The sequence below is a fragment of the Daucus carota genome, chromosome 3 (assembly GCF_001625215.2).
Source record: "Daucus carota subsp. sativus chromosome 3, DH1 v3.0, whole genome shotgun sequence".
Taxonomy (NCBI): domain Eukaryota; kingdom Viridiplantae; phylum Streptophyta; class Magnoliopsida; order Apiales; family Apiaceae; genus Daucus; species Daucus carota.
In genome coordinates this window covers 13800272-13932437 of record NC_030383.2, presented here as the reverse complement: position 1 = coordinate 13932437, position 132166 = coordinate 13800272, and the positions used below count along the sequence as shown (strand labels likewise).

The 132166-nt window shown below is 35.8% G+C and overlaps 13 protein-coding genes, 2 long non-coding RNA genes and 3 other non-coding genes across 53 annotated transcripts; 13 read left to right on the top strand and 5 right to left on the bottom strand.

Moving 5' to 3' along the window:
* Positions 1-10081: 10081 nt before the first annotated feature.
* On the bottom strand, positions 10082-14932 carry LOC135151091 (uncharacterized). Of its 22 annotated transcripts, none has more exons than XR_010289570.1 (8): positions 14733-14932; positions 14573-14645; positions 13201-14155; positions 12405-12587; positions 11371-11663; positions 10971-11205; positions 10506-10644; positions 10082-10101 (listed from the first exon to the last, which is right to left on the bottom strand). XR_010289570.1 is itself a non-coding variant. In XM_064088640.1 (8 exons), exons 1-4 carry the CDS (start codon positions 14750-14752, stop codon positions 13212-13214), a joined length of 447 nt encoding a protein of 148 aa, XP_063944710.1. In that variant the 5' UTR covers positions 14753-14932; the 3' UTR covers positions 10121-10644; positions 10971-11205; positions 11371-11663; positions 12405-12587; positions 13201-13211. The 22 variants fall into 22 exon arrangements, 1 of the variants encoding a protein (XP_063944710.1); XR_010289581.1 differs by lacking the exon at positions 10082-10101 and having other exon boundaries at positions 10121-10644; positions 11364-11466; positions 11598-11663; XR_010289582.1 differs by lacking the exon at positions 10082-10101 and having other exon boundaries at positions 10121-10644; positions 10971-11210; positions 11371-11466; positions 11598-11663.
* Positions 14933-16246: 1314 nt separating this feature from the next.
* LOC108203639 (uncharacterized) lies at positions 16247-19551 on the top strand. 4 transcript variants are annotated; one of them, XR_010290499.1, is made up of 11 exons: positions 16251-16443; positions 16737-16814; positions 17150-17207; positions 17859-17966; positions 18054-18104; positions 18191-18247; positions 18379-18441; positions 18543-18639; positions 18757-18803; positions 18895-18984; positions 19365-19551. It is a non-coding gene; the product is annotated as an uncharacterized LOC108203639 (long non-coding RNA). The 4 variants fall into 4 exon arrangements; XR_010290500.1 differs by having other exon boundaries at positions 16252-16443; positions 18560-18639; XR_010290498.1 differs by having other exon boundaries at positions 16247-16443; positions 18560-18803.
* A 41-nt stretch (positions 19552-19592) lies between these two features.
* On the top strand, positions 19593-21220 carry LOC135151653 (uncharacterized). Its single transcript, XR_010290473.1, has 2 exons — positions 19593-20782; positions 20919-21220. It is a non-coding gene; the product is annotated as an uncharacterized LOC135151653 (long non-coding RNA).
* Positions 21221-24664: 3444 nt separating this feature from the next.
* Positions 24665-28286, top strand: LOC108211057 (14-3-3-like protein). 5 transcript variants are annotated; one of them, XM_064088582.1, is made up of 10 exons: positions 24670-24861; positions 24985-25067; positions 25271-25306; positions 25400-25476; positions 25654-25716; positions 26361-26474; positions 26787-26878; positions 27006-27115; positions 27200-27348; positions 27819-28286. In XM_064088582.1, the coding sequence occupies exons 7-10, from the start codon at positions 26870-26872 to the stop codon at positions 27842-27844; spliced, it is 294 nt and encodes a 97-aa protein (XP_063944652.1). In that variant the 5' UTR covers positions 24670-24861; positions 24985-25067; positions 25271-25306; positions 25400-25476; positions 25654-25716; positions 26361-26474; positions 26787-26869; the 3' UTR covers positions 27845-28286. The 5 variants fall into 5 exon arrangements, with proteins under 5 accessions (XP_063944655.1, XP_063944652.1, XP_063944651.1 ...); XM_064088581.1 differs by having other exon boundaries at positions 24670-24886; XM_064088580.1 differs by having other exon boundaries at positions 24670-25067.
* An 8744-nt stretch (positions 28287-37030) lies between these two features.
* On the top strand, positions 37031-40915 carry LOC108215208 (purple acid phosphatase 18). The gene is made up of 5 exons (XM_017387595.2): positions 37031-37447; positions 38693-39361; positions 39992-40180; positions 40254-40342; positions 40531-40915. Exons 1-5 carry the CDS (start codon positions 37286-37288, stop codon positions 40748-40750), a joined length of 1329 nt encoding a protein of 442 aa, XP_017243084.1. The 5' UTR covers positions 37031-37285; the 3' UTR covers positions 40751-40915.
* Positions 40916-47288: 6373 nt separating this feature from the next.
* On the top strand, positions 47289-51755 carry LOC108210831 (protein FATTY ACID EXPORT 5). Its single transcript, XM_017382252.2, has 3 exons — positions 47289-47691; positions 49833-49920; positions 51514-51755. The coding sequence occupies exons 1-3, from the start codon at positions 47493-47495 to the stop codon at positions 51584-51586; spliced, it is 360 nt and encodes a 119-aa protein (XP_017237741.1). The 5' UTR covers positions 47289-47492; the 3' UTR covers positions 51587-51755.
* Positions 51756-52178: 423 nt separating this feature from the next.
* On the bottom strand, positions 52179-58329 carry LOC108210479 (uncharacterized). Of its 6 annotated transcripts, none has more exons than XM_017381784.2 (6): positions 58196-58329; positions 56737-57932; positions 56528-56600; positions 55158-55510; positions 54948-55020; positions 52179-52619 (listed from the first exon to the last, which is right to left on the bottom strand). In XM_017381784.2, exons 2-6 carry the CDS (start codon positions 57918-57920, stop codon positions 52458-52460), a joined length of 1845 nt encoding a protein of 614 aa, XP_017237273.1. In that variant the 5' UTR covers positions 57921-57932; positions 58196-58329; the 3' UTR covers positions 52179-52457. The 6 variants fall into 6 exon arrangements, 5 of the variants coding, with proteins under 5 accessions (XP_017237273.1, XP_063946407.1, XP_017237274.1 ...); XM_064090337.1 differs by having other exon boundaries at positions 56737-57977; positions 58196-58328; XM_017381785.2 differs by having other exon boundaries at positions 56737-57957; positions 58196-58302.
* A 1065-nt stretch (positions 58330-59394) lies between these two features.
* LOC108215401 (uncharacterized) lies at positions 59395-62208 on the bottom strand. Its single transcript, XM_017387901.2, has 2 exons — positions 61928-62208; positions 59395-59937 (listed from the first exon to the last, which is right to left on the bottom strand). Exons 1-2 carry the CDS (start codon positions 62073-62075, stop codon positions 59654-59656), a joined length of 432 nt encoding a protein of 143 aa, XP_017243390.1. The 5' UTR covers positions 62076-62208; the 3' UTR covers positions 59395-59653.
* Positions 62209-62426: 218 nt separating this feature from the next.
* LOC135151855 (small nucleolar RNA R21) lies at positions 62427-62513 on the top strand. The gene has a single exon (XR_010290763.1). It is a non-coding gene; the product is annotated as a small nucleolar RNA R21 (small nucleolar RNA).
* Positions 62514-62577: 64 nt separating this feature from the next.
* On the top strand, positions 62578-62649 carry LOC135151856 (small nucleolar RNA R21). The gene has a single exon (XR_010290764.1). It is a non-coding gene; the product is annotated as a small nucleolar RNA R21 (small nucleolar RNA).
* A 2498-nt stretch (positions 62650-65147) lies between these two features.
* Positions 65148-67270, top strand: LOC108213266 (probable serine/threonine-protein kinase PBL23). Its single transcript, XM_017385042.2, has 5 exons — positions 65148-65502; positions 65747-65928; positions 66013-66202; positions 66304-66692; positions 66801-67270. Exons 1-5 carry the CDS (start codon positions 65364-65366, stop codon positions 67059-67061), a joined length of 1161 nt encoding a protein of 386 aa, XP_017240531.1. The 5' UTR covers positions 65148-65363; the 3' UTR covers positions 67062-67270.
* A 2002-nt stretch (positions 67271-69272) lies between these two features.
* On the bottom strand, positions 69273-72319 carry LOC108210985 (uncharacterized). Its single transcript, XR_010290545.1, has 2 exons — positions 72061-72319; positions 69273-70560 (listed from the first exon to the last, which is right to left on the bottom strand). It is a non-coding gene; the product is annotated as an uncharacterized LOC108210985 (transcript).
* A 2243-nt stretch (positions 72320-74562) lies between these two features.
* Positions 74563-75390, top strand: LOC108212284 (uncharacterized). The gene has a single exon (XM_017384010.2). It carries the CDS (start codon positions 74563-74565, stop codon positions 75388-75390), a length of 828 nt encoding a protein of 275 aa, XP_017239499.2.
* A 5891-nt stretch (positions 75391-81281) lies between these two features.
* LOC108212283 (F-box protein PP2-B10) lies at positions 81282-83503 on the top strand. Of its 2 annotated transcripts, none has more exons than XM_017384009.2 (3): positions 81282-81633; positions 82079-82197; positions 82306-83503. In XM_017384009.2, the coding sequence occupies exons 1-3, from the start codon at positions 81340-81342 to the stop codon at positions 82769-82771; spliced, it is 879 nt and encodes a 292-aa protein (XP_017239498.2). In that variant the 5' UTR covers positions 81282-81339; the 3' UTR covers positions 82772-83503. The 2 variants fall into 2 exon arrangements, with proteins under 2 accessions (XP_017239498.2, XP_063946755.1); XM_064090685.1 differs by having other exon boundaries at positions 81283-81633; positions 82097-82197.
* Positions 83504-91629: 8126 nt separating this feature from the next.
* LOC108211805 (septum-promoting GTP-binding protein 1) lies at positions 91630-93885 on the top strand. The gene is made up of 6 exons (XM_017383500.2): positions 91630-92027; positions 92104-92227; positions 92552-92648; positions 92742-92781; positions 93334-93417; positions 93556-93885. The coding sequence occupies exons 1-6, from the start codon at positions 91746-91748 to the stop codon at positions 93718-93720; spliced, it is 792 nt and encodes a 263-aa protein (XP_017238989.1). The 5' UTR covers positions 91630-91745; the 3' UTR covers positions 93721-93885.
* A 7067-nt stretch (positions 93886-100952) lies between these two features.
* LOC108215065 (tryptophan synthase beta chain 1) lies at positions 100953-104346 on the top strand. The gene is made up of 5 exons (XM_017387397.2): positions 100953-101538; positions 101934-102290; positions 102958-103400; positions 103486-103580; positions 104018-104346. Exons 1-5 carry the CDS (start codon positions 101200-101202, stop codon positions 104191-104193), a joined length of 1410 nt encoding a protein of 469 aa, XP_017242886.1. The 5' UTR covers positions 100953-101199; the 3' UTR covers positions 104194-104346.
* Positions 104347-111354: 7008 nt separating this feature from the next.
* LOC108214528 (glucose-6-phosphate/phosphate translocator 1, chloroplastic) lies at positions 111355-125340 on the bottom strand. 2 transcript variants are annotated; one of them, XM_017386572.2, is made up of 5 exons: positions 124292-125340; positions 123955-124180; positions 123261-123483; positions 112659-112872; positions 111355-111708 (listed from the first exon to the last, which is right to left on the bottom strand). In XM_017386572.2, the coding sequence occupies exons 1-5, from the start codon at positions 124799-124801 to the stop codon at positions 111697-111699; spliced, it is 1185 nt and encodes a 394-aa protein (XP_017242061.1). In that variant the 5' UTR covers positions 124802-125340; the 3' UTR covers positions 111355-111696. The 2 variants fall into 2 exon arrangements, with proteins under 2 accessions (XP_017242061.1, XP_017242062.1); XM_017386573.2 differs by lacking the exon at positions 112659-112872 and having other exon boundaries at positions 124292-125248.
* LOC135151609 (uncharacterized) lies at positions 113258-116083 on the top strand. The gene is made up of 4 exons (XM_064090310.1): positions 113258-113727; positions 114180-114907; positions 115000-115427; positions 115505-116083. The coding sequence occupies exons 2-4, from the start codon at positions 114184-114186 to the stop codon at positions 115958-115960; spliced, it is 1608 nt and encodes a 535-aa protein (XP_063946380.1). The 5' UTR covers positions 113258-113727; positions 114180-114183; the 3' UTR covers positions 115961-116083.
* Positions 125341-132166: the final 6826 nt, after the last annotated feature.

Genomic DNA, 132166 nt, shown 5'->3' with positions numbered 1-132166 from the left:
TTTTGTCTTGCCCAAGCCTAGATTGTCTTACCCTTCTTGTAATTGTCTTTGCTAGCTTGTAATTGTCTTGTCTAGTGATTGTCTTGCATGTACAATGCTTTGCCTATATATATGGCATTCATTCTTCATTTCAAGTGTTCATCTCTTTGATTTCAAAGCATTGTTAAGCTTTCAAGTTGTTCGTAACTTGCTTGTTATATCCACAGTTTTCTGTGCTTTGATCACTCGATTGTTTTAATCCCTAAATTAGAATACTTCCTGTCAAATTTATTCTAGAATATTTAGTGGACATTAAAACTGAACCTTAATTAATTTAATAACGACTTTCAAGTTTAAATTACTTTTTACTTGAACCTTGTTTATTTAATTAATTAAAATCTGATTATCCAGTTATATTTAAATCAGATTTATTCCGCGCGAATTTTGTGACGATTGTATTCAACCCCCCCTTCTACAATCGTATCGGGACCTAACAATTGGCATCAGAGCGAGGTTGATATAATCTACCTTATCAGATCCTACACTCACTCTGAAAATTTCTAAAAATTCCAAATAATTTTTTATTCGAAATAATTTTATTCCAAAAATTATTTCTGACCGAAAATTATTTTTCCTTCAAAAATCCAATCTTTTCTCAAATAATTTTTTATTCGAAATAATTTTATTCCAAAAATTATTTCTGATCGAAAATTATTTTTATTTCAAATCTTTTTCCAAATAATTTTTAATTCGAAATAATTTTATTCCAAAAATTATTTCTGATCGAAAATTATTTTTCTTTCAAATCTTTTTTCAAATAATTTTTAATTCGAGATAATTTTATTCCAAAAATTATTTTTGATTGAAAATTATTTTTTCTGTCAAAATCCAAATCTTTTCCCAAACACTAAAACACCCAATCTTCTACCATGTCTACCGCAAAAATTAGCAGCATTAAAATTCCACCTTTTGACAAGGCTAATTTTGGTCTTTGGACGAGACACATGCTTTTGTTCCTCCGGGCGGCGAATAAAAAATACATAAATATTTTGACGAAGGGTCTTTCGCCCCCAATGAATATTATCCTGGAACATACTGAAGATGGAGTTACTATTCCTCATAGAACCTATCTGAAAACACCTGCTGAGTTCTCGGATGAGGATAATGAGCTGATAAATCTAGATGTAACTCTACAGCTCATTCTGATCGAATCATTGGATCCAATAATGTACAATAATGTTGTCAATTGTACAAGTGCTAAGCAGATATGGGACACTCTGCAAATTATCAATGAAGGATCTGAGGAAGTACGGGAAAACAAGAAGGAAATTCTTGTGGCTCAATATGAGCAATTTGGTTCTAATCCCGAAGAAGGAATTTCTGAAGTATTCATCAGATTCAACAATTTGATAAACAATCTGAATCTGAACGGGAAATACTACGACAACAAAGAGATGAACCTGAAGTTTTTGCTGACACTCCCTGAGCATCTGGAGCATAGGATAACCGCCATCAGAGAAAGCAGAGATTTGACAGAGATCTCATTGGAACAGCTGTATGGGGTTCTGAAAACCTATGAATTGGAACAGGCTCAAACTAAACAGAGATACGGATGGGGAAAGACACTGAACACGTCTACGTCTGTCAGCAATTCTACTGCCCTCATAATACAATCACCTCTTGTGAAAGAAAGGAAGGTTGTTGTACCTTCAAGAAGCTCCCACGAGTATGTTGTGCCGGAAATGGGACATACTTCAGTAAGTACGGGAGATGATGAATTTTACTCGATGGAAGAGTTAGATCAGTTGGAGGACGAATCTCTTGCTATGTTTGCCAGGAAGTTTGGTCACATGAGATTTAGGAAGAATCCCTCCTACAAGTTTAAATCTTCTGGTAGTAAATTTCAGAAAGGGGGATCTTCGTCCACAACATCAAAAGGGGCTTACAAGACTGGGATGGTTGATCGAAGCAAGTTTAAATGTTTCAACTGTGATGAGCCTGGTCACTTTGCATCAGAGTGCAAGAAGCCCAATCAGCTGGCAAAGAAGAAAGAATCTTATGACGAGCTAAAGCAGAAGTATGAGGCTCTGCTAAAGAAGCATCAAGGCCAAAGCAGCCAAGGGAAGTCCTATGTGGCAAAAGGAAAAAGCTGGGATGACACAGATAGTGATGAGGAGGAAGAGCGGGGGAATGTTGCTCTAATGGCTTTCATGAAACCTTCTACACCTCCACATCGCACTGGCGGATTTCCGGTAGATCCTACTTGCCCTAAACTGTTTATGCAATTAGGACTTGAACGTGATGACGCTCGTAATAAGCTCAAAGCTCTGACTCTTGAACACAAAGCTTTAAAGCAAGAAGTTCATGAGTTAAAGTTAAAAGAAAAACTTGTTCTCACCCCTAAAATTGAACAATTAACTGGTGACTTGTTGACTCAGTCTAACAAAGTCAAAGTGTTAGAGTATAGGGAGAACAAACTGAATGAGCAACTAGCTGAAGAGAAGGTTAGGTGCCTTGCTTATAAGGAGTCGACTAATATTGTTAAGAACCTAGTTGACCAACAAGTGATTAAAAGGAAAGTTGGTATAGGTTTCGATTACAACAAGTCGGTAGGTAAGGCTAGTAATATAACTCCTTTTGTTAAGAGTGCTGAAGACAGGGGTATCCCACATGTTTTAAAGGATGCTCCCAAACCTTTATTCAAAACCCCTGTCGCAGAACCATTACTTGATATGCCCGTGATTATTCAATATGAAATGAATTTAGAGGATATTGAGAATGAGAGGGAGATTTTGGCATCTGTAGAGCCAATGCAAGTTGAGGGCACATTCAGTTCGCCCAAAGCTGGCATAGGTGCCAATGGCTTAAAGAATAATTTCAACAAGCCTAATAAGTTTGTTAAATGCAGGAATGGTAACAATACATGCTCATCTACTTATAACATTAGAACTTCTCAAAATGTTAGTGTAGAAACTATTAAACCCCCTGTTGTTCTGAACAACATGCCTACTATTCCTTTAGTTGATATGTGCCATAAACCTTGTGGTGTTGATAATTGCATGTTGTGTGCGTTTAATGTAATGTCTGCTTATTTCAAAAGTTTGCATGCTAACAAAGAAAACACAACACCTAGAAAGCACATGAATAGTAAGTTTGCAAAAACCAAGACTACTGGTCCTTCTCCTATCAAGAAGGATACTTATGTTCCTAAGCCTAAACCTAAAGTGTTCAAGGCTATTTGTAGGAAAGTAAGTACAGTCAAAGTCGATGCTGATGTTATTCGAATAGGATCTGTTGTCAAAGCTGACAAAGGTCAATTCTTTAAGTATGCCGGGCCCAATCAAGTTTGGGTTCCGAAGAAGGTTTAATTCGTTTGATATGTGCAGGGAGCCAAACAAGGTTGAAAAGGTTGTATGGATCCTCGATAGTGGATCTTCTAGACATATGATCGGTGATAGAGCCCTGCTATCAAATGTGATTGAGAGAGCTGGCCCAATTGTCACCTTTGGAGATAACAGCAAAGGTCGTACTACGGGATATGGCAATTTATTTGCTGGAAATATTATCATTGAAAAAGTTTCTTTGGTTGAAGGACTCAAGCACAATCTTCTGTGATAAGGGATTCGAAGTAAACTTTGTCAAGGAGAAGTATTTGATATCTCACACTAAAGATGACCGTCTTGCTCCCTGTGGAGTAAGAAAAGCTAACTTATACTTAGCTGATCTCAATTCAGGTGCCAATGATGAAGATAATTGTTTCTATTCAAAGGCTTCACCTGAAGATAGTTGGCTATGGCATAAGAAGCTGTCTCACCTTAATTTTAAAATTGTAAACTCTTTGGTCAAGAGGGATTTGGTGAGAAGACTGCCTCCTTTGGAATTCACTCTACAAGGACTTTGTGAGGCATGTCAGAATGGGAAGGCTAAGATAGCATCATACAAAGGCACAGACACCAGTAACATTACTGAACCACTGCAACTATTACAAATGGATTTATTTGGTCCAGTCAATGTGATGTCTTTATCAAGAAAGAGATATGCCTTGGTGATTGCTGATGACTTCTCTAAGTTCACATGGGTTTTATTCCTACTTTCTAAGGATGAAACTCCGCAATTGGTAATTGATCTTATCAAGGAGATCGAGTTGGATTCGAATGATAAACTTCGTGTTAGAGCAATAAGGTGCAATAATGGAACCGAGTTTAAGAATAAAACTCTCAACAGATTTTGCTCCGACAATGGCATAACAAGACAATACTCAGCGCCAAGAATTCCACAACAGAATGAAGTAGTAGAAAGGAAGAATCGTACCTTGATTGAAGCTGCAAGAACTATGCTATGCGAATCAAGGTTGCCCATCTACTTTTGAGCTGAAGCTGTAAATACTTCTTGTGACACCTAGAATCGAACTCTGATCAACAAGGAAAATATGAAAACTCCTTATGAGCGTATGAACGGAAAGAAACCAACGGTCAAGTACTTTCATGTATTTGAGATGTACTTAAGGATGGCAATGAACATCGTGGCAAGTTTGAACCCAAAGCACTTTAAGCAATTATTTGTTGGTTATTCTCATCAAGCATATAAGGTGTTTATCATTGATCAATTACAAGTCAAGGAAAGTGTCAACGTTACTTTTGATGACACTAAACTCCCAAGTATCCAATTTGAAGATCCATCTGAGTCACTAAAGTTTGATAAATATCCTGACTCAGACTCGGATGATGACGATGAATAACCTGATGCTGCAACTAGTAATGAGACTAACAATGCTGATATTGATCCAGGTATTGGTGGAGAAAATAATGGAAACACTGTGGACTCTACTAATGCTAGTGGTGGATCATCTAGTCAACCTGGCAGCAACTCAGGGGGAGATGGTGGATCAACCGGTCAAACACAACATCACAATGATAGTTTTGGCGAATCATCAAGATTAAATCTTCCAAGGGAGATGATCTGGAGTAGAGATCATCCCTTTGAACTAATCATTGGTGATCCAGATGTTGGTGTTTAGACTAGGAGTGCAACTCAGAATGAATGTCTATATTTGGGTTTTCTATATCAGGAAAAACCGAAGAAAATTGAAGATGCACTAGCCGATCCGGAATGGGTTCTTTCCATGCAAGAAGAGCTCAATCATTTCGAGAGACAAGAAGTCTGGGCCATGGTTCCAAGACCAAAGATAAAGTCTGTTATTGGAATTAGATGGGTCTACCAGAATAAGCTTGATGGTGATGGCATTGTTGTACGGAACAAAGCCAGACTGGTTGCTAAAGGTTACTCCCAAGAAGAGGGAATTGATTATGATGAAACCTACGCTCCAGTTGCACGTCTTGAGGTGATCAGAATTTTTTCTTGCATTTGTTGCACATTCCAACTTTAAATTCTATCATATGGATGTGAAAAGTGCATTTCTGAATGGAAAGCTTGAAGAAGAAGTATATCTAGAACATCCCCTGGCTTTTAAAATCTAGAATTTGCTGATTTTGCGTACTTCTTGTTTAAAGCTGTTTATGGCCTCAAGCTGTCGCCAAGAACCTGGTATGACACACTCTCTGAGTTTTTAATTGGAAACAAATTCATTAGTGGTGTCATAGACAAAACTCTCTTTCACAAATTGCATGATTATAATATGATATTTTTTTCAAGTATATGTTGATGATATTATATTTTGTTCTACTAACGATATCTTGTGCAAGAGATTTGCTAAGTTAATGCAGAGTAACTATGAGATGAGTATGATGGGTGAACTGTCATTCTTTCTTGGTCTTCAAGTAAGTCATAAAGATGATGGGATCTTCATTTGCCAATAAAAATATGTCAGAGATCTTATGAAGAAATACAATCTAGAAGATTCTTCACCGGCAAAGACACCCATGGCCACTCCCACTAAGCTTGAACAGGACATATCTGGTAAGAAAGTTGATATTTCAAGCAATAGAGGTATGATTGGCTCATTACTCTATCTCACTGCTAGTAGACCTGATATAATGTTTGCAACATGTTTATGTGCAAGGTTCCCGAGTGATGCTAAAGAGTCACATCTTATAACTGTTAAAAGATTTTTAGATATCTTAAGGGCATACCAAATTTAGGTATCTGGTACCTTAAGAACACTAGTTTTGACCTAACAGGCTATACAGATTCTGATTTTGCAGGATGCAGGATTGATAGGAAAAGCACTTCTGGAAGCTGTCAGTTTCTAGGACGACGGTTGGTTTCCTGATACAAGAAGAAACAACACTCAGTATCTACCTCGACAGACGAAGCAAAATATATTGCGGGAGGTAGCTGTTGTGCTCAGATCTTATGGATTAGGAATCAGCTTAATGACTATGGACTTGTATTAAACAAAATTCCCTTATTTTGTGATGATACAAGTGCGATAGCCATTTCCAACAATCTTGTACAATATTCAAGAACCAAGCACATTGACATAAGGTATCATTTTATTAGAGAACATGTCATGAATAGAACTATGGTGTTACACTTTGTACCATCAGCTGATCAGATTGCTGACATCTTCACTAAACCACTTGATGAATCCACTTTCTCAAGATTGGTTTGTGGACTTGGAATGTTAAACATGACATGAGCTCTTGTAAATAGTTTTTATGTTTAATTCCATTTTAATTTTGTTGCATGCTTGTAAAGTATTTTTTATTGGTATCTATGTTGTGAATACTAATATTGTGAATATTTCTGTGGTTGGTAAATATTTAAGTAATTGACGGTTGCAATAACTTTGTCGTCCATATCAGGGATAGACATTGGAATTGCTGGTTCTTTATTGAATCAAGTGCCTTCATAGGCATCCGAGGGAAACTTGGACACGTTGCCATCTAAAACGTCCTTGTCTACCCTCCCGGAAGGAACATTTCCAGATCCCCAACGGGATCTTTCACCCTTGTAGGTGAAAGGCAATCTACTCTGGTAGAGGATTCTTCTAAGGATCATATGCCTTAACAGGTATCCGAGGGAAACATAGTTTTCATGCCATTGAAAGGCCTAATGTCTACCCTCCCAGAATCAAACTCTGGATCCTTTAAAGGATTTACTACTTTCTGAAAGTAGTTGGCAACTTGTGGACTATGACTTGGATTTATCCGACGAGTCTACGAGGATCGGGAATTACGAACTCCCATTGCACCACCAATGACCTTCCATGAGGAGGCTAAGGTGATCTTATTTGCAGGTACATCACACCATCTATGGAAGCTCAGGATTTGTGTGGAGTGAAACACTTACAGAACTTGTGAGTGACACCCTTACCCATAAACTGAGAGATATTTTGAGTGTCGAGTGATACACCTGCAGAATGTTTTTGTGAGACACCCACTGTTTACCAAATTTAAACCTTATTGTTCAAAATTGGTATCTATAATGTTTTATCTAAGTGGATGCTTACTATGGTTACTTTTATACTGGATGCACCTTCTACGAAGCCCTGTCTTCTTCATACTGGATTCTGTCATTCAATGTTTTATCTAATCAGTTGGTATCATTATTGATAACAATTGAGGATTCCTCAACTAAGGGGGAGAATGTTTAATGATGTTAAAGGGGAGAATGTTCTGAGAGAATATTCTATGATCCATGCTCCAAGGGGAAGAATGTTCTATGCCTCACTTAGGGGGAGTGCAGAGTCACATAGGGGAAGAATAATATTGCCAGAACCCATGGAAGGAGAATATCAATGTTCTGATCTATTATCTAAGGGGTCTATATTATGAACCTATGAGGGAGAAGATTAAGGGAGAATTACATGTTATATCTTGGAAGGAGATTGCAAGGCCTCTGGGGAGATTTAAAGGTCTTAAGAGATTGAAAGGTATTCCAGAAGAAGTAGCTGTCTGAAGAAAAATGGAGACTGGTACAATGTTATATGTATTACCAGAAACCATCTACTATGCATTTTAATGTTTTATGTTTCTCTTATCAACTGGGATTGTTTCCTAATAGGTTGAGTTGGTATTAATGTTTATTGAGTCATAGAAAGTTGTTAGTTGTTGTTAGTTGAGTTATCCTCATCTGAATTTGTGTGTTAATGTTCAACAAACAAATAGGGGGAGATTGAAAGGCCTTATTCAAAGGTATATGTCTAATCCTATTTTGTACAACCAGTGATAACTCAACTAGTGTCTGATAACCACTCAACTTGTAACTCAACCTGGAATCGTCTCTGATAAGTTATGTCAGTAGATAGTAGATAGTTTAGTTGGAATCAGTTCAAGAAAGTCTAGTAGATACAAGAATCAGAATGTCAAAAGAATTCCAAGATATCAGCTACAAGCCACTGGAAGAAGTTCATTTCATATGATCAAGCCTCAGTGTCAAATAAACTGTGTAGCAGTTCGGAAGGTATGAAGATTCAAGTATTTATTTCATCAGAGATTCCATATGTGTACTGAAATGAAGAAGAACTAGAAGACAAAGATTCGAAGACCCGACCACAGCTCAAATGTTTAATTGATGGAGAATATTCATTTTAGTTAGGCACAGATGAACCAGACAGTACATTTGTGTGTCAGCTATTTATATTGAATATTTAACATCAAAGGAAGGTGGTCGTTCAAGCCGAGTGATAATCAAGATGAAGGCTCAAGACATTTGCTTTCTGGAATATAGAGTTTTTAATTAATTCTTTGTTAAATAATTAATCTCTATTAATTTATTTAGTTGTTAAATTAATTCAATTAGAATTAATTTGATAATTAAGTTTATTAATAAGTTAATTGATTTAGAATTAATTTACAAAAAGAAAGCAAAAGAAAGAAGGCCAAAAGGAAGGACAAGGAGACCGCCGCTCAGACCTGTCTAGCTATGGGAAAAAGAATTATCACCAACGCAATGGAGTGTGATATATTCTTAATGCTGGAAACCCGGTTGGAATTGATTTATATTTTTCAAAGCAAAAGGGATCTGGTTCCAGACCCACAGGAGACCGAATCTTAGACTTGTCTGACTATGAGGAAAAAGAATTATCACCAACGCTATGGAAAGTGATATAATCTTAAAGCTGGAACCCCGGATGGAATTAAAATATTATTTGCAAGGCAAAAGGAGTCCGGTTCCCGGCCCTCTAGAGACCGCAACTTGGGCCGTAAGGATTTATTTATATTAATAAATATTTTAATTAATTAGAAAATTATATTTATAAATGTCTAATAATGTTAGATATTTATTTATATAATTTCTGGATTAAATTAAATATTTATTAATTAAAGGTTATAAGCTGTGCGGGATTAAAAGCATTTCTAAGGAGCGGGCTATAATAAGACGAAATAGACTAAAAGACGGAAGTTAATAAACTTCAGCGACTTGGCGAAATGGGTTGGTGGCAGCAAGACAATCTTAATTGTCTTGCCGATTCATTTCAGTAGTTCAATGGTGTGCAAGACAATTCTTGTGAATTGTCTTGCCGAAGGCATGTGTAAGACAGCAAGACAATCTCATTGTCTTGTCTTGCCGAGTCAAGTGGATGGTGTGCAAGACAATCCTGGATTGTCTTGCCGATTCTTGCAATTGTCTTACTGGCAGTGCAATTGTCTTCCCTTCCCTTTGATTGTCTTTCTGACTTGGTTAAAGCTTGGTAGACAATCTGTGATTGTCTTCCCTTGCCCCTTTTTGTCTTGCCCAAGCCTAGATTGTCTTACCCTTCTTGTAATTGTCTTTGCTAGCTTGTAATTGTCTTGTCTAGTGATTGTCTTGCATGTACAATGCTTTGCCTATATATATGGCATTCATTCTTCATTTCAAGTGTTCATCTCTTTGATTTCAAAGCATTGTTAAGCTTTCAAGTTGTTCGTAACTTGCTTGTTATATCCACAGTTTTCTGTGCTTTGATCACTCGATTGTTTTAATCCCTAAATTAGAATACTTCCTGTCAAATTTATTCTAGAATATTTAGTGGACATTAAAACTGAACCTTAATTAATTTAATAACGACTTTCAAGTTTAAATTACTTTTTACTTGAACCTTGTTTATTTAATTAATTAAAATCTGATTATCCAGTTATATTTAAATCAGATTTATTCCGCGCGAATTTTGTGACGATTGTATTCAACCCCCCCTTCTACAATCGTATCGGGACCTAACAGAGCAATATGATTATATTCCTACATCAATAGTTGTTAGTGTTGTGGTGATAATATAAGTCTAGATCCCATCTAATATTCAGATTTTAACAACCAATACAATTATTCAAAATCAAATCTATCTTTCGGCAGCAAAAATCGAAAAGAAACAGAACCCTGTAAGCTTTTAGAATCTATCTTCTCTTGTTTGGATTATAGTATTTCCTCCATTTACTATAATATTATAACAAATAAATACCACACAAATATATATACCCATCGGCAGAGCATTTCCTTAAGCTTTTCTCTTTTCAAGAGGCAGAGGTTTATTTGGTGACTTCATGGCTTGAAAGTGTATGACTTCTTATTTTAACGGTACATAAGAAGGAATAAAATGATAAAAAGACAGCAAACATTAAGCTTAATTACTTAATTAGTTAACATACCTTGAATTTTGTTAAATTTGTTAGCAAAGACCAAAAGTCGATCAATTTTCACATCCAGCTGTTAGAGGCGCTCCAACCTCAAGATATGAGTATAATGTTTCATCCAATGACATCGTTTCATCACAAATGATTGACAATCCTAACATAAAAAATAACAGAATTACATCAGAATTATAAATGCACTATGTTTGTTACCATTTACGACCTGTATAAGACTTAAGTCCTTGATACATAGCCGAAAAATATATAATACATTATTAAAATTATAAACAGAACTAATAATCAACTTTAAAAACATGTCATAGTTTTAAGTGTCATTATCTTAGATAATAGTAAACCTCTGAATATGATAATATACTATGATAGAAATTAGATCTGGCTTGTGATTTATCAAGTGCGTTCTATGGTTCTGGTATATCCAACATATAAACCTACAAATAAACGGTTCATTATACTCGTGTATACCTTGCATACATGACAACAACGACTACTTGGTTCCACAAATGCATGTACAGTGTTGTACGGTTGTCATTCTGTTGACATATAACATTACCAACTTGACTAATTGGAGCACCAGGTGAATTCATTAGCTGGATTGATACTGAGTTGCTCCTTATGATCATGTCAGTGTTTGGGATCATCCCTTGTAGAAGTACTACTCCACCTTTTGTAGCCAAGTAGAATGATGGTTCCTATGGCCCTGCACTATTTTTGTCATGTTATCATAAGTGTAAACAAATTCATTACTTTCCAGTGTTACAATGTAATCTAGAGTAAATAAAACAGCTGAATGACAATTCTAATGTAGCTACGTTTTCATAGAAAAGAGGTTTACACCAAAAAAAAAAAAAAAACTACATTTTACCAAGGCCCACTGCTGCAACAACTTTCTTGCCTATCAAGTTGCCAAGTCCATTCCATTTTTCGTGGAATGAACCACCATAAATATTTGACAAATCCACTGTGAAGCAAAACAAATTGGAATATGAAATAATAAGAACACACTTAGTGAATGCAAAGAAATAACATGAAACATTCAAAACCTCAAAATGAGATGACTCAATAAACCCAATAGTACTCAAGAAAATGAACCCGAAATGAGAGGACTTGATCAACTCCTACTTTTGTAACTGATCTTCAAGAAGTTCCATATGCAACCTTTCATGAGATGAAAAATATATCTTATTTGATAATGGATAGCTGCTACTTTAGATCTAAATTGGATCCATGAACATAAAATAGCTTCAAATATATATATATATATATATATATATATATATATATATATATATATATATATATATATATATATATATATATATCTTATAAGCTAAAAAAGCTGCTACAAAATATAAGAAGAAAACTTAGAAGCGGAAGAGATGAGACACTGAATCAAAGAAACATAGTCATTCAGTCCCCCTTATCTTTTACGGCTGCATCCTCGGACAATGCCTATATGAATTCTGTTCGGGTATCAAACTTAATTTAAGAAGCTACTGCATTTCAGAATGATTTTGAGAATAGAAAGATGCTTACATGATGGTGGAGATTCTATATCAACTGATTTAGAACATACTTAATTTACGTTTTCAGCTTTCACAATTAAAACCACAAAATGCATTCCCTAAGTTACTGCCTAGACATGTTTATCCTACAAATGCCATTAAAAAAAATCAGATATATATTAAGTATTACAGAAAATTGGTACACGCAGCATGTCACATTGAAAATTAACTCTGTATAAATCAGTAAAATAATACAAAATCACACAACGCAGGAAACATTGTGCCATTTAACGGATTAACTACTTACTGATTATGGAACACATATACGTGAAGAATAATCATTGTCTTTTCAAGTATCTGCAGTTTTGGTATATATAGAAAACAGGAAACATACACACTTGTCTATCGGGAAGGATTCCGTGGAAGAAATGGTGGCTTCACATCCTCACGTTTCGATAAGAAATAGAGCTGCATCGGACCAACAACCACCACGAACATCCTCAGCACATCTCGATAACACTTCATCTTCTCTCCAGTTGAAATGATTGAGTTGGGAAGCCAGAGTCCAAACAAACATCTGCACAACTTACTCCCTTACATCCCAATAAATTATATCTATTAGTCTCTACCATACCCTTCACAAAGATTAGCTACCATACCAGATATACTTGACTTTCATATTTTATATATTCTTACGGCGTGTTCTTCTTTATTGTATATATTTTGCAAAATTGTTGTCTTATATGCAAAAGTCTAATTAAGTGCCCGACTAAAAGTAAACTTGTATCGCGAAATGTATTGCGAGATAACATGAGTATAGAAAAAGTCCCAAGAAGAACAAATGCATCTACAGTTTACAGATATAAAAAATTGAAACAATTGGGGAGCAAACCAAATACCTTTTATCTCTGCCTACACTCATCTGTCCAGGTGAAGAACTGAGAAATTTCATGTAGGTTTAATTCTTTACACAAAAACTCTTCTTAGGCAGGTTGTATACAATGCGACAGTGATTATGCTTGTATATATAAATACAGCCAAATTGTATTCAAAGAATCAAAGCGATGAAGTTGAACACAGAAAAATAATAGAGAGTTCTCTCAGAACTTATATCAAACAGTAGGTTGAAAAAACAAAATAAAAACTAACTATAACACAGTATACGTGTTATATAAACAAAGAGGTCATACCACTGCAATAACTATGAGCCAGGAGAGGGATCACACTGCGGTAAGAGCCTGTACCCCGTATAAAATAAAGAAATCCCTTGGACAGTTTCTTGTTGTAGGTAGGCCGCTTTTGGCAAAATCTGACCGAAACATACCGATCAAAATGAAGAACTCAATCACAACTAAACCCATAATCACAAATTGGATGCTCGTCTTTAACATTAATCATCGAAACAATATAAAAAAAAAGCTCTCAAATCTTTAAACAAACATGTTAACTGCAATTAATTAAACCGATGAGATGTATGAAAATGAAAGTATAATTACCCATGATGCAGATATGATATAGAAACTCAAAGTATAATTAAACCGATAATGTATTTCATGTCGCAGTTGTTTTTCATATTCAGCCATGAATATTGCCTCATTCATTGCCTCTGCAGTTGACTCAACATTCCAGGGGTTGATGCGGATTGCCCACTCAGCGAGGGTGAACATCTGATAAATTCTGATATAACTAACATGCAGGACGAATACATGCAGTATATTTTACTACTGACTTTTACCGCTTAATATGCAGAGTGACAACCACTTACTGTTATGAAGGAGTGTAAAAGCAGAGAAGGCGTCCGAATAAAACACTCAAAAACAAACCCATCATATCAAACAAAATCTATCTCAAGATAATTAACATATGTTTTTGTAGATAGATGTTAATTTATCAAATAACCTGGCCTGCCCATGGATGACCACGCCATAACGAATACCGCCATAGGTGATCCTGTGTAGCCTGTTTTGACAGGTACCAAGGCCATTGATCCTTACCCAAGTTAGCGCAGCAACGTGAAGCCAAGCCTTGTAAAGTTGTAATTCGATATGTATCAACAGCAACTTCCTGTACCTCGTTACTCGAACTCTGACCATCACTTATTTGATCAGACTCTGGAGAATTATCCCCCGAGCCTCTCCGCCGCCACTGATTAAAAAAGTGAAATAAAATGAATCAAATAAACTCCTGTCTCTAAAAAGAATCCAAAGTTGGTGCAAGTCCTGTGATTTGAATCGACTTATATTCAAGCAAACAAAGTGATGAAGTTATTCAGGAACAATTAACATAAAATTCTTTCAGAACTTTTATCGAATATTTAAAATGCAGAATCAAAACCACAACTTTGATTCAAAATAAATAACGTATTCATCGACATGCTGATAAAAAAATCATTGATCATTGATTAATCAAAAACCACACCTAATCAAAAATCATGAATCATATGCGGACGCACAAACATATTATGAACAAACAAAACAAAATTCCATCTGCAAAACTAAAGAATGAAAAACAATTTAGAAAAGGACGCACACATACACACAGATTGATGATGAAAAAGCTTACCATTTCATTTGCAGAGAGAGCGGAGAGATGAAGTGGCTGAAAGAGCAAGTGACGAAACACCAAAGTATAAACCCTAGCAAGGCGATCGAATAAGTGAAAAGATCTTGAAATCGATCGAGATATTACTGATATTAATTTTAAATTTTGAAAGCACACCGACCTGATTACCCGTTCTTTCATGGGTAGATTAGGGAAGTTGATTCGCCAGAACTGAATGTGAATAGTTTAGGTCATTGATAGGTACCAAGGCCATTGATCTCGTATCATCTGGAGATTGATAATGATTTTGAAATAAAGAACAGAGTGAGGAGTCTTGGAGGATGATAGACTGGGTATGTAACAGTCTGCGTGATGATAGCGTCTTGGAGGATGGAGCAATTCAAAATCTGAGGCAAATGGGTCGTATTAGGCGGTTAATACGGGTAAATGGGTAAACGGGTTACGGGTCAGGCAAATTAGTGGGTATTATTAGGAGTATTTTGGAGCCTTCACTAGCATGTATTAAGAGTTATATAGATAGGCACTACTTCTGGTTTTTCTTCATTTTCCAATATTTCTTCCTTTTGTTCTAAACAATTTTGAATTGCTGTTAACTTTCCTAGTATTTGTTTAAAGGTAGGTACTTCGGATACATTCCATAAAACTGTTATTTCCTCTCTAATAATCTGTCTACTTTTTTCTTGGTTTTCCTCTATTTTTGTTAATATTGTTTTCAATCCTTCTTTTACTAATATTTCATTCCAAATATCTTTTATTCTTTCCTTTGAGTTACTCATTTTTATATATTCGCTTACTCCATTCTCCTTCAACGATCCAAATTTTTTCATTCTTAGGTTTGTTTATATGTTCTTTTAACTGTTTTATTTGGTCTTCTAGCTGTCTTTTTTCTTCTAAATATTTAAGTATTTTTCTTGAGATAATATTAATGTTTCTGTTATTATATTATTTATAATTGTCAATTCTTTTTCTTTATTATTTAATTCTTTTTCGATATTCATATTCTTTCTATAAATCGTAATTTATTTTGATCATTTATCTCTATTCCTTCGTTTGTTATATTATACTGAATTTTATTAAGAAAATCCATTCCTAATAATAGTTGATAACTAACATCATATTCGATTACTCCTAGATTAAATTATATTTTAGAGCAAGTGTAACTGGCCGTAACAATTCAGAGTTTTATGATTTAGTTATATCATTAAATATTTTATAGTACTCTGTGACTTTGTATTATATTTTGTAATCAATATTTTATGATTTTACGATTTTAACAGAGGCCTTACTTGATTCTTTGACATGATTTTGCAATTAGCGGATGAGTTTGTAAAATATCAGAATAAAAAGTATTCATCGTGTATTATATTATATATGGGTTAGTGTGCTCAGTTTTTATTTTAAACCCCGATTTCATGTTACTGTGCAATAGTATATCATTATTGTAAAGGAGGGTTGAGTTCTATTAGTTTAAAATATCTCAAAAACATATTTCACTGTGTCTGTCAAATCCATGCTCATATCCTGCTTAGTATACAGACTTAACCGAAGTGAGGTTATCAATGTATATATATATATATATATATATATATATATATATATCTATGTATATTATAGTTGCTAATGCCTCTTTTGCATAGTACTAACCCTCTGCTTTGAAACTAGCCTAAAAAACTCTTATAATTACAGCTGCTGCCACTCAATCTTCCTTCTTCTGCTGTCGACACCTGGCTTCTGCACGTGGGGAACTAATGTTATATCTACTCACGTGCACTGACATTACAGCTATTACTCCTAAATGGATGGATGTACACTCCTGCTAATTCAAACCGAGTCCCAGCTTCCTCCGAACGATAACCCTCGGCCGACTGCAGGTACTTTTTCATTCATTAACAATTTGAATTTCAAATTGAAAAGCTTATGACTGTCAATTATTCATTCCCCTAAATCATTTCTCTCTTTCCTCTCTACTGCTCTTATCTCTATCAAATGTATATCATCTTATTTTACTGATCATGGTTGTTTACTTCTATTGCAGGTGCATACAATAGCAGTTCGATGGATTGAGATAAATATAAAATTGATCATTCTAATTTTTATATAATTTATCTTCTCTCTCAGATTTTTATCTTATATTTATTCATTTTTTTGTTCTTCTTCATTGCAGGTTAAACCAAGCACAAGACCTATTTGATTGATGGTTTGTGATAGTAAGATGGACAAATTCAACAAATCAATATACGAGGCAAGATTTGTAAGCTTTAAAACTTGATGATTATTGTTTCATATTATATTTGTTTTGTATTTAGAAGTTTGTGGAGGATGTGTTTGATAATATGTCTGAGAGAAAAAGTTGATGAATTTATCGTGTTGATATGTCTTTCTGAACTTGCCGATTACTGCATACACATTACATGCATAATTTGTATATGCCGCAATCTTTCACTTTCAGACCATGTCCAATGTATTTCAATGAGTTTGATAAGCCCTTATTGTGTTTATCTTGATGAAATGTTTTCTTTCCATGTCATTTCTTTTCAGACATAATATTTTATTAATCGTGACCTCTATTTTTTGTAGCATGAAGAAGATTCCACCAGATCATAGCACTTCTTTACTTTTGATGATATGATCCAAGGTATAATTTCTGCCATTTTTGCCATTCGGATTTCTGTTTATCAAATTATCTGATTTTAGCTATAACTATTAGGTTACAAACTATAGAGTGTTAGGAAGCGCAAGAAATTTGGAGAGGAAGAAAATATCTCGGGAAATTCAATTAACATATTTTCCTTTTCTCTTTCTCCAGTCACCCCTGATAGCCATGGTATCATCAGATTTCTATGTTTTTGTATTCGTTAAGACTTTATAGGATGTAATGAAATGCAACTCCTGTGACCTTGGATAATAGTAATTGCAGTTTATCAAATGGAGGTATAGTTAAACTTTCTGTTATTAAAAGTTCAATATATTTTTGCCAAATCAAGGAGCCCGCTATGTAACATACGTAACATTGCCAGTAGTGCTGTTACTTAGCTATCTAAAAGAGGTAAAATTGCGCTAAATATTTTTGCCTGTGAGCCAAACTTATACAGTAGGATTTATGAAACTAATTTCCAAGATACGATAAGGAAGCTTTTTCATGACAGTTCAAATCAGAATGAAGACATTAACAAATAACTGCAAGATGATGAAAGTATTGCTAGATACCTTATCCTAATGAGGATATAATATATTCTTATTTTTGTGGACTGCCAAACTGAAATTAGCAATTGAATTTCTATGCTAGGTTGAATAAATTTTAGTATCTAAGTATGGCACCATGTTGCCAAGGTGAATATGAGAAGCGAAGTGATGGAGCACCTTACACAGGCTATCCTGCTCAATCCTGCATCAGGTATATGTAAGATTCAAATGTAACTGAAATTGGTCATGTATATTAATTTATGTCGTTGGACCATGACAAGTTTGTTTTCTACTACAGCTTCCTTAGTCTACAATGCCAGACCCTCACAATTTAGAGTTATGGCTAAAGGTACAAATTTCTGCCTGTCTGTTAACTCTGCTTCAAATTTTAGACCCTTTATAGCACTGGGAGCATTCACTGTGTAACTATATTAGGTTATTCGAGTATTGATGATGACTCCATTCCTGGCTTGGAATTAGATTCTGATAGTGGTCAGCACACTTGATCCTTATGTATTTTGTAATTACTACTTTATTTTGATCATAGTTAGGAATTAGATTTGGCTTTCATTCTTTAATAGTTTTTAGGTAAAAATTGAGTCTTTCTAACATAAGCTATGCAGAATACAGAAACAATAATACAGGACTCTCGGAAAGTGGTACTTGAGAATAATCAAATATTCGCGGTAAGTGCTAAATTTAATAGCTCAGAACTTGATAGGCTGGAAAGCGCTGATTCGACTACTGAAATAAAAGTATTGGTGGAATTTTGTCTTAATGTTGATAGACAAAATATGGTCTCAGGATCAAATACTGCTGGGATACTTAGGATCTTATGCTATGATTTATTTTATGATGTGCCTGAGGATGTAGCAGAGAAGAAGGTTAGTTCCTGTGGTTGAGTTTGAGAATTATATATTGTTGTTATGTTGGCTGATTTAATTGATGTTTTTGATGTTTTCCATATTCTTAATTTTTTATATGTTTTATGTTTCCTGCAGTGAATGTTATGATGTCTCATAGGGATGTTGACCTTAATTGCAATAAGGTTATTGCACTTTTTTAGCTGATTTCCAGTTATTGCACTTGCATTTAGTTAAATTTTATCTGTCCTAATAATAGTTTATATTGAATTATAGAGACTAGCAGAATCCCTTGATTTTCGAATTCAAAAGATGGTCCACTGGGAAGGAGGGGAACTTGCGCGCAAGCTCTCAACCCTGCAATATGTATGTATAACGATTGCTGCACAATATACATTATGCTTTGCTAAGAACTTTTTGTTTTGAGTTTTACACTCTTTCATCTTTAGAAATAGAGGTCACAGGCTGACACTTCCGGATTGCATGCTCCTTAACTAATTGATGGAAAATCGTCCATGAATTAGATTCCTTCTGAATTAAATAATTTCTTTCTATAAAAGCTCCTCATGATTACACCGGTTCCTGATCTTTCAGTGTTATACTGTTCTCCATCCCTTAATAGAAATCTAATTAGTTAGTCACGCGGTTCCTGGACAAAAGATGACTCGGCACTGATTAACATTGTTCAAGATTAACAAACTAACTACTCGCAGCCAGCATTTGATTTTCTGAACTTCTGTATGCAGATCCTTGGTCCTGGTAGTGATTGGCAACCAATATCCCTGACAGATATTATAATGTCTGAATTCTGATGCTGTAAAGAAAGCTTACCGAAAAGCCACTCTCCATGTCCATCCAGACAAGTTGCAGCAGCAAGGGGCAAGCATCCGGGAAAAGTACATTTGCGAGAAGGTTTTCGATCTCCTCAAAGTTTGTATAGCCAGCTAATGCTGTTTGCTGTGAGCAAGAACTAGCCAGCTAATGCTGTTTGCTGTGAGCTATTCTCTTTGTTTGGATAGTCCTAATTATTACAAGGTTAACCTAATTATGCCTGAGATCCTGATTTCACACGCATTATGTTGCTACATTTTAAATGCCCGAGACCTACATGAGGTTCCATAGTTTGTTGGCTTCTGATGAGCTTCACATTGCTAATTGTTTGTATCACTGTTACTAACCCTGTTTTGCTGAAAATTGAAATTGTATGCCTGACTTGGAAACAGTAGTTGAACACAAGGTGATTGATTATATTGCTATAACAATTATAACATTGATTTATATTTCTTAATTGCTTATTATCATTTTTATTTTATTTGGTTTTATATCTATTTTCAGTTATTGATTCTTTACTAGCCACTAAAATTCCTATAATTTTAGGTTGATGTTTTTATGGGATTAAGATGAAGGAGTTTTATTTTGGTGCTGTTTCAGTGAATGAATTTTGAATTGCACTTTGATATCTGGATGATTTACAGGAGTACTCAACATGGATGAACATGATTTTGATATAATATACCAATACACCATACATATTTTTCGTAAATTTTTATTATTATCTTATTATAAATGATTTTGTATTCATTTCATCTTTAATATGTATGTTTGTAATGATTTTCATATCATGTATGTGTAATAATACAAATCCTATAGATATGTTGTCTTCATCTCACTGCGAAGTGCGGAGCTAAAAATGCTACTTACAGAACAGAGGGAGAAACTGGAGACTGCTGCCAGCTGATCGAATTTCCAGGCCAAACTTTTATGAATTTTGCCCTATGTTATCTTAAATGTGCTCTAAAAATAGTACTCGATTTCTGGTGTGAAGTAGTTCTATGCATTGCCAGCTATTTGGCGTGATTTTGTGTTCTTTTGGCTTTGATGTATATTTAATGATTTTCAGGGTGGGCATTGGGTGACATCTGCTGAAAACAAGTGAAGAACTAATTTCTCATATGAGTCCGTCGAGTGAAATTTACTAGCATTGCAGGATAATTGATTATGCTCCACTGATCATGTATACAAAAGCAGGATATATATTGTCAAGACCGACAATATATTGGTTTTGTTAACATTGCAGAAACGTAAATATTTATTGCTCAAGCAACGTCCAATCACTGATAGTTCTTCAGATAGAATATAACCTTCACGGCCAACTGTGAAGAAGGTACATGTGATTACTGCTATTTTTATTCTTGAAGCAGGATATAGCATATGTGTTTTAAGATAGATTTTATTCTTAAGATATTCAAATTACATTTCACAGAGATTTATTTTAAGTTGGTGAATTTTACATTTTCCAGGTGATGATACTAATGCTCAGTCTCAGTTGCAAACTTCTAGAACTTCTAGATATCATTGGAATTATCAAAATACATGATGATCTGAGGGAGATCAAAAACAGACATGAAAACAGACAAAGGCAAGCCAAATCTATCAGAGATACATATGTACATCTGATGAGTAAAATAATTGTTTGCTTCTGGCCTACGTATTATTATTGTATGGCATTCTATTTTTATGTAAAATTAGTTGTATAACATAACCAACATGTTTTCTGCTGTGTATACAATGATTTAATAACAGTACTAAATTTGAGTTTCGAGGTCTGGATGTTGTAATTGATCATTAGTTGAATGAAACTAACACTGAGAAAATAGAGAAGATAGTTTCATTGTCAAAGAAGATAGTTTTGGGTGAGACTACAAGACATTGTCCTGCATTGGTGGAAATCTGGCAGAAAAAATGGGGTTGATAATTGGTGCACATTGTAGAGAGAAAATGAGTTTTGGGGGATAGTTAAGACAGAAATGAGATGAGGGGAGGGGAGGTACTGTTTAAAGATTTGATTTGCCCTTCTTTGAATATTTTTTTTCTTTTATTTGAAGTCGTAAGTAATAATATTCAATTTAACAACAAAATATTAATATGTTATTAATTCCAATAATTAATAATATTCATAGATCATATAATTTTTTTTTTGGAGTTTGATATTTGAATTCATTATTTTTAAAGATGGAGGCATGGCCGTTAAAAACAAATTGTACGAAAAACAGTTTCTCTTTAATATCTATTTTTTTTTTTGAAGGATCTTTTATATCTATTTTACTCATACCATTAATATTTGAGTAGTTTATACTAAATAAATTTAGTTTGAGTCTAATTTTACTAGATAAAATCATGAATATTAGACTACATAAAAAGATCAATTTCGAAAAAAAAAGTATGATACTATATTTTGTATATAGCTTAAAATATATGTAAAAGTGAGAATAGCACTAAAATTGATACTAGAAGGGAGACTGTTGAATCAATTGAGATGGGTATGAACCATTTCAACATAATATAAATATTATTTTATTTAAATTTTAATTATACATGATTAACGAAAATTCAAATTAGAAATGATGTAAAATAACTTAAAATAATAATTAAATCATATAAAAGTAAACAAAATAGCAGGGAACATAAATGAAGTTATAATTAACAAACCTTCTTCTTCGGAGCGGAAACGGACGCATCTCGAATAGAAGTTATAAGCACTTTTTTTGAGATAATCTAAATGACTCATTATATCTTATTATGATATATAAACAATATTAATTGTATCTTTTTAAATTGAATTTATTTAAATATGACTTTATAGGTGTTAATAGATAGAAGTTGAGGTATCGCCGAAGGCGATGCCGAGAAGTTGTTAAAATTAAAATTATATTTTTGTAATAATAAAATTATATATACCATATGATAATTTTTTATGTTATCAATATTTATTGACAGTGTCATATTTATAGCGATAAATCATTTATGAAATGAATTATTAATGACGTGTTTGATAAAATGCATTTATAATAAGGGTCTCTAGATCTTAGAATCTTTTTTGCTTCATACAGTTTGGATAACTCAGTGGTTAAGAGTTTATCCTCTGTCGTCCTAGGTCCTTAACATCTCGAATAGAAGCTATAAGTACTTTTTCTTAGATAATCTGAATTGCTCATTGTATCTTATTATGATATATAATCAATATTAATTATATAAATTTGTGATATATTAGCATTTTGTAAAAAAATTGAATATTATCTTTATGTTACACTTTTAAAATATAATTAATGTAGTTTTATGAATTTATTTAAATTGTATTTATTTAAATATGACTTTATCGGGTCGAGTTATCGCCGAAGGCGATGCCAAGAAATTGTTGAAACTAATATATTTTGGTTATAATAAAATTATATATATCACATGATAATTTTTTATGTTATCGATATTTATTGGCAGTGTCATACTTATAATGATAAATCATTTATAAAATGAATTATTAATGAGGTGTTTGAAGAAATGCATTTATGATAAGGGTCTTTGATTCTCTTAGAATCTTTTTTGATTTATAACTAAGTTTGTAAACAGTTGAGCACGGTTGAATAACTCAGCGGTTAAGAGTTTATCCTATGCCGTCCCTGATATTCGGTTCGACCCTGTATCACCCGAGAATGTCTTAGATACAATGTTATATGGTGCTCATTATAATCCAATTGCTAAATATCCATCCGAGAATATCTTAAAAATTATATTTATGAATTAATATTCCACTTTTGATCATATTACAATGCTATATGGTGCTCAGTACAATCCAATTGCTAAGTGTCCAAGTTACTTTGTCGACTAATTTTTTTTTAAGATTCAAAGCCCAACAATGCGGGCATCAAAAGACAGATTCAATATGGAGGCTACAAAACCAGAGCTGCAACAGACCACAACAGAAAAAACACAAGCAACAACATCAACCTTTCATCAACCTTATGATCTTAATGCAGGATCATCAACCATCACCAAGGACTGAGGAAGCATGAGACAATTACGCATCAGAAATTCAAACTTTTCCAACGCTATGAACTGTTAACTTTTGACATTCCTATTTCATACCAGTTGTAGTCCATCAAGTAATTTTCACTATCTACATTACAATGTTTTGTGTTTGGTCTAAACAACATTATTCGAATCCGTATAATTTTCTTTATCTGTTTGAATTTTTTTTTAATTTGAAAGCCCTGCAACGCGGGCATCAATACTAGTAGTAATAGTTTCTGTTGCCTATTCAGCATAGTACCATGACCACGCTAGCAAATTACTCTTAAACTTCAGTTAAATTACATTTGCTGCCACCGCTTATGTTACCTTCTCCAGCTTGCACGTCTCGCGCGCACGTGAAGGTTTTTTACTGTTGTACCAACTTTCCACAGCGTTGTTACCACATAGATACACACGTACACATAATTCATAATTCATAATTAATAATGAATCAAGAATCAAGAATAAAGAATAAAGAATAAAGAGTGAAGAATGAAGAATAGAAGCAAAAACAAAAAACACCTGCTAATTGATATTTTTGAAATCCAATTAATTTTTATATTTTTGAAATCTGATTAATTTTTATAACTTTTTTTAATCGAAGTATATATAATATTTTATTGAAATTAAAATATTATATTGATTTAATTATGAATAATTGTAATTTTCAAAAAAAATAATAAAAAAATTATGAATAATTGTAGAATTCATGATGAAGTTAATATATATTCCTTTTATCCCTTTTTATTTGTCACTTTGGCTTTTTGCATATCATTAAGGTGATTAAAAAACATACTCTCACTTATTATTTTTGAAACTTTCTTTTTCTGAATTAAATTTTATAGTTTATATTTTTATTCATAAAATGATATTTTTAAAAATAATTAGTGGAATTATGTTTTTTAAACACCTTAAATTATGTGTAAAAAGTCAAAGTGACAGCTAAAAAGGGACGGAGTGAGTATTAAATAACTAATATAATAATAACTAAATATTAAAATACATCCGATTTTAACTCAGATTAATCCTAAATTGAAAACTCAGCTCATTAGATCGATTCTCGATTTTGTAACACTGACCGAGTTAAACACATTAATCAATTATTTAATACATTTACCTTTATTATATTATCTTCCATCTTTCGGTAATATTTTCCTGAATACAACGTGAGTCTTCTGGAGGAAGCTGGCTTAAATGACTGGACAGGAGGCTTGCACGTGCTGTTTCATTTACATATACAGAACATACACAATTACACATACTCAAAAGAGCACCGGATGAATTTCAAAGCTTCTCGGAGAAGCTTCCTCTGCAGAAGGACAATCCAGCTGCAATTGATATTATAATTCAGTATATTAACAATTCAAAATTCAAAATTCAAAACTGCATATTAGCACCGTATCTCCCGCTTCTCTTCTTCCATGTAATATCTATTATATTTTGATTCTTAAAACTTCTTTCCTGTAACCTCTCTTCTGAAGTACTACTCTTCATAACGATTTCTTTCAATCTTATTTGCAGGCTAAACTTTGTTCACAAAATGTTTGATGATATGTGCGGAAGAAAACCTCTTTCTCTCCATAGTTTCTATCGTGCTCTACCAAGTCAGCGCCCTTCCTTTGACTATTAGTTTTCCTAATGATTTGTTAGTATTTGAAGTTAATGGTGTATTTGGATATTCGTTCTATTGTTATTTGAAATCTACTAACTGTATTTAGTTCTGGTGGTGCAATGTGTCTCCATGATTTTGTAAATTGATGGTTCATAATATTTGTAAATTGATTATGCTAATTGTTATCTCCTCCAGAATGACAACTCTTGGTGACGGAGGATATGATTGCGGGTATGTAAATAGTACACTATTTTTGGAACATTAACATATCTCCATTTCAAACTTCTATTGTTATATGATTCAACTTTTATCTATTTATTGTAGCCGAATTTTGTCCGGAAACTGTTTGATGATATGTTCAAAAGAACAAAATCGATGAATATATATCACTATATACTCAGGTAACATTTGTATTTGACTGCTTGGGTTTTGATTAGTTAATTGATTATATTGTATATGCTTATATTGTTAAATATATGAAATTTTCTAATTTTATTTTGTTACTCATCGTTTTTGTTTGTTGCGTATTTAAAATGATACCCAATCTGAGTTTATAACCCGCCTAAATTTAAATTCAGGATGGGTTCTTACCTCAGTTATTATGTCCAGGGGACCGTATGCGTGCTTAATAGATCAAGAAGGTATTTGATTCTTATCATTTTCTTTCAATTATCGATTATATTGTAGAGGTCTTTAAAAAAAGAACTGTTTTATTAAAGTTTCTTAGCTATTATGACTTAAGCTCAATAGTTAACACATTGAGTTTTGCTGGGATTATTTTTTAATCCTTTTAACAAACCAAAGAGGTGAATTGTTGATGCATCAAGTTTTTTTTTTATAAGATTAAAATAAGAATAATTGAGGCCGCTAGAGTGATATTTAATGGAGCATTGAAGCACATTATGCATAAGCAGTTGGTGTCCGGAGAGTACTTCGCTGGCTTAAACAACAAGCGACAGAGGAGGAAAAAGAACACGAAAGTACAATACAATCGCACAACCTCATGGTAATTCCGGCCATGAATAGGTCATAACAAGTTTTGGTATAAATAGAATGCAAATGGAATAGGAACATTCCTGCAAAGAAGATAGTTTAATTTTTTTTATTTTTTTGTGACTTTTAATGAGAGATGTTACATTCACTTGCATCCTTAGATAACAATTTAAAATTCAATTGTGATAGGTTCATAGTTAAAACTATAAGGGTGAACCAATTGAGGCTACTAAAGCAAATTTTACTCTCCCTTTTAAGGTCTTTTGTAATTTTTAATTTCTTTTCGTTACAGAAAAGTGTAGGTGGGTTGGCAATCTCTGCGCTAAATCCATGGTGTGATTAATAGGGATGTGCTTGCTTTATACTTTGATAATCCAGTGTCTCTATTCAAGCAGCCTAAGACATGGTATGTTGAACTTCTATCTATCTATATAATCACACCTTTTGAGTGTTAGTTTGTTAAAGCCTTGATGTTTGTCGTTTGAATCAAGTGTCTTTTTAGATCTCTACGGTCTTATCTGTCACTCACAATTATACTGCATCTGCTACAAGTTGCTAAATCAAGAGTTTGGTTTGACTCTCATGTTAATCTGATTACTGACTGATAATCATGGAGAATGGTCTAATGATTAGCTTATTATTGTATCAAGTCTTCTATACACTATTCATGTTTAACTCTTTAACTGAGTTGTCTTACTTCATGGCTGCATCAATACAGGAAAGGTGACTACTATCAATATCGTGCTGAGTTCAAGACTGACCAGACAAAGAAAGAATGCTCTAACAAATCATTGAAAGGCTATGAAGCATGTATATATATCTATTTAATTAGAAATGTGTTAATAAATTAAACAACAGACCTGTGCATCACACTTTACATAGTTTTGATTTTGTCTTATGGCATTTGACTTTGGTTTTTCCTATGGCATTTGATTAGGCTGCTTCTGAAACTGCAAATAAAGAACTCCATTCAATGCACCCAATCCGTCTAGGGCTTGCTCGGAATTTCCACGTCTTCTACTACGAGATAATGAATTCCCCTGAGAGGTTTCTTATGCAGATTCCTCAATCCTCTTTATTCCGTATCTTTCCTTTAAAACTGTAATTCAGTAGTATTGTTTGGTAATGCAGGGCTTGCCAATTAGCTAAACAAGCTTTTGATGAGGCAATTGTAGAGCTCGATACCTTGAGCGAAGAGTCCTACAAGGACAGCACCTTAATTATGCAGCTGTTAAGAGACAATCTCATTTTGTGGACCTCTGATTTACCGGAGGATGGAGGTATATTAGTTTATCAATATTCATCTTCATCAGATATGTAGTCATATGTTTTTTTGACATAAACAAAAAAGATAGTTGGCTGAATTGGAATTAAAGGACTTGATAGCAGAACATTTATTTATTAGTATTTGTTACTTTAAAATGGACAATGACAACAAATTCCAACTCATTGAAATTAAAGGACTTGATAGCAGAACACTCTTTCATACAAATCTTATAGATATGTTGTCTTCATCTCACTGCGAAGTGCGGAGCTAAAAATGCTACTTACAGAATAGAGGGAGAAACTGGAGACTGCTGCCAGCTGATCGAATTTCCAGGCCAAACTTTTATGAATTTTGCCCCATGTTATCTTAAATGTGCTCTAAAAATAGTACTCGATTTCTGGTGTGAAGTAGTTCTATGCATTGACATCTATTTGACGTCATTTTGTGTTCTTTTGGCTTTGATGTATATTTAATGATTTTCAGGAGGGGCATTGGGTGGCATCTGCTGAAAACAAGTGAAGAACTAATTTCTCATATGAGTCCGTCGAGTGAAATTTACTAGCATTGCAGGATGATTGATTCTGCTCCACTGACCATGTATACAAAAGATAGTTTCATTGTCAGAGAAGATAGTTTTGGGTGAGACTGTGAGACATTGTCCTGCATTGGTGGAAATCTGGCAGAAAAAATAGGGTTATTGATTGGTGCACAGTGTCGAGAGAAAATGGGTTTTGGGGATAGTTAAGACAGAAATGAGATGAGGGGAGGGGAGGTGCTGTGAGATAGTGAGCATGCAACATCAAAGATTTGATTTGCCCTTCTTTGAATATTTTTTTTTCTTTTATTTGAAGCTGTATGTGATAATATTCAATTTAAGAACAAAATGTTAATATGTTATTAATTCCAATAATTAATAATATTCATATACCATAATGTCATTTTTTTTTTGGAGTTTGATATTTGAATTTATTATTTTTAAAGATCGAGGCATGGCCGTTAGGCCATGCCGAGAAATCTTTTCACTAAAAAATGATATCTATATCGAATAGTTTGTTATCTTTTTTTCCAAAGTGTAATATCTTTTCTGACATAATATTCAATTTGTTAATAAAATGTTGATATATATCATAATTTATATAATTAATAATGTTTATATATGTATATATCATAATTATATACAATTAGGCTTTTTAGATTATCTCAAAAGAAATGTTTATTGCTTATATTTGATATGTTAATTATAAAAGAAAATTAATTTGTAGTTATGTGTCTAGATAAATTTTTTAAATTACAACTCATCGGGTATATAAATTATCTTTATAATAGTGAAATATTATATATTATCTTTTTAAAGTGCATCTATATATTTTGTAAACTCAAATTTAAAAATAAAAATAGGTCATTTATAAAAGTTAGAATTTTGAAATTCTTGAAGTCGGGCTTGACTTATATGTTGTTTAAACAATATGTATGCAAAAACAGTTCCTCATTTATATCTATTTTACTCATAATTACATTAATATTTGAGTAGTTTATATTAAATAAATTTAGTTTGAGTCTAATTTTACTAGATAAAATCATGAATATTAGACTAAATAAAAAGATCAATTTCGAAAAAAAAGTATGGTATTATATTTTGTATATACCTTAAAATATATGTAAAAGTGAGAATGACACTAAAATTGATACTAGAACGGAGACTGTTGAACCAATTGAGATGGGTATGAACCTTTTCAACAGAATATAAATATTATTTGTTTAAATTTCAATTATAAATGATTAACGAAAATTCAAATTAGAAATTATGTAAAATAATTTAAAATGATAATTAAATCATATAAAAGTAAACAAAATAGCAAGGAACATAAATGAAGTTATAGTTAACATCTCGAATAGAAGTTATAATCACTTTGTTTTGAGATCATCTAAATGACTCATTATATCTTATTATGATATAATAATATTGATTGTATCTTTTTAAATTGAATTTATTTAAATATGACTTTATATAAGTGTTAATAGATAGAAGTCGAGGTATCGCCGAAGGCGATGTCGAGAAGTTGTTGAAATTAAAATTATATTTTTGTTATAATAAAATTATATATACCACATGATAATATTTTTTATGTTATCAATATTTATTGACAGTGTCATATTTATAGCGATAAATCGTTTATGAAATGAATTATTAATGATGTATTTGATGAAATGAATTTATAATAAGGGTCTTTAGATCTTACATACTTTTTTGCTTCATACAGTTTTGGATAACTCACTGGTTAAGAGTTTATCATGTGTCGTCCAATGTCCTTAACATCTCGAATAGAAGCTATAAACACTTTTTTTTAGATAATCTAAATTGCTCATTGTATCTTATTATGATATATAAACAATATTAATTGTATAAATTTGCGATATATTAGCATTTTGTAAAAAAATTGAATAATATCTTATGTTACACTTTTTAAATATAATTAATGTATTTTTATGAATTTATTTAAATTGAATTATTTAAATATGACTTTATCGGTATTGATAGATAGAAGTCGAGGTATCGCCCAAGGCAATGCCGAGAAGTTGTTGAAACTAATATATTTTGGTTATAATAAAATTATATATATCACATGATAATTTTTTATGTTATCAATATTTATTGGCAATGTCATACTTATAACGATAAATCATTAAATGAATTGTTAATGAGGTGTTTGATGAAATGCATTTATTATAAGGGTCTTTGATTCTTACTTCTTAGAATCTTCTTTGATTTATAACTAAGTTTGTAAACAAGAATAACTCAGTAGTTAAGAGTTTATCCTATGTCGTCCCTAATCCTGGGTTCGACCCTGTCTCACCCGAGAATATCTTAGATACAATGTTATATGGTGTTCAGTATAATCCAATTGCTAAATGTCCATCCGAGAATATCTTAGAAATTATATTTATGAATTAATATTCCAATTTTGATCATATTATTATGCTATATGGTGCTCAGTACAATCCAATTGCTAAATGTCCAAGTTACTTTGTCGACTAAATTTTTTTTCAAAATTCAAAGCCCAGCAACAATCCAATTGCTATATGTTCAAATGTGTCAAGAAAGTAATCCATTTGAATAATGATAAGTGCTTCGTTTCTTTCAATTACATTAAGTAAAATATGTATTTCATAAAATTCTACTTTAGATTTAAATATTATATTTGAATAAAGTATTTTTTTTTAAATTTAAGTATTGGTTTATTATATATTAAGCAATCGAATTAAAGGTGAAGTTAGATAAACTGACTCAGTACCACGACCTTTAACACGAATCGGTACCAAACATACTAATGCAGCATACAACAATCGAAGACACACTAGCAACATCATCCACCATTCATCAACCTTTAGCTCTTGAACCAGGCTCATCAACATTCAACAAGGTCTCACGAAGAACAGTTTTATATCGTTTTGTTTGATTATCAATTTGTAACGCTATGCTATGCTGCTTTCTCCTGCAAGCCAAATGCAAATGTATGACTTCCTCATTTCAGTAAATTTTATTTCAGTTTCAAAGCCCTGCAACGCGGGCATCAATACTAGTAACTTATATATTGTTTGGTGGGTTATTAATTACAGGTGTCATGTATTAGGTTATTATTTTAATATTTCTGAAGACAATGAAATGCGTTAGCGTGTTTAAACTCACTGCTTGGTATTAAATAAATATTGTAGACGTCAAAAATTATTGTATCATTTATTAATCCAATATTTTATTTATATTTAGATTCGGGGTCGGGAGTTTCGCGGATTATTTACGGCGTCTCGTGAGTGTTCGATTAGCTATTTTCGAGGTACAGATTCTATTCCTCTTATTCAGCGCTACTCCTTTCGATATTAAATAGTTTTGATATGTCCTCTTTTGATCTGTCCGATTTGCTAAGTTTGTTTTGTGCTATTCATTTGACTGTTTTAAATTTCAAAAAATATTTTAAAAATCTGTTTTGATTTCCGAAAAATATTTTAAAAATCTGTTTTGAAAGATTGAAATATTTGTTATGCGGTTTTCAAAGATTTTACAAAATATGATTTGTTCAGTTTATTTGAAATATCTGTAACATGTGATTTTAAAGTTGTGAAAATTGTTTTGTTTGAACCCTTAGAGAGATATAGGGTATACCGAGTTACCCAGCTGTAGGGGTACTACAGCCATGTCTTTGCGGCACCATTGACATGACACTTCCGTGACAGTGTGATTGGTCACGGCGTATCCTTCTGTTAGCTCTTGAGAGGAGCTTTGGCCATTTTGATTATTTGTTCAGGATACGTGGGTGCACCCAGTTCAGTTTGATATGATTTGTGGTGACGTTGTATATGTCGTACACGTTATCCGATTTGTTGCACACATTAGGTACCCTATGATGTGTGTATCCGTATATGTTCTGATTTGATCTCGGTATGAAATATCCTAACCCCTTGTTGTTTCAGCCTGTTATTTTAAAATAACTGATTTATATTACTGTCAAAATATTTTAAATGTTTCTTGTTTTGTAAATACTTCCAATCCGTACTGGGCATTTGACTCATGCCGTATTCTTCTTCTGGCAGGTACTTAGGGGGATTCAGGACTGTGTGATGGAGAGCAGCCCTTTCTTTTCGCATTGTTTAGGATTATGGACTTCTAGCATTTATTCGGATTTTATTGTTAGAGATTCTATTTATTCGCATTATTCGGATTTAATTATTTTGGAGGATTTAAATCATTTGAGGAATTATTAGACCTGTTTATTATTGTTTCGAATATATTAGCGCTCTGTTACCAGGTTTTGGATTTCTAGGTAACTCCTCGTCTTAATTTAAGATGAGGGTGTTACATAATTCATGGTGAAAATATAAAAATAAATTTATACAGGTAATTAACAATTTAAAGTACGACGAATCTTAATTTTATTTGTGTTTTTTTTAAAGTAATCACGTTCTTACATTGTCACCTTCCGTCAATTTTTTTGGATTGATTGTGCACAAAAACATCTAACTTAAATCCGTGAGGTTGTAGTATTGAGAGAGAGGAGGTTGTGTTTAGATGATCCAAAATCTTACGATCTATTTATAGGTGTAGAGAAACTTGTGTGCTACTCTTTCCCATAATTAAATAATATGAAAAAAAATCAGATTAAAACTTTCAAGCTACTATATTCCGTAAATAATCTGAAACAAAATTAGATTCTGAAACTTGCTTCTAATATACCCGAAACTAAAAAAGGTAGTTTTAATTTTTGATAGTTTTCATCCAAAAATTCCAGAAAATTAGAAAAATAGAACGGAGCGACGTGAGAGGCGCCACCTACACGCCCTCGCTTCTCCACCATATTGTCCTATATACAAAGTAAATCATATAAAAACTAACAACAACAAACATGTCCGATTAACAAAACAAATATTATAAAAGAATAACCAACAAACATACATCACTAATAGTTAAATTTATTGATATCATCCATCAATATCATGTCAAAACTATAATTTTTTCCCCTATTTCAATTTGTCGACTCCCACATATCGATCTATAACTACCTTTGCTTGCAACAACCTTTATTATTTTTAATAATATATAAACAGCCTTCACTTATCGTTGCAGAAGAACGGCACCACCGAGTTAGAAATCAAGCAAGAGAACTATCACCAGAGAGAGCTAGAGTTGTGGTATTGAGACAGAGGAGGTTGTGTTTAGATGATCCAAAATTCTACAATCCATAGGGGTATTTATAGCTGCAGAGAGACTTGTGTGCTACTCTTTCCCATAATTAAATAATTTGAAACAAAATCAGATTAAAACTTTCAAACTAATATATTCCATAAATAATCTGAAACAAAATCAGATTCTGAAACTTGCTTCTAATATACCCGAAACTAAAAAAGGTAGTTCTAATTTTTGATATTTTTCATCCAAAAATTCCGAAAATTTGGAAAAATAGAACGAAGTGATTTGAGAGGCGCCACCTACACGCCCCTCGCTTCTCCTTTATATAAGTATATTGATGATTATATATTTGTATAGATATGTCATTTTTTTAAAAAAATATATATAATTACATAATATTTTCAAAAATAAATAACTTTTATAAATAATAATATGACTCAAGCGAGCCCATGCCTCACTAACAAAATAAGCAAGTTGGCATAGAGAGCTGACTTTTAAAATTAGGATTCCATTCTTCTCCGCTATTCAATCTTCATTCCCTTCATTAATTAAGTCTTTTCACTCTTACATCCTCTCTCGTATATTAGATCGTGTTTAGATCTTAAAAAACCAGAATCGATCCGACCTCTTGTCATCCCTGATCACAAGATATAAATTTTAAGTTGAATCATAATACTCCAAATACAAATAAATTCTGAATTAGACACGAACATATGTAGCTCAAAGAGTTATCTAATGTATAAATCAATATGTATGAGATTCAAAGAATATATATATAATTGAAAGTAAATCAAAATGCTTAACTTGAAAAGCCACTTTTGAGTTAAAACAAAAATATTTATTCAGCTCATCTTTTTCGAATATCATTCATAGATTTCAAATTGATTTCACTGAACTATTCTTTTATCACAACACAATTTTCATGAAAACATATAGTTAGGGCACTTAATAGACATCTTAATGACCTTTCTAATTGGAATTATTGTGTTTTTACTCATTTTCATTGTAGAAATGGCTGAAGAAAGATAGTGAGACGAAGCACTGTCAACCGCATAAAGGACCTAAAATACAAGCAACAAGGGAAGCGGTCTTAAGAAAACATAAGCAAAAAGCTTGTGAAAGGAGCAAGCAAATGGAGGCCATAAGCAAGTCTACATTGACCAATTTGGAGTAGGCAATGCAAATGTTACTCGTGGTGGTATTTTGAAACAGTTCACCAACACAATCTGGATTCAATGGCATTGAGTATGAGTATTGAAAGTCTATTGTTTTCGTTTGTTATGACATATGGTTGGGTATTTATTTCTATCAACTCTTTTTGAAATTGGCTTTAACTATTTATTATAGGGAGGCGGTCCACAGCAGCCGGATGCTGTGGACGAGTTATATAACAATCAGTTTCTGGACCGTTGGATGCATATCCAGCGGCCAGGATCATATTAAAATTTTAATATGTGCAGCGCTTTTTTAGCGCTGGACGGGGATTCCCATGTCCAGCGCTTTTTTAGCGATGGACATAGGAATCCCCGTCCAACGCTAAAAAAGCGCTGGACATATTAAAGTTTTAATATGATCCTGGCCGCTGGATATGCATCCAACGGCCAGGATGTTGGATGCTGGTTAACCAGTCCCTGGCATACGGCTGCCAGGGACCTGATCCCTTTATTATATAGTGGTAAAACACTGGTTGAAAACATTATCGTCCATTTGTATATTTGTAAAGAGGAATAAAAAAGATTTTTATGGTCTTTTTGACAAGTAATTTTTAGAATCTTTGCATCTTTCTTCTTAAAGTTTGTGTTTCAGATTATTAGCTCATACTCATATTTATTGATATTACAACTTGTAAAAGATTCGTTCAAGTTCATACTATCATACATATAATAGTACGCTTGCATATAAACACAATACTTAATCAGAATCTTTATTTCACAAGAAGTAGCCTAATATCATTATCCATTCTATAATATGCAGTAATTAATACATGTTAGCAAATTTACAAGTATGAACCACTTGCATCTTGCACTTTTTAAGTGTCTTTGGTTTGACTTCAAAATGGTTGATTCTTTGAAGCAATATGAGGATACAGAGCTTCATGCAATCACCAGAAATATTGACATTTTCGATCAACAACCGACGGCCTGCATTTTGTTAGTCGATATTGTTTGAACAACTATAAATTTTCTATAATACACTCAATCTAAGAAGAAACAAGACTGGGCTGGAATAAAATAACAAGACTAGGAGAGTCCACTCAAGATATATCCATGTATAACATAAAAAGATACTCCCTCCGTCCCTATTTATCTGTCCACTTTGGAAAAAAAAACACATACCAAGGAATAATTGATTGTGTAAACTTTTTCATTAAATACCTCTAATTAATATCTTGAAAATGGTGGAATACTCCTACTTTATGTCTTGAAAACATAAATTCAACCAAATTTTAAATAAGTCAAGCCTTGAAAATTGAAATTATGAAGATATATTTGAAAAACTATCATTAAATTAGTTTTGAAAGTATAAATGAACAGATAAATAGGGACAAATTTTAACTTCCAAAGTGGACAGATAAATAGGGACGGAGGGAGTATCAACTTGCCTCCAAAATTCTAACGATAATTTTCACTTTCAATGGAGGGACGCAATTCTAATGATATGGGGCTGTTTGGCTGAGCTTAAAAGAAGTGACTTATTGCTTAAAGTAAAAAAGTTGATTAAAAGTGAAAAGTAATTCTGGACTTTTAAGCTATTACAAGTGTTTGGATACCGTAACTTATAATTTTTTAAGTGTTTGGATAACTTAACTTATAAGTTAGTCTGAAAATTATTATTTTAAATTAATTTATAAATAAATCATTTGTACATGAATAATCTAAATTTGAATCTTAAAATGCTTGCTAAAAAGTAACCTAAAGAACCTGATAGGACGGAACGAATGTATGATTTTATGTTAGAAAAAAGCTGATTAAAGAAGTTGAGTAAAAAAAAAGCTACATATCATAGCTTCTTTTCAGAGCTTTTTTTCCCCATAATTGAGCCCTTCACAGTTTTTGCCAAACGGTCCACCACATTAGAGGAAGCGGGCTTCTGAGCTTTTAAGCCCAGAAGTCCCGCTCCCAAACGCCCACATAATATGCATTTTTTATGGAAAACGTGTTACTATATTTAATGGATTAAAAGAATGGATTGAGGATTAATTTTTTCGAAATTCTGCTATAAGTTTACTCCCTTTGTCCCAAAATAATTGTCATTTTGACTTTTTTCACGTAATTTGAGGTGTAAAAAAATCATACTTCTACATATTAATTTTCAAATTTTCTTTTTCTGAATAAAAGTTTAACATCTATATTTTTATTCAAAAAAAGAAAATTTGAAAAATAATGTGTAGATGTATGTTTTTCGTGCACCTTAAATTACGTGCAGAAAATTGATACAGAGGAAGTACTCCCTCCATCCCAAATTACATGAACTCGTTGACTTTGGGCATCCATTGACCGCATAGCTACATTACTTATTTTTAAAATTTTATTTTTGCAAATAAAAATTTAAATATGAAATTTGTGTTAACAAAAGAAAATTTTAAAAAATAAATTTCGAAACTAGATGGTCAATGCACCTTGCGTGTTCAAAGTCAACTAGTTCATCTAATTTGGGATGGAAGGAATATTTTTTTAACGAAAATATCGAGGTGCGATTCATAATTACATCCGCTTCTAATATTTAAAGTACTCCCTCCGTTTCAAATTAGATGTCCACTTTTAAAAAATCACACAGTTTAACAGAAGTGGTTGTTTACAAATTAATTGCATTAAATGAGCATAATATGTGGTGTGGGATTGATATAAGAAATATAAATAAGAGATATGTGGAGGAGAATTGACTTAGGAAATATGATTTTGCATTGAAATTTGGAGTGGACAAGTAATTTGAAACAAAAAAAATTCTTCAAAATGGACATGTAAATTGGAACGGAGGAAGTATCTTCTTATTTTTGTTCCGGAAAACATAACAGAAGTGTATATGGTTTTGGGACAAGTTAATTCCAAAGTGGCCCTCTAAATTCTCATCTACATACAAAAGTAGTATGGACATATACAGAGTTGTTGATTAAAGACGAAAGCGTTTTCAGCCCGTGAATGATGGCCGACACGGACGTCAGTTTTGAACGACCAAAGCCAAAAATTAGTGAAAAAAGACAAACATCAATAACAGTATTCTTCAGATACAAATCGATTTAGATTTTGGAGTGAATCCAGTAAATACCCAGATGCCGAAAGCAGCAGCAGCAGCAAATCTAATGTTATGTCTGTTTTTGTTAGTTCTAACGTTTTTTGAAATCTCGACGGCCGATAATTATGTCCGACCACCTCCTCGTCAAACTCTTCACTTTGATTTTCGTTCCAAATCTTCTTCTAAGCTTCCCCAACAGGTAAGTTCCCTTCGTTTCTTTGTTTTTAAATTTTATTTAGATCTCGGGTTTTCGTATTTTATGTGTTCCTCATTGATTTCTACTTATAATGTTTATTATATTTAATCCATTTATCAAGTGGTGGTGTACCAAGTGATTATGTATTTATGTGGTAGTAATCTATCGATTGTATTAATAATAAACAAAATTACATTAGCATTCTGCAAACCATTAAGTGATTATGTCTGCTTTCATAATGATGAAGTTTATGTATTACTGTAGTAAATGTTAGAGCAAGTCCAATGCAATGTTATAAGTGGTGCCATTTCTATAATTTGAAATCAAATGCTAAAAATCTCAACTCCAATGGGGTTCTATATTTGGATGCAAATATGCATATATGCATCTTTGGTTCTAAATTTGAAACCAAGGATGCATTTATGCATCCATGCCACATCATCAACTAACTATAATTGGTATGTATAGTGGTGAACTTTAAATAAAGTTTAGGAGAGAGGGACTAAAGTTACTTGAATTTGGAATTATTTGGATGCAAAATGCATCTAGCATTGGAGTTGAAGTTCTATTTTAACAATGAAAAACACTTTTTAGTGCTAAATTATAACAGTAACTATAGCTATTTTACATCTTGCATTGGACTTGCTCTTAGAAGTTTCATAATCTAAAACTTCCTTTGATTGGAATTAATGGGATGGGGTAGAATTGGCATTTTACTTGGACATCAACTAAAACCACAAAATATGGATATGTAGGAGGGATGAGTGAAAATCCAAATGACTTCATATATTCTTTACTTTAAGTACTGTCTGGTAACTGAGTAGGAATTAGGAATGAGAAGATTATGACTACCTATATATAAAATATGGGTCTTTCTAGTGTGTGTCCATGGGCACACACTAACAACTACTTTTTAATTAGGTGGAGGATTTTGATTGGTAGAGATTTTTGTGCATGCAGAGGGCCATCGTTATTCATGAAATGAGAACCAATAAAAATCCACCACTTAATTAGAAAGTAGTTGTTAGTGTGTGCCCATGGGCACACACTAGAAAATCCGATAAAATATTTGCCTGCGCGGATGGTACAATTTTCTGCAAAAGATATATTTTTCCAGGCGGACGGAGCATAAATGTTGATCTTGATGTTTATATTCCCCTACATATGAAGTCGGATGCCCTATGCTTGTTGGTTTTAAGTTTGAGTTGAGTTTCTGAGAGACTTGGTTCCACAAAACTCATATTTCAGGTTCACATCTCTTTGGCTGGAAATAACTACATGCGAGTCTCATGGGTCACTACTGATAAATCATCTCCTTCGACTGTCGAATATGGAAAATCACCTGGGGAATACAGTTCTATAGCTGAAGGAGAGACTACTTCTTACAAATATCTATTTTATAAGTCAGGGACAATACACCATAGTGTTATTGGTCCACTAGAACCTAACAGCATTTACTACTACCGATGCGGAGGACAAGGTCCTGAGTTCCAGCTCAAGACCCCTCCATCGAAGTTTCCAATAACTTTTGCTGTTGCTGGCGATATGGGTCAAACTGGCTGGACTAAGTCAACACTAGATCACATAGGGCAGTGCAATTATGATGTGCATATGCTCCCCGGTGACCTTTCATATGCGAATTACTTGCAGCACCGGTGGGACTCATTTGGTGAGTTGGTGCAGCCACTTGCTAGTGCAAGGCCATGGATGGTTACAGAAGGGAATCATGAAGAAGAGAGTATACCATTACTAAAAGATGGGTTTGAATCTTACAATGCTAGATGGAAAATGCCATTTGAAGAGAGTGGATCAAGTTCAAATCTCTATTACTCTTTTGAAGTTGCAGGAGTTCATGCAATCATGCTTGGTTCGTACGCTGACTATGAGGAAGATTCTGATCAATACAGCTGGCTAAAGGTTGGTATGCATCATGAAAATTACTCCCTCCGTCCCATAATACTTTTCTCATTTGTCCTTTTCACGTTTGCCAACGCACACTTTTGATCGTTAATATCTTTAATTTCATATTAGTAATAAATATTAAAGTACTCATGAATATATGACAAAAAAAAAGTACTCATGAATACGAATTCAATAAGATCACTCATAACTATATTTAGTCTTATAGATTAGCCGTAAATTAATAATTTGTCTCATATTATAAACAATGCCGACATGTGAAATGGGAAAAGTAACAAGGAACGGAGAGAGTATCTAATCTAGAACAGGGCTACATATGATCTTTAATTGTTTAGCTTGTTCATGAAAGTATTGCTCCCCACTGTATTTTTAAGTGGCGGAAACCTGCAAGTATAGACCTTTTTATAATCTCAAATAAAAACCTCATCGACTTTATGTGCATCTAATTCATGCTGTCCTGATGAAAACTCCTAAACATAATAACACCGTATAGTTCTGCTAATTGCAAGAAGTAAACAGAACATGTTTTCTTTTTCATATATTTAAAAATCTAATTTCTTTTTTGGTGATAAATCTCAACCTTTCTTTTGTTTTCTGTAAGAATGTTAATGCTTTTCAATATTGCAGGCTGATCTGCTAAAAGTGGACCGTAAAAGGACGCCATGGCTACTTGCACTGTTCCATGTTCCATGGTATAATAGTAACACTGCTCATCAACGTGAAGGAGATAGGATGATGTCTGCTATGGAGCCATTACTTTATGCCGCTGGTGCAGATATAGTGTTAGCAGGCCATGTCCATGCTTATGAACGTTCGGTAATGCTTGTATCTTATAATTATTGCGTAAAATAGACGAGATGTTACTGAAATCTGCCTTTCTATCTCTCAGAAACGTGTTTACCAAGGTAAATCAGATCCCTGTGGTGCTGTCCACATAACAATTGGTGATGGAGGGAACCAAGAAGGATTAGCAAACAAGTAGGTTCTCAGTTGTCAAGCTAATTTTATAAAGATATACAAGTATATCTTAGTGTGCTCTGTTAGACGGTCAAGCCTCCAGTTAGAATTGCAAAACAACACACACACATTATTTTGCTCAAAACTATCCTTGCTATTGTTTATTCACTTAGTAAACAAATTTCATATTCTGTAACTCTTGATGATAGGTATAAAGACCCAGTGCCAGAGTGGTCCGTCTTCCGTGAGGCGAGCTTTGGTCATGGAGAGCTGAAGATGGTGAATTCAAGTCATGCCTTTTGGAGTTGGCATAGGAACGATGATGATGAACCAGTGAGGTCTGATCAAGTCTGGATAACTTCTTTGGTGAGTTCAGGATGTGTCGATATGAAGAATTATGAACTAAAAGAAAAACTCGTGGCACCATGAACTGATTAAACTTCTAATTCCAAAGTAGAGCATTGCGAAACTAATTCCCACTTTGATGCCACTGGAAATGTGTTGGGAGTTGAGCAACCCCTGTGTTGATTGTACTGTATGTAAGTGTAATATGTTTTTTGGTAATGTAATTGAATGCAACAGCATACAAAAGTACGTCAAGCCTTCATGATTCTGCTGCCCTGAAAGATACAGCTACACGGCTGCAGCCTTTAGTGTGGCCTCTGGAATCTGGTTTTAGCATACTTATTTCTTAATTCGATTTCAAAGAAGCAATGTATTTAACCAAGTATTCTCTCCGCACATTGTGTTAAATGGTTATGGAATGTGGCATCGAATAATTTGTTTGATAAATTTCTTCATTAAATCTCCTAAGGGGTCGTTTGGTTGACGGGAATCTGTAATCAGGTATGGGTTTTTATTCATTCCAAATCCATATTTGGTTGTAAAAATTTAAGCTTCAAATCTATACCTCAAACTCCCGAAGTATGGGTTTTTGATATCCAGTGGAGGAGGTGGGTATGAGACGAAGGGTATGAGAATCAATTTCATTTTTGATTTTTTGTCTCTGTTTTAGTAATTAAATATTAATTTTTATTACAACAATAATTAATGCTGCAAAAATATACAATAATAATATTTTTTATATTTTTTTAATTAACACAAATTAATAATAGATTTTTTTAAAAAATTTGGATATATTGATTCCAGAATCCAACCAAACACATGATATGAGAGATATGATACCTTAAACCCATACTATCTTAACCCGATTTCTAATTCCAACCTCATACCACTAGGCGAAACAAACGATCACTAGGCGAAACAAACGATCCCCGAATGTTCTACTTGTCCTGTTTATATGTGTTTAGTTAAAGTCACTGAAATATTATTCTTCCCATCTGGAAACTGGTTGAAGGAAAGTGTTTAGAAAACGTGATATATATTTTATTTAATAAAAATACAAATAATAATTTTTATTAATATATAAACTGCGAGATGTAATTTAAAGAGTGTTTATTGTTTATAAATGAGAAGTTAATTATAAGTAAGAAATAATTTTTATTTTACATCTTTCAATAATGTTTTTGGTGTTTAAATTTTGTTGGGTATAAAAATTATTAATATGATGATAAATTATTATAATTATCAACGGGTCCTCTATATATTTGTAAAATTATATATTAAAGATAAAAATAAATCACTTAAAAAGATAAAATTCTCAACTTTAAATATTCTGACTTATAAGTGGAAAATTGATTTATAAATTCGTTAAACCAATGATAGGAATAAGTTGGGTACATATAAGCTGGCAAACACCTCCGCTTATCTTATTTTTTAAGGGGTTAAATATCAAGTAGGTGATTGATTGCGCCCGGATGACTCAGTTTGGTCACTGATTGGAAAAGTGACTCAAAGTAGTCACTCATTTAATTAAAAAAGTCATTCCGTCAGTTTCAAATGAAAGAAGCTAATGGTCAGCTGATGACATGGGTAGCACATCTTAGGTGGCGCCTACGTGGACTGCTCGTTCTAAACTAACGGCTATCTTTACAGATGGAGTATATACACAGACAACATAGGTTTAGGGTTCTTCATATTTAACCCCCAAATCTAGTGTGTTTTCACTGAATATGTAATTCTTTCCACACGTAATCTTCAAACAATCTGATTTTCGAAAGCCCCATGTCAATTAACTCAGAAAGATCATCTCGAGCTTCTGCTAGCATTTATGTCTGTGATTGCGGGAAGAAGGCAAAGATGTACACTTCTTGGTCTTTGAAGAATCCAGGTCGAAGGTTTTATACTTGTTGCCAACCGCAGGATAGCAGATGCGATTACTTTGAATGGTTTGATGTTGAGACTGAAGGATGGCATGGTGATGTCATAACCCAACTAAATAACAGAAGGATTTATCTGGAAGAGAAAATTGCCCTACTTGAAGAAAAAGTGTCCATGCTTGAAGGTAAGCTAGCAACAAACAAGAAGAAGGCCAAAGCTTTGGAAGAAACAAATGCTAAGTATGTATGGATTTACTGGATTGCTATAGGTGGTTTAATGGCTATGTTGTTGGTTGTTTTCCAGAAGTTAATGTAGTTGCAATGCTAGTGGCAAATCAAATGAATGTATGTAATTTCTATGCTTAATGTAATGCTTATGCTTAATGAACAAAAGCTTATTTGACTGAAGACTTGGCAAATTATATTCCCAAAAAATATCATCCATTACATAGCCTGATAGTGTTAAGCATATAAACATGATTCCCAAAAAAGCAGACAAGGTTCCCAAAAAAGTTGTTAGCAAAAGCATACAAGCTTCCCACAAAAGAGATGTTCAAATCATCAGGCTTTAGCTTAATAATGTTAATAAGCCATATAATTTAAATTAAACATCCATCACTCTGCATCCAAATTAATTGTAGTCTCAGGGGTATTGGTGAATTTGAACTTGGTCTTCATTGATAGTCTTGTGCTCCTCCTTATGCTTAAGGGCTGGTCTTCGTCACTTTCATTCTCTTCATCAGCATCAAAATCTTCTTGAACTGGAGGAGTATCTGCAGCTGGAGTTCCATTGTGTTGGTGGTCCATGTTTTTGAAGCCAGGTGTGGGCATGAACAACTTCCCCAAACCAATTCCAATGAGGTTGGCCCTGAAATTTTCTAGCCTCTCCCTTTCCTTCTCATCTGGATGATCAATCTTCTCCATCACAAAATCTTCATTGCCAGCACCTTTCTCAATGTCAGCAGATTTTGTAGTCTCTTGTGTAGCACATTTCTTTCTTTTATTCTGCATCCAGAATGGCCTTTCTTGCCTCTTTGTACAGACTTTTTCCTTCTCCTTAGAGGCAGTAGGTGGTGTAGTTGAAAATTGAGATCCTTGTGCAGTTGGCTCTTTAATTACCACTCCTGGCCTTGCTTTCCTTCTAATTGACAACTTAGTTGCAGGCTGCCTTTGAACTTCAGATGTCACTTCAACTGGAACTTCTTCCCCTTGTGCACCTTGTGCTTCTCCCTCTGCAGCTTGTCCTTCCCTTGCACCTTCACTTGTCTTTTTGAGCAGTGGACAATTTGGTTTCTTGTGTCCAGCCAACCTGCAATTGCTACAATGCATCTTCTTTCCACTAGTTAGTTTTTGCAATCCCTGGACATCCTCTTTAGCTTGACTCCTGTTTTGACGACATCCTTCCCATTCCTCCCTCCTTCTTAGCCTTTTAGGCCTTCCCCTTAGCTTCTTAGGCATATCTGGTGGTAGCATTGGTGCCATGTTTTTCTCCTCCCAAAAGTCTTCACCTCTTAAAGCACTTAAAGAAATGCTGTAAGATTTCATGTACATCTCCTTTGAGTAGTAGGGTGATACATATGCTATGGGTTGATGTCTTCTGTCATGAATAGCAGCCACAACATGGGGGCATGGGATTCCTGTTAACTCCCATGCCCTGCAATCACAAGTTCTTTCCTCCAAATTAACTGTAACAGACTTTCTCCCACTCCTGACCATGTATTTTTTATCTCCATCCCATCTAGCTTGCCACTTTCTAGAAAATTTGACATTAAGATCAAGCTTAGTCTTAATCCTCGGGCAAATCTCTATGTCCTTACCCATCATGTTCTCCCTGTTTAGCCTTATTCTCTTCATTAATTTGAAGTGGATGTCCTGAATCATGTTCAGCAGTGGCATGTACCTAAAAACACAAATAAAAAATGAATTAAAGCATTAAAGCATTAATGCATTGAAATACAATAAAAATACTCAGACATTAAAGCATTAAATTTGAATACCTCTCATTTATGATCCAAGCATTGAAACACTCAGACATGTTGTTTTCAACATTATCTGCAAAAGAGTGTTTTTGGAAAAAAGCTTTGGACCAAGCAGTTGGTTCTAGCTTTATCAGCTCATCATGGGCATTTTTGGAAATTCTGCACAGCTGCTTCATTGCCTTATGATACTGTGCTGGATATGTAGCACACACAGCATCCCAAAAACAACTCTTCACAGACACCTGAGGAAACCTGTAGAAAGGAAAATGTTACCAAATACAGCAAAAAGAATACAACTGTGTGTGCATTTAATATATCACCTTTTCCTAAAATTTGCATACAAATGCCTTGTGCAAAGTCTGTGCTCAGCTAGTGGCAACAATTCCTTCACTGCATTAATCAATCCCTGCAATTGACATTAAAAAATTGGTTAATAATGAAATAATTTATACTCAATGGAACTTAAGAGAAATCACCCAAAATTACATTACCTTTTGCTGATCACTGATTATTGTAAATTGATTTCCAGCTCCAAGTGTTAAATCCTCTCGAAGTAGGCTAATAAACCACATCCAGCTGTCAGTATTCTCAGACTCCACAATTGCATATGCAACTGGATACATATTGTTATTACCATCCCTTCCTACAGCACTTAACAGTTGACCCCCATACACATTTTTCAGAAAACAGCCCTCAAGGCCTATAATTGGTCTACAACCTAGCTTCCAACCTTCCTTCATTGCATAATAGCATATGTAAATTCTTTGGAATTTATTCTCTGATTCTTCAGTAACCCTGCTAGTCCTAATGTCAACTGTGTTTTTGGGATCATTTTTCAGCAATTCATACCCAAAATCCCACACCCTTGAGTAATGGTCTTTCAAAGACTCAACAACCCCTGCAAGTGATGCTTGTCTAACCCTTGAACACTTCACCCTAGGGACATCAATTTCAAGCTCTTCCCTTATGGTCTGTTGCATCTCTTTCACCTTCCATAGAGGGTTTTTTCTGATTCTCTCCCCATACAAGTCTATTAAATACTTGACACTCACAAGTTTATTGTGATATGGTTTTATGCAAAGATGAGAATCAAGGCAGGTCTTGATTTGGACAGTTTCAGAACCCTCTATCTTACTACACCAGAGGTAGAAGGTGCACCCTTTCTCACATCCTACTTGGGCCCTCTTACTATCATTTGTTATAAAATGAAGAGCCCTTCTCTCTTTAATGCCATATGCTCTAACAGCTTTTCTAAACTCTGCCATGGAAGAGAATTTCAGACCAACTTCCCATTTAACATCCCCATCTTTCTCAGGATTGAACACAGTTGGTTTTTTCTTTTTTTTGTTACCAGGAGGAATGCCAACATATCCTTTTTTAATGTTTTCATCTTCACTTGATGATTTTTCAGACCTAAGTTCATCACTAACATACTCATTCTCATCATACTCATCCCCTGAACTCCCTGAACTAGCATCTTTGTGTTTCCCCCTCTCAGTTCTAGCAGTTACAAGCTCCTCATCAGTTTCATCCTCGCTATTGTATTCATACAGGGGGTCATCATCACTATCATCTTCGCTAAACACATCTTCCTCTGTCCCCCCAACACCAACACCAACACTCTCATCAGGGACAGAGGAGTGACTGAACCTTTTTTTATGATTCACAAATAAATTGATTCTTTTGTAAGGCAAAGACACCCTAATCAAGTTACTAAGCGAATCATCATCATATACTAGCCTAATGCCCTTCCTAAAGCTATGGCCATCAGTTTGGAAATACACAAAATCTGTCCTGCTATATTTGTATTTCAGTGAATAGCTTTGGATGGTAAGCATGGTTAGCTTGTTTGTATCCACATTCTCCATAATATCTACTTTACCCCCTACATAATTAGCATTTCCCTTAAAGGTTGCAGAGGTAAAGTCCCCGTGATGATGCAGATAGATTAAAACCCTAGAATCCATTCCTATATACAAAAATTAAAGATTATACATACAAATGGTGTAAGGACAACACAAAAATGAAAAAAACACACAGAAATGATCACCCAACAGTCATGACTCAAAAACCCTAACTACAACAGTTGCGTATATAGGTTCGAAGATGACTTACAGTGATGGTGACTTAGTGGGCTTCAATGTTTTGCACAGGAACAACTTCAATCAGTCGAAACGCGCTCGTGGCTGAGATTAGGGTTGGCCTTCTCAATCGCTCTTCTCTTCCCGCTTCTTCTCCATCAACTATGTTTGTATCTGTCGAGCTACTTAGGTTTTTAACCCGTCATGTTTCTTTTCCTTTTTTTCTATTTTTTATCTAGTCAGCGCCATCTGGAGCCTATTAGGCGACAAGTCACCCACTAACGGTGATTTTAACTCTTTTTGTTAAAGTTGACTGCTTCTTTCATTTGAAACTGACGGAATGACTTTTTTAATTAAATGAGTGACTACTTTGAGTCACTTTTTCAATCAGTGACCAAACTGAGTCATCCGGGCGCAATCAATCACCTACTTGATATTTAACCCATTTTTTAAGCATAGGTGACATATTTTCAAATGTACTTTTTTTTTCAGGAAAAATTAACTTATATCTGTATATAACAATTATTGAACATCTATCAAATATTTAATTTTAAATTTATTTTATAAATATTAAATTTTTCCGAAATAAAATTTTATTTTGACTAATTTTTTTAGCACAATCTTGACTAATAAAATTAGTGAAATTGTGATTACTAATTTTTCAAAAACAGAGTCACAAACACAATTGTGATTAGTAAAAGCTTAGAAGCAATCAAAGGGGAAGACCCAGCTAGCAACTAGTACAGAAAACGCGGTGGAGTTGGTCAAAAGAAATACTGTACTAAGCAATAGTACATAATTGACCAACGAAACAACAACAGCACAGCACAACCATCTCTCAAAAATCTTCAACTTAACCGAATCCAAGCTCATTTATCACCACGATCCGAAAATGCATGATTTTTGCTTCACAATCCCATATGGGATGATTGTAGGTTGCGGGGGGCTCATTGGTTTCATCAGAAAAGGAAGCACCGCTTCTCTTGGCGGAGGTCTTGCCACCGGCTTGTTGCTTCTCCTGGCCGGTTATCTCAGTCTCAATGCTTTTCATAAGAAGAAAAACTCATTTCTTGCCTTAATTCTCGAGACTGGTATTCCATACTTACATATTTATGGCCTTCCTTTTTTCAAATTACATTTATTGCGAATCTTTCTAACATAGTACTCCTACTAACTTTGTGTATGCTAATGGGTTTCTTGCGCTTTTCTGAGTTTGACCTTGAAAATAAACAAATTGAGTATTTAGAAGTTTTTTTTTTTTTTTTTTTTGACAAAGAGTATTTAGAAGTTTGATTAGCCTGAGATGGGTCAACAAGTTTGTAGATGCCCCTTAAGTGAGCATAGCAGAAAACTCAGATGAAATATGTGTTTAGTGTTGGGCCGCGCAACACCCGTGAACTCCGCATTAGTAATCCTCCCAAAAGGCCTCATACTAATGGAGTTCTTTGGCTGCTTATATTCAAGATAAATCTTCTTTATCTTTCCGATGTGGGACTTGGGTTGAACCCACTTAACAATCTCCCCTCAATCCAAGAACCACCAATCTTGTGACCCTTATACCGCCGCTACTCATTGATTCCTCATCTTGCGGGACACGCCGTCCAACCACCTTTGTCGGAAAGACTTTCGACACAAGCCGTCCAAGACCTCCAATCGTAGTTCTGGAGAGCCTCCCCCACATCACACAACTACAGCCCGCAACCCCGGGATCAACTTCTTAACCTGGCTCTGATACCACTTGTTGGGCCGCGCAACACCCGTGAACTCCGCATTAGTATGATATTGTCCGCTCTGGGCCGTGGCCAAGCCCGCACGGATTTGTTTTCGAGCTCCTCCCAAAAGGCCTCATACTAATGAAGTTCTTTGGCCGCTTATATTCAAGATAAATCTTCTTTATCTTTCCGATGTGGGACTTGGGTTGAACCCACTTAACATTTAGAACATACTGTTTGATACCAGGGATCAAACAAATTATGTGTTTTGCGTGTCAGATACTGTTTGATGTTTCTTCTTTTTCGGTGCCTTCATTTAGAAATCCGAGCCTTCTGCCACAACTTTTCAGTCTGCAGAGCCATATTGCAACAGTGATTGCTTCAAGCTGATTGAGTCTAATTAGTAACCTTTAATAAGGTCATGAAATGTTCTGGTCCCAATTTCAGACCATAAAGTGATATATTTAAAGAAATATATCATGGTGTTAAATTATATTCCAAACTTCTGCATAAAGTGATATTTTCAGTTAGACACATGTATTTTATTTATTTCAAATTAAAAAACTTATGATAGTAAGGGTGTGTTTAGTTCATGGTTAATGACCTCTGTTTACGAGAATCAGAAATCAATTTGGTTTGTTGGAATGAGAACCCCATTGTTATTGGATTAATAAATCATTCGCTACCTACACTTTGGGATATCATATCGTCTCACTCCCATTAAACCCCATTCCCCTACCCTTCATTTCCACGCCCGGTTCCCATTCTAATCAATGATCCAAATGCCCCCTAATTTTACTAAATATTCTTATCTTTTAACTTTTACACCATCGATTGTCATGAGATTTGTCTTCAATTGGTCGTGTTCTCTATCATGTTGCATTTTGGAAAATGTTCATGAATTTAGAAGATGTCATCATATTTGTTAGTAATGTTGTGAAAATTAACATGCATGCATGAATGTTAGTATATATTTAGGAAATTCCAGAAACTATGTATATATATGTAATATACTAATATGTATTATGTATTCGTAGCTATAATCAATTTTTAGTTATTTTGAAAGAAGAAAACAAAATTGTAAACCCCTCTCCTATTGACAACCTCTGTAAACTCGAAAGTGATAAATTATTCTGATTCCAAGGATATCATGATCATGTATATCACTTTGGTGGGGGGTCTACTGTATATTTTAGTACTTACCTTTTTTAACTTTATAACCTCTTTTGTGCGTCTCTTACATGTATGCACTCCTTATTGCTTTTGTTTAATAATGTTATCTCTGGATAAGTGAAATTGTCCCTCTGAAACTTAGTATTGGTGATTTACGAATATAGTAGGTAAGTTGATCTATACAGAATCCTAAATATGCGTTAATGATATTTTTTCTTCAATAATGCCTATAATGATGCTACGCCAGTAATGCAAACAAAGTCTGCACTAGTTGCAGTAAATATATGTACATCTTAATGAATTGGGTAATACGTAGTTGGTAATTTAATGAAAATATTTGTATGCAGTTTGTGCTGCAGCACTCACGTGGGTCATGGGGCAAAGGTATGCTGAAACATCAAAGATAATGCCAGCTGGTATGGTTGCAGGGATCAGGTAATTAGTAGTACCTAATATAATCCTTTATTTTCAGTTAAATATGTTCAATTAACAGTTTCGCACATTTAAGTCTGCCACTGCATTTGTGTATCAGACTTTGTGCTTTTGTTGAATTTACTATGAGTTATTTATGGGTCTTAGTATGGAACATTTTACTCGATAATAATTATTGTACTTTGTATATGCGGAATAATACATCTTCGTGATCTACCTTTATGTCTGTAAAGTTATGTATTCCTTGCACATGCCTTAACAAACACTCGAAATACTCAATCTTATTTGATACATAGTAGGCTAGTAGCTAAGGAAGAGGAGTAACTGCTATGACTTAAGTAGCATGTTTACTTTCTTTCTCGTGTTCCCTCTTATGCACGAAATAAGCCAGTGGTGCCTGTTTCCTTGAAGAACTTGTCAGGTGAACCTGGTCTCCTTCATTTCTAGCAATGAAGGAAACTGTCTTAGTTCACTGTTGCATGAATTGATCAAATCCATGACAAGACCAGTTAACAAATATAGGTAGGCATCATGGCCGTCTCCAGGATTTTGGAGGCCCTAGTATTTTTGAACCAAAATCTAAAATTTGATGAACTAAAATCGCATGAAAAATTGGCAGTGGTAAAAATAATTCTTAACTAAGAAACAAAGCATAAAAATAGTTTAAGTTAAAGCTAAGAAGTTATTATTCTTCTTGCTTTTGAATGTGCAAAATCTTTAATTAAATCACCAAAATTCAATTTAGCCAACATTTTGAGTGTGACATTCTCACTTGAATTAACCAATATATTGAATTACCCAATATATTGATAGGTTTCACATAACTATTCATAGATCCTTGTAAAGATTGTGTGAGTTTGTTTTGCCTCTCTTTTTTCTTTCTCTTAAAACATCCTGAATTATGCTTCCTTTTACCCGTCATTATGCTAACACCTGTAATATACTACAAAGAATCAAAAATATGTAGTATCTAGTATAGTAAATTAATTTTGAATTAAAAATATCAAAGTATAAAAGAATTGAAAAGATCACTATATATTACCTTTGCTGTTCTTCTTGGTTCTATATTTGCTCAATTGAGCGTATTAGGTTTTCTACCTTTTTGGATATATTATAGACTTAAAATGATTTAAAATATTGAAAAACATTATAATTATTGGGCCCATGTATTCTATTACATGGGCCTATAAAGTTAAAGTACTGTCCATATTCCTAAACTCGTGTATAAGGGAGAAGAATAGATATTATTGTAATAATTTTATTGAATATAATTAATAACTAATAATTATAAATATTAATACTACATGTATGTATATATATTGGAGGCCCCTGTATTGATGGAGGCCCTAGGCAAATAACTGGGAAGACTCCCCGTGAAGCCGGCTCTGGTAGGCATAAAGATGGAGAGGCTTGAATGGCAAATGAAAATTGTAACTTCATTTTATCTAGCAATAATAATGTGAGAATGTGCAAATACTTTTTTGTTCATTAACCATTTTTTGAACATCATGAAAGACAAATTCTGCCATCTTGCGGCAAAGTGTTCATTGCTTTCTTCGTAGTTGGTGTATCTAATGTACCTCATTTATTTTGCAGTATGGTCATGACTCTGTTTTATCTCTACAAGCTTGCTACAGGTGGGAACCATTTTCCTACCAAGACTGAGTGATGTCATTGATTATTTCTTCTGTTGCTAATCCAACACTTGTATGTATCAAAGCTACAAAACCTAGTTTGAACATGAAAACTAGTATTGGTTATTGTAATGAAAAAGAGCTTAACTTAACTGTTGTAAAATTGCGATTCAGCGCTAATCAGCTATTCAGTTGTGTTTCTTATGTTCAGGCCATTGAAATGCCACTTATTTTTTGCTAATTAACCAGATATCACTTTTACCATGTGTTAGGTGCAAATTGTATTGTTCTTTACATATGGATAAAAAGAAGATGTTTCAGCTCGTCAATAGTCACATCCAAGGCATACTTGTTACTCGAAGTTCTTGAACAGTTGAACATGATAAAACTGATATTAATCGGTGTCATTTAAAATTTAATTACATAAGTTGAGCTCGGATGAGCTTTAGATAAGTTTGCTTTATTTACCTGTGTTCATATAAACAATACAACAAAAGTAAGGTATCAAACTAGAACAAATTATTCTAAGCGTACTACAACCCTGCATACAAAGATTTTCTTAGTGGTAACTCTCTGTGAAAGTGTGCAAGCATCTTGTAGCCATGATAATTGATACCTTTCCAGAAATTAGTTAATGCCTGTCCAAGCTTTGTTGCATAATTTCATAACCAACATGTAAACACTTATCGTCTGAAAGTTTAGGACGCCATCTCATATTCATGAAATTACAGAAAAACTTCTTACTACTGGTTTATACTTAAGACTGCTGTAAGAGCCAGCTGAGCATCAAAAACCTACCTTGCTGTATATACACTAAAAATGAGATCTAAACACCTTAATCCCATTCTCCTGATACAAACTGTATTTTAGGTGCATAAAACCAATAATTTCATAAAAATATGCTTTTTAAGATATTTTAAAGCGAGGCTCTTTAGACAAAATGTTCTTCCACTTATCCTTGAGATCAGTTGGAGTACGAGTCTCATCAAATACAACACGACCTTCTTCCAAGATCTTCTGCCAAGGAAGTTTTATGTTCACCGTTTTTGAGTACTTCTGAACTGTTTTCTGCAATGTCAACACTCAGCATGCAATGAAAACTAATGCCTTAAACTTATAAGTATGTACAAACAACTGGAGATACTAGGCTAAACAATTAATAAGCTGCAGCAAATCTATTAGCATATAGTGATATTCTAATTCAACTTAAATAGTAACGAAGCTGAAACTCTAATTTGGTTGGGGAGAATGGAATGGAATGACAAAATAAATGAAAAGTTAGTGAGTACAAAATTTTTATGATGAGATTTGAAAAGAAGATGAGTATAGGAAGAAATGTTCCATTGCTTCCCAAATTAGGGATTTGATCTCTAGTATAGGGTGCAAGGAATGGAATGGAGGAAGAATGAAATTTATAAACATTTGTCCATTCCTTCCATATTCATTCTCCCCAACCAAACACAACATATAATGGACTGGAATGGAATGAGTAATATTCTACTTGAAAATTCACAATTGCTCATGTACCACAATATTTTGACTATATATTTAGAGCTTATTGCAATTCGCACCCCTAGACTTCGGCCCAAAAACACTTTAGCATGCAAACTTTAGATAATTGTACTTCGCCACCCACTGGTATTTTGTGCACCCCTTCCGTCAATCTCCGTTAAATATTCATATTTAACGTTACTTTAGCGGGGGTAAAATGAGAAATCAAGTTTTCATCTACCCTCTTCTCCATTTTACTTTATATAAGCCCTAATTTACTAGAATATTACACGCTGCAACAATGGGATTGATGATGTGGGGAGAATGAAGAGGATATTGGTGTATTAAGTGATTCGATAACATTTTCTGTGGGTGATACCCAACGGAGTTTGTTTTCTATATTTGTATACCTGTAATTTTTATGTGAATTATGAAGAGATTTAAAACTACAGTAACTACCACTGGGCTAGTTTAATACAACTGGTGCTTGATGATTAAATCTTGTATGTATTTAATTAAATGTTTTGATGCAAAAGACTAAAGTTAGTCTTTAATAAAGCTTTCTCTCATGCCGCAGTTCAATTTTGATGGTCTGTAGACTTTCAAAGTTGACATCGTTGACCATCAAGGTAATGCTTCACTTGAAGCTGCAATTTTGAAACTTGATTATTTTCTGTGAATCATATTGAACACTTTGTGTCACTTCCAAATGGAGGATGACCAATGGTCTTGAGCTTCGGTTGGGTCTATCTTCTGGTAAATCATCTGCCACCCCAAGGTCTAGAAACGACAGCTCTTCAGAGACTAGGATAGAAGAAGTTGACAGAGGTAGCAAAATAATCGATGATTTTAGAAACTTTCTTCATGCTGGAACACAGATACTGTCTAATTAAGCCATTAATAATGGGTTTGTATTTTAATTTTTTAAATGCCACAATTGCCCTTAATTTTTTAACGGAACCGTTAAATTTTGACGGAAGGGGTGCATGTTGCCGTGCACAAAATACCAGTGGGTGGCGACGTGCAATTATCCAAAGTTTGCATACTAAAGTGTTTTTGGGCCGAAGTCTAGGGGTGCGAATTGCAATAAGCTCATATATTTATCACATATTCATGAATCAAGTTAAAGTCTTCTACTTTTCCACTATTAAAGAAAGTAAATTGCACGTCACTTATTTTTTTACTGTAGACGGTAAAAATTATAGTAAGCAAGACAAAAATCAGCTTTAGTATGCAGATTTTCTGCGAACCAAAAGAAATATATATGCTATAGAAATGAATTCTGCTTGTAAGTTATCAAAACCATCATTGGTAAAGAAAGTGTACCTTTACCTATATTACTAGGACTCATCTGTTGTCCACATGTAGGACCCCTGCACACAACACTTAGTCAGTGCTAGATCCTAAACATGTTCTGTGCAGGGGTCCTACAAACCACGTTGGACACTTTGACCAACTTACAGACCACATAAGAGATGAACTGAGAATGCAAAAGAAAATACGGAGAAAAGGAAGAAGAAAAGGAGAATAAGAAATATGAGAAGCCTCCTAGGCAGTTTAAGAAAAGATTATTTCTAATTCGCAGATTCCATTCTACATTTTTGTTTAATCATTACTAGGATATCTTATCCAAAATCAGGTCAGGCCCTAGTATCACCAATTTCCATAAATTCCAGAGTTAAAGTGTTTTGCCTTGGATATGTGTCGTGTCCGACACTACATACCTGAGTGCAGGCAACATAGGTAGCTAGTCCTGGTAGGAGGCTTCCCATATTACTCAAAGATATTAAGCAGCAACAATATTCAAGAAATTTCATGAGTACAGTGGGACATCATCTAATTCTACAGTCACAGTAATTACACAGTAGTTCAAAAACAGACAAAAACTTAATCTAGAGACAGTACCTTCAGCATCTCCTCCTCTTCCACTTTCCAAGCTAATCGTTTGCGCTTCTCTTTATGGGTTGGTAACTTTGTGCTACAAAAGAGAACGATGATAACATTAGCATATACAACATCAAACTTACTACTATCTGAACCTACAAAACTTCAAGTTTAAAAAGACCTGCATATCTTCCTACAGTCTCCAAAAAAACTAGTATACCAATTACTTACAATATTGTAGGAGGCTTTGCAACTTTTGAAGGCTTGCAGGGAGTACTACCTTTTTCGATATGGACTGACTTTTTATTCCTTGGCGATCTTCTAGGGGTATTAACACCTGGTGTCTCTGCTTCATTCAGTTTCTCTGATATAGTATTGGCGTCCATGCAAGTGGAAGCAGTAGTATCACCAACTTTTCTTTTAGCTTCGGTATGCACCTGCGGAGCAGATTCTTTGCACATGATTTTTTCTGTGGTTTTGTGCGCTTGTTCCTGATTCTGTATTTCATCCATCGTTTCTTCACTCTCTTCAACTGCCTCTACACTCTCTTTCATGATTTTGTGTGCTTCGAAATGTCGTGTATCCTGGTGTTGTTTGGAAGGTGTATCAGTCAGGATAGTATCATATTGTATTTTAGGCCAAACAATTAACAAGCTGCAGCAAATCTATTAGCATATAGTGATATTCTAGTTCAACTTAGATAGTAACGGAGAGGCTGAAACTTTAATTCTACTTGAAGATTCACGATTGCTCATGTACCACAATATTTTGACTTATATATTTATGGGTTTTTCTAGTGTGTGCTTTCATGAATCAAGTTAGTCTCTTCTATTTTCCCACTGTTATAGAAAGAATTGCATGTTACTTATTTTCTTACTGGAGACGCTAAAATTAATAGTAAGCAAGACAAAAATCAGCTTTAGTATGCAGAATTTCTGCGAACCAGAGGAGATATATCTGCTATTAAAATGATCTCTGCTTGTAATTTATCAAAACCATCAAAGGTAAAGAAACTGTACCTTTTACCTAGGTAAAGAAACTGTAACTTTTACCTATGTTACTGGGACTCATTTGTTGTACACGTGTCAGACCCCTGCACAGAACACTTAGTCATGCTAGATCCTTCAACTGAACGTTGGACACTTTGACCAACTTACAGACCACATAAGAGATGAACTGAGGATGCAGAAGAAAATGCGGAAGTAAAAGGAAAAAGAAAAGGAGAAAAAGAAATATGAGAAGCCTCCTTGGTAGTTTAAGAAAAGATTATTTCTAATTCTCAGATTCCTTTTTACATTTTTGTTTAATCTTACTAAGATATCTTATCCAAAATCAGGTCAGGTTCCGTATCACCAATTTTCATATATTCCAGAGTAAGAGTGTTTCGCCTTGGATATGTGTTGTATCCAACACTCCATATCTGAGTGCAGGCAACATAGGTAGCTAGTCCTGGTAGGAGGCTTCCCATATTACTCAAAGATATTAAGCAGCAACAATATTCAAGAAATTTCATGAGTACAGTAGTACATCATCTAATTATACAGTCACGGTAATTACATGGTAGTTCAATAACAGACAAACACTTAATCTAGAGACAGTACCTTCAGCATCTCCTCCTCTTCCACTTTCCAAGCTAACCGTTTGCGCTTCTCTTTAAGAGCTGGTAACTTTGTGCTGCAAAAGAGAACAGTTGAATAACAATTATATACAACATCAAACTTACTACTATCTGAACCTACAATACTTCAAGTTTAACAAGACCTGCATATCTTCCTACAGTCTCCAAAAGACTAGTATAACAATTACTTACAATATTGTAGGAGGCGTTGCAACTTTCGAAGGCTTGCAGCGTGTACTACCTTTTTCGATATGGACCGACTTATTTTTCCTAAGCGATCTGCTAGGGGCATTAACACCTGGTGGCTGTGCTCCAATTACTTTCTCTGAGATAGTATTATTGTCCATGCAAGTGGAAGCAGTAGTATCTCCAACTTTTCTTTTAGCTTCCGTATGCACCTGCGGAGCAGATTCTTTGCACATGATTTTCTCTGTGGTTTTGTGCGCTTGTTCCTGATTCGGTATTTCATACATCGTTTCTTCACTCTCTTCAACTGCCTCTACACTCTCTTTCATGATTTTGTGTGATTCAAAATGTCCTGCATCCTGGTGTTGTTTGGAAGGTGTATCAGTCAGGATAGCATCATATTGTATTTTATCACCAGATTGGCATCTTCCACTTTTGTGCGCTTGTTCCTGATTCTGTATTTCATCCATCGTTTCTTCACTCTCTTCAACTGCCTCTACACTCTCTTTCATGATTTTGTGTGCTTCCAAATGTCCTGCATCCTGGTGTTGTTTGGAAGGTGTATCAGTCAGGATAGCATCATATTGTATTTTATCACCAGATTGACATCTTCTGTCCATGTTCTGTTGATCTACCTGACCTCCTCCACTGCAACATTCATCACCACATCTGCTAACACCACCCTCCAACTCATTTTGCTTCTCCAAGCTCTTAACCCGATTAATATCATCACTTATCCGGCCATCATCACCAAACCTGTTAAGCAACACGTCACTCTCTTTATTCACATCAGCTTCATGATCCCCTATAATACATCCACGACCTGTCATTTGGTGGCAATCTTTTTCCAACTCAACACGCCAATTACCCACATCACTGCTCTTAGTCACATTTACAGTCCCAAAAGCCTCCGTACCTAACCCTTCCCCGTCTAAATACTTAGACAAAACTTTCTCCGCCAAAACCACCTCTCTCTGCGCTCGAGTAAAATCTTCAGTAGCCTGTTTATACACACAATACGGGCAATAAAAATTTCCAATATCATCAAATTGAGCTTCACTACCCAAACAATCCTCATGAACCACCACAGGACAGCCATTCTGGTGACAAGTCAACAACTTCCCACCCTTATCACATTTAATACACAAATCCATCCAATGAAACTTGTTGATATGAACAGCTTCATCCATCACTTCCCCACCCTAAATCAAAAAGTTCAACCAAATCCTAATGGAATCAGTCAATCACTGTTTTAAGCAAAAGCCCAGATTTCAAAATCTTATTTAGACACAAATGCAGCACAAGTAGTGCACACTAACCATAAAACCTGCCATACTTGTTCATTTTTTGACAGAGAAAGCTAAAATTGATATGAACGGTTAAACAGTACCTACCTGAACCAAATATATATTGAGATTCATAACATGAAAGGAACAAAATAAGGAGACATATGAAGAACGCAGACCTATAAATCGGACGGATAGTCTAGTATAGTTGCGACTTGCGAGTCTCGCCAAACAAGATGATCCCTTCTCCCTAGTCCCTGGTACATTCGTGCTGTATGTATTTTAAGGCTATGAACTCCGGAAGTTTCTTTTTTTCTTTTTGGCCAGAAAATGGAAGTTTCTTTTAATTTACCTTTCAAAAATAATTACTTATTTTAAAAATTTATGTAAATTTTCTTCTTTTTTTAAAGTAAATTATGGAAATTTTCTAATTTATTTTTATATTTAGAGATCAATATTTATTTTATCAGATATTATGTTATTTATCGCTTATTTGGCACAGATCTGGTGAAAGGGACGGGTTCAACCCGCCAAACCAGAACCGATATGTCAAAAAAATGATTTGAATTATTACGTAATCCGCCCGATTCGATAGAACAACAGATTTAAAATTTAATTTAGCTACACTAGTTCGATTTGCCTGCTCGAACAGTTAGCTACCACCTGGTTCTTTTTAAATTTCAAGGAAATGAAAAATCAAACATATTAATTTTCTCAACAAAACTTCATAAAGAAATTGAACTTATAACAAACTGTTTTTTCAACTAAAATTTAGAAAAGAAATCAAAATTAAAATAAACTGTTTTTTCAATAAAATTTCAAGAAGAAATATAATTGCAAATAATTTTTAAATTAATCTAAAAAACAAATTGAAAATTTGAAATTGATAGGAAAAAAAATGAACCGGCCGCCCTCCAAGTCTCCAACGTTAACCCAGATTCTTGGATTTCAAGATGAGTCGTAATAAATTTACATGGATTAACCTCTCAGAACAAACATAGCCTTACTGCTGGAACCGCAACTCTGAACCATGAATACGATTATCTGGTATAAAAAGTTGGCAGATTCCTTCCCTGTTACTCACAGTATATATTTTTTCCCCCTTCAAAAATGGTTAATTTAAATTTCAGGAAGAACCACAAGCATGGCTTCCGCTATGATTACTAGTTTATGCATACTATTATATGTCTAATTACAATGTTTCGATGCAGTTACAACATGAATAATCTGAATCTGTGAAAAAATGAACCTATAAACTGAAAGATGGGAGCTCACTGAGTTCGCATTTCTGAATAGTGTGAAGGATTGGCAAACTAGGATTTGGGGCAGAAGCACTTGTATTCATAGGCATGTTAAAATCTTTTCAAGCACAAAGAGCTGAAATAAACAGTGCATTAATAGATAAAACATCCCATTTGCCTAGTGAAGCTGATAACTTACAGCTAGCTTAACTATGAAACAGGCACATAGCCAAATGCAACAGAAAAAAAAAAAAGTTCATAATACATGAACTCAAATCTTATACTCTGCAATTTGTTTTCTCAAATTATAGAATGGATCGACACATTGCATACAGTTGCATCATTCACTCTTGTCTTTTTATAGGTATTTATCTATCAGGGGTTTATCAATAACACTCAAGTGCAATACAGTGGAATGCTGGTAGGCCGATATACAAAAGGTCGAACAGAGTGAGAGTAACCTGAGGGATGACTGTAACTGAACTTTACACCAGAAGTAGCAACTCCTAGCTGTGTGCAGTGTTCATGGAAGCTACTAATAGGTCTAGCCAGGCATGCATCCCAACGATCACTTTCTGGCATTGTTTCTGCAACAGTGTATATTCCCTTAGAATTGGTGAACGCTTGATAATTTAGGACTTCCCCTGATTTTGTTATGCAAAGAACAGCTACTTCAGCACCTGCATCAAACAGTAAAAAGCCGATTGCCTTATTAACAATAACATCACATAGAAAGCATATAATATGTTGCACAGAAGCTGGATTTCGTTGTTCTAATCCGTCATGATAATGAGAGTGATATCTGGATCACTAAAGAGTATTTACACAACTTAGTGGTGAATCTGCACAATATCTAGTAAAAGAATACTAAATACAAAGACAAATGTATCAACTAAGCAAATACAATCTATTATCATGGCACAATTATGGCAAAATTAATGCTGTATTTCCCATCTCATTTGATTCCATTCGACCCCTCTTGGTCACACCACACACACTGCACCAATCTGGTTAGGGCTGTGATTCGAATTTAGAAGGCTCGAACCCGATTTCAAACTCGAGTTCTAACAAGTATTTGAGATTGATAAGGAATTCAAGTCACTCTGAGTTCTTGACGAACTCAACTCATTTAGCTCAAGCTAAAAAATAGTTTTCTTATACATGCAATAAATTGGGTTTGTTAATTTTAGATTGGGCTCACTATTAGGTTTAAACATATGCACTGGAATTTTTAGTAACTCAAACTCAACTCAAGCTTGACTCGGATTCAAAACTCATAAACAAACTCGAACCAGGCTCTTTTTATCACAATGAGAACTATAACAATATTCCTAGGTTCAGTAATGTTTAAGCTCATCTCAACATGTAAAAGTTCCTTCTTGATAACTAAAAGCTCGTCTTGACTTGCTTCAAAGAACAGCCCTAAATCTAGTTGACTGATTTCAATGTCACTCCACTGTCATTGAAGTAATTAGAAGAACAAAACAATTTTTTTCCCTGGCCCTTCAACAATGTGAATTATAACCAACATTTAAAACATGCAACACAATGCAAATATATAAGCACACTTTCGGATTTTTATCTTGTGTTTGAGCCATTTGCAATGTATACATATATGGGGTCATACTCCACTACAAACCATCTTAGTACGCGTACGAACTCTACAAACCTTAAAAATTTCTTAATTCTTTAATATAGATGTGGGATTCACTAAAAAAGAGATAAAAGATTCAACAAAAATTCTGAATACGGAAAAATACTTTAGTGTATACATATCATGATTCACTAATATACAGAACATAGTTGACTAATAACATAAACATAAAATGACTTTGAAATCAAGGCTGTACACATGCTACAAATTTATTTGAAGCTATTCTATACTTCACTACCTACATTTATGATATGCCCCATAATATATACAGGCTGTTTGGGTGGGCTTAAGAAGCCCAACTTCTCACTTATAAGTCAGAATCAACTTGTTTGTACTATTTGTGTAATAAACTTGTAAGTTAACTTCTGATTTTTAAGTTGGAATTTGAGAAGTTGAAAATCCTAACTTCTTTCACGGACTTATGTTGATCATTTTTTAGTTCATAAAAATGTATTGATCATTTTGAAATTCAATTTGTGATACTTTATTAGTATATTACTAGTTTTAATACCTGATTATGAGTTATAAATTACTAATAAATTTATCCAAACTGATAGATTAAACAGTTATCTATTTTATTCTTTTTTGCTAAAAAAAATTGTGTCTCAATTGAAAAAAAATGATATAAGTAACCTTTTACTTGTAAGAAATAAGAAGCTGCTCTTAAGTTAAACTTGCTTGAAATGAAAAGGTTCTACCGTTGGGTTGTGAATCATCCCAAGTATCCCATTGAACACAAAGAATCAAGTAATGTTATGACTCCTACGTTGTGTTTTTAGAACATTCGGTTTCCTTTGAATACATGTACACAAATTTCTAAGGGAAAGTACAATAAGATGTGCCTAAATTTCCTGTTTTTCCCCACCTAAAGTCCTAAACTATGACATTACTCATTAAAACCAAACCAAATTTCGAGCTGAGGAACAAATAATAGCAAACAACAGAAACATATAGAAAACCTTATAAAGGAAATCACAAGAAGGATTAAAGGAAGTTGAGTTTGAGAATGGTGAGACCTTGTAGAACATGATCTTCAGGCCCAATAGAAGCATCTCCACAAACATCGCATACAACCCGCCCATTGATTTCACCAGTCCATCCTTTTACTCCCACCACCATCATCATCAATATTCCCCATAGGTACACTCTCGCTGCAATCTCCATATAAAATATATATTTCTGGAGTTTACGGAGAATCGAACTCAGGACCGACACGACAGAAGTGTCTCTCCTCTTAAATGAACTCAGTCTCTCAAGTCATCTTCTCCTCAACTCCTCACACAGTCACACTTGCCGTCTTGTGTCGGCAGGAACCATCCAACCCGGCCCATATTGTCTTTCATTTTGGGCCTAGTTTATGTCAAAGTGGGCTCATTCAGCCCAAACAAAAACACACAAGCCCTCTCTATAAAATAACAATAATCACCCGCCGCAACATCAACGACTGTAACAAGTTTCAAGCTAGGGTTTATCTTCTTCCAGCTAGTGTGAGTTATTTTAATTATGTTGAGTATGAATCCCTGTGAAGATTAGCAATTCAAGTTAATGTTAAAAGTAGTGGACTGATAATCTTTGCTGAATAATCTATATATCTGAGGGATTCATCTCATTATTAATTTTCAATTATTTTTTCCAGTGTTTTGATTTTGTATTTTTATCATCATTCCATTCCTGTGATGAGTTAAATATTAAAGTAGTGGCCTGAAATTCATTGATGAATTACAATCTCTGAGGAATTTGTCTATCTGTTTGCTTATATTACTGCTACAAATTGCTCATATGTTTTGTTGTTTGTAGACTAGTTATATCATTCATGAATCCCTTTGTAGAGTAATAATCTACATGAATCGAGATTGATCGTGTGTTGCTATTTTGTCCAAGGAGTTTTTTCCCAACTTTTATGAGCTTTTGGTTGAAAATTAACTAGAATTGCTTGATTCACGTCCCTGTGATGACTATTTAAAACGTTAAAAGTAAACTGACTGTTTAATGACAGATTAATTGTTTCTGAGGGATGTTTATTTTTGTTTTTTCTTCGGAATGTAGCAATCATTTCCTGTGTTGTTATTTACCTGGATGTTTGTTCGAAAAGCCACATTTTTTGGCTTATTAAATGTTTTTTTAAGATAAAAATCTGTTTAGTGCATCGCTCAAGTTAGAATTGACAATGTAGGAATTATATAAATGACTAAATAGCAATCTAGCATCATGAGTCATGACTTGAGAACATAATAGGCGGTGATTGTTATTAGAATTGAAGTTCCGACATACATTATGCTTTCAGTTCGTGTTGGAACTTGGAAGTTGGAAGTAGTTCACAGTTTTGCCTTGTGTTGCTAAATGGGTTTTAATATGCCTCTCCTATGATTATTGGCCCCTATATTCTGCTAAGCATTTTTCTCAGATGTAATTGGTTGAGGTTTACAGCTCTGTTTGCTTGATAAAAGTCTTCAGTTTTTGCAACAACACTGGATCAGAGATGAAGATCAAAGGAACATCAGAAAGCCCATTATTCTTATCAAATATCATCGACATAGTTGTCCTGGATTTTGATATATAATTTGAATGTAAAGAATATAAATGTTTTGTAAAATTTACTTTTTTACTTTGGTAGGGCGGATCAGTAATTTGGAATACATATTTGTAAAGTCTTGGACCTTATTATGTATTCTAACACTTGGCTGTAATTATTTTTTCAGTATCAATAAATTATGATATTTGTTTTAGCATTGATCTCTGGTTGTAAGTCTTCCAGTACTCCCTATGCTCCATAAGGACCATAAGAGCATCTCCAAAGGAGATATGCATAATTGTTAGCTAAAATGATAAAAATAGATGATATGTAAAAATTTGCTGAACATGTAAGCGTTTCTGCTCCAGCGGTGCTAGCTATAATGGTTAGCTATATGTTATATTATTGTTTTTAAATTTTAATAAATATAAATTTAAATAATAATTATTTGTTATAGATAAATTTCATAAGTAATCTTTTCTAAATTCAATCAAATAAAATTTTACATAAATAAATAAATAAATAAATATATATATATATGTTTTTTTAATTATTTGAAATTTTATTATTTAAAAATTTATTTTAAATAAAACTGATAAATAAATTTTCAAATTCAATCAAACAAAAATTTTATAAAAAGATATACGGTTTTAATTATTTGTACTTTTATTTTATTTTTAAAAGTTAATAATTGAATTTAGCTTTATTAACTTAATAAAGAAACTAAAAGTATAGTATATATAATATAATTATTAAATAATATAGGTGAGACCTTAATTAATTTAATAAAGAAATTTATTAAAATTATAGTATATATAATATAATTATTAAGTAACATAGAGACATGTAAGTGACAAAAATATAAAAGTAAAGTACATTTTAAAGGAAAATGACATGGAAATAATATAGATGATGAGTTTTCATTCAACATATGTAGCGTGCGTGTTTTACGTTATCTAAAATTATTACTAACAGTTCACTGCCTTGGAGTACTCTCTTTTGCGGCCATTAGCTATACTTTTAAAATCTAACATAACAGCTGGATTTTATACTTAACAGGTGCATCCCCTTGGAGATGCTCTAACCAGACTTCTCTTCGTTCTTAACTGAAGTCCCTTATTTATTCCACATATTTCATTGTGCTTTGTTCAATTAGTTAAAAATAATACTTTTTTTATGTGAATAAGTATAGAAAAAAAATTGCGAACTATTACTCTTTCTGTCTCTCCATGTTCTTAACAAAAAGAACCTTCTACGTTCTTAAAAAAAAAAAATAGAATGTTCGATACGCATTTTAATGCTCAAGTTCTTAAATTGTTTTAAACTTTTTTTTATGCAGAAAATTTCAACAATAAATTATGAAATTATGTTTTATATACATCTTAAAATGTATGTCAAGCAATGTAAAAAAAAAAAAAAGAGAGGATGGAGGGTAATTATTTTAGTGTAAAAAAATGAGAGGGATATAGGGGTAATTACAACGGTGTAGACAAATACTACTCATGCAAATTCACAAAAATTTAAGAATAAATTCAATTAGACCACCTGAAGGTGAAGAAAGCTATTGCATAATTTGAGTTAGATGGTTGGAATATTTAAATTGGTACCTTAGCTCTATCCGGTTCATGTAGAGATATTTTTTGATGGCTGAGAAACACACGGTTGTCTTAAGATAGTAACTATATTTCCAATTATAGCGATAGAGGATGGGTAGTTAACAAAGTATGGCCGAAATAAACTTTTGAAGCAAAACATAATTTGTTTCCTGAAGAACCAGTAAAATATAATACAGGCTCTTCTTGGGGGCCTAGTTATTCTCTCTTCTATGAGTTTGAGCTGAATCCCATCCTAAAAAAAGCTTATTATGATTTTATGATATTGTTGGGATACATCTGAATATGGTCGGCCTGACGTCTGACTAATTCAGAAGATAGTTTGAAATGAGCTGCTTTTCGTGTTGCCTGTCTGAAGACAAGGTCAATAGAAGGTCACTCAGGAAGAGCATTCAAGAGGGCAGAGATGCCAGAACTATAGCCTCCTCATTTGCTAGTTCATTTGCTAATTTATCTTTTAAATCTGGTATTTTTCACATGCTATTATTCCTTTTGATGCGGTCCATGTGTTTGTACCAATGTATTCAATATGTCTTCCAATATGTGTTGCATCATGCATGCTTATGCCGGCCTAGGCATATCCATACCAAATTAGCGGTGTACATATATGGGTACAGATTTAAAGGCTACAATGTGAAATACATTGTTCTCATAATGTTATGTGTGGAAAAGAATGGAATTTAAGATCTGGTTTTTCTGTGCATATACAGATGGCAGCAGGAGAAGGTATATAGTAGGGGAGATATCAAAATATGGAAAAGGAAGTGTTACCACGGAGTTCTTCCCATTCAAGGAGTTATCTGCTGCAACACAAAATTTCCGCCCTGATTGTATGGTAGGTGAAGGTGGTTTTGGGAGGGTTTACAAAGGTCATCTTGAAAGCAAAAACATGGTACTGCTTCAATCAGCATCTCAACTTCTCTTAATTTAGTCTTTTTCATGAATTTTTAACAAAATAAAAAATAAATCACTTCAGGATGTTGCCATTAAGCAACTTGACAGGAATGGTTTTCAAGGGAATAGAGAATTTCTTGTAGAGGTCCTTATGTTGAGTCTTCTTCACCATCCCAACCTTGTAAATTTGGTTGGTTATTGTACTGATGCAGAGCACAGAATATTAGTCTATGAATACATGGCCAATGGCTCTCTAGAGGATCATCTTCTTGGTATGTATCTTGTGTAATTAGCCTAAAATACAATCTTATAGATCAGATTCATCATTAGAAGTATATAGCATAAATTAACGAATATACATCGTTTATTGCAGATATAGGAGAAAAGAAGCCTTTAGACTGGAAAACAAGGATGCAAATTGCCAAAGGAGCGGCTAAAGGACTAGAATATTTGCACGACACAGCTGATCCTCCTGTAATTTATCGTGACTTTAAGGCTTCTAACATTTTGTTAGACGAAAACTTTAACCCAAAGCTTTCAGACTTTGGACTCGCAAAACTAGGCCCAACCGGTGACAAAACCCATGTTACAACAAGAGTAATGGGAACCTATGGCTACTGTGCACCTGAATATGCATTAACAGGGCAGTTGACAGCAAAGTCTGATGTTTACAGCTTTGGAGTAGTGTTATTGGAGTTGATCACAGGAAGGCGAGTGATTGACAAATCTAGGCCAAGCGAGGAGCAAAACCTCGTTACTTGGGTGCGTATGCATATCATATATTTGTTATGAAGTTACTTGGGATGGGATTTTGTGAGTGTTAACGGAAAGCTAAGTCTTTTTTATTTTTGTTTCTCGAATTCTGTATAGGCACAACCATATTTCAGAGACAAGAGGAAGTTTCATTTAATGGTAGATCCACTGCTGGAAAATCAATATCCGAAAAAGGGGCTCCACCAAGCTCTTGCAGTAGCAGCAATGTGTCTACAGGATGAAGATGAAACTAGGCCGTATATCAATGATGTGGTATCTGCGCTCGAGTTTTTATGTGATAGTGATAGCAAGGAGGGTGTGATGTCTGCAGCGAGTAGTATGGCTGAAGGTAGAAGTATGGCGGAAGGTAGACAGTAAGAGTTGTTGATGGTGTTTCGGCATGAAATTGAGTTTTATGTTAAAACAGATGAACTTGTGTTTTGTGATATTGTATCGTCTGCATAACATTGTCCAACTCTGACGATTACACCTGTCGTGAAACAATTTTAAATACCCAACTCACCTTTCACCTGACATTATCAGTTACTCAAAATTTTGTGTTATAAATCCCAAAGCTAATTTTTTCATGCTTCATGTTGCACAAGATCTAATAACGTAGTTGGTGTCACTGGGGTTGTCTGATTATTCTTCATCCATTTTTGATTTACAGCGAGTACGAATGAGAGGAGCTGAATGCGTAAAACTTTAACCAACAATGTCGCATGCAGTGAATCTTCAATTGATGCATAGAAGATATAGCATCAGCAAACATGATTTAAGGGTTTAATCGTAATTATAAAGAATCTTAAAAGTTCGTCGTTGCAATTTTTTACATCTCACCTTGTAATCAGGCATATAAGATATATTACTATTAAAATGGTACTTAATTAAAAATTAATTTTAAAAAGTTGAGAATGCTAAACAAACTTTTTTCTGCAATATTTTATTAACTTATTTACTGCTCACTTCTAATCCACTTCTTTCTTTACTTTAATCAAGAAGTCACTTTTTAAAATTTGCCCAAACGGCTTTTTAACTTTTCCATTGAAGGTCGGATTCCAAAATTTTCCTTCATTTATTTTTTATTTTTAATAAGTATGCGGTTTATCTCCTTTTTCTTTACCTTCAAGTACTCTCAAGCTCGCGTATAAACGTCTTATGTGTATACAAGAAGATATTTCTAGGTTCCAAAGTATACCAAAACCATGTCTAAGTGGAGGGTTTGTCTAGATTTCAAAACAATAGCCAACTCCGAAAGAGCTACTCCCAAACTAAAGCATCTTCCCACTATTTATCATTATATTAAAACTATGATTTTCGGGATTCGTTGATCGATTTTCCCATCATCTCCATCATTCGATCAGCCATCATATTATAGTCTGAAGCCTGTCCGGTGAGTCCGTTCCTCTTTTTATCTGCTCCTATTGCACTACAAATGTAAATTATTTTTTATTATTATTTACGATCTCTTCTTCTTTTTAGAGAGATTAATCTCATTGATTTTGGTTCACTTCAGTGTCAAGACTTGTTTTTGTGTCAGATCTTGGACACCTTTTGATTTTGCATTTTGTTTTTGCGGTTTTGATAATCTTAGGTAATAGATTGTGTGTTAGTTCATTATAGTTCTTGATTTTTGGCTATGTATGTATTTTAAACTGCACCTTGTTTGGAATGCTTGTTCTTGGCAATTTTGATGTGTTTGTTTAGTTTCTTGGATTTAGTTATGTTAAATCTGTTTTGGACTCCCGAACAAAATCACTCCTCCAGCTCTCGACGCAGTCATGAATCTGCTCATGCTTATTCTTGGTGTACTCTTTTCTCAATTTTGATCGAAGCGGTCATGTACGAGAGAGATAGCATAGCGGTGGCCGCCGAGGATGGCGGCGACAGAGGCTCCGGGATCAGTACGGGATCCGATTTCAAAAAGGAAGGCGTTAATTGTGCCTTAATTGAGGACGTTTTATTGTGCCTCTTAATGAGGGTCTTAATTGTGCCATTGAGGGCGTAAATTGTGCCTCCTAATTGATGACGTTAATTGAGCCTTAATTAAGGGTGTTAATTGTGTCTTAATTAAGGACGTTAATATTTTATTAATTGTGCCTTAATTGAGAGTTTAATTGTCTCAATTATGAGTTATCATGATTGTGGAAATATTTGATATAATCTGTTTTATATATTGACTTATATTTTTTTTGTTTTCCTTGTTCTATTTTCAGGATTCTTGGAAGAAGACCGGTTTTCTTTTCGGACATTAAAGTTTTATTGTCTAAATTTCCCCGGTCATCTTGCATGTCCGACGGTTAGATAATAAGCTTTCTTAAATGAAAGAATTATCACGGTGAATTGCCGAGTCATATTCGTTGAGATTTATTCTCATTATCAAAAAAAAAAAAAAAGTACTCTCAAGCTCATTTCTTCTTTTTTCCTGTTCTAAATCATGTTGGAAATTTCTTACAAAAGAAATTAAAACAATTGATTAACTAGTAAAATTAAAGAAAGTATAATATTTTAAAAGAGAAATACCTTGAAATCTAATGAGGGCAAAGTTAAATTTTCAACCACTACACTCTACATCTACAAGTATAAAGGTATATAAATGCTACTCTACTCCATTTAACAGAAGTCAGTCCAACATTCAAATTTAAAAACTTCAGACAGAGCAACAGCTATGAAGCTTTTAAGATATCACACAAAACACCAATTAATCATGATAAAGAAGGGGGACAATACTATGAATGCCAAGTGGTTAGAAATGGCACACTGAGTTTAAGCAACTTAAATGCCGTCACTACCAACACATGAACACAGTAATCAGATCACCACCTATCCATCACAGGGAAAGAATAGATCTGTCGTTTATATAAAGAAAACCAAACTTCCTATGGCCAATTCCCATACTAAGATACCACTTCGAACCACCTCACTTCAAGCACAGACAGGTACAAGAGGAACTTTTGGGTCTACCCCAGAGAAGATGATGTATAAATCTAGCTCTAATACATCGTCGGTTGCTGAGAGAATGGCGGGGAAAACACCAGTACAGATAGGCACAAGAGGCACTTTTGGATCTCTCGTAACACAAGAGATTGAGTACTTTGCGCAGCTAGAAGTAAAGAGTCAGATTATGTCACAGAAACCCGTTGAGCGAAAACTCACAGATGCAGGTAGTACGAAGCCAAAACTTGGCTCCATGATTACAATTGCTAAAAAGAAGAAAGGAAGCAGCAGGCTCTTACCAAGCATGTGTTCTATGGTGGACATTGTTGAGAAGAGGAATCAGCCAAATATGAGTTCGAGATTCAGTTATAGGTCTCTGAAAGCAGATACCAATACCTTGCACGTTTAGTTAGTGCTCTCTGAGAGCTTCGAAAAACTGAGCTTTTTGAGTCGATTTGCTAGCGGGGTTGCCCATGCCCTATCTGGGTGACCACATTTTATGTCAACAATTTCAACCAAATAAGGTCCCTTTTTGTCCGATTTTTTTCTGATAGGAGTTGCATCTACAGAAACGTTACCAGGGTTGAGCATTGGAATATTATGGCTTCGTCTGTTGTAGTGTTTCTCTTTCCTTGAAAGGTCACCATTTCTATCACTAAAATTGTTGCTATTACTACTGCTTGCTTCATCTGCTGATAATCGTGGTCTTAATCTTTTGGGAGATGTAATACCACCAGATTCTAGAATGGTAGCTGCAGAAGATTTATCTTTTGCTGGTATTGCTTTCCGGGGTGCATATCTCATGGATTCCAATTCCTTTGACATTAGGGAGCTGATTGTTCCAGTTGTTCCAACTTTGATGGATCCTCCACCACCCTTGATAGCTTCCAATGTCTGGACCATGTCTATAAAAGCGCTACAGAGTTGTGATAATATTTTTCTGCAAGAATATATTATAATCACTTGTGGCTCTAAGAGTCGACACAGTCTAATCCTGTTATGATAAAATACATATTACGTATATACAAGATGTAGATGTTGAACAAAAGGTTGGTAACCCAACTGGGAGCAACTACAGTTATTACGATGAAATTTCAATATAATTGCTTCAAGCTAAAAAGTAACAAAGTATTGGGAAAATAAAAAGTTCGATATAATTGCTTCATGCTAAAAAGAATACAATGTTGTGGGAAAAGCAGAAGAGAATACTAAATACAGAGAGAAATCGCAATCCATGTATTGAGCACAATTATAACCCAAGGCAATGCCCCAAAACTGATCATCATCATTCAAAAAATTCAGGAATGTATCCTTTTAAAAGCAAATTCTTGCTGATTTCGAAAAGCAATTTTCAATAAGGAAACATGAAGCCAGAGCTGCAGATCTATACTAGCATTAACAGCAAGAGATCAAGAATCGAGGAGGATCCCACTGGTTGGCGGTGGCAAAGTTACTCTTAATCAGTTAAAAGAAATAGCAAGAAATCCCAAGTCCCATTTTAATGTAAGAACATAAAACCTTTGCAATTTCGGACACATGAATATACCAACTGGCTCAAATTCCAGGATGGACATCCTGCCAAAATTTTGGGCCACACACTTACCCTATACACGAATAACGAATGAGATCAGGCTTACAAAACACTACCCCTGGGAGTGTTAATCTGCAGGACATAGTAGCCTATAAATTAACAGAGTCTAAAATCATCAAATTTCAATACCAGCCTTCGGCTCTAAACAAAAACGAAGATTCTGAGCCTTTAGAGCATCCAATATGAATACATTAACATGACAGAGCTCCATCCATCGCCAAAGACCTTGTGTTGTGTTTGGTTGGGGAGAATGGAATGAGTAAAATTACTTGAAAGTAATCGAGACAGGAGGGAAGTTTTGGAATAAATTTAAGTGAGTGCAAAATTGCTCTGATGAGATTTGAGAAGAAATTGGGGGTAGGAGAGAATGGACCATTCCATCTCAAATTGAAGGTATGATCCCTAGCACATAATATAAGGAATGGAATGGAGGTTGGAATGAAATTTGTTAACAATCGCCGATAATATAGTTCATTTTTCGTTCCATTCCTTCCGGACCCCAACCAAACACAATATTATAGAACTTAAAGCGCCTTTTCTGTAAGATCATTTAACAAGATATCTATTGCTAATCAATAACAAGATATGAATTCTTAACAAATTTGTCAAATTCAACCAACTCAAATAAATTAAACCAAGCCCCCACAAAGTACACTTAAAGACCAATAAATACATCTAAGAAATATAATACTCGTGAAATACAAACCCCTAAACTAGAAATTTAAAAGTATGTATCAATCCAGTAGTGCATAAATATATAAGAATAGTAAGGAAGATCTAGAAAAAGTAGTGAAAAGAAGGGAAATCAAGCGTAAAAAAGTAATAAGAAAAGAGAGGTGAGGTGATTACCAAGAAGGCGGAACAAGAAACAGCAAGTGCAGATGGGTGAAAATGAGGCCTGAAATTAAGCAAGCGATTAGAAGCCCGTCTTAGAAAAGCAAGTACAGTATAGCAGTAATGTGTTGCAAGGAGCAGAATAGCAGGGATATTAAATATATGGATGAGGGATATTATATATGAGTGTATATATAATGGTGAGTTGAAGCTACTCCGATGACGGTGAGTAGGATTGAGGAATAACAAGTCAAAGGAAAGTTAAGTCAAGATCACACACCCACCCCATCATGTGTACTCCGGTCTTTACCGACAATAATGGGCAGTGGCCCGTTGTTAATTTTCACTGGTCTACTTCTATATGTCAAGGGCAAGGAGAAAATAAGACCAAAATATGGGTTCTAAACTCATATTAAGACGATTGTATCAAAAAAGGTTATTCCAGTACCATAAAAAGTTATTTCAAGTTTCCAACACCATCCCAGATTCCCAGTAAATTATTAAGGCTTAAATACGCTTTAACCCTCCAAGTTGACACCAATATGCACATGAACCCCTCAAGTACCATTTTGTACGGTTCAGCCCCTCAAGTACGAGATTTGTATGCTGCAACCCTCTCGCGCCTTTTCCAGCTTCAATGTCTGACATTCAAAAAGGATAGAGAGGTAATTGCTTGGAAACAATGTGCTGTGTACACATTAACCCTAATATCTTTCCAATTAAAATGTAAGAGAGCAAGATTATTAGACAATAGCTTTGGAGAGTGAGCTAATAGGTACCAGAGTTTACAAACTCGATTGTGCAGTGGAGTTCGTTTGATTAGCTTGGAGAAGTGGCGCGCAATGATCATCCGACCAACAATGGTTGTACGTGATTACAATGACCCCCATTCACCACTATATGGTATGTAACCAGCTACCTGTGTTGTCTTTATTTGCATAATCTAGGTTACATTTGGTGTGTTTTGTGTGGTCTTATGCATCTGCTGTTAATTTGAGTTTATTGTTTGTCTTCATATAGTTAACATATGGTCATTTCTTTGTGTCCGTAGATAGTGGTGTTGACATATTAAGTGTGAGGTTGTATCATGGTGGATTGCTAAACTGGATACCTCATACCGAGTATATAGGTGGCCAACTAACTGTGTATGATTTTTGGGGGTTAGATTCCATCTCCCTGGAAGAAATTCATTGTAAAATAGAGGGCTTAGGCTACGTTGGGCACACAACTATTTATTATAGAGTTCCAGGAGTAGTAATGGATGTTGGTATGGTTGAACTTAAAAAAGAGTGTGATCTTACAAAGATGCTAGAATATGCGAAGGAAAACAACTATAGGATAGATTTGTATGTTAAGCATTTCTTCCTCGAGGAAGGAACAGGGCAGACATCTAATGACATCTATTCAAATGTTTGTCCAGATGAACATGCTTCAAATGACAGTCATGATGTAGGCTATTTAATTGATGAAATTGATGATTATGAATGGGAGGACAGTGACTACTCCATGGGGGAGGATGATGACAGATTATTTGCAGAAAATGTGGATGAAGAAGCTGAATGGATAGGTAGGATAAAGCAGACACTGGGATTGTCAGAAGATGGGGATGACAGTGTTGGACAAGATTCTGATGAGGAGTTGTCTAAGGAATCAGATGTGGATTCTTTAGAACATTTCATGGAGACTCTGGCAGATGAGTGTATTGTGGGAATGAAGAAGATAACTTGGCCAGTTTATGAAGACTCAGATGATCCTGCTTGGGAGGTTGGCATGTTGTTCAAAGACCAGCAAGAATGCAGAGACTCCATGATCAAGCACAGCTACAAGCAGGGCAGGCAAATCCATTTCATTAAATCTGACAAGAAGAGAGTCAGAGCTGTGTGCAAGCATCCATGCCCTTGGTATATGTATGCAAGCTTAAATTTTGATAAAACTTTTCAAATGAAGCAAGTGGGTCCAGGTGAACATAAGCTGTTATATTCTCCACAATTAATTATTCATTTATTTCTTTATTTATGTTTTTATTGAACTAGCAACTTTTTGGTGCATTATTGTCTTTTTGCTGTGTACATGTCTTTATGGGTACATTGTTTATGTAACCCTAGATCTAAATTTTATGCAGCACACACTTGTGTTAGACAACAAAGGGATCTTCCTTTAATTCATTCTGGCTTCCTAGCTGAAAAATATGAATCTGAGTTCAGGATTAATCCAAATTGGCCCATCACTGCTTTCCATGAGAGGGTTCTAATGGACATTCAAGTGGATTTCAATCCTAATGTGCTGAGAAGAGCTAGGAGGAAGTGTATGAAGAACATAAAGGGCATAGATGCTGACCAGTATGCAAAGCTATGGGATTACAGGATGGAGTTGCTGTAGAGGAATCCAAATTCTACTATTGAGCTTCAATTTGAGTCAGGTAGGTTTCAATGTCTCACTGTACATGGAACAGTCATTATATTCAATTATTTTCTTAATCCAATTATGTTTGTAGGCCATCCTGGAGTTTTCAAAAGGATGTACTTATGCTTTGGAGGACTGAAACATGGATTCAAGTTAGCTTGCAGAAGAGTAATTGGTCTTGATGGGACTCACATAAAAAATCACTACAAAGGGCAGATTCTCACAGCAGTTGGAGTAGACCCAAACAACTGTATGTACCCTCTTGCTTATGCTGTTGTTGAAGCTGAAAACAGAGACTCTTGGGAGTGGTTTGTGAAGCTCCTTAAACAAGACATTGATGCTGGGGATGGCAGGGCATGGACCATTATAAGTGATAGACAGAAAGGACTCCTAAATGTTGTTGCAGAGCTCTTGCCAGCAGCTGAACACAGGTTTTGTGTTAGACACATGCACAACAACTTCAAGCAAAAGTTTCCAGGAAGGTCCTTGAAAGATAAGATGTGGTGTGCTGCTAGAGCTCCTAATGTGCAAAAATTCAATGAGTACATGGAACAAGTTAAGAGTGAGCTGCCTGCTGCTTTTGATTGGTTGGCAGAAGTTCCTACACACCACTGGTCTAGGTCAGCTTTCAAATGTGAGAACAAATGTGATATTCTATTAAATAACATGTGTGAATCATTCAACAGAAGCATTGTGGTTGCAAGGTCTGAATCTATACTTGTAATGCTTGAGATGATAAGGGAATATCTCATGAATAGATTACAGAAAAAAAGAGAGAAGGCTGCCAGTTGGGAGGATAGGAGAGTGACTCCAAAATGTGGATTGATGATTGACAAATACAAGAGATGGAGTGGTAATGTTTATGTTGCATATGCAGGATATAATGAGTTTCAAGTTAATACTGTTAGTGGTAATCGATTTGCTGTTGACCTCAACAACTAGACTTGTGGATGTCGTAGATGGGAGCTAAATGAGATTCCATGCCACCATGCCATATCTGCCATCAACCGGCTTGGTCTAGATCCTTATGATTTTGTTGATGCTGCATATTCAATTAAATCATATGCACAATGCTACACAGGTATGTGGTCAATTATGTCATATTTGTTTGAGTATAATTATGTGAATCTTGTAACAAGTATAATTATATCATATATGTTTCATGCCACTATTATGTCATATTTGTTTTAGTATAATTATGTCATATTTGTTACAGGAATCATTTTTCCTATGAATGGGAAAGCTTACTGGAAAAAGCATGGTCATGAGGTCCAGGTAGGGCTGGCAATATCAGACACGACCCGAACCTGACCCGAACCCGACCCAAACTCGTAACCCGATTTACTGAGACAAAACCCGAAAGTGACACGAAAATCACCCGTTTTGACACGAAATGGACCCGACATGACCCGAAATTCTAATTTCGTTTCTAATAACTTCAATTTTTAATTTTATTCAATTTTAAGTGATTTTAGCTTAACCCGAAATCGACTCGAAATTGACCCGATTGCTGACACGAACACGACCCGTTACCCGAAACTGCCACCCCTAGGTCCAGCCTCCTCTCATTCAAAAGCTACCAGGAAGGCCTAAAATGAAGCGGAGACGTGATGGTAACGACGACAAAGATAAATGTAGTAAAGATGGGGCCAAACTGTTGAGGAGGGTGGATCAGACTAGTGTTAGGTGTAGCCTATGCAAGCAGAGTGGGCATAATAAGAGAACATGCAAAGATGCACATTCTTCAACTGACGACCTTATTGGTGCTACTGGTGTCCAAACACCAACAGTTGACACTGTAGCTGTTCCTGAGGATGCTGACGGACACCATGACTGCATCTTGGAAATGGATTTGCATGAGGCACCAATACTTACTCAAGGAAGTCAAAGCACACAAGGAGAAGGTACTCTTCAGTGGCCTGAAGTTGTTGGCACACCACCACAAACAGTGTGGCTAGCTTGGCCTACACTTGAGGTAAAGCGTCCCTCTGAAGTTGGTGCAACACATGTTAATGTGGTAATCAAAGGCAAGCACACTCTCAAAGGTGGTAAGGGGAACAATAACAAGCGACTGCCTCCTACAAACTACAATGGACCCAGTTTACACGGTTGTAGTTTGAGTGAACCTGTCCAGCAGTTCAAGACAAATGTGGGTGGAACTGAGGTTGTATCGGCATCATTTACAAAGAAAGGCAAGTACATGGTAACACATGGTGCTCTATCACAGGCTCTGGCAGCAGCTAAAAGGAAGCTTGGTGAGGCCAATAGTGATGCAGCAGTCCAGTCAGATGAAAGCATGCATAAAGATGCTCATGGAGATGAGGCTAGTGGGGAGGATGCCACGTAGAGGTGCTACTTAAATGTGGAAGCATTGTACAAGGTGGGGAGGATGCCACGTAGCTGGTTCACAGTTGCTAGTATGCAACTACAATGCTTCCACATTTAAGTAGCACCTCTACGTGGCATCCTCCCCACCAGCCTCATCTCCATGAGCATCTTTATGCATGCTTTCATCTGACTGGACTGCTGCATCACTATTGGCCTCACCAAGCTTCCTTTTAGCTGCTGCCAGAGCCTGTGATAGAGCACCATGTGTTACCATGTACTTGCCTTTCTTTGTAAATGATGCCGATACAACCTCAGTTCCACCCACATTTGTCTTGAACTGCTGGACAGGTTCACTCAAACTACAACCGTGTAAACTGGGTCCATTGTAGTTTGTAGGAGGCAGTCGCTTGTTATTGTTCCCCTTACCACCTTTGAGAGTGTGCTTGCCTTTGATTACCACATTAACATGTGTTGCACCAACCTCAGAGGGACGCTTTACCTCAAGTGTAGGCCAAGCTAGCCACACTGTTTGTGGTGGTGTGCCAACAACTTCAGGCCACTGAAGAGTACCTTCTCCTTGTGTGCTTTGACTTCCTTGAGTAAGTATTGGTGCCTCATGCAAATCCATTTCCAAGATGCAGTCATGGTGTCCGTCAGCATCCTCAGGAACAGCTACAGTGTCAACTGTTGGTGTTTGGACACCAGTAGCACCAATAAGGTCGTCAGTTGAAGAATGTGCATCTTTGCATGTTCTCTTATTATGCCCATTCTGCTTGCATAGGCTACACCTAACACTAGTCTGATCCACCCTCCTCAACAGTTTGGCCCCATCTTTACTACATTTATCTTTGTCGTCGTTACCATCACGTCTCCGCTTCATTTTAGGCCTTCCTGGTAGCTTTTGAATGAGAGGAGGCTGGACCTCATGACCATGCTTTTTCCAGTAAGCTTTCCCATTCATAGGAAAAATGATTCCTGTAACAAATATGACATAATTATACTAAAACAAATATGACATAATAGTGGCATGAAACATATATGACATAATTATACTTGTTACAAGATTCACATAATTATACTCAAACATTGTAGTTGGTTACAAGATTCAATGATTAACTATTCTTAGATTTTCTTATAGCTATTACTCCCTCCGTCCCAACCATTTCTTTACCCTTTCCTTTTTGGGGCGTCCCATCCAATTCTTTATATTTCAAAACTTACCAAATATGGTCAATGGGTCCCACCACTTTTCCATTTTTCTTTCCTTTTCACACTACTTTTACTCCACTATCTCTTTTTTATACATTAAAAATTAATGGGTCCCACCACTACACCCACTTTTCTTTCTCTTTTCCACTACTTTATACATATTTCTTAACCTCCGTGCCCAACCCATTTGATAAGAAATGGGAGGGACGGAGGGAGTACTTGTTTAATATTGACTTAATTGCACTCTATGTCCCTAAAGTATTTTATATTCTCACGAAATTATTCATGTCATGGCTAAGGGGTCATTTGGCAAATCTGAATGATTTATATCTGAAAGATTAATATATATGAATGATCTGAATAAATCTGAAATCTGAATTCTGAGTGAATAATATTATTTGATAAATAAATTTTCATAATATCTGAATAAAATATTTTTCCAATTTTACCCATCTGATTAAGTAAGGCTATTTGACAATTTTCGTATATCGAATGAAATTTATTAATACAAAATAAATATTATAAAAAATCTAATAACTTACCATATATATTATAAATATATATATTGTGTTTTTATATTTTATTAAAACAAAATATATATATTATAAATTCTATTAACTTATCATATATATTATAAATATATGTAATATATAAATATTATATATTGGGTCTTGCAAGTATTATAAATATATATTATAAATTATCAGAGTGGGATGGATTGATTTGGCGGAGTAAAACAAGTTCAACAAATCTTGTTGCTGAAAAACAATGCCTCTTGGAACTGCTCCATCCGCTACGTCTACCCTCGTAGGAACAGGGTGGCGACGTATCTCGCTCTTCTGGGTGCTGAGCTCTTCACTCGTCTGTTCTTCTTCATGGAGCCTCTAGGTCGTGCTGCGGAACTTATGGACCTAGATATCGGCTTGGGTCCTCATGACCCGGACCTTATCGAAGCTGAGATGGTTGAAGAAGAGCTGGAACTGCTCGAAGTGGCTTTGGCAGCACCTCAGGGTCCGATGGAGGTGGGGTTAGCTGCAGTTTTTCTGGCTGGTGCAGCTTTTCAGATGGCCCTAACGCTCCGGATCACCAAGAGGCTGTGATCCAGGACTTTATCTTTGAAGATGATGTGGAGGTGGAGGAAGAAGGGGTGTTGATGTAGGTCAAAATCCTAGGGTTTGTCTTTTGCTCGATCCATGCATGTAGGTTGGCTTTTGGTAGATGTATGGTTGGTAGATTATGCCTCTTAGTATAGGCTTTTTCTGATGTTTCCCTAGATATAAGCTGGAGATATTATAGGCATCTCTTGTAGGCTGCCACTGTTTCTTTTGTACTCCCCTGCCAGGGGTGGTTTTCTTATATCTATGCAAGTTGCCTTTCAAAAAAAAAACAAGTGGCTGAGGGTTTACGAGGTAATATAGACTTGTATGGATGAATCAGTCTTGATTTTAAAACGAAGCGACTCAGCGCTCAATGATTCGCTCAGCCCACTTAATATGAGGCCCAAACGTTCTGAATCGTATGAAGCGGTCAGATCAGGAACATTCAGCCAGATTAAGCAGCAAACAAATGGCCCATAAATGTCCTTTATTAAGCCACATGAGTGGCTCCGCACCATCTCCATTAAAAACATAACGGCAGTTTAACGTTTGTTAACTAAGAAACGAATATTAAATCAAGAATGTCATATAAAACTTTCAAAAAAATAAGATGTCTTATAAAAACATAAAGGCTTTTAAAAAGTACCCCCTTCATATTCTTGATTTTATATGTGGATTCTGGTTGATTAAAAACTCTCCTCAATCTGCTGCTCTGTGTGGCATTTTCAATAAAGAAACAACCACCTGTTTGATGTGTCAACTGAAGATTAATGGGATGGTTCGGTGGGGCATTAGGCGTCAAGTCAAGTTTCTCGACGGGCAAGAAAACAGCAGCATCAGCCACCCACAGTCTTCAACAAGCTTTGTTAAAGGATCAAAAGAGAAACTGGAGCTGAAATCTGAAGAAGACAATTAAGATGAAAATGATGATGAAGACAACGAAGATGTCGAAGAAGAAAGAGAGGACACAGATGAAGATGATAAGAAAGCTGTTAAAAGAAAACTATATTGCTTGAGAAAGAATACAAGAAATGCAAAGAAGATAAAATGTGAAACACGGAGCAATAAGAAGGCCAGGAGGAATAAGAAGGCCAGGAGGAATAAGGGCAAAAAGATGATAGACGGAAGCTCCATCAATCGATGATCACCTCCTCAGGCATGTGGCTGGTAAACTGGCACCTGGTGGAGCCGAGCGCTTCCGAAGACGACACATTGCAGATGATCAAATGCAGTATTGGACTATTGGTTGGAGAGTGCTGATCTTATTAAAGTCACGAATGAAAATATTTTTTTTGCCTTTTTAACTTTATTCCCGTTAATTTTGACGGCTAGACTAACGGAAGTCATGCCGAGCCACTAATATGTCAAAAAATAAAACATCTAGCCATTATATTGGCTTGAATAAAAATTTAGTCACTGAAGTGCAAATCTAAAATACTTCAAGCACACAAAGTGCAATTAAGTCTTTAATATTTATAAATAAAAAATTCTTTTTTCTTCCTTTTTTTTCTCTTTCGCCTCTCCTTTCACTCAAATTTATTATTAAAATAATAATTTAAAACAAATATTGGAATTGCTATTAGAGTCGACCCTAAAAATAAATTCCATAAATCACCAGGATTCAGTAAAATCGTTATTTTATATTATTAATAAGTGATTCGATAGATAATCTATTAATATTTCCTCTAAATTATCTGAAATAACAAAATTGCCACCTAATCTTTATAAAAGAAAAGGAACTATGTTAATTTAGAAGGGAAAATGTTCTCATTCTCTCTCGTTACAAAGAGGGGAGTAGGAAATAAGAGAAAAAGTAACTTAAATAATTTTGATTCTATCATGTCAATCGTTTTTAAATTTTTTATATTTAAACTTGGGTTTAGAAGTAAAACTAAATTATATAAAATCTTAAAATACGTGTTAAATAATATAAAAAATTTGAAACGGAGAATATATTTCGATTGACCCTATTAAAATTCTGTGGGGTTCAAAATTCCACAGCAAAATATGAATTGTGTAGTGTACGACTACGACCAGAGTGACTTGCTACTTGCTAGTACCGTGGTACGAGTAAAGTTACTGTTAGTGACAACGTAACCGATTCCTTATCCTTAAAAGAAAACTCTAGGTGCTCTTTAATTGCATGCAAGTTGTCCTGAATGAAGCCAGATAAAGTGGCGTCCACGACAACCAAGTATTTAATACCTCGGGAATGGTAATAAGGCGGTGACAAACATATTTTAAAAGTGAAAGTGGCATGTTGAGTTTGAGTAAACAGGAACTCATGGAAGAGAAGAGAGTGTTTGGTGTGGCTGCCAAGAAAACCATGTCCAAAAAAGATGGCCTAGATTCATCGTCACCTTGGGAGGCGTGCAATGATTCATGGGAGTTGAAGGCAGTGGGAGATGATGATGATGTATGGGACAAGTTTTTGCCATGGGATTATGGTGAGATTCTTGCAAGAGAAGGGGTTTCTCCTGGTGTCATCACTAAGAAGCAAGCCTATCTCCTCCTCTTTGGCTCTCCTTTCCTCTTGGATCAGGGCAAATTGGTATCTTTAGTTTTACCACTCTTCTTTGAGATTATTTTAGCCAATAGTTTTATTTATACTTGTGCAAATCATGGGATTTATGAGTTTTTGCTAGTTTTTCTCTGTTCTTACTAGATTTTCTCTTGACTACTAGTATGGATGAAGGAGTTGTTAGTTTGTTGTTTGGATGAGTTGTGAGAGATTTGTTCTTGAATGAAGGAGAGTATTAATCATATAAATTTATAAGGGCTTTTGCTAGGGGGAGAACAGTTGATTTAGTACAACAGAGTGTACAAAATTGGGGAATATGTGCTTTTACACATAATAGTATGCGTTATCGCTCACTCTAATACTGTTGTAGACTTCTTGGCAATATTTGGGGGCAGGAACTAACTGAATCAAGGATTTTTTTTTTGCAAAAATATCTATGACTAATGTTCCTTCTATTATGTTATTGTTAATCCAGAGTTTTGTGTTAAACAAGGGGGGAGGTGAAAAATGTTGTATGCTAAGTGCGAGGGAGCTTTCAATCGCTTGGAAAGATACTCCGTACTTTTGGCGATGGACAACTTTACCTGAATCAAGGTCTACATAATTCTGATATCCCCCTCTCGGCTCTCACTCTCTCCCTCTCCCTCTCTGTGGGCTCATATGATGTGAGACACCATATATAAATTCTTTGTTTATTTGCAGATTTTCTGAGGTAGCTGAGCTTCAATGTGTGTGTTGGCTTGAAATCCGAGGGAAGATTGCGACCACAATGCTGTCCGACAAGACTAATTATTCGGCATACCTTGTGTTTAAAGCCAAAGCCGAATGTTTTGGTTTGGAGTTTGCAGCAGAATCTGTTGTCAAATTTGTTGATTCAGAAGAACGCGAGGTAAGTGCTGTTCATCTGGTATCCCCAAGAGGTACAGATGGAGGAGCTAGATATTATATTGGACATGCAGAGAGACAGGTGCCACAAGAGAATGCACAGCTTTCATTTGAGAGACGGGATGGTTGGATGGAGATAAAACTCGGAGAATTCTACAATGATTGTGGAAATGATAATGATGGTGAAGTGGAAGCAGCACTTATGGAGACTAAGGCGCAAAACTGGAAGGGCGGTCTCTTCGTAGAGGGCATTGAGTTTCGGCCTAAAGGCATGCAGGTATAACTAGACAGGATGCTTAATTCATCCTTTTCTATAACTTATCAAGAGTGCTGGTATTGTATGAGCATGAGTCGTCTGTCTTCGAGTAGCAGGTTCGGTTCCTGGTTTTGGTATTGTATTAGCAGGAGTAGTCTGTCTTCGAGTAGCGGGTGTGGTTCCTGGTTTTGGTATTGTACTAGCAGGAGTAGTCTCTCTTGGATTAGCGGGTTTGGTCCATCGCTATTCAACTTGAATTATAGCGGGTGTGGTTCCTGGTTTTGGTATTGTACTAGCAGGAGTAGCCTCTCTTGGAGTAGCGGGTTTGTAGGTCCCTGGTTCTTCAACTTCAATTGGATAGCATAGTATAACTCTCTAATATTATGAATGTAGTCTCTTTTGGGCTGCAGGTTTGGTTCACTGCTATTTGACTTGAATTAGATAGCAATGTATGACTATATAATATTATATTGTTATGAATCTAATCTTCCTTTTTCCAAGTATTGACATCCCAGACGTTGCCCTTCTTTCGCAAACAAGAGTTCAGTGAGTACTCCTTTTAGTTTTTCCATACATGTGGATATTGTTTTGTTTTTTATTGGTATTGTTTCAGTTGATGCGCTTATGGTTGTCTAAGGTACCATATCATTGCTTCGCATGGTAAAATTTACAGCATTGCTCCGTCAGCCCTTGCACCACTCACCACTTGGTGAAAAATTCGACTCATGCAGGAGCATGGGACGTAGCTATTGCCTCCCCGGCTAGCCCTTACGATACAATTAGTCTTCCCAAGGTGTGTATAAACATTTGAAGAGCAAAATTTGTCAGCCCTTCTGACACCATTTGATACAATTTGCCTTCCTAAGGTGTGTATATAAACATTTAAAGAGCAAAATTTGTCAGCCCTTCCGACATCGTATGATACAATTAGCCTTCTGTGTATAAACATTTGAAGAGCAAAATTTGTTTTGACACTGTTGGCCTTCCTAAACAAGGCGGTAAAGTGCAGAATTTGTCGTCCTTCCAATACAATTGGCCTTCCCAGAGAAGGTGTGTATAAACATTTGAAAAGGATACTGATAAAATAGGTTGCAAAAAAATAGATACAACGTATAAATTCGAAGACGGTGAATGTTAATATGAACAAATCAAGTCATCCACTGACCATCACACAGCATACAGCACAAACAAAACCATATGAGCATTTTCAAGATTTTTCTTAAGAGTAACTTAATTTTACATAACAATGATAATATGTCATAATTGCTAGGTGTTTGTCTGGGTTTAAAAGTTCGGATTTAAGACATTTTCGATTTCTAAGTTGAAAAATATCCGTTTGTGTAATAAGTAGGTAGTTGATTTAAGGTATGAAATAAACAATAAATCTTAGCGTACATACATATCCACTACTAATTCACTACCTGATTTTTAGGGTAAAACGTGGACCCACTTTCTCACTTGTTTTCATTAACTGTTATCAATTTCCGTGTATTTCAACAAATTTTTTTTTGTGACAAAACAGATTCTTATTTTTAACTTAGCCAAATTTTCACTTTCAACTTCATCCCCAAAAAAACCTCCTTTATATTTAAATTTTACAAAATATATACCGACCATAATATAATTATATTTTAGTATATAATATGTAATTTATATAATAGAAGGAAGTTCTATGGAGTCCACACTTTTTTCGGAGTCTTGGAGCCCAAAATCTTAACCATCCATTACATCTTAATCCAATGGTCAGTTCTACTTTTGAATTTTTTTAATAAAGAAATAAACAAACCCAATATTGACAGTTTTAAATTGAAATCTGTTAATATTGAACGGCGTTAACATCATCCGTGTGGGTTGCTTGAATTCAGCAAAAACAGTTACAAATCGTTGTTCTCCTTTCTTGCAAAATCATCTTTATTCACTGCAGGCAAAGATCATTTTATCTTCCCGCTTGCATATAATCAAAATCCTTCTTTGTTTTCAATTTATAGGATTCTACCATACTATGTTTCTGTCTAGTTTCTGGATTCTTGTGGAGATGCATGTAGCACGTTGATGATCAAGTGGAATACGTCGATTCTTTTTTCTTATTTGATTTGTGATTTTGTTTGATAATGTTTATCAATATGATTTCTTTTCATCGGTTTGATTTTGGGTTTCTTAGTAATAATCGTAGTCTCGAATCGTGATAGTTATATGTTCTTTAAAGATAGTTCTGCATAAGTTGTTTTACATTGTACATGTATGTCGTCTTTTAGGTGTGTACGCACTACAGTGGGATTAAATTTATCTATTTTCTAAAATCTTGGTTCTGCATAAGTTGTTTTCATATTTTTGAATTTGTTGGCAATTTTTTGGTTTTCTTATCAGTTTGCATTGTTCAGCAGTATAAAATAAAATTATTTGTTCTTAGGAATTGTTTAACATAAAAAATGTCACATTTTACTTGTGTCTTAATCTTCTGGGTGTGTATGTTATGCAAGCTGTCTAACGATATATATGTACTTAACTTTTGTAGGTTATGTGTTTGCGCCACATAGCGAGAGTTCAGACTCGGAAATCATATAATCATGAATATGATGTGCTTGATAGTGGAATTCCAGAACATACTATTATGCTATTATCTCCGTCACATTTGTCGAGTAGTGTAGAACATGCTAACATTATGTTATGATGGATTGTTCTGCATAACAAATTTGTAATTTCATTTTTGTTATTGTATCGGTAGTCGAGACGTTATGCTATTATCTTAGTCACATTTGTCAAGTAGTGCAGAACATGCTAGAATTATGTTTAGATGGATTGTTCTGCATAAAAAATTGGTATTTTCATTTTTGTTAATGTATCGGTATTGTCGAGAGTTCTGCAACTACAAGATTTCTCCTATCATTGCTCCGTCGCTCGAGTTGGGTTCTGTCTAATTGAAGTTTATTTTTTAGTAGGAAGCTTGTTTTAATGGATATATTCCCCACTTGTGATGATTTCTTTGTTGGGGTAAAATGCAGGATTTGATTTTCGAAATGGAAAATACACGGGACAAAAAGAGACTGTGACGAGATTTACGGTTGCTTATTATATTTTTTTTAAAGAAATCATTAAATAATTCATAAACACACGATTGCTGCATAATCCAATGGCTATGATTTGTATTTCTAAAATTTTTTTGGAAACTTTACATTGATTCTGCAATAACATAGTATGTTCTGCACTTTCACTTTGCAACATGCACTGCAGAACATTACAAAAACGATTAAAATGTACACATGTATTAAGAGAACAGAACAACAATGTTGCAGTGGTTCGATCACTAGTCCCCTTTTAAGGGATACAAAATATTTTAGGCTATGAAATTTGAAATATTCTTGCAAAATGTTCTGCATGCGGAACCAATGTTCTTCATTCTCACTTGCAACAAGCAATTCAGAACATAACAAAAAACGATTAAAATGTAAACATATATTAGGATAACAGAACAAAAATGTTGCAGTATTTCGATCCTTAGTATCCTTTTAAAAGGCACAAATTAGACTATGAAATCTGAAATTTTTTATGCCAAATGTCTCTCACTCTCTATCAATCTCTTTAGAGGGGTGACAAAGTCATTATCATCTTGTGAAACCGGTGCTCTTTTATCCCGCACAAGATTCATCTCTAATCTTATATCATGCACATTAGTTTTAGGTTCAGCCCGTGGAACCCGACGTATCTTGTCTTGTATTGGAGAATGATCTATCTCACCAAGGTCTACATAAGCCTGCCTTTTCTTCACCTGATTGAAAACTCTTGGACTTTCAGCAAGTCTTGAATTTCGTCGTTGTCCTGCAAACACAATGTCCCCACCAATAAAAAAATAAAACAATTGTACAAGACATTAAAATTACAATTTACACATAGGTGATTCAATGCATCCATTAAATATTTTGTATAAAACGTTAATATTAATATCAATTAGTAACTAGTTGGACACCCGTATTTCCCTTATTTCTAAGATTCAGGAGTATACAATAAAATCTATCACATTCGCATATACTTAAACATTGTACTGTACATAAAGTGCAGAACACTAGGCACACAACTAAATCTTAATAGCTCAGAACAATAAATCATACTAGTGCACCACTAAATCACAACAGTGCACATCACAATCAAGTTCACCATTGTTCATTAAACCATTTGCAAACTTAATTTCGATTTTTGCTTCCTAGTTCAGGCCATACTAACCTCAAACACAGTGCAGAACATTATGCACAAACATGGTACATCAATTCAAATAATACAACCACGGAACCATTTGCGAACTTAATTCAAGTCATTTAACCTCAAACATAGTGCATAATTATATACAACCACAAAGCTAATCACAAGGTGATTGCACAATGCAAAACATAATACAATTAGACCAAACACTGCTATATCGACGGCCATTAACACCCAAAAGCAAAATACACAGAACACAACATTAGCAAATTAAGAACCCTAACATGCATATACATACAGTATAACATCGATTTAGACGAAATAGCACAAAATAAGTAGAAGGAAGCAACTCAGAGTAAAAACCTGATGACATTATACTGTGTTCTGCGATGAAGCTCCTCTTGATTCGCACTGTCTTCCGCCCGTAGCACTCGTATTTTTATCTCTGAGATTGGTGTGTTGATTTCGTGGGATATTGTTCTGCGCAGGGAAGGGAAGGGGGGGGGGGGGGTTGAGTGGAGTGAAGTGCGGGATTTTGATTTGGGGATAGTTAACCCACATCAACGGGGTTAACATTTTTTAAAAAAATATTCTATATATCTTCAAAATTTGCTAGCCACAGGATCTGATATCCATCTAATGGTTATAAAATTGGTCTCTAAAGACTCCAATTAAATTGGACTCCACTGAATTTGACCCTAATAGAATCTATACTATACTATAAAAAGCCAACATAGGTATAATTTGTAGTCGTGCAAAATTTTGGTTTGGTACTCTCCTCTAAAACTAAAAGTCTACAAGTAGATATCTATTAAATAGTTTCATATACTAAAAACACTCCTTATGTATATTAATATCTTTTTAAATATAATTTATAATTAGTTAAAAAAAAGGTGAAACTACTGTTAATAAAATATATTAATATTAAAAATTACTTATAGATAAACGTATAACTAATTATAAATATACAATTTTGAATATCTTTTGTCTAAAATACATATAAATAATTAAAGATGCTACTTTTTAATTATAACGTATTCTACTCGAAATTTAACACTTACGTATTCTATTTCATTACAAACACGAGCCATTACGTAACATATGAAGATATATGAAATATGAAAATTTTGATTTAAATTGAATAATAAACTGTCACATATTAATATAGAAAAATATTTATAGATAGATAATAAATTGTGAAAGCTAAATTTCCGTTAGAAGATATAACGAGTTGGTTAATATAATTTAACTAAAATCCAATTCATTAATACTAAAATACTAATAAAATGGTGTAAAGAATTAAATTATAATTAATAAATTACGAATCATATACCCGCCCGTGCTTTGCACGGGGTTAAAGGCTAGTATTATATTATGCCTTTCATGATTAAATATCAAATTTATCTTGTATCATGTGTCAAAAATTATTTTTAAAATTTAATATTATTTGTCTGTATGTTTTTATTGTTAGCAAAATTCTGATAAATACATTACTTAAATAGTAAAAGAAAGAAAAATAACTAGCACACAATGTTAGGTCCAAAGTATCGTAGAAGGGGGGGTTGAATACGATACTCACTACAATTTAAAATTCTTTCGAATCTTGCGGATAAACAAATTGCAGTTCTGTAATGGGTTTCGTGTTCCGGATATTTATTGGGTCGGTTTCTGAGGATATGAAAATATTAAACCAACACACAATATTTTCCAAGGTATATCTGTATATTGATAAATACCTCGAAGGGTGCTATAAATCCAAACCCGAAGGTTGGCTACAATGGCTACTACTACATACACTCACAAACCCTAGCTTCTAAATATATATATATTACAAAACTAAGCTATGATTTATTTGTGTGTAGTAGTGTGCAAGGCACAAAGCCATTCCACCATAAAGGTGGTGGAGAGTGTGTTACAAATGAGAACAAAATCCATGGGTATTTATAGGCTTTTCATAAACTAACCATGGTTAACGAGTTCGTCCTGGACGACTTGAGTTCGTCCTGGACGAATTGAGTTCGTCCCAAGTGCTTCCAATGTGTATGTATGTAGAAATCCCATGCCTTAGAATATTTTCAAGCTTTAAGCATCCATAGGGCACCAATGGGGCGCAACTTGGGCGCTAGTGGCGCTAACACCCTCACAGGGCATCACTAGGGCGCACACAAGGCGCAACTTGGGCGCTAACAGGCGCAACCTCAAGGGGCGCAACTTCAAGGCGCAACAAGGGCGCTTCCCAGGCGCTCTAAGGCGCAACTTCCAGGCGCAACTTCAAGGCGCTTCCCAGGCGCTCTAAGGCGCAAACTCGAGGGGCGCAACCTCAGGCGCAACTCGAGCACTGTAAGGCGCAACTTCGAGGGCGCAACTCGAGCACTGTAAGGCGCAACTTCGAGGGCGCAACTTCGAGCGCAACTCGAGCGCAACTCGAGCACTGTAAGGCGCAACTTTGAGGGCGCAACTTCGAGCGCAACTCGAGCACTATAAGGCGCAACTTCGAGGGCGCAACTTCGAGCGCAACTCGAGCGCAACTCGAGCACTGTAAGGCGCAACTTCGAGGGCGCAACTTCGAGCGCAACTCGAGCGCAACTCGAGCACTCTAAGGCGCAACTTCAGGCGCATCTTCAAGGCGCAACTAAGGCGCTTCCAGGGCACTATAAGGCGCAACTTCCAGCCTTAGTTTCTGAGCAAGGATGTTCATGTACTCAGCAAGGGCGCCACTGGAGATTACTAGGCGCAACTTGGGATTTGCATAGCTAGCTTCCAAGTAGACACGTGACATCATCATTTATGCACATAATATAATATATATATATATATATATACACTTAAATATATATATGTTTATGTAAAATATAAATACATATACTATATACATACATATATTTATTTAAATATATATACATATAAATATACATATACATATGTTTAAAAACATATATACATATATATTATATATATTATATTTAATTAAATATACGTATATACATATATATATAAATATATTTGTACATATACAAATATATAAGTGCACACATATATAAATTAGGCCACTTCCCGATATGACGGTTGAGCAGTAGTTGCATGGAACTATATCAGCTGACTCTGGAGATATTCTGAAGGCTTGACTTGAAATAGATGACTTGATAACTTGATCAATTTCTTCGATTGATAAATACTCTGCATAACTTCATACGTGATGACGCTTAGTGCACTGGTCTGGTTCACAAGCGACTAACACTGAAGTCAAACATTGTACCGTCTTTGTCAGCAAACATTGATCAGTCGGTTCCGGGTTAGTTTATGCTTCAGTTTGTTGATTATAAATAACCAACCAAGATATATAGAAATATCTTGCTTCAGGGGTTGCACTGAAATCTTTCGAGTACTTGGACAACATCTTCATTGCTTCCACAATCTTGAATACTTCAATCTTTATTCTTCACTGAGGCATGAACATATTAATGAACTTCTTCCAGTGAACTTATTCCTTCAAGACTGTAGATGGCTTCTTCAACCTTTGTCTTCGTATCTTCCAATTCCGGTGCAGGCGTAGTGTTATTTACTTGTCCTGTTCTATTGTTGAGTTATCATCCCTATGTAACAGATAGGGTTGTCTTTACATTTAGACTTACACACAATAAATTTATATAGCTCCTGGACTTTTTTTCATCGACAACTTTCACATAATTTTTAAATAAAATCTTAATATACATATATTAATAAAATTATATATATATATTAATAAAAGTTATAATATTATATGTATAATTATTAATATTATATAATTTTTATTTAAAAACTATGGTCAGTAAATATTAAGCCATATTAAATATATAATTATATATATATATTATATATATAACCTCATATGATGATACATCCTCTATAATTTTTTAAATATATATATGATGGATCAAATGCGTATATACTAAAATTATAATTATATAAACTCATAATATAATTTTATATAAATTACATATTATATACTAAAATATAATTATATTATAGTCGGTAAATATTTTGTAAAATCAAAATTACATAAGAAAGTTTTTCTTGAGATTGAAGTTAAAGGTGAAAATTTGACTAAGTAATAAGAATTTGTTAAAACACACGTAAATCGATAACAAACAAAAAAACAAGTGAGAGAGGGGGTCACATGTTACCCTAAAAAGCAGGTAGTGTATTAGTAGTGAATAAGGATGTACGCTAAGATTTATTCTGAAACAAATTACTTAAAGTCACAAGTTAGTTTGATTTTTTTTTTTCAGTGACTTGAGTTTTCAATGCAATATCTGTTAGGTGGAAGATTTTAATTGATGAAAATTTTTGTGCAACGAAACATTATTATTAATAAAATTGAATTTAACAAAAATCCGACATATAATTAAAAAATGTTTGTTAGCAACCTACAAAATCTGTTAAAAGACTGTCAAAGTGGAGCATATCTGATGTTTAAGCAACCCATTTATAAAATTAGGGATAACACCAATTTGGTTTCAACAAAACAGAGACGTAAACAACAATAAGCCGGCACATCTGGAATAGTTTGATAGGTGGGAAAATGCAAAAAGTTAAAGGTGAGCACTCCCTATGTAAATTGTACATTTTCATGATAACTTTCAACTTAAAATCAGAATCATATATCACAAATATTTTATTTTATACATACTAACATACACCTTAAAAGACGTTGAACAAAAGTCCAGCAGAAAAAACACAGCAAGCAACATATTTTACACAAACGAGCTACAAAACAAACAATAGAACCAAGTCTTCTTCCCCTACTAAAAGTCTCAATGAAACCAATATGAAACTCAAAATTTTTTTCATGGCTCCGAAGTATATTACTTGGAGCGTGGTTACTGAAAATGTGCGGCAATATTCGAGGTTCGTATGGGACAGAATACTTGTGTGTTCCACAGGGAGGCCAGCTGATTATCACCGTTTTAATGACCTCGATTATTCTTGTTCGTCAAACGAGGAGACTCCCGTCAGTTCTGCATCTTGTCGATATGATTCGGATTGCGATTTTATTACGGTTAAAATTATCGTGTTGGGTGATTGCAGAGTTGGCAAAACGAGCTTTGTGGTGAGTGCTTGTTGGTTTTGTTCTGTTTTTCGGGTGTATTTAGCTCTGTTTTATTGTTAAGAATTTTGTTTTCAAGGCCAAGTATACAGATGATGAGCAACTAGAGACGAGATGCTTGGAAACGAAGGGGCTGAACTTGACTGATAGGTCTTTGCTTGTTAAGGGAGCAAGGATTGCTTTTACTATATGGGACGTTGGAGGTATTACCCTTTTTTTTGTTTTCTTCGTCTTGTCAATTGCAGAATTATTTATGAATTTGCTCGTGCTCGATACCAAGCGTGTAAAAGCTGGTTTAAAGAGCCTATCGGAGAACTTATTCGATAGCACTAGTTTTACACATCTTCAAATTTGAAGTTAAAGAGCTGTTTAAAAAGCCTATCGGAGATGCTTTAGGGCTTTTTTTTCAAAATCAACTCGGGAATCAATATTAAGATATTGAACTCTCACAAGAAAGGATTCAGAGTCTGACATGATCCTGGCCTGTCCATTTTTGTTGAGGTATTCTTGATTGTGATCATCTGTAGGTGGCAAAGAATCAGCAGACCAGGTTCCGCTTGCTTGCAAAGATGCTGCAGCAATTTTGTTCATGTTTGATCTGACTAGCAGGTGTACACTATATAGGTACCAAACATGGTGTGCATAAATGCTTCTCATAACACTAATCATGATTCTTATAAGTTAGCTAACTAGCTTAATCTTTCCGTGTGCATACAGTGTAGTTGAGTGGTATGGTAAAGCAAGGAAATGGAATCAGGTGAGCCCTATTGTTGCTATATTATTGCTCTATTAGGATGTGTTCACTTGGATGAAATGGAATGAGGGGAGAATGGAATGAAAAATTATATACAAGTTTTATGGAGAAAGATGAAAGTGTGAGATAATATATTGCCTAAATACGAATGAGTTTAAATTTCTTATGATAAAGATTGAAAGGAAACATGATGTAGAAGTGGAATGAGCATTCCTTCCAAAACATGAGGTTAAAATTCTAGTTAAAATAGTAGCAATGGAATGATTGAAGGAATGAAAATTATAGACAGTTTCTCAAACCAACACTATGTTAGAGTACAAAATACATTCCATCCTCCCTCCATTCCATTCTATCCCTATGCTTTGCATTGTGAATTTAAATCAGGCAAACACACACACAAAGAAGAAGCACCATCTCCAGAAGATAACTTGAACACAAACAAAACCAGCAGTATAAGCTCTCCAGTGGCTTAATTTTGTTCTTCCAACTGTAATTTCTGGTCATGTCATAAATTTCATTTTGCACCTGTCTGATTATGCCATTGCCATGCTGCAGACTGCACTTCCCATAATAGTTGGGACCAAATTTGATGACTTCATCCGGCTTCCACCAGATCTTCAATGGACAATAGTGATCCAGGTACAAAATTTTATCCGCAGCATGAAGCCCCCCAACTCCCACACCTCCCACCCCTTCTGCACGGTTTCAGTTTGTATTTATGCGTATTGATCATAACTATCTTGTGTGAATACTGTAACTATCTTCTACTAAATGCAGGCAAGAGAATATGCAAAGGCAATGAAAGCAACTCTCTTCTTCTCAAGCGCGGTCCACAACATCAATGTTAGCAAGATTTTCAAGTTTTTGGTGGCAAAACTCTTTAATTTGCCATGGTCCGTGGAGCGTAATCTGACACCTGGCGAACCCGTCATCGACTACTAGATTGTAGAAATTTCTTTATTTCTTTGAGTAGTATTTCTAATATATGCAGTAGATAGGCAACCAAGATTACATGAACCAACAGAGCTTGCAATTTTCGTATACCACTGCTAAAAGTAATATTTTAGTCAGAAAAAAAATAATCAAATTCTTGTAGATTAGCCAGTAGCCCAGTAGTCAATCTAACTCTAACTCTAGGTTACAGGATTGAGGTAGCTAAATCTGGCACCAAGGCCAGTCAAATATCTTCTTGTTTAAAAACTGATGCAGAACATAGATCAATAATGTACAATAAAACCAGAAAATCAGTAACATATGAACTTAATCTCTTCACTTAAGTTGAAAATCTTACAAACAACAAAAAGCCATTACATGGAGCATACGATGCTATCTAATTCATATGTGAGAGAGATACCAGAAGAAACTCAACCAAATGCCAAGAATTTACACAATTCCATTCAGATTCATCCAGACCACATCCAAATTTCCTTCTGGGAGCGAAGAAGCAATATATCACAACCGCTGCAGCCAATGACGATCATCATCCGCTGAATTCTCATGCAGTAGAACTTACTCGCGGCTACGAAACCAAATTTTGACTAATACTGTACTTGGAGGATCAGAATGTGTTAGATGGGTTGCCTTTTTTAATAGGGGTAGAATGACAGATTCAGGCAAGTCATGCTTAAAGTAGCCCTCAAGAAATAAGCAAACTCAGCAGTAACCCGAAGATCCAAATTTGGGTCAGATTATCCTAAATTCTCCTTCCAAATTTGGATCTACTTTATTATAAAATAATGATTATTTCTATATATTTCGTTTATTCTATCTAAAATTAATTTGTGATTATTAATATTTAATTAATAATAGTTTATAATTAATAATTAATAAAATTAATGTTTTAGTAAAAACTTAGAATAATAGGAAAGCAAATTTCATTGAAATTAAAAAAAGAGTACGTTACATGCATAAAATAGAGAGTACATAAAATGCATAAAATAAAATAATTACTATACCGAGAAATGACTAAAAAACAGTACGATAAATATAAATTTTGATTTAGTCAAACATATTATTTCTGTTTGCTTTGACATGATCAAAATATTGTCCGTAACTATTCATATGATTTTGAGATCCTTGAGCTTTATCTTCATTTCCTTGATTTTGAGATACTTTGATCGATGTTAAAATAATAATTAAATTAATTAATTAAATATGATATAAATAGTTAATAATGAATAAAAATTAAATTTAAGATTATATAGTTTAATATAAAATTTATGTAATATAATATACAAAAAGTAATTTGGATCAGAATTTGGATCACGCTAGTTGGTCAGAAATTTGGATCAGATCAGAATTTGGATCAGTTGGTGATCCAAATTTGAATTTTTGGATCACAACTGCCGGAGATGGCCTAACGCCTCCACAATGACACAAAATACAAATCAGTGGGAACTTAAGTAAACTTGGGTCTATTTGCCCAAAAACAATTAAGACTAGCTTTTATCACAGAACAAATGCTCTATAAATCAGGAGACAACAATCTACAATGAAAATGGAAAAAGGGAATATAATAATCCCTTGCCTCTGCTTGCAACAGTTCACTAGTCCGCTTGAAAGTTGAAACAGACTTTGAGACATGACACACAGACATACATGAAACTACTCCCTCCGTTCTTAAATAATAGTCGCTTTGATTTTGTGCCTGTAATTTAAGGTGTCCAAAAAATATACTTCTACGTATTATTTTTCAAATTTTCTTTTTCTAAATAAAAGTTTGACATCTATATTTTTATTAAAAAAAAGAAAATTTAAAAAATAACATGTAGAAATATGTTTTTATTGCACCTCAAAATACGTGCAAAAAGTCAAAGCGACTATTATTTAGGAACGGAGGGCGTATGAAAGAGAAGTCCTGACAATTTTAAAACCTAAGAGCAAGTCCAATGCAAGATGCAAAATAGCTATAGCTATTGTTATAATTTAGCACTAAAAAGTGTTTTTTGTTGCTAAAATAGAACTTCAACTCCAATGCTAGATGCATTTTGCATCCAAATAATTCCAAATTTAAGTAACTTTAGTCCCTCTCTCCTAAACTTTATTTAAAGCTCACCACTATACATACCAATTATAACTAGTTGATGATGTGGCATGGATGCATAAATGCATCCTTGGTTTCAAATTTAGAACCAAGGATGCATATATGCATATTTGCATCCAAATATAGAACCCCATTGGAGTTGAGATTTTTAGCATTTGATTTCAAATTATAGAAATGACACCACTTATAACATTGCATTGGACTTGCTCTAAAAGATATGCAGCTCTGCATAAAACATAGTATAAGGTGGCCGAATACTATGAACAAAGTGGACAGGAAGCCTCCCTCCAAATTTCTTTTGAGAAGTCGCACATTGTTAAAATTAACAACTTACCGACTATTACCAAACTTTGGACAGAAGGAAAAAGATGTGTATGTCAGGTTCAGTTCGTCTTAGTTGGGTTGGTTCCTTTCTTGCAAAGTTCATAAGAGCATTGAGGGTCAGGGTCAATGCGCTCTTCCTGCAACAAGTGCAAATCGGATGTTTTAACAAACTCAACATCTTTCCATGTAATCTATCTATTATCTATACTATACTATAATTTTGGTACTATAAGTCTACAAATGTGGAGTCAATTAGTATTATATTGTTAAACAGTTTCCAATACTAAAAACACTCATAACAATCTATTATCATATAATATTTCATTAAAAAAATTATAATGATGTTATATATAAAATTATAAACATACAATTTTGAATATCTCTCTTTTTAATAAGAACCTTCATATAACTCTTTTTAACTTTAACGTGTTCTATTTCAAGATAAACACGAACTATTACATAACTCTTTCTAACTCTAATCTTATATAGTCGGTTGAATATATAATTTAATTAAAATTCATATAATTAGTAACTTGCAATTAATACGTGTACTTATATCTAAGACTTTAATAAATTCATTATTAGACATGTAATTGATGTGTTTACCTTCTTTATTAATACATTAAACTAATATTTATAATTAATATGTGTGATTCAACTAACATATTAATTTATTCATAATTAAATTCGTAAATAATATGTTAGTTATTAATGGGTAGGTAATTAATTACATCGTCAAAGCATGTACCACACTAACTAATTTATAGTCAAAAAATCTAATTTTGCATAAATTTTAACAAAAATACGTTAATAAAGTTCTTGGATGAATGCCTATCTAAATTATATGTGGACCCTAAATTCCTCTAAAATATTTTACCGTAAAAGAATTATTATGAGGATACGTCACAATCAATTGGATATCATGTGATATTTCATTCGGAGTTTTGCAACATATACACGACAGCCAGTTAAATATCAATATGATACTTCACTTGAAAAAGAATATCAGTGATACTTTGCTCGCATTATTATAAGAACAATTATATCTAATTCATATTAATGGTTAATGCATCACCCTGCAATAACAAGAAACCAAATCTAACACTTAGACAACATCAAGATAACAACATCCACGCGCATGAGAACATTCCCGTGTGACCGTGTCTCAACAATATTTAAACAAATTATGAATATTTAGTAGAGAAGTCCTAAATATTCGCAAAATATTTGACCGCAAGAGTATTATCATGTTGATACGGCCAGTCAGTCAAATATCAATATGATACTCCACTTGTAAAAGAATATCAGTGTGATGCCTTACTCGCATTATTATAAGGACAACTATATCTAATTCATATTAATGGTTAATGCATTACCTTGCAATAACAAGAACCCAAACCTAACACTTGGACAACGTCAAGATAACAACATCCATCCACGTGTATGAGAACATTTCCGTGTGATCGTGTCTCAACAATATTTAACTAAATTATGAATATTTAGTAAAGAAGTCCTAAATATGCGTAAAATATTTGACTGTAAGATTATTATCATGGTGATACGTTCAATTAATTGAGTATGGGGATGATACTCCAATGATATAGGAGTATTAGGATGATACTCCTACAGTGTGATATTCCACTCAAAGTGAAACTTATATATTAATAAAAACTTAATTGAATTTTTCGATAAATGCTCGGCCAAACTACCCAATTTTCAACAATATTTGACCAAAATATGAATATTCAGTAAGTTGGGGCCCTTAATACCCAGCATGCCCGTGACTCAACAATATTTAACCAAAATAAGTATATTTAGTAAGGAAGGCTCTAAATACCAACAAAAGCTTTGATTGCAAGAGGATTAACATGATGATATATCGTAACCAGTTGAGTATCAGGTGATAATCCACGGGTAGAGGAGTATCAGTGTATTTCCCACTATGAGTGGAGCAACATATTTATAAACTTGGTTAAATTTTTGGGTAAATTTTCGACTGAAATAATCAATTTTCAACTATATTTAATCAAAATATAAATATTCAATTAGAAAGGGCCTTAACTACCCACAACATACTCTAATATCAGAGTATTATCAGGATGATATGCCACAACCAGTTGAATATAAAGGTGTTACTTTGCTAAAGAGGACCCTAAATATCTACAAAATTTTTACTATAAGAGGATTATCATGATGATACGTCACAACCAGTTACCTATCAGGGTGATACTTCATGTGTCGAGGAGTATTAGTATGATATTCCACTGACAGTGGAACAATATATTATAAGTTTAATTAAATTCTTAGGTGAATTATTAGTCGAAATAGTCATTTTTTTTAAAAAAAAATAATTAAAATATATTGAAGGTGAATGAGGAAGATACACTACAACCAGTTGAATATCAACGTTGTACTTCACTGATACAGGAATATCATTGTGACACTTTGCTTACATTATTTTAAGGACAACTAACAGTTATCGCACTCTAATAATAAAAGATATGTTTACACTGCACTGTAATAACAAGGATCTAAAATTTAAACTCTTTATTTTTGACACTGTCGAACAATAACAAGAATAACAATATTCATCACGCATATGAGAACATGCTCGTGCCTCGCACGGGCTACGGTGCTAGTTAGTACTAAGGTGACAAACACAACATGGCTAAAGAATGCTCGCAAAGTTCTGTTTGTGCTTCCAAGATCCATGATGTAACCAGGGACGTAGCTAGAACTGTTCTAAGGAATCGAACTTGCATCTACAATGAGAACTCACAACACCCTAACCATGGGGGCAACTAAAACATTTGATTAATTTGATAGTAGAGATACGGATTTACTATGAAAATCAGTGGGGGCAAGTACCCCACCGCCCCCACCCTGGATACGTGCCTGGATGGCTGGATGTGACAGTACTGCCAAACGGTGGTTCTTTTTTAGTTCAATTCTAATATATAATTTTAATAAAATATTCGTTTGTAAATTTTTCATATTTTTGTACATTTAAAATATAAAATGTAATTTAAACACATTAGCTATTTATCTTTTTAAATTATAAATCTATATTTATACTTCTATTTTAAATAAACTCTTTATATTAACAATTTTTACAATGCCAAATATCTTATCATAAAGTATATTATTATAAAGATTTTAGTTATGATAAGACAATTATATTTTGGTTGATCAACTTTAAATTTTGTAAATTCTAATAAAAATATTCTAAAATACAAACTAAGGGTCTGTTTGGGAGTGCTGTTAAAAATTGTTGTGCGTTCAGAAAAAGTGCAGGTAAAAAAAGTGATGTTGTAGAAATCAGATAACTGTTTGGTAATTTTTTTGATATTTTCTTATTTTAAGTTATAATATAAAAAATATTTTTTGTTGTGAGATTTGATAGTGAAATTTGTAACAGCTTCCTACAAAAACTGAAAGCAGCTTTTTCCAAAAGCATGGGAGGACCTGCTTTTTTTAGAAGCAGTTTTTCAGTCAAAAGCTGTTGTTAGATTTACCAAACAAATTTTCACCTGTTTTTCAAAAAAAAGCTGCTCTTGTTGTCTGCAACAGGAACCCCAAACAATAATCCTGATAAGTTTCTGTTGACTTAGCGTTTCTGTTCACGACAGATTTGAATGGCCACAAAATTGTTTCTGTTGACTTAGCGTTTCTGTTGACGGCAGATTTGAATGGCCACAAAATTGACCGGGCGTTTCTGTTGTAGCCCGTGTTTTAAAAATTCCCGATTTAACCGATAAATCCCCGATTAATCCCCTGAAAGATCGGTCACCGATTCGATTTTTGAAATCCGATTAATCCTTATATATATTTCTTAATGGAAGTATATATGAAAAATTATTAGAATTAAAATACTATATTAGTTTAAATATGTATAATTATAGATTTATAAATATTGTAAATATATTAGTTACTAAATAACTAATATAATAATAACTAAATATTAAATAATATTTTAATATTAAAATAACTCCGATTTCCACTTTGATTAATCCCCGATTTCTGATTAATCCTTGAATCGGTACCTCAACCGATTAGGTCCGATTTCCGATATCTGTAACACTGGTTGCAGCTTAAACATAGCATAGCCAAATTTGATATGTTTCTTTTTTTCCCAGAAAATTTGATATGTTTCTGAAACCGAACGGAATCAAATAATTTTATTCAAAAAACGGATATCAGATATCATATTTTAAAATTTAATGAATTATGATGAAATTTTAAAAAGCATAATATATATCGAATAATTTTAGAGGCTGTTTGGAAACATGAATTTCATTTCAAATGAAAGGATTTGAATTGTCATTTAACATTCTGAGATTTATACTAATATTTGAATGTTTGGAGTTTAAATGAAATCCAAATCTAAATTCTCAAACAGGTTATCTCATCAAATCCAGAATTTCATTTTCTGATTCTCAAACAGGCCATAATAAAAATTTTCATTTTTTGAAGTACAAAACAATTCATTAATATTAACATCATCTGATTTTAATGGACTTAAAATCTTGATTGAATATCAAAGGATAACTTAAATTCTTAAGTATATATCTCAAAATTTCAAGATATTTTCATAAAATCCGAATTGAATATACCTAAATTTCGTAAACGAAAAAAACATAAAATTCAATCGAAGACATCCTTTTTTTCCTTTACAAATCGAAAAATCTTTATCATAATGATTTTAAATTGAGATAAGATATTTGTTTCTAATTTAGCATTTTTAAATTTATAAATTCTAACAAACAAAAGTAGTCTAAAATCCAAACTAAATATTCCCTGATAAGTTAGAAAACCAAACTGCAGATTTGAATGGCCACAGAATTGATTGGGTGTTTCTATTGTAACCGAGACATGGCATCGGCAAATCTGATATGTTTCTGAAACCGAAAGGAACCAAATCTTTTATTCAGAAAACGGATATCAGATACCAAACGGTGCCAGATAAATTCATAAATAATCGATATATATAATCGACAGTTACACCAACACCAAAGACAAATAAAAGGAAGAAATAAGGACACATCAATCCAGACATGGCCTTCTCCACCACCACCACAAACCCAGCTTGCAGGATTCAAACCCTCGTCAAACCCTACCCGCAATCTTCACTCTTCCCCAATTTACCCCTCAATCCCCACAAATTTACGCTTCTGCCATCCAAACCCTCTTCCATTTCTTGCGTTCTTACCACCAAGCCGCAAGTAATGGGCCAAGAAGAGAACAGTGGGTCGGGTTTGGGTGTTCTTCAGAGACCCGATTCGTTTGGTCGGTTTGGGAAGTTCGGTGGCAAGTATGTGCCTGAGACTCTTATGCACGCGCTTACGGAGCTTGAAGCCGCCTTCAAAGCTCTTGCTAGTGACCAAGATTTTCAGGTGATTATCATTTTTAGAGATTATATTTCTTTTTGTTGTCGCTGATATGTTGCTTTATATCTTGTGTTAGCTTATGTTTTATATGGTAATTGTTTGGATTTATGCTTATTGTGTTCATGTTGTAAAGAAATGAAAAAGGGGTCCGAGGTGTTATTGGTTATGGCTTTGTGAAGCATTCTTTTACTGGGCTTATGTTATCCTCGAAATGAACTACTGTGTGGGATATTTCTTGCTTTTTTGAGTTGATTACTTGATATCGTAAATAAAATGAAAAAGGAATCGTCTTTTGATTTTAGACCGAGGTGTTACCACTTCAATGTAAGGCTTTGAAAAAACAAGATTTTAATTCAATATCCCTGGAATTTTATCTTTGATTGAAAAAACGATTTGTGCAGAAAGAGTTGGATGGGATACTGAAAGATTATGTTGGTCGAGAAAGCCCTCTTTACTTTGCAGAACGACTAACTGAGCACTACAAACGCCCAAACGGGGAAGGGCCACTCATCTACCTCAAGAGGGAAGATCTTAATCATACGGGTGCACACAAGATTAATAATGCTGTTGCACAAGCATTGCTTGCTAAACGATTGGGAAAGAAGCGTATCATAGCTGAAACTGGGGCTGGTCAGCATGGTGTTGCCACTGCCACTGTATGTGCACGCTTTGGCTTGCAATGCATTATTTATATGGGTGCTCAAGATATGGAAAGACAGTCACTTAATGTTTTCAGAATGAGGCTTCTTGGTGCAGAGGTATCATTCTTATACTCAACTTCTCTACTTTTCGACCTTGTTTAAACAAAATTTGAAGGCACAATTTGTTCTTGTATAAAGTAATGTTTATGTGTTAACACACTGGTTTATGTTTATGTCATGTTAGATGTTTCAGCAGTTCTTTGTGATGACTTGTGTCCTTGAATGTGCAGTAACTAGTTAGAAGGCTTGTAGATATATTTAACTACTTTTTTCCTCTAATTTCTATGTTACCTCATTTTACTAGCTGTATTTAGCAAAGTAAATTTTATCATGGCCTCATCCACAAACTATGTTACTGTTTGCATTTGGTTTATCTGGCTTCCTAAATTGCAATCACCTATTGTTGTGGTTCGATCTTTTAATTTTTATATTAACATGTCATTGCTGAGCTGAGGCTTATCTTCATACCTTAGTTTGGGTATAGGAATTATTGTTTTAATAAATTGGACTGTCTTAGCATATTGATATTATGTATGAAGCAGATCTCTTCTTTTCCTGTATCTGCTGTTTTTCTTATGCAACTTACTTTTTCAAACAATAACATGGTATAGATACATTGTATTCACATTGCTAGTTTGTGCTAATGTTCATATTTTAGTAATCCACATCTTGTTGAATTTGATCTCAAAACACTTTTTTTATTGTGAAATTATAAATTATGAAGGTCAGAGCAGTTCATGCTGGGACAGCCACATTGAAGGATGCTACATCAGAAGCCATACGGGACTGGGTGACTAATGTGGAAACAACCCATTACATATTGGGATCTGTTGCAGGGCCACATCCTTATCCCATGATGGTAAGAGAGTTTCATGCTGTGATTGGTAAAGAAACAAGGAAACAGGCATTAGAGAAATGGGGTGGAAAACCAGATGTGTTGGTTGCATGTGTTGGTGGCGGTTCAAATGCAATGGGGCTTTTTCACGAATTTGTTGAAGATGAAGATGTAAGGTTGATTGGTGTGGAAGCGGCAGGATTTGGCCTTGATAGTGGAAAGCATGCTGCCACCTTAACAAAAGGAGAGGTCGGGGTGCTGCATGGAGCTATGAGCTATTTACTACAGGATGATGATGGGCAGATAACTGAGCCTCATTCAATTAGTGCAGGGTACAGAAACTTTTGATAATTCTTTTTTAAGTTTATTATGTTCTTTAAATTTTAATTGACAAGAAAATTTCCTTGTGTTACCTAGACTGGACTACCCCGGAGTTGGACCGGAACACAGTTTCCTTAAAGATATGGGGCGTGCTGAATATCATAGTATTACCGATGAAGAAGCTCTGGAAGGTATGTGTCTACTCTTACATATATGGGCCCTTTTGGATGGCGGATGGGAATGGGAATCAGGAATCGGAATGGGGGGTATGGTATTAGGTACCCCAAGGAGTGTGGAGGAAATGATTACCCACTAAGTGGGAATGAGGTTCCCATTCCATACATTAAATTGATAATCCAAACACTAACACATGGGTTTAAGGTTCCGATTCCCGTTAACCGGGCTCATTAACCATGAACTTAACCCCCCAAAGTTCTGGTTTTATACACCCGAGATATATATTATGATGCCTATATGTCGTTACAACTTTGACATCTATTGTAGAAATATATCTGTTAGGCAATGATTTTCTCCCGTCCATTTCTCTGATTATTATAAACTAATTACATTTTTCTAGTTTCTCCAATCTAGTGTCTAATTTGCATTAATATCTTGTTGGATATGACAGCTTTTACAAGATTATCTCGACTTGAGGGCATAATTCCAGCGTTGGAGACTTCTCATGCACTAGCTTATTTGGAGAAACTGTGCCCAGACCTACCAAATGGGACAAAGGTTGTGCTTAATTGCAGCGGTAGAGGAGACAAGGATGTTCAAACAGCGATTAAGCATTTAAAATTTTAATGGGTGTGCTTCTGTAACTTCTATAGAGTTGTCCTGCCATAATGGTTATAACTTCTATACATGTGTTTGAGGCTGGTTTTCTGTCAAAGGAACACAAACTTTCTGTTTGAATAAAGTATTTGCATGAATTTGTTCTAAAAATTTGTTTTATTATTCTGATATGTAACAATCAGTCCTCTAGAAGTTTTTTGTTGACATAGGTACATCATTAAAAATATCATCAATTTTTATTTTTTTTACATTTTTTAAAGTATCATTTTTTACACTTATTTTAGGGCAACTTAACATGTTTTTGTAATAGAAAATAGATCTAGATTCGAAACCCTAATTAGCAAGTTGAACACAATAGCACAAAATCGACAACACAAATCAAGTTACGCACAAAAGAGACTCCAATTCCATTAATCAAAAGCACAAAAGGACTGCAGAACAGATCAGTACACTCCTGGGCGATTCGAGAGCCCCAGTATCTCTCCCAAATGTTTAACAACCTTACTAACTCGATAAAACCCTCTTCTCCCTTTTCCTCCCCTTTTCTATCACCTCTCCTGGTCCCCACCTTCTAGCAGCTTCTTTCCGTTGTTTAATTACCAAAAGAGCCCCCAACGGCTGTTTTCCCTTTCTTTCTAGCATATACTTGTATCCCCTTTGACCGTTGACCTGCATGCATGACATTACCAGCCCCCCAGAGAAGCACCTTGTCCTCAAGGTGAAAGTCAGGGAAACGACTACTGATCATGGTGGCATCTTCCCATGTCGCCTCAAACTCTGGTAAACCGACCCACTTAAGTAACACTTCCATGTGATCCTTGTCCACAACACCTCTGTAACGGACGTCCAGGACCTGTGCTGGCTTAACTACGAGCTCCAAGTCAGCATTCAATTGAGTGGGAATGGTCGGACAAGACAACGTCGTGCCTATTGCCTTCTTAAGTTGAGATACATGAAATACCGGATGAATTTTGCTTTCTGCAGGTAAATCCAATTTATAAGCAACTGATCCCACCCTAAGCAGTACAACAAACGGTCCATAGAATTTAGCCGCCAATTTCTCATAAGGTCGTTTGGCCAACGAACGCTGCCTGTACGGTTGCAATTTCAGATATACCATGTCACCCACTTCAAACTCCACATCTCGGCGCTTAGCATCAGCATTCAACTTCATACGTTGCTGTGCTCGCAACAAATTAACACGTAATTCGTCCAAAATAGCATCCCTTTCCTGAAGCAGCTCTTCAATACTATTTACAGCTGTCTCTCCATATCCCACACGAATAAGAGGGGGTGGGTCTCGCCCATACACCAATTTGAAAGGAGTAAACTGGGTAGACAAATGAGGAGATGTATTGTAAGAGTACTCAGCCCACGACAGCCACTTAAACCAATGCCGTGGGTGCGATCCAACAAAGCAACGCAGGTAAGTCTCTACTGCCTTGTTAACAATCTCAGTTTGGCCATCCGTTTGTGGATGGTACGAAGTACTTCGCTTAAGTTCCGTGCCCTGCAACTTAAATAGTTCACACCAGAAATTACTGAGAAACACACGGTCTCGGTCTGAGACAATAGAGGCTGGAAACCCATGAAGGCGGACGATTTCTTTGAGGAAAACAGCAGCTACAGAGACAGCAGTGAACGGGTGCCTTAAACCCAGAAAGTGGCCATACTTGGTGAATCTATCGACAACTACCAAGATGGTATCCACACCACTCGAAAGCGGTAAACCCTCAATAAAATCTAGAGAAATGTCCTCCCAAACTCGCCCCGGAATTGGGAGTGGCTGTAATAACCCAGACGGTAGCTGATGAGAACTCTTCTGCTGTTGACACACATGACAAGCTTGAACAAACATGGTAACATCCCTTCTCATCCCTGACCACTGCCACTCAGCAGCCAATCGCAAATATGTTTTGAGCTCCCCCGCATGACCCCCAATAGGTGAACAGTGATACTCGCGAAGTAAAACATCCTTAAATTTCGAGTTGCGAGGAATCACAATACGCCCTTTACTCAACAACCGCCCATCAACTACAGAGAAACCCTCAGGGTGTGGTCTTCCTTGTTCAATGTCGTCGATAATCTGACGGAGAATAGGATCCGTTCGCACCTCTTGATCCAATGATGGCCAATCCCAGCCTGATGTGGTCAGTAATGCCCCCAGTTCAACCTCTCCCACTGATTTCCGAGACAGAGCATCGGCTACCAGGTTGGAACGCCCTGGTCTATACTGTACGTCAAAAGAGTATCCCATTAAACGGCTAATCCATTTCTGATAATCACTCCCAATTTCAGTTTGCTGGGTAATATGGCGAAGGCTTTGTTGATCCGTTCGAACTATGAAATGGCGCCCCAGTAAATAGTATTTCCATTTTTGAATGGCCAAGCACACTGCCATCAACTCTTTCTCATAAATTGACTTTTGTTGAGCTCTTGTACCCAGCAGTTTACTAAAGAAGGCTAGGGGTTTGTTGTCCTGCATAAGCACTGCGCCAAGACCAAACCCCGACGCATCCGTTTCTACCACAAAGGCTTTAGTGAAATCCGGCATGGAGAGCACCGGAGCTGTTGTCATAGCAGTTTTCAAAGCCACAAAAGCACTGTCAGCTGCCTCGTTCCACCCGAAATTATCTTTGCGCAACTGATCCGTGAGTGGTCCTGCCACCTGGGCGTATCTAGCTACATACTTACGGTAGTACCCGGTAAGTCCAAGGAAGCCACGCAGTTCTTTTAGGGATTTTGGTGGTGGCCACTCCAACACGGCCCTCACTTTGTCAGGATCCACTGCCACACCACGGCTTGAAATCACATGTCCCAAATATGCTACCTCAGATTTACCGAAATCACATTTTTTCTTATTTGCAAACAAATTGTTGCTGGCCAGCACCTGCAGAACAGTCGCCAAATGAGTGCAATGTTCCTCCTCTGTTTTGCTATAAACGAGAATGTCATCGAAAAATACTAACACGTATTTTCGCAGCAAAGGCCGAAAAATATCATTCATGAGGGATTGGAACGTTGCCGGTGCATTCATGAGGCCGAATGGCATCACGAGGAACTCATAATGGCCATCATGTGTGCGAAAAGCCGTTTTATGAGTGTCCTCCGGCCTAACCAAAATCTGATGGTACCCCGCCTTTAAATCTAACTTTGTAAACACTCGCGCGCCGTGGAGCTCATCCAATAGCTCCTCTATGACTGGGATCGGATATTTATCCGGAATTGTCTCCTTATTAAGGGCTCTATAATCCACACAAAATCTCCATGATCCGTCCTTCTTACGAACTAGCAAAACAGGGCTTGAAAACGGGCTAGTTGATGGCTGGATGATCCCTGCTTGAAGCATCTCCTGGATCATACGCTCTATTTCATCTTTCTGAGCATGGGGGTATCGGTAAGGACGCACTCCGACGGGGTTACTGCCTTCCTTTAACATAATAGCATGATCGTGACCCCGAGATGGAGGTAATCCCCTGGGTTCTGCAAAGACTTGTTCAAACTGGTGCACTACAGGCTCCAGAAATGGGGGAATGGAAGGTCCCTGTGGAGTCGGGGCATGGCCTGATGTTGCCTTCAAGTGCTGAATCTCCACCAAATATCCTTGTTTCGCCTTCCTAATCGTACGCAGCATGGCCTTAAGAGAGATTTTAGACCTCACCAATGATGGATCCCCCACCAACGTCACCAAATTCTCCCCCATTTTAAACTGCATGACCTGCGTTTTCCAGTTGGTGGTGACGGGACCGAGCTGCTCCAGCCATTGTATTCCCAATATCACATCAGTCGCTCCCAAGTCCAATGGCAAGAAATCATCCTGAACAACCACGCCACCATCGAGTTGTAACATCACAGCCCTGCAAATGCCCTTACCCTTCCCTGTCTCACCGTTACCCAAAGATACTCCAAAATTCCCTTCATCTGAGATTGGTAAATTCAGGGCAGTAGCTCGCGCGAGTGACACAAAATTGTGTGTCGCGCCCGGATCGATCAAAACAATAACCTCCTGTTCGCCTATCATTCCCTTCAATTTCATCGTCTTAGGATTAGACAAACCCACCACCGAATTAAGGGACACCTCGGGTTGGGGTCGCGCCTCAACCACAATTTCTTCAGTTGGGGACGGTGGAGGCTCACTGCCCGCCCCCTCTGAACTATTATCATCCTCGTCCTCCATAAGCAAGACACTGAGTTCCCTCCGACGACATCGATGTCCAGCCACCCACTTATCATCACACTTAAAACATAAGCCCTTGGCCCTTTTATCCTGCAACTCTTTCTCTGTCAAACGACGGACTTCCCCCCCAGTTTTGGCTTGGCTCGAGCCTGAGTATTTAGGTAATGAGACCGAAGAGTGAGAATCATTAGCACCCATCGTCCAATTCTTCACCGACACAGATGGGGGTATGGACCCAGTTGAAAGGGCCACGGAGGGAGCAGTACTCCTGGAAGTATACGAAGCATTACTAGACTTTGACCAACTTACACCCACTCTGCGTGGTGAAAGAGCTGTATTCTTCTCTTCTACGCGCAAAGCAAGCTCCATGGCTTGTTCGAGGTTCAACGGACTTAACAAACGAACCTCGGCCTTGATTTCCTCCCGAAGACCATTCAGAAACTGCCCCAACAAAACTTCCTCAGAAATGCGGTCCAAGGGAGCCGCTGTTTCAATAAACTTCCGTTGATACTCAAGCACGCCACCTGTTTGCACCGTGGCTAGCCATTGTTCATAAAGAGAACCCCCAGATAATGACCGAAACTGACGTAATACAAACGTCTTGAGGTCAGCCCACCGCCGGATGGGATGTCTCTTGTTCTCCCACTGATACCAACGCAACGCATCCCCTTCCAAAGCAACCACGACAGCCTCCAAACGTTCCTCCTCAGTAAGCTTATAAAACCCAAAGTATCTCTCCACCCGCAGAATCCACCCATCGGGGTCAGAACCATCAAAGAGTGGCATATCCAACTTGCGATAGCGTCACTGCCCGGGACCACCGCCGGACCCCCCTCCTCCGTAAAAACCCCGATCTGGAGGTGTGGTCGCAAACAGACTGTGGGGTGTAAACCCACGATTTCCTGTAGAAGGGCCTTTGGAATTAGAGTCTGCGTTGTTGACACTGGGCTCGAGTTTATCCTGGCCAGTGGAAGGGATTGACTGAAACCCAGTAAGCGTAGAACGAATCTCAGCCTGAAAACGCTCCTGGTCAGATTTCCAAGAATGGAGGACGGTGTCCTGTTGCTCCCGGACACGATTAATACGTCCCTCCAACCTTGTCACCAGCGTCTCCATCTCCGCCGTATGTTTCTGGTTAGCAGCGGCCTGTCCCTCCAACAACAATTCCACCAAAGAATGTTTCATAGAGGCCACTGCTTTCTCCACCGCCGTAGCCACCAACCCAGTCAACTTCGCCTCCAAACCCCCGAGTGCATCCTCCAGTTCTTCCACCCGTTGAGTCACCGTAGGCGTCGTAGGAGCCATGGATCGTTACGCTCTGATACCACTTGTAATAGAAAATAGATCTAGATTCGAAACCCTAATTAGCAAGTTGAACACAATAGCACAAAATCGACAACACAAATCAAGTTACGCACAAAAGAGACTCCAATTCCATTAATCAAAAGCACAAAAGGACTGCAGAACAGATCAGTACACTCCTGGGCGATTCGAGAGCCCCAGTATCTCTCCCAAATGTTTAACAACCTTACTAACTCGATAAAACCCTCTTCTCCCTTTTCCTCCCCTTTTCTATCACCTCTCCTGGTCCCCACCTTCTAGCAGCTTCTTTCCGTTGTTTAATTACCAAAAGAGCCCCCAACGGCTGTTTTCCCTTTCTTTCTAGCATATACTTGTATCCCCTTTGACCGTTGACCTGCATGCATGACAGTTTTTCTAATAGAATTTTATATTTTGATAATGTATGAATCTATTCAATATCATTTGTTAATACCTTTTATGTATTTTAATTTAAAAGGTATGTACTTGTATTTTTTATTTGAAATACGGATACAAATATCATAATATTATTTTTGTATATTTCATTTATTGCTATTTTAATTTTGAAATTATGCTTATTATAAAATATTAGAATACTACTACAAGATAATTTCTATTTATCTATATTTTTGTTACATATAAGGTACTTATATTATAGTTTAATTTCGAAATTACTAGTCTTAAAATTGTGTGAAGCGGGTTGGTGTATATAGTTAAAGATTTTTTATTTATAATTTAACTTTAATCATATTTTATAAGTGGTTTAGTATTGTTGGATGTTCATATTGTTTTTCGCATGAATTTTTTTTATATAATAAGTTGAAATTTTATCAAATTATATTAACTAGCTGATTATAATTTTTCTGAGAAATTTGCCTTATATATATATATATATATTTTATATTAGAAATCAGTAGTATAATAAAATCAAATATTTTTATCATGAATCTGTAGTTTTCTAATTTTAATATGATAATGTATTTTATTTATTAATTTTGAATCATTTTCATATTTTTTTATATGTAAGAGAAATGATAATATTTATTTAGTATTGGACTGCTGTTTACCTGAATTAGATAATTTTAAATTTAAAAAGAGTTAAAGTTAAATTATAATTCGTGTTTGTCTTAAAATAGAACTTATACCCATCAACTTGAAAGGAAGTGGCTACCGGCTAGCAAGGCTTGAAAGGAAGTGGCTAGCAAGGCTTGGCTACTTGCTATTCAATTCAGCGCAAATTTCACAAAAAATATAACAATATTATCAAACTTTATCAACTTCAAAAGAAGTGGCTTGGCTACCTGCTAGTTAATTCAGCTGGCAAATTTCACAAAAATTATAGAAAAATGCTAGAGATCCCAAAAAATTGTCCCAAATAATTTTCCCAAATGATGTGTCCAAATCTGATTGGCTGAATTCACTCCCATAATAATGAGACCCCCGCAGATTCATCAATCAACCAATCATAACTAGCCACTTGTATGCCACATCATTTGGTAAAGATTTTTAGGAATTTTTTTTGGGGTCTCTAGCATTGCCCAAAATTATAACAATATTATCAAACTTTTAACACTATGAAGGCTTGAGATGAGATCCACTACATAATACCTCCCGTGTCAGAACCGGACGGTGCATGCTAATAATTAGTACAGAAATTTACCACAAACAGTAGATATTGGAAATCACTCCCAGTATATAAATTTATAGGGTCTGCAAATTTAACGTAAAGAACAAAACTTGCTCATCATATCGATTACAATTTTAGATTACATTGGATGTAGGCTTCACTTATTGGTCCCAAGAAGTTCAGTTCTCTCCAGATGCAAAAGATAAAGAAAGAAACAATATCTGTCCAGCAGCACGTATATACTATAGTTTTTCTTCTAGAACCCGTTATTACTAACTACAAAGAAGAACCACCCAGCGAGACTGAAAGACAGCAAAGGCACAACAGTAATCCTACCAACACTCCGTTCATTCTCTTATTTATTGTACAAGAAATTTGTCATATCAGCTCACTGCTTTGCCTGTTCAAACACACATAAGAAAACAAAATGAAGAAATGAAAATAATGCCTATAAGTAATAGTTGTACAAGTTTAACTATATTTGCATCTATATAAAAAAAACAGTGACCGGCCCTAAAATTTACTGCTCTGTTGGTTCTTCTAGTCAATTCTAAAGAAAAGGGTACCCAAATAGTTGATAAAAGCTAACCACCTCACTTGTAAAGCTTTAATGTATAGCCTAGCCAACTTAGATGTGGTCCTCAGCACACTTGCAGAAAAACTCTTTAACAGGTAAGGGCATTGCCCTCAAATTGATTTTCCAATAGCTGCTAGCACAACTTTGCCCTCTTATTGCACAAGTCTAGTTATGTTTGAAAAACTAATATATGCAATATCTAGTTAGCGAACAACCTGATGCGAAATGTTTATATTCACAGCCTATCATGCTTGAGCCTCCCAAATGCTATTGCATGCCCTAGGTAGTGTTACTAGGAAATGGGGATAATATACCTTATCCTTAATTTGTTGTCACTAGGAGTAGGACAACTGAAGATATTGGGCCTGTTTGGTTGCAGGAAGCAGCTTCTGCTTCTGGCTCCTGCTTTTCTTGACCCGTTTGTGTAAAGAAGTAGAAGCACTTTTAAGAAGCTGTGAATGCTAGCTTCTCTCTCACAGCTTCTGCTTCTTTTCCAAACACTTTATTAACTTATTTCCTTCTCACTTCTGCTTCACTTCTTTAGTTTAAGCAAAAAGTCACTTCTTTTAAGCCTACCCAAACGGCCCCATTAGTTGATGTTAAAATATTATAGATGGCTGCCTTGGATGGAAATTGACATTTCTTTGTTTGCATATGTGATTCAACCTCAACTCAGTTGTATTTATATCCTTGACTAGTGGCAGCAATCAGACAAAGTTATCAATTTATTCAAGACATTTATGTTTGGTCTATACAAGACAATTATAAATTACCTGAGAATACAAGAAGGTTCCAAAGACTGCGATGGCAGCACCTAGAGCATTTACAGGTTGGACAGGAGTACGGAATATGATGATAGACGATACTATGACAGATATTCGTTTCATGGTATTTCCGATGCTAAATGTCAGCGGAGAGATCTCATCCAGGGACATATATGAGACCTGATTGTATAAGTGATAAAATACACTCTGGGCCACCACCCACCTGTTGGGAAAAAATATCAGCCACATACTCATTGTTACAACAAAATGAACTAGATAATACTTGTTAGAGCCAAAGTTCTGCCGGATACCAAAGCCGAAGTATGACCTGAAACAGAGAAGAATGCGAGGGTTTGTCCCCCCGATTCACCTCCGGTGTGAGAATAAGTTAGTGGCTCTAGGAAGGGTTTAGAGAACTGCAAGCGAGTATGTAAGAATGTATAAAGTTGTGTATGAATTTTACCACTGATTTACCCACTTTTTATAGGAGGAGGAGGAGCCCTGCTATGTAACGTTCCCGCCCGATGCGGGAGGGAAGTTATGATGAGTAAAGGAGGCGGGATTCTCTCGCCTCGACCGTTGCCATAGTAACGTTTAAGTCCAAACGGTGGGCTGGACCTGCTTTGGGCCGTAATGGATTGGGCCGAAAGGCTTATAACCCAACATGTCCCCAGGCTTCGGTCGGGTTTCAAACGCGGCCGAAGCCTAAATTGTCTTTGACCGACCGACAGGGTGAGGCTGTAGTGGGAGCTGAGCAGTTGTTTCGGTCTGATTTCAAAATGCTTGGTCCGATGGACGCGTGGTGTCGTTTGGGCGCCGGATGGCGTGGCCTCGAGATACGCGCTGAATCTGGGCCGTGCATTCCAAAGGGTGCCATTAATAGGGCGCGCCTTTTCACAATTCGTTTATAAATACAAATCATTACCACCCGTTTCTTTTCATATTTCCAATATCCTCTTGTTTTCCTCTCAACTCTCCATTCTCTCAAGCTTCTTGCTCCCAGGCGATAGTTGTTAACCGGCGGTGGTTCTTTTTCCGGCTTCTTTCACCCGTTTTCTCCACATCTCTTCTACGACAAGTAAGTTGTTCTCCCCTCTTTGTCAGTTATCATCCTTTATGTTTAGGATGCTGCTAGATGTTAGTGCACTGTATTTTGTTGCTTTGCGTATTTTCTTTCCTGGTAGGAGTTGTCCCGCCGGCTTACCGATTTTTGGGGGGTTTTTTGTTCTTGTTATGTGCTTGCATTGTACTGGTAGTCGTAGATCAGGATCGCAGTAGGGGTTTTCCGGCGGTCTCTGAGTTTATAACCGGTGACTTGTCGCCGTCGCTTCCTCCACTTATTGTGTTATTTGTGCTTTAATTCTTGTTTGAGTTTTGAATGTTTGTTGCCTGAGTCGGCTTTCTAGGGTTAGGTTAGTCGAGTCCTGCTGGCCCGACCCGATTCGGCCCTCTGTACTCGGGCTTGCTTCTTTTTCTTCTTTTTCTTTCTTTCCGAGTACATGGCTCATGTTTGCCTTCTCTCGTTTGCAGGCAAATGGATCGGTCGGGTGACATAGTCGGGACGTCTTATTCGGCCGCGGATCACTTTAGCGATGTGCTGAAGTTTCCTATGGCCAACTTTCCTTCCTTACTGACCGAAGCGGATCTGAAGTCGTTTCGGATAAAGTACCAGATACATCGGTCGTGGGATATTTATCCAGCCATAGAGAGCGATTGTATCTACCAAACACCTGAGTCGGAAGAAGGGCACAAGTGTGTGGGCATCTCCGAAAACGCCTTTAAGTGCGGCTTTCGGCTCCCGATGCTCCCCCTGCTGAAGAAACTTCTGAAGCAGACGGGGATCGCCTTAGGCCAGTTGGACCCGAACGGATTTACGTACATAAACGTATTCCAGCATCGGTGTCTGATGGCCGGCGTGTCTCCTCGGCCAGCTCTCTTCTGGAATCATCATGATTTCAAGAAAAACGCCAAGAGCAATGGCTTTTATACCATCGGCCGCAAGACCGGCCGACCGAATTGGTGTGAAACCAACTCGAGCAACAAGGGTACCCACGAACGGTGGTTCTACCTGGGGGGTCACTCGATCCACAAGTTCTCTCTGTGGAGGGAGGTAGACCCCTCCATCATCACCACTCCCCCTCTGGTCGGTAAGGACCTGGAGGACTTTGAGAAATTGAACAAAGTCCAGGAGCCGAACCGGATTCTGCTGTCGACCAGTCGGGAGAAGGAGTGGCTCTTCACTCTTTGGGGTAGTGACGGTAGTCTTTCTATTTCTTCTTTGCTTTTCCCTCGATAGTTGATCACTTGATTTGTACCTGTTTATTGTTTTAACGCTGTCTTCTTTGTGCAGTGTCTTCCCGAACCGAAGCCCTGAAGAGGAAGACGGCGAAGGCCATGGCGGCAAAGAAGGAGGCCGAAGCAAAGGCCCGCGGCGAAACAACAGTTGGTGCCATAGTCCAGGCGGATGTGGCGAAGGAGAAGACCCCGGAGGTTGGTCGTGTGGAGGGGACGGTTGAGAAAGCCTCCGAGGTGGTGGAGATTCCGGCCGCCGAAGCCTCTAGGAAGAGGAACAGGCCGGACGGTTCATCGGAGGTCCGGCCTTACATTCCGGAGTGGTCGGTTTTGGCGACCGATTCGATTGCGATCCAGGCTCCTGATCGGATCAAGGAAGTTGCGGGCGATCTCTGCCGATCGCAAATGTTGCCGGCCGACCGGGGGACCTATGAGTCGGCGACTGCTCTGCAAGCGTGCGAGCAGCTGATGTGCTTCCTATCTCTGGTAAGTGTTCTCATCCTTTAGTCCCTTCCACTTTATGGGCCCGGTATATCTTTTTTAACTTGTCCATTTATGCGCAGGCTTCTCCTTGGGCGGCGGCGGTGACTGATAAGGTCCAGGACATGCAGAAGCAGATGGCTGGGGTGAACGCCCTTACTATTCGAGCCAATCTGGCTGAAGATACCCTGGCGGCCCTGAAGACGGAGCTGGATGCTGCCCACCAGGACCTGAAGGACCTTCGGGAGTCGGAAGGCCGTCTGAAGGGGCAAGTCGATACTCTGACCAGGAGGGTTCAGCGCCGCAACCTGGCGTTGAAGGCTGCCCGAAAGAAGGAGAAGAAGACGAGGAAGCTTCTTGAGAAGACCGAGGATCGGTTCCTCGACATTGGATATGACGAGGCGGTCCGTCGGGCTCACAAGGAAGGCTTGGATCACAAGTTACTTTTGGACGAAGGAGCTTCTGATCCGGTCGGCCGTGAGGATCCGGACGAACCCCTTGTTGTTTCATCCGATCCCGAGACTGACTACTCGGAGTAATTCTAATTTTGTACTTTCATTGGCCTTCGGGCCATTATTTGTAAAAACGATCTGCCTTCGGGCTTTGTATAAATATTTCGCCTTCGGGCTTCTAATTAATTTTGCCTTCGGGCTTGCTTTTCATACTTGGTTTTATCTCCATACATGTTTTTGTTTCTGATGTATGTCTTAGATAGTGTATGTCTTCGACCGGTCGGTCTCCATACTTTTGTTGTCGCAACCTTTAGGCCGACCAGTAAGCTTTTTTGCGACTGTATGTATGTCTTAAACCGAAGGGTTTCAATACATGTTCGATATATATATATTTTTTTTTATATGTACGTCTTTGACCGTTCGGTCTCAGTTTTACGTCTGACCGACAAATCTCGATACACACTAATTGAATTCGGAAATGCGCGTCTTTAGCCTTAAAAATTGGCTTCAGCACAATGCCTCGATCCCCCAATATTTGGGGATTGTTATTATCTTTAAGTTATGTATTCGATCGGCCCCATTGTAGATAAAAACAATCGTGCAAATATTAAGTTAAATCAAGGATAACTCCTTTGGTCCCGTAATTTTGATCAGGTTGCCCCTAGTTACGGGATCGGTCGGAGTGTTAAACAAGTTGAAATTACTCAAAAAATTTGAAGTAGGAGTTTTTATTCCTTGGAAGGGAAACAATTACATAATTGTAATGTATTACTGTAAGTAAAATATTCGGGCGGGAAGCCTTACTGATAATATTTCCGGAGCTGGGAAGCATGCCAGGTGTTCTTAATGGGGCTTCCATCCGGAGTGGCAAGTTTGTACGTTCCCGGCCGAACTATCTCAACAACAGTGTAGGGGCCTTCCCAGTTTGGCATAAGCTTTCCTTGCTTCGTCGGCATGGAAGTAGCCAAGTCTCGGAGAACCATGTCCCCAACTCTGAAAGAACGTTTTCGGATACCCGAATCATAATATTGAGATGCTTGCTGTTGGTATCGGACGTTCCTCTGATGGGCGGCTTCTCTTTCTTCTTCTAAGAGATCCAGGTTGCCTCGGAGGCCATATTCATTGGTATCAGGATTGAAGACCTGGGTTCGGTAAGATTCCAGGCCAACCTCAACCGGGACAAGCGAGTCGGTCCCGTAAGCTAACCGAAATGGGGTTTCTCCTGTCGAAGAGCGAGGAGTGGTTCGGTATGCCCACAGGACCCAAGGGAGCTCTTCGGCCCATAGTCCCTTAGCTTCTCCAAGGCGCTTCTTGATTCCGTGGAAGATGATCTTGTTTGCTGCCTCGATCGCCCCGTTTCCTTGGGGGTGACCGACCGAGCTGAACCTCTGTTGAATGCCGAAGCTGGCCAAGAATTCCTTGAACTTTTTCCCAACAAACTGGGTGCCGTTATCGGACACACACACCATCGGTATGCCAAACCTCACAATTATCTGCTCCAGGAAGAATTTCTTGGCAGCCTGTTCGGTGATAGCTGAGAGCGGTCGGGCTTCGACCCACTTTGTCATGTAGTCAATGGCCACTATGCAATATTTGGCTTGCCGGGTGCTGGTTGGTAGGATTCCGACTATGTCGATGGCCCACATGGAGAAAGGGATTGGGCTGAGGACCGAAGTCATTTCTTCCGGGGGTTGCTTCGGAACATTGCTGTGGATTTGACACTGTCGGCATTTCTTTGAATAGTTGGCTGCATCTTCTCTGATGGTCGGCCAAAAGAATCCCTGTCGGAGTATCTTTAGGGCTAGGGATCGGCCGGCCAGGTGCTCGCCGCAGATGCCTTTATGAACTGTCTCCAGGGCTAGAAGTTGTTCTTCTGGATCTAAGCATCGGAGCAGCGGCTGAGAGACTGATCGCCTAAAGAGTCGGCCCCCGATCAGTGTGTAGCTAGCTGCTCGGTACTTTATCTTTTGGGCTTCCTTCTTCTCTAAGGGCAAGAACCCTTTTTCCAAGTATGCTCTGATGGGGGTCATCCAATTTATGCCTTGATGAATTTCCAGGCAAGCTTTCTTGTCGACCGAAGGCATTTTTACCTCCGTCAAGTAGATGGACCCCGTCAAATTCTGTGTTTCGGCCGAGGCTAATCGAGAGAGAGCATCGGCGCGGCCATTGTCTTCCCGACCGATGGCGCTCAATTCAAATGTTTCGAAAAACTGAGTTTGTTCGCGTACTTTAGCGGCGTAAGCTTTCGTTCGGGGCTCTTTCTGTTCATACTCCCCAGAAAAGTGCTTGACAACCAGCATGGAGTCGCTGAAAGCCCTCAAGTGCCTTACCTCCAGATTTTTGGCTAGACCCATCCCTGCCAAGAGGGCTTCGTACTCGGCCTCATTGTTGGTCAAAGGGAAAGTGAACCGGATGGCTTGACAAATCTCAAATCCATCGGGACTAGAAAGGATCAATCCGGCCCCACATTTTGACCCGGCCACCGACCCATCCACAAACAACTTCCACCTACCAGGAGTCCGAATGAGCTGTTCCTTCGGTTCCAAGTCCGTCGGCCCGGAAAAACGGCACTCTACCATGAAGTCAACCAAGGCTTGGGCTTTAATGGCTGTTCGGGGAACATACTCTAAGTCGTATTCCCCCAATTCTACAGACCAGGCGACGACTCTGCCCGAAGCCTCCGGTCGGCTGAGAATCTTCTTCAGAGGTTGGTCGGTGACCACTTGTATCGTTCGCCCTTGAAAATAGTGTCGCAATTTTCGGGAGGCCATGACCAGCCCATATGCGAACTTCTCGGCATTCGGGTATCGGGTTTCGGCATCCCTCAGCATATGAGACACATAGAAGACCGGATGTTGGTTCTTCTCGTGCTCCTTTACCAAGACCGCACCAAGGGTTCGGTCACTTACTGCCAAGTACAACTGGAGGGTCTCCTTCGGATCGGGCCTCAGCAGCAGAGGGGCTTTAACCAGATATTCCTTTATTTCTTCGAAGGCCTTTATGCAGTTCGGCCCCCACTCAAAATTCTTGGCTCCCTTCAAAACTTCAAAGAAGGGGAGCGCCTTTTCTGCCGACCGAGAGATGAACCTTCGGAGGGCTGCCAGTCGCCCCGTTAGCTTCTGAATGTCCCGAATGGTCTTCGGGGCTTCCATTTCTATCACTGCCTTTATCTTCTCGGGATTCGCCTCGATCCCCCTTGCGCTGACCATGTACCCTAGGAACTTGCCACTACAAACCCCGAAGGTGCACTTGGCGGGGTTGATCTTCATGTTGTTCCGTCTTAGGGTCTCGAAGCATTCCTTGAGGTCATCGGCGTGATCTTGAAATAAGGACTTCACTATCATATCATCTACGTAACATTCCATGTTTCGGCCTATCTGATCGGCGAAGACTTTGTTCACCATCCTTTGAAAAGTGGCCCCCGCATTTTTCAGGCCGAAGGGCATCTTGATGTAAGCATAGGTTCCCTTCGGGGTGATGAATGCTGTCTTCGGAATATCCTCGGCATCCATGGCGATCTGATGATACCCTGAGAATGCATCCAAAAAGCTGAGTATTTGATAGCCAGAGGTGGCATCTATCAGCTGATCGATGTTCGGCAAAGGATAGTGATCCTTCGGGCAATTCTTGTTGAGGTCGGTATAATCGACACACATTCTCCACTTGTTATTTGACTTTTTGACCACCACCACATTTGCCAACCACTCTGGATACTCGATTTCTTCAATGAACTTGGCCTCCAGTAACTTCTCCACTTCGGCCTCAATCACTTTTTGCCTCTCCACAGCGAAGTTCCTCTTCTTCTGCTTCACGGGCACAGCCTGAGGATGAACATTTAGCCTGTGCCGAGCGATCGACTCATCCAACCCCGGCATATCCTCGGGTCCCCAGGCAAAAACATCATGGTAGCGACGGACCACATCAATCACTTTTTCCTTCAACCCTGGCTCCATATCTTTACCGATCCGAACCATTTTTCCCGAGCACCCTGCATACAATTCCACCTCTTCGGTTTCGGTGCCCGGTTCGGCTATCGGGTTTGAGAGATCATTTCCAAACTTCTCCAACTCAATATGGAGGGCATGGCCGCTGCCCCCAGGACCATCTTCGGTTCGGCGCCGTTTGTTTCCTTCGGCGCCACCTAGATCCTTTTCTTTCTCCAAGTCTTCCAGCATAATGATCCTAGCTGCCTTCTGATCACCTCTCATCTCTCCCACCCCCTTTTCGGTCGGGAACTTCAACTTAAGATGGGGAATAGAGGCAATGGCTTCGAAAGCAGTGAGAACAGGTCTCCCCAAGATGGCATTGAAGGGACTCTCAACTCGGACCACATAAAACTTGACCTGTTTTTCCACAGTATAAGGGGATTTACCGAGCAATAGGGGCAAGTGGATCGTACCTTCGATCGGGACCGGCTGATTGCCGAAGCCATAGAGGGGTGCCTCATAGCAGGTATCGATCTGCTTGCCTTCCAGGTTCATCTTCTGGTAGGTGTTGTAGTAGAGGACGTTAACAGAACTTCCCCCGTCAACCAGAACCTTCCAGATCTTGTTTTGGCCGATCACGGGATTAATGACCAACGGATCCTCGTGCGGCAGCATAACATCCTCATAATCTTCTTGTGAAAACATTATAGGATACGACTGTTTGGTGGAGTTGATGCTATAGAGGTTGTAGACCTGTCGGGCGTACTTCTTCTTAGCCGTTTTGCTACTTCGGTCCAGAATTGTTCCCCCGAAAATCGTTCGGACCTCACCTCTGTACCTCTCACCTTCTTCGGGCGCCTTCCCTTTATCTTCTTTGGGACCCAACCGATCCCTCAGATCCTTAACATACTGGTTCAAATCTCCAGCCTTGACCATCCTCTCTATTAACTTCTTCAAGTGGTAGCATTCATCGGTATTGTGCCCGTTGTCACGATGATAGTCGCAATACTTATCAGAGTTTTTCTTGTAATCTGGGATCTTCATCTTCGGCGGTCGAACGAATCCTGGTTTTCCTTTAATTTCGTTAAGAATCTTGGAGACAGATGTATTCAGAGGAGTGAACACAGTGCTGTCTCTATCTCTCCTTCGTTCGGCCCCCCGATCCAGCTTTCCATCCCTTTCATCTCTCCTGCCTCGGTGGCTATCATTCCTTTTTCCCCTGCCGTCCGAACGGGAACTGTACCGATCATCTTTCCGGTCGCTCTTGTGTCCCCCGATGGATTCCATCTTCCTTCTGATGCTTTCTCCCCGCAAATAGATGTCATTCAGCGATTTAGGGGGTATATCATACAAAGATGATCGGAGCTTCTTACCCTTCACCGGATCCAGACCGGCCGTCAGGAACCCTGCAGCCTTCACCTTATCCAGATTAGTGACCATCCCAGCTTCTTCCTTGAACCTGGCCAAGTAGTCGCCCAACTCCTCATTGGGTCTCTGTCGGCAATGAATTAGGGCTTCTGTATCCTTCTCTCTTCGGCACAAGTGAGAGTAGTGCCTCAAAAACTTGCGTTTCAATTGATCATAAGAACTGACCGACCTTGGTCGTAGGGATCGGTACCACATCGTAGCGGATCCCTTCAGGTAGGTCTTAAACATCTTGCATAGCATGATGTCACAATGTCCCATTCCAGTCATCAGGGACTCGTACTTGTCGCAGTGATCGATCGGGTCGCCCTTCCCGTTAAATTCATTCATCTTCGGGAACTGTCTACCCGGGGGCGGCCGATATTGCTCGATCTCCTCGACTATCACTGGCTCATGGGTCAACGTCTTGTCCCCAAACATGGCCTTCTCCATTCGGCGAAGTCGGTCCCTAACGTGGGGACCTCCCTCTCCTTCGGTATCCGAAGGTGTGACATGCCTGTGACGAGGCCCTCGGGAATGCGACTCGGAGTCCGAAGACCCGTCTTGGTCTTCCCGATTCCTCTTCTTATTTCCTTCGCCTTCCGGCACTCGATCTCCTTCGGCCTCCAAGGCCTCTCGGAGGGCTCTCTCTTGGAGCTCAATCTCTTCCCTTTGTAGCTGGAGGGCCTTCAGCCGGAGTTCGTCGGCTTCCCTCTTCTTGGCTAGTCGGGCAGCTTCTTGCTCCTTGGTCTTGGAAGATTGGGCTTTAGCAGCCTGCTCTTCTCGCCATTTCAACAGCATCTGCTGTTGTTCTTCGGGGGTGGGCAACAGCCCTTCGGGACTATTGCCAAAGTCGAAACCTGGGTTTGGGTTGGAGGTATTTCCAGTGGTTTGTTCGGTTGTGTTTGTCATGCTGTTAATTTATGAGAAATTCTACTTGCAGTTCCCACAGACGGCGCCAATGTTAGAGCCAAAGTTCTGCCGGATACCAAAGCCGAAGTATGACCTGAAACAGAGAAGAATGCGAGGGTTTGTCCCCCCGATTCACCTCCGGTGTGAGAATAAGTTAGTGGCTCTAGGAAGGGTTTAGAGAACTGCAAGCGAGTATGTAAGAATGTATAAAGTTGTGTATGAATTTTACCACTGATTTACCCACTTTTTATAGGAGGAGGAGGAGCCCTGCTATGTAACGTTCCCGCCCGATGCGGGAGGGAAGTTATGATGAGTAAAGGAGGCGGGATTCTCTCGCCTCGACCGTTGCCATAGTAACGTTTAAGTCCAAACGGTGGGCTGGACCTGCTTTGGGCCGTAATGGATTGGGCCGAAAGGCTTATAACCCAACAATACTATATAACTAAATTGAAATTATCATCCAAGTTCTCATTTTACCAAGATATGATCAGGGCACTGCATAAGAAAACTTTACCTTTCAAACTATAAAGAAAATCATCTATTAAGCACCATAACTTAAAAATTTTTGTTTGTTCAAACGTACAGCTAGACTCAGATAGTAAGAACTCTACAGGCTACTCTTAAGAACAAGAAGACAGAAATTTGTTTAATCCTTTGTAACAGTATCTAATAGATATAGTTCCTTATTCTCTAGCATTGTAGTCTAGTGGATACTCCCTTTTCTTAGTAACAATAGGTAAAGGGTTGAAGTTTCATTGGAAACGGACTGTTACCGAAGGAAACAGGTAAAGGAGAGTAGAAATGGTTAAAATTATCTGTGACCTCAAATTATCAACAAACTCTTTGAGTTGTGATGGCAGGAACAAAGAATAGACCTCCAGTCAAATAGTGTTTGCTAATAAACAAATGGCCGATAGTTACTTCTGTAATGACCTTGCAACAACCGTCAACTGAACTTCAATTATTTTTATCCACACATGAAAAACTATGAAGGGATTAAAATAAGTAATCTTGTTAATTACATAATAATCAATTGGAATTATATGACTATCATATATTGACAGAGCACTACCATATTACCAATATAGAATAAAAGGTTTAGTTAGCCTGTAAAAAGTGAAATAGGTAAATAGTAGTTGATCTACCAGACAAAGTTTGGTCCAATCTGAGAGATGGCCTCTTTCCATCCAAGTGCCCACATCTGTGGTCCCTCCACAGCAATTGCAAAAGGTGTGAGTATTAAGAGAGATAAAATTGATAAGCAAGCATAATAGTTCATCCCGCTGACAGACTTCCCCTTCATGCCCCTCTTTGAAAATATGTTTCTAAACACAAACGCCAAGTTTGAAATCATTGCCCCCATAAAACCTGAAGTTGACAGAACACCAACACAGCCAACACAGCAGAAGTATTAGAAATCTGCCCCTAACTTAGATCTGCAACACAAAAACTACATTCAAAGCCCAACTAATTCCTTCTAGATTCAAGAGACCGCATAGTGCCAGATCTGTAGTCAACCAGCTATACGAGTAACTTGTGATGCATTTCAAAAAATAAAGAAAGAACAAGTTGACCTGTGCATTTATGATTCAAAAAATTGTACACAAATCACAATGTTCACAAAAAAGCGAAGTTAAAGTTCTAATCATATCCACGGTTTTTAATTTACCAATAAATTGCCTGAATACATATTAAGCTTTGATGTCTTATTTTCTCAGGACCAAAAGCTTAAACATATATATACATCAATTATCCTACCCATCCCCAGCACCAACATATAATATAAACCAAACACACCAAGGAAACAACAGATTTAATCAAGGGATGTACTCTAGTTACCAATCATGTTAAAGTTGAGCTCAGTCAAAGCAGCAAGACCGCAACCACCAATGATCGGCAGGAGAGACAAGTAAACCGGCATCGGAAATGTCTCCCCCAAGATAAACCTCGACACGAGAACACTAAACGCAGGTTCACCACTCTTGATAATATGAGTGAAAGAAACAGCAACCTTTGACATACTCACAGTAGCTGCTACATGTCCAATAGTATGTGCCACAGCAACCTAAACACACAACCAATAATCAAAAGACAAGCCCATGTCAAAAACTCAAAAACAAACAAAACCCAAATCATAAAAATAACTACAAACACAAAACATCCTAATTTAGCTTACAGGGAGAAGGGTTTTCCAGAACTCCATATCAGTCTTTGGTGCTTCAACAACCCTTAAAGCCCAAGAGACCAACATTATAAGAGAGCCAGCAGCAAGAGATAAAGTGGAAGTTAACCATGGAAAGGGAAAAGCATTCAACACCTTCTTGTTATATATATTAAACACAACATTTAAAGCCCACCATGTTGCAAAATATATACCAATCTTAACCTTTCTTGCGGCTTCAATTGATGTTTCTGTCTTACCATCAATAGGCTTATCAGCCTCATAAGCTTTACATGTGATCAAAGAAGATGAAACTTTCTGATCCTCTTGAAGCTTCCTATTAATTGATCCAAAACAATTAATTGAGCTACCAACAGAAGAAAGATTAGGTTTTGTTGCTGCGACCACACAACTCTTGCCGGACAGAGGCGCCAGATGGCACAATCTCCGGTGATTCACCGGATTCTTTCGCCGGAAAAAATCAGACCCATTGATCCCTATATGTGATTGCTTCAAAGAGATCATCTTCACAAAGAATCAACCAAGATGAGATTTTTAAAGAAAAAGACTGAATTTTGAGAGAAAAGATAAAATCTTGAAGGGATCAAAGATGGAAGAGTCGTGCACTGGTCAAAATAGACAACAAAAAGGAAAGCCTTGAATACGGGTGTGTATTATAGGGTTTATATATAAAAACCCAGGAAAATAGAATATTAAAAAAAATCAAACTTGTCAACAAATTTGTATAAAATGAGGCAAACAGAATGTGAAACTGTGAAAGAGGGGGTGATTAATTAGTTAAATTAAAGATATAATGAGAAATAATGAGAAATAGTGATCTGAAATCCCAGTTGGAAGTAAATGAATCATGTGAAATCTGTGATGAGGTGATTGTAATAGTAAAAGTATGTGAAGACTTTTGATGAAATTGGAAGTTGGGGGTGGCTGACAGCTTAATAAAAGGTGGTGGTGCTTGTAGTAGTGTATGTATAGGAGTAATAATAATATTATAGTGAGTGGGGTGGGGTTGAATCTTCTAACCTAACACATTGTACATCTTCTGTGAACCCTCTCCCCCCCCTTTCTGCTTGCTCCATTCAAATGGAACATGTATCGTAAGTTGTAACTTGTATGTCTATAAATATCTCCATTCAATTAATTAATATAATATACTTCATTTGTCTCCCATTTTATTATCTATTTATTTTAGCACATAATCTATTATAAATATTAATTTATTTTAAGTTTTTGTTAGTTCTTTTCTAAATAAAAATATATAATTTTTTATTCAAACAGAATATGAATGTATATTTTACCTACATCTTATATCACGTGCAAAAATATATGAACATTAAAAGTGAAATAGATGGAGTGTAATTTAGCATAGATAAGTAGTAGTGCTAAAATAAATAGAATTATTATTATAATTTAATACTAAAAGATGATTTTTGGTACTATAGTAGTACAATATCTATGAAAAATAATTTTAAATCCTTTTTCAAATTTAACCGATTTCCAATACATCAAATTTTTAAATGCCGATTTAAATTTCAAGTTTATCACATTTTCAAGTAGTTTTTATCCATGTTTTACTTTACTTTTTAACTTTTATACAAAGAGACAATTATATTCTTATCTATCTTTTGTTCAGCATATAAGGTCAAACATGTCCGATAATTATACTAAATAGATGGAGTTATTGTAATAATTTTACATTAAAAAATGATTTCGGTCCTCAAAAAACATCATGTCTTCGATGGTTGGCTCACATTCACGGGTGCTTTTTCACCCTATGAGTGCTTTATACCCTTCGAATAAATCTCATGTTATCCTACAATTTCCCTGTATTTTTCAGTAATTTTTTAGATCTGTTTTAGAATTATTCCATTTTTTAAAATTTTATCAAATTCAACAATTTTTGGTTATGAAAACCAATTTTTAGTTTCCACAATCAGTTTTTTTTTTTTTTACAAAAAGCAAAAAATTTAATAAATAACTGAAAACCAGCCGAGACAAACCCTCGAACTATCAATTACAACCTGAATAAGAAACAAAAAACGAGCTAAACATTTATCCGCTTTGTTTTCAGATCGCTTAACAAATAGAATGTTTAAATTCTTTAAACTAAAACGTATTACAATCAAATCTCGAACAATCCAACCTACATCAGTTGTAAACATAATAGCATCGCAATTGACCTTCACATAAGGAGCAGCATCTATAGCCCAATGTTCAGAATTATCAGTTACATTAATCGATATTGGATTAACAACTGATCCCAAAAGATGAACAATTTTATATCGTGAACGGTGATTTTTTACGATATTCACCATCGTGCCATATTTGATACAAGTCTTACGGATTACCCAAAATAACATGTAACTCCTTCTTGGAAACGTTACCGAGATCCATAACAAAACACACAGAAACATCAAAACAGACACAAACATCCCAAAAAGATGGGCACGATCTTGATAAAAAGTACTCGACAAGAACTCACCCAAAACGATTTAATGTTGTTTTATTGATAAAACTAATAAATATGAGAGAAGATGGAAGAGCGAAGATGATTAGCCAGGAGAGGGGTTGGAGGGTGAAGAGCGGAGAAGTGACGGCTAGAACTCGGAGTTGACTCTCAAAACTGCAAACGTCCTTGACTGATTTCCACAATCAGTTTTAGCTGGCCAGACTGGTTTCAGTCGGCTAAAGAGCCTCCTAGACTATTCAACTTAACAATTTTCGTCGGATGTTTGTGTTTCCGTTAGGCTAGCCCAAATCTAGCTGGGTAGTTTGATTTAAAAACAGTTTTTTGGTTTTGGAAAACAAAAATTGTTGGGGTGGGAGGATTGTACTTGGCTGAAACACGATCGTTTTAGTCAGCCAATTTAATTGGTTGGGTCATTTTAGTCTGCCAAACACCTTCTTCGTAGCTTGTTTTAAGACACTTGAAAGTGTTTTAGAGCAGCTGGATCATGCTTTGATCGGCTAATTCAGCTTCTGCTTGTCTAAAAGCCCTTCACCACGATTCACTCGAATATTTAGCTTGTCCTTAAGTAATTTCACTCGTCTAAAGTTTATTTGACTCGTCATTTGAAACTAGTTTTGATTGTAGGTTTCTGAGAGTGTCAATGTCAATTTTAGGTGCTTGATCTCCCATCCTAAAAAATCTTATGACACTTTTTTCACCCTAAATTCCATCATCTACAATGATTGAATGTGTACATTTTTAGGAAGAAAGTTAGAATCTCTTGGACCGAGTCAAGTTATACGAGACTGAGCTGAACAGTCGAAAAATCCGGATCGAATACATTTACCAACCTAACATATTTTCATGTTCAAGATCAAGTTCTTATGATAAACAAGTAGAATCTATCTCACTTAAATGAGCAAAACTCGACTCTTTGTGTTTATAGTTTTCATTTGTCCTGAGATATTTTAGTGATAAGTTTTATAGACAATGAATAATCCTATTTAGTCAAATACCAAGTTACAAACTCCACACGGTGTTTCTAAACAAGTTCATCGATAATTTTAGTAATAATATTGATGTCATCGAAAATATTTATGTGAGTGGTGATATTGATCGTGATGAAACTGGAATAGTTAACTATGAATATGATGTCGAAAATGATCTTTTATATTACACCCAACCAAACTTTTATTAGTGTTTGAATTAGTGACGTGAAAATAATATCGTATTTTGTTTGTGTTATTTAATAAATAATTATTTTTAATTTCTTGTTGCTTATATTTATTTTGTGTTACAGTACTATAGTCTCTAAAATTGTTATACTATTTTGTTATACTATTTATATATGAATATATCTTTGATTTTCATTTATTTTACTTTAGTTTAAATTCATCATCATATCCGATAGATTACTTTTAAGAATTAAGATACTGGTTAGATTATAAAAAAATCTTAGTAGGCTTTAGTTAAAAGAAGATTTTACTAGTGAATGTGAGAAAACATAAAGAAGCCGTTTGGGTGAGCTTAAAATAAGTGCTTTTTGCTTAAAATAAAAAGTGAAGTAGAAGTCAGAAGCAAGTTAAGACTTATAAGTGATTAAACTGTTTGGCAAATAAACAGAAATCCTGAAACAAAAGCTAGTAATCCTAACTTTTTTTAAGTGCTTCTCTACTTTTTACACAAACGGTACAAATAAGTGCTTATAACTTATAAGCCCAGAAGTTGGCTTATATATGCGTGCCAAACACCACCAAAAATCAGAAAAGAATTAATGCTCTAGCTTGCTCCATTCTTCATTTCACACATTTTGCTCGATTATGTCATTGCATACCCCTTCTTTTCAGCTTCCTTCCAGATTCTCTTCTGCGCATGTGAGGTTATAACAGTTACGAAATTTAACTTTTGAGTTGCATATAATATCATGATTTTATGTATATTAGTAATATTTAAAAATGCACGTGTAATGTGTTATAAAATTTAATTTACCAGAAAGAGAACGTCATGAACCAGGTTTTAAAAATGTTGTGTTCGGGATAGTTATACGAACGTTATGCTAATTTGTATCTTACTCATTATGAATGAGGAATGAGGATAGCATGTGAGTTCCATGTTACCCTTCCCTGAGTGGCGAAGAAAAAGAGGGCGGATCCTAATTATCCGCAACAAATTTACCTGGATCAGCTTATACACTGGTTACCCAAAAGTTTCAAATTAACTTAATTTATATATGTGGGTAATTTAATATAAAATGTATAAGAAAAATCAAAAATTTTACTCCACTTTGCGGGACATATTTTTATTATTTTTATTTATCACAGATAATATTTGAATTCAGTCTTAAAATAAGCTGATTTATATTTGAAACAAATTTAAAGTTTGTTTCTTAAATCAAAAAACTAAAAATAAAATGCGGTCTTTAATAAGATAAGTAAAAGTAGAGTCATATTCTTCAAAAAAAAAAAAAAAAGTAGAGTCATATTTTGTATTTTGAACTCCACTCTGTCACATTACCGTTTATTTCCCAAAATTAACCCCAATAACATGAAATGTGTCATATCATTTTCCATTATTATTTTATTAATTTCTCGTATTATATCAATTTTCTTACAACTTATGTCTTGGATAAATGTTATCGGATAATTAAATAAGATTGTCAAAGTTAGATCGCTCATACTAGAGGTGGTAATATAGTTGCAAAACTATTAAACCAATCCAAACTAAACCAAAATTGTGGATTTGGATCCATTTGAAATCACATTTAGAAAAATGGATTTGGTTTGGTTTCTAGTCTCACATTTCTCACAAAATATGGATTTAATCATATTTGGTCTCACTTTTAAAATTTCTTAAAACTCTCCACACACACTGCTGCACTAGTATGTTCTTTTTCTTTTCTTTCTTTCTTTTTGCTAGTTACCACACATGCACATCCCATGATTCGAACTCATGGCCTTACTTGGCTTTAACCACTATATCAACTCACACACTCACCCACACTATTGTTATATTTAGTATTCATTATATTGTCATTCGAGTGTATTAATTTTTGTTCATTATATAATACTTATTTTTATCTACTAAACTAGTTACCCATAATACAAATTAAAACCATAACCACATTTATTAATATATGGTTTGAAAATGATTTTGGTTCATTTCTCTAAACTAAATCCATTTTATAAGAACCAAAATCAAAGCAAAGTTACATTTTGCCACCTCTAGCCCATACATATATTTAGAAATAGAAGATATAGAAATACTACAAAATAGAAATAATGTGCACATTAATTTGTATTTACACTGCTATATAACATTACAAAATTATTTAATATCGAATATTTTATACTCGCTCCGTCTCAATTTTCATGTCCCTTTTGTTTTTCAAAAAGTTAAATTGACTAATTTTTGACCAACTATTAAAAAAAAAATTCCAAATATTATTCCAAATAACATGTAAATTATATATTACACAATGTATGTGTTAGTTAACCAGGGCAACTAATAGTTGGGTCATTGAACTTAAAAAGTTTAGAAATAGTTCACTGGACTGGATTTAAATTGCAGTCAACTAACTAAACTAATGAAAACTTGCATTTAATCATTTAAAAAATTATCGTCAACACAGTTGTTAAGTATGAGTTGACTTTAACGATATCAGTTTAAAAACTAAAAAAATATGATAAAATCTAAAAAAAGACCATGCATTATATACATGAAACCAACTTATAATTGTATTACTACACTATCTTGTTTGTAGCGATTATAATAAATTGTATACACAAAACCAACTAAAAAAATGCATTATCCACAGTATTTATAAAAAGATATACATGGTGTGTTTGACAATGTAGTACTTTATCTTTTTCAAAAATACTTGTTTTTATTTTTCTTGACCCGTTTATATAAAATAGCGGAAGCACTTTTTCAGAAGTTACAAATGCTTTTTTACTTCTTTCTCAACCACTTACCTCCCGTGAGGGCACCAAAAACTTAACCACTGCACCAAACAAATGTTGACTTCTACTTCAATTTTTTACTTTAATCAAGAATCACTTATTTTAAGTGCATACGAAATGCTACATAATGATCATTACCTTAGTTTCTTCGAGTCTTTTGATTGTAATTACTTCACGGAAAAACTATAATTTTATTTATTTAATATAATTAACAATATATTATCAGATATTATTTTACAAATTTTATTATTAATAATCAATATAATAATTTGGTTATATAATTCTACTTACTATGTATACTCAAGTAATTATGAAAAGATAAGATTGACATAAATTTTACAATGATAATTTTAATAACAATATGATATTTATTTTCTTAATAAGTCAAATTAGTGAATCATTAAGCATAAATAAAATACATAGAAAGGATCTTTTTCATAATAATATTTTAAAAAGAATATATTTTAATCATGTCATTAATTTTACAAATAAATATTTTTAAAAGAAGATGTTTCATTATGTTATCAATTTTATAATAAATATTTTTTATATACGAAATAATTTGAATAATTTTTGCATTCAAAAACTTTTTTAATGATTTTATAATTGAAGATATTTTTTAAGAACATAAATATCTCTTTTTCTGTGTAATATCATAGTATGATATCATTCCATGAAATATCTTATGGGATAAATATCAAATAGGTCACTCGTTTCATCCATATGTATCAATTGAGTTACTGATTTTCAAATTGACTCAAATGAGACACTCATTAGAAAAATTAGTATTAAAAATATCACTCTATCGTTAGTCGAAAATTTGAAATTATTATATATTGAGTTTCGCACATTTTTTCTGAATGATATTACATCCAAATGAAAGATTCCGAGGTCTACTATTTTCGCTAATATTTTTATATTTTTAAAAATTTATCTCCTATTTATTTTTATTTAAATCAAATAAAACAATCAAAAAATTAAAAATAAATAGTTGATAAAATTTTAAAAATCTGAAAATATTAGCGAAAATAGTAGAACTCAGAATCTTTCGTTTGAATGTAATACCATTCATAAAAAATGTACGAAACTCAATATATAATACTTTCAAATTATCGACTAACGATAGAGTGATATTTTTGATACAAATTTTTCTAATAAGTGTCTCATTTGAGTCAATTTAGGAATCAGTGATTCAATTGATCATTTCGACGAAACGAGTGACTTACTTGATATTTATCCCAATAGCTTATATATTTAAATACATCACCTCCCATGGAAGTGCACGAAATTATGAGAATGTAGTATAATTACTTAAATGGACAAGACCAACATGTTCATTATCATCACTTTAACAACCCACTCTCATATCTATGTGAAGCCCAACAAGGCCGAGGCAAGTCTCAGAACCCAAGTCACCTTGCTCATAATTGTACGAGACATGCAGGTTAACTTATATTTTTCAAT

Excerpts from the sequence above, each read along its gene's own strand:
- LOC135151091 (XM_064088640.1), bottom strand. The coding sequence starts at position 14,752 with ATGAAAGAACGGGTAATCAG. Across the intron at positions 14,646-14,732 it reads ATGAAAGAACGGGTAATCAG|GGTTTATACTTTGGTGTTTC; the intron begins GTCGGTGTGCTT and ends TCGCCTTGCTAG. Across the intron at positions 14,156-14,572 it reads CTCTCTCTGCAAATGAAATG|TGGCGGCGGAGAGGCTCGGG; the intron begins GTAAGCTTTTTC and ends TTTTTTAATCAG.
- LOC108211057 (XM_064088582.1), top strand. Across the intron at positions 27,116-27,199 it reads ATAATGAATTCCCCTGAGAG|GGCTTGCCAATTAGCTAAAC; the intron begins GTTTCTTATGCA and ends TTGGTAATGCAG. Across the intron at positions 27,349-27,818 it reads TGATTTACCGGAGGATGGAG|GAGGGGCATTGGGTGGCATC; the intron begins GTATATTAGTTT and ends AATGATTTTCAG.
- LOC108215208 (XM_017387595.2), top strand. The coding sequence starts at position 37,286 with ATGCCGAAAGCAGCAGCAGCAGCAAATCTAATGTTATGTCTGTTTTTG. Across the intron at positions 39,362-39,991 it reads ATCAATACAGCTGGCTAAAG|GCTGATCTGCTAAAAGTGGA; the intron begins GTTGGTATGCAT and ends TCAATATTGCAG. Across the intron at positions 40,343-40,530 it reads CAAGAAGGATTAGCAAACAA|GTATAAAGACCCAGTGCCAG; the intron begins GTAGGTTCTCAG and ends TCTTGATGATAG.
- LOC108210831 (XM_017382252.2), top strand. The coding sequence starts at position 47,493 with ATGCATGATTTTTGCTTCACAATCCCATATGGGATGATTGTAGGTTGC. Across the intron at positions 47,692-49,832 it reads TGCCTTAATTCTCGAGACTG|TTTGTGCTGCAGCACTCACG; the intron begins GTATTCCATACT and ends ATTTGTATGCAG. Across the intron at positions 49,921-51,513 it reads GGTATGGTTGCAGGGATCAG|TATGGTCATGACTCTGTTTT; the intron begins GTAATTAGTAGT and ends TTTATTTTGCAG.
- LOC108210479 (XM_017381784.2), bottom strand. The coding sequence starts at position 57,920 with ATGGATGAAGCTGTTCATATCAACAAGTTTCATTGGATGGATTTGTGT. Across the intron at positions 55,511-56,527 it reads AAGAGGAGGAGATGCTGAAG|GATACACGACATTTCGAAGC; the intron begins GTACTGTCTCTA and ends AAACAACACCAG. Across the intron at positions 52,620-54,947 it reads AAGAGGAGGAGATGCTGAAG|AAAACAGTTCAGAAGTACTC; the intron begins GTACTGTCTCTA and ends TTGACATTGCAG.
- LOC108215401 (XM_017387901.2), bottom strand. The coding sequence starts at position 62,075 with ATGGAGATTGCAGCGAGAGTGTACCTATGGGGAATATTGATGATGATG. Across the intron at positions 59,938-61,927 it reads TGAAGATCATGTTCTACAAG|GTGCTGAAGTAGCTGTTCTT; the intron begins GTCTCACCATTC and ends TGTTTGATGCAG.
- LOC108213266 (XM_017385042.2), top strand. The coding sequence starts at position 65,364 with ATGAGCTGCTTTTCGTGTTGCCTGTCTGAAGACAAGGTCAATAGAAGG. Across the intron at positions 65,503-65,746 it reads TAATTTATCTTTTAAATCTG|ATGGCAGCAGGAGAAGGTAT; the intron begins GTATTTTTCACA and ends GTGCATATACAG. Across the intron at positions 66,203-66,303 it reads TCTAGAGGATCATCTTCTTG|ATATAGGAGAAAAGAAGCCT; the intron begins GTATGTATCTTG and ends CGTTTATTGCAG.
- LOC108212284 (XM_017384010.2), top strand. The coding sequence starts at position 74,563 with ATGTACTTATGCTTTGGAGGACTGAAACATGGATTCAAGTTAGCTTGC.
- LOC108212283 (XM_017384009.2), top strand. The coding sequence starts at position 81,340 with ATGTTGAGTTTGAGTAAACAGGAACTCATGGAAGAGAAGAGAGTGTTT. Across the intron at positions 81,634-82,078 it reads TCTTGGATCAGGGCAAATTG|AGTTTTGTGTTAAACAAGGG; the intron begins GTATCTTTAGTT and ends TTGTTAATCCAG. Across the intron at positions 82,198-82,305 it reads ACAACTTTACCTGAATCAAG|ATTTTCTGAGGTAGCTGAGC; the intron begins GTCTACATAATT and ends GTTTATTTGCAG.
- LOC108211805 (XM_017383500.2), top strand. The coding sequence starts at position 91,746 with ATGAAACTCAAAATTTTTTTCATGGCTCCGAAGTATATTACTTGGAGC. Across the intron at positions 92,028-92,103 it reads TTGGCAAAACGAGCTTTGTG|GCCAAGTATACAGATGATGA; the intron begins GTGAGTGCTTGT and ends TTTGTTTTCAAG. Across the intron at positions 92,649-92,741 it reads AGCAGGTGTACACTATATAG|TGTAGTTGAGTGGTATGGTA; the intron begins GTACCAAACATG and ends GTGTGCATACAG.
- LOC108215065 (XM_017387397.2), top strand. The coding sequence starts at position 101,200 with ATGGCCTTCTCCACCACCACCACAAACCCAGCTTGCAGGATTCAAACC. Across the intron at positions 103,401-103,485 it reads CCTCATTCAATTAGTGCAGG|ACTGGACTACCCCGGAGTTG; the intron begins GTACAGAAACTT and ends TGTGTTACCTAG. Across the intron at positions 103,581-104,017 it reads CGATGAAGAAGCTCTGGAAG|CTTTTACAAGATTATCTCGA; the intron begins GTATGTGTCTAC and ends TGGATATGACAG.
- LOC135151609 (XM_064090310.1), top strand. The coding sequence starts at position 114,184 with ATGGATCGGTCGGGTGACATAGTCGGGACGTCTTATTCGGCCGCGGAT. Across the intron at positions 114,908-114,999 it reads CACTCTTTGGGGTAGTGACG|TGTCTTCCCGAACCGAAGCC; the intron begins GTAGTCTTTCTA and ends TTCTTTGTGCAG. Across the intron at positions 115,428-115,504 it reads TGATGTGCTTCCTATCTCTG|GCTTCTCCTTGGGCGGCGGC; the intron begins GTAAGTGTTCTC and ends ATTTATGCGCAG.
- LOC108214528 (XM_017386572.2), bottom strand. The coding sequence starts at position 124,801 with ATGATCTCTTTGAAGCAATCACATATAGGGATCAATGGGTCTGATTTT. Across the intron at positions 124,181-124,291 it reads TCTGGAAAACCCTTCTCCCT|GTTGCTGTGGCACATACTAT; the intron begins GTAAGCTAAATT and ends TTGTGTGTTTAG. Across the intron at positions 123,484-123,954 it reads GCTCAACTTTAACATGATTG|GTTTTATGGGGGCAATGATT; the intron begins GTAACTAGAGTA and ends TGTCAACTTCAG.